We start from the raw sequence: 115,620 nt of genomic DNA, 5'->3' as shown, positions 1-115,620 counted from the left end.
ACGTACAAAAATCATGAAACTAGAAGTTTATATATTGTAAAACTTAAATATGAATACTTAAATAAATATATAAATACTCTAAAAGGGATGTAATAAATGTATTAAGTGTTAAACAGTGAGCGGAAATTCAAAATGCAAATCAAATTAATTGTAGCTGTATATATAAAAGAAAGAAAGTCAAATGGTAACATTAATACAAGTCTTTTCTTTTTTAATCACAACTAATACATGTATTTTAGTGAGATGAACGTTGTTTTCAATAATTCGTTAGGGTTGTTTATGATGATGATTGAGGTTATATTTAGTATAATTAATGCATTATTTATATTCATTTTACGGTTAATAAAAATTATATTTTTAGGGTTTTGATTGTTTCTCTCAATAATATTATTTTTAAGATTAGAATTCATATTCTCCACTTGAAAGTTTAATGCATTTTATTATTACACTCAACACTTAGTTATACTGAATTATTTATAATTTTCTCAATATTATTGTATCAAGACGTCACTTATCATTATGCTCATAATGTAAATGATTTGTATCCATAACGATTGTATTATTTTCAAATTTATTTTCCTAAGATTAAACGCATATAATGGCCTATGTCTCAGGGCGATTTTGAGGGGGAGAGCAGGTAGGGCCTTGTCTTTCCCCAAATAGCAGATTATGCAATTTAATCCTTTTATAAACCACTCCCCTCAAAAACAGAAAAAAAAAATCTATTTAATCCTTTTAAAAGTAATAAAATTAAAATTATATTTTAACTTTTTAAAATTTATAATTCAATTCTAACCAAAGAAAAATCATCCCTTTTTGTATCCACAACATATAGATGACTTGTATCTGTATTAACGGCTGAATTCTTTTTGAATCTTTATTTTAATGTACTAAAATTTATGATTCCTTTAAATAATTTACAAATCAATGTAGTTGAACGTTAGAAAAAAAATGAAGATATATATATGTAGGGTAGAGTAGGGCAGATGAGAATAAAAAAAAAAAAAAATGCATGGGAGATTCAGTTATTACGCAAAACTTGGCAGATTCCGACTACACAATATTCCTGAGTTCTGACTACATTTTCACTAACTCTTTTGAAACCCTATCTTAAATTTCAATATTATTATTGAATCATAGTTTACTGATTTATATTTCAAATTCAAAGTGGTCCTATTTCGCGGGGGTATGAACAAAATAAAATAAAAATTATTCAGTGGGATTAGACCGTTGATGAGGCAATGCCAGCAGCAGCAGCATATGCATCAGATCAGGTTTACCCATATACTATAAATTTAATTAATTAAACCATACATTTTTATCTGCAATATTTGGACAAAACATTATGAGTTTATGCATCGATCATCGTACTTCATGTTATAAAATTTATAATAATAATAATAATTAAACAAGGTTTTTTTTTTTTTTTCTCTCTTTCTTATCTGTTGTTGGGTGGGGGTAGTAGTATTATTTGGTGGTGGTGACTGTGTCAGTTTCTTTCATGCATGTGTGTACATGTTTTGAAATATCAAATGTGAGAATGGGCGGTGGAGGGGAGAAGACAGAGATTGGGATGTTTTTTTTTTTTTTTTTGTGTGTGTGTGGGGTTAATAGCAGCCTGGCTATGGGACATACCCCCTCTTCCACTTGTCTCCATGTTTGGTTTTGTATGATTTAGGGTTTCGGTGGTATAGACTAGAGATGGAGTGTGTGAGGATATTATTGGAGGTTGGAAAAAGGAAGGATGAAACTGAAAGTGAGGGCAGTGGACCCATTTGTGTATAGGCTATAATAAAATCAATCAAATGATCATTGCTCTATATACTCTACAGTGTTATACCCTGAGACTCACTCAGTGTGTGCTAGAGTTAAAGATAAGAGACTGGAAGAAATTGAAGGGTGGGTGAGAGAGGGAGAATTTGGTTTCCAATTCACAACGAATTTGTATTTCGGACAAGTCTGTATAGTGTTGTTAGATTAACGGGTTAGTGAACATGTTACCATTTGAGCTAGTAGGTTGTGTGGAACACGTATGATTTATTTGTTTAAGTAGCTGAAGAGATGTTCCAATTCTGTGATTGTGAACCCACTAGAGACAATACCAAGCCTCTTTAAAGATCTATTGGCTCAATGCAAACCGACACCTCACAGACTTTTCTTGGAGAAATCAATCTACTCTAAATAAAATAAATTTACATATTTGAGTGAAACTTGAATGATAAAATTCATCATGTCTAGCAACATGCAACATCTAATATGAGATTTTATTATAGCAGTATCCCGTGAGATCTTTTTTAAATCAATGGTTGTGAGTAAAAGATAGAAACGAGGAGGTTGTAGCCGTTTGATTAAGCCACGTCAAAATCTATAAAATTGTACAGGTGATTTGAAACTTGTTAAATAGATTACTAAATTCGTTATTTTTCTCTAAAAATTAGTTTTTTCAGTGTTGAAACTAATTGAGTTAATTAAAAGTTAAACTCGTGTTTCTTAATACAAATCTTACTTTCTCCCTTTTATTTTAATAATTAGTTTAAAAAAATCTCACGATAATAACATCTTGAAATACATTCCACCCTATTAGCAAGTCGTTCATTTGGGATGTGTTTATAATATGCACAGATGGGTAGGCCATAAATACTTGCTAACCCAATTATTGGTCGAGCTCGTTCTTTCCAAGCTAACTGGATTATCAGCCCAAAATAGATCTCTTCCAAAAGCAAATCAAATAAATGGACTTTAGAGTTTAGGGGCAGACTAATAGCAATTTTATTTCATTTCTTAAAAGTATTTACCGAAATAAGTTCAGTAATTAATCATTCGTAGTCTGTAAATTTATTAAAGGAGTAGACGCTGACCATGAGTTTTAAAGTTATTTTATACTCAAGGTGAAAATTAAACCCTCGACTATAAGGGCAAACTAATAGTGAAGTTAAAGACGATTGTAGGATAATGTATATAGATTATATATAATGATTTTAAAAAAATTGTTAATCTAGAATAGTTGTCTAATTCAATGGCTCGGAACAAAATTATTTTTAAAATTTAGATAAACTTGAAATTTTTTAAATTTAATTAAATGTATTTTATTTAATTTTAATTAAGAAAATTATTATATTTTAATTACTAGTAATATATAAAATCTTATAATAACTTTTTTTCAATTTTCAATATTGTAAATGATGTTTGTGAATACAAATCTAAAAATAATCATAATTATTATAGTTTCTATTTCACAGATTTCTTTGAATAATAAAATAATTAACATATAAAAATATTTAATATAATGTTTGTGATCCTAAACTGTTCATAATCTTTTATAATTCAACTAATTAAAATTTAAGCGAGTTCCAACCCACAAACCTAATTGAGTTACATGTAAAGGGTAGTGTGAAGATTTTGTACTTTTCTACAAGACCTATTGCCAATAAAAAATGCTTTTGTTCCTTACCCTTCCTTAAATTTATCTTCAACTTGCTAAAAGCCCACATCTAAACTAGGGTTTAAGTTTGGAGCCCAAAAGCCTTAATGGGCCATTTTATAAGTACTTTTTCACAACAAGTCCTCCATATTTTTCTTTGGAATTTTGGAGAACAATGACATGATACTTAACTTGGCTTGCATTAAGGGCAAAAGCAATCAATTTCCCAATTTTTTTTACGGTCAAACTTTCTGGATTCCTTTTTCCCATTTCATTGCTTTCGTAGAAGCCAAACAGTACAACAAACTCCCATCCCAAAGTTAAAATACGTTGTTAGTCCTTATACTTAAACAAAATTTAAGATTTAGTCTATATACTTAGATTTTAAAAATTAAGTCCTTTTACTTTTTAATTTAAAATCTCAATTAAATCATTAAATTATTAAGTTTTCTCATAAAAAATATCAATTTGACATGTTGATTAGGCACTTCTCTTATGTAACGAGGCATTTGATTGATGAAAAATATATATGTTAAGTTGATAAATTTTAACAAAAACATGGTAATAATGATTGGATTGAAATTTTAAATTGAAAAATTAAAAAAGATAGGGACTAAATCTCAAAATCTATGAAAGTATAAGGACTAAAAACATATTTTAACAAAAAACTCAAAAAGTACAAAACTTATGTACTGCTTTAATCCATTTCATTAACCAACCTGATAGATATAACCCAACAATCGCAGAGCTTATAATAATAATACCACATGAAACTCGAAACAATTATTTAAATTTAAAAATCATATAAAAACACATGTAAACTTAATATGTGAAATAAAAAGAATACTTAAAGAGTTGGTGGAAATATATAAACTTGGTCTAAAAGTACACCACTACCAATACCGCATCCATTTTCCACAATTTTGTTCACAATTTGAGTGACTTAAAAGCATAGCGAATATGTATATTATATGCTCAACATTTACGTTGCCATGGCTACTATATATATACTCCCATGAATCTTTTCATACCCTCATCGTTTTCACATTTTTCTGTTCTTATATTCCTTATTTACTTTTAAATTTTGATAAACCAAAATGGCTGTTTTTTCACCGAGAAAGTTCTCTTTTTCGATTATTTTCCTTGGGCTGATGACGGTTCTACGCTCACAGGCGGCATTGGATGTTCATTATTATGATCGAACATGTCCTGAAGCTGAGAAAATTATAAGATACACTGTATTGAATGCCTCCATGCATGATGCTAAAGCTCCCGCTCGGATTCTTAGGATGTTCTTTCATGACTGTTTCATAAGGGTACGTATGTTGTTGTTTACGTCTTTTTAGTGTCAAAATGTGTAGCCATTTTTAGGTTGAAATGATTTTTCTTGGGGTGGTGACAGGGATGCGATGCATCGGTGTTGTTGGACTCGACTCCGCAAAATCAAGCGGAGAAAGATGGTCCTCCTAATATCTCTCTTCGAGCATTCTATGTGATTGACGACGCGAAAACTAAGCTTGAATCGGCGTGTCCGAAGGCGGTCTCTTGTGCTGATATAGTCGCCATTGCAGCCAGAGATGTAGTAGCAATGGTAAACATTGAAAAACCCTTTTAAAACGAAGTTTCTATAATTAACCTATTGAAAGGAAGTTAACTCTTTTTTGAAAAGTTTTGAAATGTTATTGTTTAAAGTTGACAAGTCCCATAAAGGGTCGACATTATCTTTATGAGTCAAATTGAAATTTTGTCTCTTGAATTTTTAAAGAGTTCGGGTGACTTGAGAATCTACTTAAAGAGATGATAGATTCGTAAAATAAGAACATCTTGTTGGATTGAACCGTACGTAGTGTATTATCGCCTTAAAAAAATGTAATAATTTATCATTGATAGGATTTGAATCCCCTAACTTATAAGATATAAGTCACTTGAGGGGATCTATATCCTATGAGTTAGGGGTTCCAACCATACAATTAATGATCACCATTTTGGTAGGTGTTTAATTCAACTAGTCACTCTTGTCTTTTGAATACGCTGTCCCTTCAGGTAGCCTTTTAAGGCATTCCAACTCTTTACAGAGTTGAGATATTAAAATCCCATCGGAGATAATATTAACCCGTTAAAGTATCAATTAGTTTTAGATGCATGACACTTCTTGAGAAAGAGTTAGCCTCCTTTCCTCTCCCCTCCCCTCAACACAAACGCACAAAACTGAACATTTCTTTGCGTTTCTTACAGTCAGGAGGGCCTTTTTGGAACGTACTTAAAGGCAGAAAAGATGGCAGAATCTCCAAGGCTTCCGAAACCATCAACTTACCAGCCCCAACTTTCAACGTTTCAACACTCATTCAAAGCTTCACTAAGCGAGGTTTAGGGGTCAAGGACTTAGTAGCCCTATCCGGAGGTCACACCCTAGGATTCTCACACTGTTCTTCATTCCAAGCTCGGCTCCATAATTTCAGCTCGGTTCAGGACATCGACCCTACAATGAACCCTGAATTCGCAGAAACACTGAAGAAGAAATGCCCGAAACCAAATAAAAATGGCAATGCAGGACAGTTCTTGGACTCCACGGCATCAACTTTCGATAATAATTATTACAAACAACTGTTGGCAGGGAAAGGTGTGTTCGGATCCGATCAAGCACTGTATGGTGATTATAGGACTAAATGGATTGTTGAATCATTCGCTAATGATCAAAGTTTGTTCTTCAAAGAATTTGCCACATCGATGGTGAAGCTTGGGAATGTAGGGGTGATGGAAAATGGAGAAGTGAGATTGAATTGCAGAGTGGTAAATTGAGGGCTTGAGAAAAAGAGAGAGAATGAGAGAGAATAACAGAGATTGAGCGGCAATAAAAGACTGCTTTCTTTTTTCTTTGTTTCGTTGTGTGAATTCATGTTGTGATTAATAAGTTTCTTGTACTTTAAGGTACATAATGATCGGTGCATTATATACCAGAAGAAATAAAATTTACTGTAATTTTACGCAATAATCGACATGAAAAATATTTTGGAGCCATATTGGAAATTCTGCCAACTTTATGATACTTCGCTTTACGGAAAACCACCATTTGCTTCTTTATAGTTGGTAAAATTGTTGACGTAAATGTACTCATTGCATTGAAATACTTTTCACTGTAGTTGACACCTAATGAGAAGATAAATAAACCTGATAAAAACTGATGGAAAAGTAACTTTGAAAAGCCCTTATTATAGTATTTTTTTATTGTTTTATAAATAGGTTTAATGTTTTGAGAGTTGCCACGTATCCTCACTTCTGATCGGTAGATTTCGTGTCTGTGTGGTAATTGTAAGTATATTTTACCAAAAAGCAGAAAACAGGTACATGTCCAATGGAGTGATCACCATCGAGCAAAGTTAGCGGATTTGCTGAAATTTATTATTGCTTTATAGTTACATATGTTGTGCTTTCTTTTGTTTTATTGTGAATTACAACTGATCATAGTCAGATTGGGTAAATATCTGATTCCTGGTTCGGGTTTATTCCGCGGTTGGAGTTTGACTCGATTCATATATATTTAAAAAATTATATTGTTTTTATATAAAATAAATTTAAAAATATAATACATTAAATATATTAAAAATATTAAAATAAATATTTTCTAACAAATTAAAAATAACACTAATATAGTTGCAACGTAGCAAGTAAATGTTTATAAAATAGTAGTAAAATTAATAATAAAGTAAGAGTTATACAATATTTAAGTAATAACAACAAAATGACTGCAAAACAACATCAAAATGACATAAAACAATAACAAAACAATAGTGAAAAAAATAGGTAAATTCGGTTTAGGCTCAAATCAAAAAAAAGTTTTTTTTTATTTTTATTTTATCTATACTCATTTTTTAAGCTTATATTTTTTGCTCAAACCCTTCTACTTTTTGGGTTGGCATTTAGGTCTGGGCGAATGGTCTGACTCATGATTAAGTTTATTGTGAATATATAATCTTGAAAATTATTATGATATTTATGAATGTGAGATGTATCTATTTCGTCTCATTTTATCTAACCTTGTTTTTATTTAAAATATATAATTTTTATGAAATATTGTTTGAAATTAAATCCAAACTCTCATGCCTCGTAATATAATATTTTTGTCACTAAATTTTAATTTCATATGATTAGATGAAATGAAACAAGACAAATAATTCTCATAACCATTCTATATCTATTAAAAATTTGCTCTCCTTATCCTATGTCTGCTTTTCAAAAAATATGTCCATTTATTTATTAAAAATTGTCAATTTTATTCAAAAGATTTAATTTGACAAAAACTAAATATTTTGGTGTATGAAAATAACAATATTAACTCAAATCAACCTAAAATCTAAATTAAACACCAAAAAATTAACATCATTACCTTTAGTAGTCAAAATATATCAATTTTGTTAAATACAAGTATCATAATTAAATAAAAAATAACATAAATATCACTAGAGAAAATATTATACTCAAATATTAAATAATACATTAAACCTATTCAAAACAAACTATTTTGTATTTTTTTAAAAAATTATTATAGATTCGAATAATTTTTTTATAATAATATCTAGAACTACCTATAATCAATTTTCAATTCGTAAATAAGAAGACAATACACTTTAATATATGCAAACTTAAGTCATTCTTTAATTAACAACAATATTCGTATCGAGAACTATTTCGAAATTTTTAATGGTTGGAATTTTGTCCGAGTGTTGAGAGAAACTGGAGGGTCCTAACGTAGTTGGGTTTATGTCGACCCAATAACCGGCATTTTCCATCATTTCTTTAGATAAATGTAAATGATTAAAAGTGAAAAGTCAAAAAAATATAAATAAAGCAGCTTTATACCAAATCTTTGTTCAATAAAGAAAATCCAAAGGCAAGGAAGGGCATTTCGGAAACCAATATCTAAGTTTGAGAAGATATGAATCCAGCTTTTGGTTCATTTGCATTAGATGTTCTCCTTAAAACCTATTTAGCAGGTTAAGATCATAGGCACATTCTTAATTGTCAGTGAATTATTCTTGTGAGTTAATTGTAAAGGGTTAAATAATTTTTTGGGTATGAACTGGAATTGAATTTAGTAATTTTTTTATATTTGGGTTTAATTCTTTTTTCAAGTTAAGTCTTAAATTTGGTAATTGTTTTTATGATGGAATTAAATTTTTTTATTATTATCTAAGTTAGCCTTTGATATTTCCTAAAACACCTAAAGTTTAAGTTTAATGTGGGAAAAATTGTCAAATTTAGACATCAATATGAGAGTAATTGTCAAGTTCAGGAATTAACTTGAATAAAAGGTTGAAGCCTCAATATAGAAATAGTTGCCTAGTTCAAGTTCCGAAAATAATTGTTTAGTTCAAATCCTAAGAGTGATTTAACCAAACTGAAAATGAATTAAAAAAAAAATTGAGGATACATAAAACAAACCAAACTGTTCTATATCTGCCCAAGAAACCACCATTTTCTCAAAGGACTTACTGTTAAATTCTTAGCCTTGTTAAGGTTACAAAATTTTTTGACAATCTTTTTTCCATATCTAGCTATAGTTCTTGCCATTTTACAAAAAGGAAGAAGCCCTCATTTCACAATGCTCAAAGAAATAAACTATGCTCCAATCTCTACAATAATTCAAGGCAAAACAGGCCAAGATTAAGATCTAAAGAGCTAGCTGCATGGTTTATATGTATCATTGCATCTAGGACAGGCTACAGCTAAATTTCCAATCACCATGCCAGAATTTTCATCATGCTACTACATCAAATCTATTGAAAAAACATACCTGTTGAAATGACCTGTGTGGGGGCAATCATCTTACGATATTAAGCTGAATCAGTCACAGGGCAACTCTCCTTTGGCAAGTCAGTGAAAACCAAGTGTTGGGAAACCAGCCCTTGAATGTACTTAATTACAGCACAAAATACTGTACTTACCTGCCAAGTAAGAGGCGCCCTTTGACTGGTTTGCTTATTCACTAATTCCCCTCACCCTGTATATGCCAGTTCTTGCACTACTGCAATCTTTGCTTGAAATCACAGCTGATTTTATAAGCATTTCCAATGGTGTATTAGAGGGAATAACCCTATCCTGCATGAATAGCATATGCTGGAGGGGTTATGCTATTGGATATCCTCTTTTTGCTTCTTTGACCTTAAGGGCCTCTTAAAGGTTCAATATAAGGGTATGAGAATATATGTTTTACTCTTTACATATAGTCCGTCCATGGTAGGTTAGAGGACAGAGTAAAAAAAGGCGGAGTTTTTAAGGGCAGACATATCATCCTCACACCCCTTTTTAATTTTATTTCCCCTTTTTCTTTTGCTTTATTTATGGTCCTTATAATGTTTTGGTTGAGTTCAATAGACCAAAAGGGAATTTGGATTGTGATTTCCTCTTTTATATTCCCAAGTAGGAAATGGCTCCTAGAGAAAAAAATAAAAGGGTTAGAATGTAATTGAGAGTGTTGCTATATTATAGAGATTTGATTAAATCAATCTTTCTATTATTAAATGGATTAATTTAATTTTATATTATTAAAAAGAATTAAATAAAGTCAATTTAGAATATATTTAATATTTATTGTTTAAAAAATATCATTTACCATTTAACAGAATTAATATTCTTAAAGTTTTTATAATTTAAAAATAAAATTATTTTTTAAATTGAACTGCAATTTTCTAGACATATTTAGTATTCAATCTAGGACATCTACTAAAGTTTAAGCGAAGAAAAAGTGTGGACTTCTTGCTAAAAGAGATGGAAACAGAGAACAATTAGTTGAATAAATGGTCACTTGATCTGACATTGATCAATAGACAATTTAGGGCCTTTCCCTAAATATTAGGTTCCAAACTGAAAACTACTAGACACAACAAAGGTACAACTGTCTTTTCCTTTTTTATTTTTAAGGTTAATACTGTTCATACTCATGACAAAGGTCAAACTTTCGATCATAGGTTAAAGTAGAAAAGAATCATGCTATTTCAATTAACGATCTTGTGGTTCATACTCATGACTGTTCGTATAATGTGATAATTCTTATCATTTTTGCATTCAAGATCGATAAAGGTAGAACATATTTGATGTGACCAACATCATTAGAATTCCAAGGAGCTACACAATTACCTCAAGAAAGGATTCAAACGCAATCTATAAAGGAAACACAAACTCTACCATGTGTCGCCTGCATTCAGCCTGAGTAACTTTGCAAATCGAAAAAAGTTTCCTCCGCTTCTTTCAATATAATCTTCTTACGATTCCATATGTCAGAGTCAGTAAGGGAGCCATTAACAATACTATCATCATGTGACTGCAACTTCGCCGCCACCCTCTTAACTTTGGATTTTCTACCTTTGGGCTTTTGCTTCTTTTTTTTCAACTAATAAATTCAATTTATCTTCAATCTCTGCCATTGATCTCAACTTCTTCTTCACACCATCAAACGTAGTCAACAATGTACTAAAGTTTTGCACTATCGCACCTTTACTAGTCTTGTGTACCCTTTCACTACTCGAAGGACTCTTATCAAACGAAAGCTCTGGGCATAAGTTACTAGTTGCCTCATTCTCTACAAGTTCAACATTACCTGCCCGAACCATTTTGGCTTCCACTCAGACTTTTCTCCAAAAAGAATTTCTTACTCCAGATCTTGTCATTCTAACTTCAACTCTATAGCCGTATAAACTAAACCCATGTAATGTAATCTCTCAATCGCCTTGTTTGCATCAACACAATATGCATAACGTATAAATCCAAATCCTCGATTGTATTTACCTTTCTTATGTGGGATGAATGCGTCAACAATCCTACCATGATACCCTTCCAATGTAAACGCGGTGGTAAATTGTCCACAAACACTGTCTGGAACCAGTGGCTGTTTACTCCGTTTCTTCTCTGTAAATGACCCATGGTGCCACGGTTATTTACTTTGATTTATTCATTCAGATTTTCATTTGATGTCCATCATTTGTCCTTTCAACCCCTCTTTTATTGACCATAGATTAGAGCGTTAGAAGCTGGTAGTCTTTTAGGTTAATTTAGATTCTTATTCGCTTATTTTTTTATAAAAGTAGGATCGGACAGTAAATTAGGAGTAAATTATATTTTAATTCTTTTATTTAAAAATAGGTAAATTAGTTATATGATTTTTTTTAAAAAATAATTTATTTCTGTTATTAAAAATTAACTTGTGACTAATGAGGCAAATGTGATGTGCTATGTGTATCTCAAGCTAATGTGCATAGACTAATTTTTAACCGTAGAAATATATGAAAATTTTAATAGAAAGACCAATTTACTCTTTGATTTAGAGAGAACAAAATGCAATCCAATTCCTAGTATAAGAAACTCCCTGATAATTTTATGTTTTTTTTTTTCCTTTTCGGCAAAAAAGAAAAAATCTATCTCATTCTTGTCATGTTAAACCATCGTGGCACTGACGATGAGGATGCTAAGCTGAAGCAGTCACAGGGCAACTCTCCTTTGGCAAGTCATGGGAACAAATATATGCACCATTACCTGCCTAAGTGAGAGGTGCCCTAAGACTGGTTTGCTTATTACTACCAGCTCCCTCTGGTTTTGGACTATGGAACAGCTTTGCTAGGTTTCTGCAGCTGATGCTTAAACTTCTTTTATAAGCATTTTATGAGGAAGGTACAGAATAAACCATGGATGAAAATGGCATATGCCAATGGGTTATGCTATGGATATACTTTTTTGACTCCTTTAGAAGAACCTTTGGATAGATTAAATTCCATGCATGGCTTTTACTTTTATGGTGAGAAGAGGAAAAAAGCAGTAGATTTGCAGAGATTCTCCACCAACAAAAATCATAGTGAATGATGAGTTAAAGGGCTCTCTAAAAGCTTCATATTCTTTTTACCTTTTTTCACTTTTGATATATATAATATCAGTTTTATGTACTATTATTCATATATGTATATACATTTATCTGAATTTATGCGAGTTGATATTGTAACACCTCTAACCGGAATCCATCGCTGAAACAGGATTACGGAGTATTACCAGAGTTTACAAATTAATTATTAGACATTTCATTTCATCTAGCATTCATATTAGAAACCAATCAAAATCATACATATTTTCCCTTAAACGAGCCATCGAGACCCAAATTACGCAATAGAAACAAATAGGGACTAAGTCAAAAACTTAGAATTTTTTTCCGAAAATATTTAAAATTTTCAACACTGCAGGGGTCACACGGCCGTGTGACTCACACAATTTGGAGACATGCCCGTGTCTCAGGCCGTATGGGCATTCTAAATAGGGACACACGGCTGTGTCTGAGCCCGTGTCCATGCCCGTATGAGTATGCTGACTTGGGTCACATGGCCAAGTCACACGCTTGGGCCATGTGAGCATTCTGTTTTGTACAAATTTAAGATGCAACGGACACATGACTGTGTCACCTGGCAGTGTGTCACACACGGTTAAGACACACGTCCGTGTCTCTACCCGTGTGGACAAAAATATGCCATTTTACAATTCACATTTCTCACCCAATTTTGTGTCAATCTACAATCAACATCACACATATCAACAAGCCATAATTAGACATCCAAAACAAGCCAAAATAAGTGGCTAAACTCAACAAATTACATATAAGCCATCATTAAACAAAATATCTATACATGTTATTACAACCAAAATCAAAACATTCGAAAGTATCGATAGAATCGATGGATAGTGTGATACAACTCCGACAAACTTCCAACCCAATCGAGCTTCCGATAATCTGAAAAGTAAAGGAAAATAAATACATAAGCAATGAAGGCTTAGTAAGCTCGTATAAACTTTAATCATAATACTTCTTTTCAAATATGAAATTTATACATATCAAGAATAATCCAATATTGATACCACAATACTCATTAAGTTATATTTAACAATTCACTAAGTGAATAAATCTACAGTATCACTAAGTTCTATTTATACATATTATTCCTAGCATAGTAGGATTTTAAACAACTCTAACTCTTTCAAATTTCTTTATTTTCATCTGTGTTTCTTTATTTTCCAACTCATTCCATATGCATAACACACCAGTCATAAGCATTCCATTCAACCATAGCTACAAGCTAGTGCATTTAAACACAGACCTTTTTTGAATTAATCATATGATAAATCATTTCATAAGAAATTGCATAAATTAAACTTTACCACTCTTTCATGAGCACAAACATATTTTCATTTGAGCACGTACCATTTCAATGCATCTTATAATTAAACATATTACCATTCAACCAGTAGTTTGGCACTTGCCTAAGCATCAAACAACAACACTTGTTAGCATACTTGAACATATTTCATATAATTTCAACATTAATAACCTTATTATCTTAACATGTCACATTTGAATTTATTACTCATCTCAACTTACATAATTTACATGAATCAACATATCAAGATATTGATATACATACATTTCATGATACACATCATTCTTTTACTGTTTCTTCATATACATATATCATCCAAGACAACTCCCGATAACTTGCCATTCGAAGAACGACTTACGGATATGAGTACATTGTTTTCAGAAGCCCAAAGGCTGAATAAAAACCTATAATAGTTGAACGGAAACTCGTAAGTGCTGAACGAAAACCTATAAGGGTTAAGCAGAAGCTCAATAGAGCTGAATGGAAACCCATTAGGGTTGAACGAAAACTCATATGAGTTAAACAGAAGCTCGTGAGAGCTAAACAGAAAGGAAACACGAAAGCTCGCAACAAATATTGAACCTCAATTTACTTGGGTACTTTTCTGTCAATTCTTCCTTTGCTTTCTTTTGCCACACAACGATTGTACTCAATCCCGCGTTCTGTTTAAACCGGATATTCACTTCAAATTCATAATTTAACAATATTCTATTTTTCAACATTATACTAAATACATAATATCATTCATCATTTCAATATAATTATTAAAATTAAACCATACGAACTTACCTGAATTTAATTGTAATAATTGCAGGAGTTCAAGGACTATTCCGCTATTTTTTCTTTTTTTTCACGAGTATCTATGAAATCTTGATCTAAAATATAAAATCACTCATTCATTAGTATATATTTCAGTTTCAAGTTATTTCACAATTTATACCCTTCAATTTTTTTGAATTTACACAATTACATCAGTTTTTTACAACTTTTGCAATTTAGTCCCTTAACTTGTTAATCTATCAAATCAACTAATTTTTATCAATTAATAATTTATCCAAATATTCTAGGCTATCATACAGCCTTAATAAAACAAAAATTTAATATCAAACCCTAATATTTTAACCATTTTCACAATTTGATCCTAACATCAATATTTAACAAAATCACTTTATAAAATCATCATACAACAAATTAAAGATCTAAACCCACTTGATATTAATAATTTCTTTCAATATATTAATTTAGATAATAAAAATTCATTTCATACAATTTGGTCATTTTTGACATTTTTGTAAAATTACCCTTAAAATTTTACTTTAATTCAATTTAGTCCCTGAGTCTAAAACATGCAAATTAGCCATTTTTAATGTAAACCTATGCTAGTTGAATATTCACGGCATCCAAAACAGCCCATTATCATGCTTTTCTATCACTACTAAACTTAAAAATAACATAAAGCCTTAACAACCATACCTTATTCTCTTGAAACCAAACTTTAACTTAAAAATAACATAAAGCCTTAATATCCATATACCTTATTCTCTTGAAACCAAACTTTAACTTAACTTTCTCTCTCCTCCAACTTTTATTTCTTGAATCTAACTTGATATTCTAGCTCCCCATAGTCTCCTTGTTATTTTTCTCTTTTGGTAGCTATGGAAATTCTTCTGATTTATAAGTGAAAATAGTAAATTTTAGGTGAAATGATCAAATTGTAAAGAAAAGAAAATTTCTTTCTTTCTTTTCTCTTCTCACGTTAGTAGCATGGAAAGATGAAGAGGATTTTTCATCCTTCTTCCCTTATATACTAAATAAAATAATGATAAAATAATAATAAAAGTTAAATCAAAATATTAATAAACTAATATTTATTTATTTAATTAATCTAAAATATCACCAACAACATCATTACTCTTCAAAATTATCTTCTTTACTATATGACCATTTTGCCCCTATGATTTCAAAATTCCTCTATTGACTCATCACTCATTTTGGTAAAATTGTGATTTAACCCCTCATACTTTTTTCTACTCATTCAATTTTGTCCTAATTCATGCATTTTCCTTAGTTTCTAGATCAGTCCACCTTTAAAATATTTGCACTGTTGGTCCTTTAACTTTTTCATATTTACACTTTAACTCTTTAAATTTTGAGTATTTACTCTCGGGCCACAAAACGTTTCTCACTTTTGCGATTTAGTTCTTTCTTGAATTAATATATCATAGTATACTTCCCAAACAGATTTTGTTGACATAACTCAAAATTTCCCTTTTTGTCACTTTATTTCTTTATTTTATTATATCAAGGACAATATTTCACTTTCTTATTGTAATAACTTTCGGGTATTACAGATATTATGAGTCAATCAATAATTAAATCAGTTATAAAATTATTAAAATACCTTCCAATTTATAGATTAAATTATATTTTATTAAAGGTGATTAAACTTGAAATATAGTACATAATAAACAACTAACTTTACTATTATAACTAATGGGAAATTTTAATAAATATATTTAAAACATATTTTTCACTCAAATTATTGGTGTCACATAAATTATTAACTTTTAAATTATTAGACATACAGGATAACATACAACTATCCATTTGATGAGTTCCCTATTGGTATGATTCTTAAATCCTTCTTTAAGAAAGTCTATCCTTCTGAATTCGCACTCCCATAGCTCTACATCAAAAGTTAATAAAAAATAATTCAAGTTAAACTATAATAGATGGAATAAGTTACATTACGTTATATTTTAAATTAATTTGTAATTATACCTTCCAAGCATCATGACAGTAGCCTGAGGATTAGTTCCAGGTGTGAAACTAAAGGTAGAAGCATCGATAACCCTAAGGCCATCGACGCCAATGACCTTGTAATCTTCACCCACAACCTTCCCAACTTGGCATCCTCCATGATGATGCCAAAATGTCATCACAGTGTCATTGCAGAATTGTTCCAAAGACGAAGCAGTATCAATGTGTCTCGGTCTCTGGTTCAAGGGAAGTGCTGCCACCACATTCAGAAGCTGTTGAGTCGAGATGGTTCGGTAACGAAATTTCGAGAAGGCTTTGGAGTTCACAACGTTGATTATGGTTTTCATGCCTTGTACACAGTTTCTCAAGTCTTCTGGCTCTTGAGAGTAATTGAACCTCACCTTGGGGGTCTCGTTTGGATCGGTGCTACGAAGCTCAAGGTGGCCTGTTGAGAGTGGACGAGTAACTTTTTGAAGGATGATGCCACCGTTAAGTCTTGTATCGAAGAAGGACCCAATAGTAGTCTTTGCATGCGACAACCATTGCCATTGTTAAAAAACTAATTGTATGATCATAACCAAAAAGGAAAATGGTAAACTACATCCCATTTTTGTAAGTTTTCCTTTTGATACTTTCGCTAGATATTATTTTTAATTTAGTTAACGTCTATGTTACAATACTCCGACTTTAGGAGTTCAATTTAGTAAATTTTTATTTTTGTCATTCTGTTTTTAGAATTATTTTACTTTTTCAAAAAGAAAAGGGAAAAAAATTTAATTTTATAAGGAATTAAGTTCTTCAACTATGAAAATGAAACTCAAATTTTCTGAATAAAACCTAAGTTTTCCCTTATAAAACCAATTTCTTTTCAAAAAATCTAGATATTTACCTAAAAACCTATGTTTTTCCTTTTGAAAAATATCTAGAAGTAATTCTTAAAAGTGGAAAATAAAATAAATTGAAAAGAAAAATTACTTCTTATGTAAAAGCCCAAGTGTTTCCTTTTTACTAGAAAAGAAAATTAAATTAATTCAAAAACAAATTATTTTATCTTGTAAAAACCCGACAATTCCTTTAAAAATTTATATTTTCTTTTCTTCAAAAAGTAAAATAGTTGACAAAAATGGGTGTACAATAAATCATTAGTTAAATTAACACAAGTGATTAAAATAAAAAAACTATTTAACGTGAAATGACTAAACCCCCCCCACAAAAAAAAACTAATGACGGTGCTAAATTTTATATTTTTTATTTCCGTTAAACAAAATAAAAATTTATAAAAGTTAGATAACTAAATTAGATGACTACAATATAGTTTACCCAAAAAAACACATATGAAGAGGTATGAAATTGCAGGTAAAAACCTGGTCCAAGATGGAGAGCAAAAACTTGGAAATCCACCCAAAAGAAGGAGCCAAATTCAATCCACTTCCAGCTTCAATATAGTTAACAAATAGGGATATGCCCACAGTTGAAAGGAGTGAGAGCTCAACGGGATTAGGGGATGGAATAAAAAGACCATTCAATGTATTGTCGGCTATGCCTTGGCCAACCATAGGTTGGTCCATCACCAGCTTGATACCAAGTGGCTCAAGTTGAGAACGTGGCCCAATGCCGCTCAACATCAACAATTGTGAGCTTCCAATGGCACCTGCTGATACGATTATTTCACTCTTGGAATCATTTGTTAAATATGCCGTGTGCTTTTCTCCCAATGCATCCTCATATATCACCCCTATAGCTCTAGTTCCTGATCCAACAGCTAAAAGTTACATATTAAGTTGTAAGATCATTAAGAGCAAGTAAGCTACATATTAAGCTGTAAGATCATGCAACTTACTTTGTGTTGTAAAAAGGATCTTGGTTACAGTGGCATGCAAGTAAACTATGATATTCTTTGGGTCAGCATATTCAAGCAAGTCAGCTGCACTATGTCTATGATCATTCATGTCGAAAATGGTTGAACCAATTTTAGTCCCATTGATGTGTTCATTTGTAAATCCGTTGTATGGTAAAACCCCAGCTTCAAGCAACCCATCCCTCACTGCGGTTTGCCATTGCAACAATGGTGCCTTGAAAACCACCTTGTTTTCAACCCACTGATATGCATCATTCACCAAAGCTTCATCCAAACCAGATTCCTTTACGAACTCGGTTTCGGCGTGTGAGTAAAACCCGGCGTTGATGACGGTGCCACCACCAAGTACACGTGCTCGGTGGTTGTATACTCCGTCCTCAGTAACGAATATTTGAGCATATGAATCGGGGGAGGGATCTGAAAGAGTGAGCAAGAAGTTGCCTTTGTCTGTCTTACCAGGGTTGCGGTAGGGAGACCCTCCTCTTTCGAGGACTAAAACGTTGGCGGTTTCTGCTAGAGTTGCGGCCAAGGGACAGCCGGCAGCTCCTCCACCGACCACAATATAGTCGTGGTATGAGACCGGAGGTGCTGTTGTTGATTCGTGAACGAAACTGTAATTTGGAGCTGCAAAATAATGGATCATATATATATATTATAAGAGAGATATATCTTAGTCATTAGTCTAGTGTTTGTTTCTATTAATTTTCAAATCTTTACCTGTCTCAGCATGGGAAAAGTTGGGGTGCAAAGCATAAACAGCGACAAGCAAAGCTTTGAGGAACCCCATTGATCCCAAATCCATCCTGTATTTCCAAATTTAGCTTTACTTACAATTTGGGCACAACGGATGACTAGGGCCCCCCTCTTAAATATATATCCGCAGACCTTGAGGATTAATACATCAACTTAACAATCATCGTAAGAAAATAAATATTAAAACTATTTATCAATTTTACAATTATATGCATCAATTTTTATTTTAATGTAATTTTTAAAAATATCAACACTATAAACTATGTGATACTATCTTCTTGTGTATACTAACATTGGATCTTTTGAAAAAAAAAAGAATTATTTGATTTATCTAATTTTTTAATTTTTATAAATGCACTCAATTAGATCAAAATAAAAATTTAGATATAAAATTATTACACAAAATTAAAATTCATGGGAAATATTGAAATTTATTTAAAAAAGTATAAACAATACATTTACATATGACGTTAATTAATAAATGGTTTAATAATGTGTTGGGGAAGAGTATCAAATTTATTATTGGATTTATTTAATTTTTATAATTTTTATAAATGCACAAAATTAAAATTTATGTCAAATATTAAAATTTTATTGAAAAAAAGTACAAACAATGTGCATATGACGCAAACCAAAGTCAAACCAAGCATATGACGTAAACCACACTCAAACCACATGTTAGTTAATCAATGGCTTATTAATTATGTGGGGAAGAGTATCAAATTATTAATTATAGAAGATTTCTACGTGCATTTTATGGCAACAATTAATTATTTTTAAATTTTAAAAATAAAATAAATATAAAATTATTTTTAGAAATTAAAATATATCATAAAAATTAAAAAATATTTTTTACTATTTTTATTTTAAAATTAATTATTAATATGACATACACGTGACAATCTATAGCATGCCACATCATCTATCTATTTTAGAGTGATTTGACAAACAATGAATATTTAAAGATTAAAAGAGATGAAAAATTAAATAATTAGTTAAAATAATTATCTTTAGTAAAAGTTGGAAGTTGGAAGGTAAATAAATCATTATAAAAAAAAATTTAATGCTTTAATGAAACTATAGATCATGTTTGGTTTCCTTCACGCTTTTCTCATTTCCTTTTCTAATATTATTTATAATTAATTAAACATAAATAATAAAATAAATTTTAAAATACATAAATGAATTTTTTAATTGAAAATGAAAAATGTAGAGAGTTGAATAGGAAGTTACAATGTCACTGCGTTATACACCCAACTAAACTCAATCATGTTATCCAAATACCAATTTAATGATTTGTCATGCTATAATACTTAGTCATTAGTTAGTTATGGTTTTTTTTTTTTTTGTTAAAGTATCTATTGAGATGAGTCCAGTAATTAATTCATAGCATTCTATCAGTAAAGTAGATACTGGCTACAAATTTTAAAGTTGATTCATACCCAGAACAAGGATCAAACACTTGACCACTAATTAAAGTATACTTGTTAATTAATTATAGTTAGTTATACTTATTAATTGCATGCATTTTCATTATTATTCATCTTATCACTCGATCTCTCTTGAGTTTGATCATTGGAATGCTTTAAGTATTCTATTGTAACACTTAAAATATTATAATTGATCTATTACACTTGCCGTCAAACCACTTTAATTTTTAATATTTTTTTACTAATTCTCTACTTAATAATCATATTCTGTGGCACGATCATATAGCTAGAACTCTAAAGACAAGATTACTACATAGAGAAATGATCCTCAAGAAGCTCAAGATGGAAGCAACGAATCAAAAAACTTGTCCGATGGTCTTAAAGTAAAATTCAACAATGTTAGGAAAATGACATTCCACCATAAGACATCCTCTATTCAATGGCACTAACTACTCTTATTGTAGGACACCAATGAAGTAGTCCATCCAAGCAAATGACTAAGAATGGAGGGTGATCACCAATGGATCATTCAACCCCAAGAAAAGAGTTGATCGTGTCATAGATCCCAAAAAGGAAGATGAATAGGATAAAGTTTATATTAAGATGGTACAATTAAATGCTAAAGCTATGCACACCCTATTTTGTGTCATTGGTCCCAATGAATATAATAGAGCCTCCTTATATGTGATAATACCAAAGAGAAATGGAATAAACTTGAAATTACTCATGAAGGTACAATTAGAATTAAGGAATCCAAGAGTAACCTTCTCACCCTTGATTATGAGCCCTTCAAAGCAAAACCGGTTAAAGGAATCAAGGAGATATCCAACCGCTTCATCGATATCATTAATGGTCTCAAGGTACTTGAGTTGGTGAGAAAGATATTGAATATCCTCCCAAAATCATGAAAAGCTAAAGTCATGGCCATAGAGGAGTCAAAGGACCTTGACACACTTTCTCTTGATGAATTCACTGGACCTCTATTCACCTATGGAATAAAGATAAATCACAATGCTCAAGAGACCAATGAAACTCCAAAGAAAGTAAGGTTCCTTTTGAGTCTATCATTCAAGAGGAGGATGACTCTAGTAATGAGGGGGAGGAAGAGTAAGAGGAGGTTACAATGTTTGCAAAAATAAATAAAGAAATCCATGAAATTCAACAAACTCAAAAGACCTCCAAAGAAAAACATTATCAACGGGGAATCAAGCTTAAAAGGATTCCATTATTTTGCTATGAATCTAAAAAGCTGGATCATATCAAATTTGATTGCACTCAATGAAAGAATAAAGGTATATATTTTTGTCTTTTCAATATAATAAATTAATAAAATTAATCATAATGTGATTTAAACTTGAAACATAATGTATAATAAACATTTAATTTTACAATTGTATCCAAATTATCAATTGATTCTTATGCGATTTTTTTTATATTCGTTACATAATATTTTTTTCGTTCACATCGTTAATCTAACATAAATTTAGTTACTTTTATTATACATACGAGCCAATAGCCAACCAACCCTTCAATGAGCTCTCTCCCCCATTGATATGATTCTTAAATCTTCTTTAGGAACGTCTATCTTTCTCAATTCTTACTCCCATGGCTCTGCATCAAAAGTTAATAAAAGAATAATTCAAATCAAGGTATAATGGACCAAGTCAACACCCCACATACATTACAGTCATATTTATAGTTGTAATTATACCTTCCAAGCATCATGACAGTAGCCTGAGGATTAGTTCCAGGTGAGAAACTAAAGGTAGAAGCATCTATAACCCTAAGGCCATCCACGCCAATGACCCTGTAATCTTTATCCACAACCTTCCCAACTTGGCATCCTCCATGATGATGCCAAAATGTCATCACAGTGTCATTGCAGAATTGTTCCAAAGACGAAGCGGTATCAAAGTGTCTTGGTCTCTGGTTCAAGGGAAGTGCTGCCACCACATTCAGAAGCTGTTGAGTCGAGATGGTCCGGTAACGAAATTTCGAGAAGGCTTTCGAGTTTACAACGTTGATTATGGTTTTCATGCCTTGTACACAGTTTCTCAAGTCTTCTGGTTCTTGAAAGTAATTGAACCTCACCTTGGGGGTCTCGTTTGGATCGGTGCTACGAAGCTCAAGGTGGCCTGTTGAAAGTGGACGAGCAACTTTTTGAAGGATGATGCCACCGTTAAGTCTTGTATCGAAGAAGGACCCAATAGCGGTCTTTGCATGCGACAACCATTGCCATTGTGAAAAAACTATAGTGAATTGTATGATCATAACCAAAAAGGAAAATGGTAAACTACATCCCATTTTTGTAAGTTTTCCTTTCGATACTTTCGCTAAATATTATTTTTAATGTAGTTAACGTCTATGTTACAATACTCCTACTTTAGTAATTCAACTTAGTATATTTTCATTTTTGTCATCCTGCTTTTTTGAATTATTTTACTTTTCAAAAAAATATAAAAAAATTAAATTTTTATAAGGAATCAAATTCTTCAACTGTGAAAATGAAACCCAAATTTTCCAGATAAAACCCAGGTTTTCCTTATAAAACCAATTTCTTTTCATAAAAACCTAGTTATTTACCTATAAAACCATGTTTTTCTTTTTGAAAAATATCTAAAATTAATTCTACAAAAGGAAAATAAAATAAAATGAAAAGAAAATGATTTTTTATGTAAAAGACCAAGTGTTCCTTTTTACTAGAAAAAATAAAATTAATTAAAAACAAATTATTTTATCTTGTAAAACCCGACAATTCTCTTTAAAATTTATATTTCCTTTTCTTCAAAAAGTAAAATGGTTGACAAAAATAGGTGTACAATAAATCATTAGTTAAATTAACACAAGTGATTAAAACAAGAAAACTATCTAACGTGAAATGACTAAAACCCCAAAAAAAACCAACTAATGACGGTGCTATATTTTATATATTTTTTATTTTGTATGACCAAAATGAAAATTTACAAAAGTTAGATGACTAACAATATAGTTTACCAAAAAAACACATATGAAGAGGTATGAAATTGCATGTAAAACCTGGCCCAAGATGGAGAGCAAAAACTTGGAAATCCAACCAAAAGAAGGAGCCAAATTCAACCCACTTCCGGCTTCAATATAGTTAACAAGCAGGGATATGCCCACAGCTGAAACGAGTGAGAGCTCAACGGGATTAGGGGATGGAATAAAAAGACCATTCAATGTATTGTCGGCCATGCCTTGGCCAACCATAGGTTGGTCCATCACCAGCTTGATACAAGTGGCTCAAGTTGAGAACGTTGCGCAATGCCGCTCAACATCAACAATTGTGAGCTTCCAATGGCACCTGCTGATACGATTATTTCGCTCTTGGAATCATTTGTTAAATATGCCGTGTGCTTTACTCCCAGTGCATCCTCATATATCACCCCCGTAGCTCTAGGTCGTGATCCAACAGCTAAAAGTTACATATTAAGTTGTAAGATCATTAAGAGCAAGTAAGCTACATATTAAGTTGTAAGATCATGCAACTTACTTTGTGTTGTAAAAAGGATCTTGGTTACCGTGGCATGCAAGTAAACTATGATATTCTTTGGGTCAGCATATTCAAGCAAGTCAGCTGCACTATGTCTATGATCATTCATGTCGAAAATGGTTGAACCAATTTTAGTCCCATTGATGTGTTCATTTGTAAATCCGTTGTATGGTAAAACACCAGCTTCAAGCAACCTATCCCTCACTGCGGTTTGCCATTGCAATAATGGTGCCTTGAAAACCACTTTGTTTTCAACCCACTGATATGCATCATTCACCAAAGCTTCATCCAAACCAGATTCCTTTACGAACTCGGTTTCTGCGCGTGAGTAAAAACCCACGTTGATGACACTGCCGCCGCCGAGTACACGTGCTCGGTGGTTGTATACTCCGTCCTCAGTAATGAATGTTTGAGCATGCGAATCAGGGGAGGGATCTAAAAGAGTGAGCAAGAAGTTGCCTTTGTCTGTCTTGCCAGGGTTGCGGTAGGGAGACCCACCTCTTTCGAGGACTAAAACGTTGGTGGTTTCTGCTAGAGTTGCGGCCAAGGGACAGCCGGCGGCTCCTCCACCGACCACAATATAGTCGTGGTATGAGACCGGAGGTGCTGTTGTTGATTCGTGAACGAAACTGTAATTTGGAGCTGCAAAATAATGGATCATACAAAGTAAGTTATATAACATAAAAAAAAATTTGTGTAAAAGTTTACCTGTCTCAGCAAGGCAACAGTAGGGTAGCAAAGCAAAAACAGCCAGAAGCAAAGCTTTGAGAAACCTCGTAGATCCCAAATCCATACTGCATTTCCTACTTTAGCTTTACCTCCAATATTGGCTCAAGAGTGACTTGGAAATCCCTCTTAAATATCTACAAGAATACAACATGAAATATTTAATTAAAACATGATGAAAATATAAATTTTCTAATACAAACTTGAGATTTATTGAAAATAAAAATACAAACAATACTTGTACATATGACATAAATCAAACTCAAACCACCTGTTTCATATGGGGTTAGTTAATTAATGGTTGGATAATTTGGGGGGTTGGGGGTGCAGCTGCCATGCTCTAGCACAGTTGTAGCCAGCTAATAGAATGGGGCCAAGAAACTTCAAAGGGAATCAACCTCCTCCTTACGAAAATATGATATCTGCGGTGATAATGTATATTATATTTTTAGAGAAAAAAATTTAATTTGAATATTGATCAAAAAAATCTAAAAAGAATAACCTTTATAAAATGAATATAAAAGTTAATTTTAATTCTATAAAGAAAATAAAATTATAGACGTGGATGCTAAGTTAGAAAAAAATCATGGACATGGATGTTGCGGAATCTAGTCATTAGTATTGACTGTGGTATTGATCACATAGTTATTCAATGGCAATGAATAGTTAATGCTATGGCAGTATTAGGTATAAAGAGTCCTTCTTCTTTAAAAGTTGAGAGATGATTATTGTGGGTGAAGTGTATTTAAAAGCGAAAAATATATATTTCGATTGAGCAATATATATATATATAAGACTTATCTTCTATAGGGCGACGAGGGAAGAATTTTGATGCGTACCTTTGGTCAACCGCAAAGTGAATCATGTAAGCAAGTGATGATGAAGTTGTAAAGTGCTTACCTAAATTGAGGTACAACTTATATGCATTATTACTCATTTGGTTTTACAAACTTAAAAAATATATTTTAGTTTTTATTTAATTTTATCTTTCTTTTAACTCATAAATTTGTATTGTTTGTTAAATTACCTACAAATAAATGGAATAGTTAATGTTAATTAACTTGGTTGATGTGATAAACACATAGGTTGCTATGTGCATGTAGATGCCACGTCAAGAATTAATTTATTTTAAAATTTTAAAAGAAATCGAAAAAATTATAAAATTATTTAAAAATCATAAAAATTGTAAAAAATATTTTTAATTTTTAAAATTAGTTACTTATGTGGCATACTCATAGACTGCCACGTGGATGTCATGTTGGCAAAGTTAACAAACATTAATTTTTCCGTTCATTTTGGATGAATTGACAAACAATACAAGTTCGAAGGCTAAAAGTTATAAGTCATTATGCCCAAATTGTATTACAACTATGTACTGTATGGAGACTATTATAACACATTTAGAACGTGGATGAAAAAATTTATATAATAAATTTATAAAAGAAATTGATAGAAATATGTAATGTGATTTTGATTGGAATGGTAAAAGTGATATATTAAATTTTACGATGTTTTGGTTAAAATATTATGATTTTAATTTTTGAATATGTATTTTTTCTAGATTTATTAAAATATAAAAAGATATAAATAGTCTTAAAATAATATTTTTATTTTATAAAATTAATAAATTTTTTTATAATTTCACAATTGAATTGAAATTGATTAATTGGTTCTACAAATTCAATTAAATTATTAATTATAGTATAAATATATCAAATCGCTATTAATGATTTTTTAATTAAGATGCTATAATGAAACTTTATCTTTAAAAGGAAATAATTAAAGCTTTAAATTAAACTTATCATTTTTTTCTTTACATAATATTTAAAGCTACCCAAAAGTCTCTCCCCAACCCATACATAGAAAGATCATGTGCTTCAGCGCACTTGAACTCACATACTCCTACATTGGCAATAATGGACATGCCAATCGAACTAAGACTCAATTAGGTTCTTTATTTTAATATATTTATAATCAGTTAGATATAAATAATAAAATGAATTTTAATATTTATTTATAGATATTTATGAGATGAATTAGACTTCATGGAACTTATATATGATATTAATATATTTCATATTAGTTTAAATCTCAATCAATTTAAAATATTAATTTTAAATTTTATATATATTCACTCGTATTTACCATTAATTTTTTTTAATTGTTGAATCATGGTAGATAATTTTGGTTATCCTTCGCATAGTAATGGTTAGCGATGATTAGCAGTTAGCAATAACCATAACTAATTAGTTCTCTGTTAAAATTAATATTCATATTTAATCATTTATTGAAATTGGTCTTTTGTATTAATAAAATATGTGGTTAAATATATACTTACAAGTAGATTTAATTATAGCTCGACTAGATCCGTGCCTAAAAAATGAGTTTAAAATTTTACTTAAGTTCAACTCAGATTAAAAATGTTAAACTTGAGTCTGATTTGGTCCACCTATATAAAAATAAATTTAAAAATATAATACATCAAATACACTAAAAAATTAAAATAAATATTTTCTAATAAATTGAAAATACATCAAAAAGTATTTATACTTAACTAATACTAAGATAATTACAACTGAGCAAGCAAATACTTTTAAAATAGTAGCAAATTTAACAATAAAATAATAATTATATAATATCTAAACAATAACAATAAAATAGTTAGTAATATAATAACGAAATGATAGTAAAGCAGTAGTAAAACAACAACAAAATAGCAATAAAAATAAGTAAAATAACTTATTCAAGTTGAGTCGGGCCAGGCAAGAAAATTCCTATTTGAGGCCCACTCAACCTATTTAGAAAATTAGTTTTATTTTTTATCTAGACTTATTTTTTGAGCCTATATTTTTGCTTAAATTTTCTCATTTTTCAGACGGACCTTTGGATTTAGAGAGGTAGCCTGACCCATGATTAGGTCTATTTATAAGAAATTAATTTAATTGATTATTTTATTTTAGAATCTTAATTTATGTTAAAATTAATAAATTATATGATTTTGGCAGGTTAGATATGGGCATGGCTCTATATATGCATGCATCTATAACCCTTGATAAAAAGTCGTCCCCTCGTCCCCCTAAAGCCCAAATTAATGTGAGGCTTCAATTAAAACAAATGGAAGAATTTGGAGAGTTAATTACGTCATTTTAAGGTACAATTAAGCAATAAAATGAATTTTTTGACGGTTTATTAAATTATTTGGATATTTTGGTAATAAAAATTTATTAGGAGATCAAATTATTATTTTGCATAAAATATTATAAAATTCTATAATTTTTATATTTATAGTCTCCTTTTAAGTACAATGAGTAACACATTTTCGAGGTTTTGTCATTCTTTAAACCACTTGGACTAACATACCAACCTTGCACTCATTATCTTTATATATTAGAGATCACGGGTTCAAATATCTTTACATATAAAGTTCTTTTATCGTCATTATTTTGTTTGTTCAAACAGTAATAGATACATTTTAATTCTTCACATATCAAAAGACAAAACTTTAAAAATACGACACTCAAATAAAACATTATCTTCACATTATCAACACGATATTCTAAAGAATTTATTATTTAATTTAATAAACATTTTTTATGAATTTTAACCCTTTCTAGATATTATCTTCTAGAAAGTTTTGGCCCATTTACTTTGTAATCCTTATTGCCCATTCTCTGAATTGCTATGTTTGTTATAAAAAAATGCTTTATACATTTAAAATGGATAAGAAAGAAAAATAAAATCGGCCAACAAACTATCAATATTCTAAAATTATACACACGACCCTTCACGTTTTTGCTGAGAAAAAGACAATATAAAAGTGGGTAAAGTCACATTATTAAATTATTAGGAAATTTATTTTTTAGTTATTTAATTTTTAAAAAGTTATGAAATGATCTTTGAACTATTCGAATGTTTTCATTTAAGTTATTAAACTATTCGAAAGTTTTTATTTAAATCACTAGATTGTTAATTTGTTTTTTAAGTATAGCTAGCAAGCTCCAAATGACGATTCAACGATGAGTATGGTGAATCAATACCCATCGATGAGTAGAAGAATGTAATGTCCCCCTACCCGAGACCGTTGCCGGAGTCAAGCAGGAGACATTACAAAACTTATCTTAGCACTTAAACAGTTTTCGTAGTAAACTATCCATCTGCGTCACGGTCGCTAAAAAAATCATATCTCGAGTTACGAAACTCAAAATCCAATTCCGTAAATTTTCTCTGAAACTAGACTCATATATCTACTTACAAATTTTTTTCTAGAATTTTTGGTCAGGCCAATTAGTACAGTTTATTAGAAGAAGTCTCCCCTGTTTCAGGGTTCGGCTACTCTGACCCTTGTGCACTACGAATCAAATTTCTTCCTGTACAGAAATCCAATGACTATGACATTTGTTTCAATTAAAAATAGACTCAATAAGGAATCCATAAAAATAAAGTTTGAGTCCTAATTCTTAATACACAATTTATGGTGAATTTCTAAAGTCAGAACAGGGAATCCAGAAATTGTTCTAACCCTATTTCACCAAAACGTAAATATCTCATAAAATACAACTCTTTTACCTATTTTGTTTCTTCCATATAAAAATAGATTCATTAAGCTTCAATTACATGTTTTATTCATCATCTAATTCACTTTATACTATTTTTGGTATATTTTCAAAGTTGGACTACTGTTACTGTCCAAATCTATTTTAGTATAAAATGTTGATAACTAAGTTTATAACATCTTCATTTCTTCTCTCTACAACATTTACCAACAATTCCTCTTATTACTCTTCACTAACATATCAAAACATACCATACTTAAGGTTTTGGTAACATTTACAAAACATACCAAAATATCACTTAACAACTTAGATACTTTCAAAATAACCAAAAGACATCCTAGGTACAATGCCATTTTCTAAAAGATAGAAACTTCACCAATTTGAGTTTGGGGATCGGCTTGTATCTTGAGTCCTTATACTTTCGTACCTAGCTGCATGCGAAACAAACCGTATCTGAGAATACTCTCAGTGGTATTTCTATAAACAATAGCTTAATTAACTTTAAAACATGGTAATTCAAACACATTATTGCTATTATTCAATATCAATCGAGACTTTAATAACCTTTACTTTATTTACCCTTATTAACATAACTTCGGACAACGACGGATACACGGATCCAACCCACACTCGGGATAAGCACATAGTGCTTCATCGAACAAATCCGAACTTTAACATTATAGTACACAAAGTACTTCATCGGAACAAATCCGAACTTTAACGATGAGTCGACACATAGTATCTCATCGACTCAATGTCGGAATATCCCAATACTTCCAATTCCTATGACATGTCAACTATATCCGACTAGCCCGACATTTATTAATAGGGTATTCAAAATCACATTCATTTCAATATGGTAAAATACTTACCTCATTCACATTTTCATACAATATAAATATCAAATATAGCAATAACGATTAAGCTCGGTTTATAGAAATACAAACCACTATTTATCGAATTTAATCGATATCTTCGTTCACTTTCTCTTTTCCTTCTTTGATGACGTATTCGATTGCTACGTTTGCTACTAACAATCATACAATTAAAAATCATCAATATACTAATTCATAAAACACATTTTCACTTTCTATCAAACTTTTACAAAAATTCCAATTTCGTCCTTTTCCATTACTAATCTTTTTTCTTTAACTTAAGCTTCATATTCTCTTTTAATCAACTCATTAACAATTTCTAACTCATAAAATTCATTATAAAACATAAATTTTGAGCTCTATTCAACTTAATCCCTATTTAAACCTAACTTAGAATTCTTTTAATAAATCACTCAATTTTCACTTCTAACTTCAATTCCTATCAATTTAACCCATAAAACCTCAATTTATTCAACTAAATCAATATCTAAAATTTTCTATTTTTCTTCATTTTAACCTCATACATGTAGAACTTTGAATTAGACATCCATAAACATAAAAATCATAAGAAAATGAGCTAAAACAACTTACCAATTAAACTTTAGGGCCTTAATCCTCAAATTTCCTTTTCTATTTCTTTCTTTCTTTCCTTCTTTCTTTCTCACGTTTGCTCTCTGTAACTCTTTCTATGTTTCTTTACTCATTATTATTTATTCATTATACTATATTATATTATTATTAACCTATAATAAATATATAATTAACATGTGTAATAGCTATAACATAAAATATCTTATAGCTATTACACATATATACCAACTATTACACATGTTATATCATACATTCACACACATGGCACTTAGGGTCTAATTGCTAGATTAGTCCTTTTACTAATCTTTAATCTATAATTAAACTTTTATACCGTATGCAATTTAGTCATTATTCTAAATTCAAGCTACTTAACTTAATCAAACATTAAATAACCATCCAACTATAATTCATAAATATTTCTAATAAATATTCATGAATAAATTTCACGGAAACAGTACTCAAGACTCAATTTCCGATACCGTAACTTTCGGTTCATTACAAAGAATCTAATGGTTAGTGTCGGAGATCGAGGAAGAAAACTATTTGAATTTTAGTTCACAAATCGTGACATTCAAAATTGTTTCATAAAATAAAAATTGAATTGCAAAAGAGAATGGGGAAAAAAGCTTTTGATTGGTGTGGCCATTGCAAATAGAAAAGGTCATATAGCAACTATTTTAACAGCCTAATGACTTAAATAAAAATTTTTAAATTTGTACAGAAAAAATAAAACTTTCAAATAATTTAGTGACAATTTTGTAACTTTTTGAAGTTAAATAATCAAAATGTAAACTTATTAATAATTTCGTGACATTTAATGTAATTTATCCTAAATAAGTAAATGGAATTTTAAAATGGAATTGTGAGAAGGTATGTTTGAGTCAAACCAATCATCTTCTCTAAAACTCAATGATTGAGAAAAACATTTGACACAAGGTCAGGGGCGAAGCCAACAAATTTTTTTAGGGGGCCGAATGAAATTTTAATTTTTTATAGTTTATATTTTTATAATTTGTAAAAGATTAAATTAAATTTTTATAATTTTAGGAGAGGCAAACTGCAATTTTACCTTTACTAATTTAAAATTTTTAAAAAATTTCAATCGTCTAAAATAAAAATTTTCATTTTAGGGGGGCGGGGCCCATGCCAGCCCCCTGGCTACTCCACTGCACAAGGTGATTACTGGTTCCTAATTCATTTGCGCCACCATGTGTCACACGTGTCAAACATTAAACATACAGCCCCAAAATATGCCTCTTATTCTAAATTAGTTCTTAAACTTTAAAATGTTTTAATTATATTCTCAAACTATCATTATTATATTAATAAAGTGTTATTTCTAAAATTATTAATTTAACTGTTAAATAAGATGTTAGATTTTATATGACATAATTTTAAATCTTATGCAAAATTATTTCTATTTTAAATTATGCCACATAAAATCTGAAATTTAGAATGAAAGAATCTTATTAATATATTATTAATAGTTTGGGGATATAATTCAATATAATAACCTATTTATTATATTAATATTTAACTTTCCTCAAAAATAATATTTGACTTATAAATAATATTTTTACTATTTTTACTCATTTAAAAATTAAATTTTGAAACACTGTCATAAAAAGAAGGTTAAATTTTGTTATCAATCTTTATGTTTTATGAAAGTTGTAAACCTAATAAATTAATAGTAAAATTACACCTAAAAAAAGAATTATTTTTTGAATAGATGGCATGCAAGAACTTGAATTGATAAATAATACTTCCCCATATCATTGAGGAATTAATTTACTAACCCTTTTTTTTTTTTTTGGTTTTACATTATTCATCCATTTATTTTATATATTTTATATTTATCTCACACATAAAAAAGTCTTAAAATGTCTCGATTCCACACTTCTTCTGTTTTTCAACACAATTCCACACATGTTCGAGAAAGATCATTAGTAAGGTGACATGGGTGGGTCTACTCAATCAATGACTTTTTAAATATTAAAAATTAAAAACAGTCGTCTCCTTTTTTGATATGTATGCATTGTGCAACATCACTCTATTTCAAATCACTTAGAAAAATTAAGTTTTGTACTACAAAATTATATAAAAATTAGATAACTTAAAATCGAAAAAATAGATATTTTCGTATTTTAGATTCAAATATAATTTTACATAAAATATTAAAGGTTAATTGTTCAAATTAAGATTCAGCCTTTCAAAAATTGTTTACATAAAAGTTAAACTTTTCAAAATAGTCATATAAGTGTCTAACATTTACAAAAGCGTTTAAATAATGACTTTTTTAAATTTCAACTTAATTTGTAATAAAAATTAAATAAATTATGATGTATTTAGAATAAAATATGTAACAAGTGAATCAGATTTTTTAAAAAAATAAAAATATAATTTAAAATTTAATATACGATACGTTGTTAAAAATAATTAACTACTTTTATAAAGATTAAGCCATATGATTGGTTTTAAAGATTTGAATCACATGTGAACAGTCTCTACAAAATAGGATTCAATTTAAATATTTAATTAATATAAAATATAATTTTTTTATAATTTCAGAACTAAAATGATTTATAAATGTGACACCAACAACTCTCGTATAGATGAGAAAAATAAAACCACGTGTACTTCAAAAAGCATATAGGAAGTTTGAATTCGCAGCCTAAACTCTACATTTTATCACCTACAAACAAATTTAGCCTAAGATCACAGATATATTTTAATAATTTTCTCCATTCTCAAACTACCTTTCCTCTTAATTAATCATCGCAACAAGACAGTGTCTGTTTGGACCTGGATGATTGAATTGGATTTAAAATTTTGATTAATCTGATTTTATAAATTTTTATTTTATTAAATTAACTGTGAATAGATTGAAATAAAAATTGAGATATAATTAGTTTAATTATCAATTTAATTTTAAAAATAAGAGAACTCGAATCAGAATTATGCCATATAATAATAAAGAAGGTAAAAGTATTATGGAATTTTTATATTAGAAATTAAGATTAAGTTTTATCTCTTTTACTAAAAAATAGATAAATAAATCTGTATATATTAAATTAAAAATAAATTAATTATTCCTATTAAAATTTTATCCATTTCTATAATTAAAAATTAATTTGACTAAAGGAAGAACCAATTTATTGCGTATTGTGTGCTACATGTACCTCGTAGTGACGTCCTAAGATAAATTTTTAATACTAAAAATTATTTGATCCCGAATTATAAATTTGTTTTTATGAGTTTTTATCCATCGGCCGAAATGAAAACGGACAGTTTAACCAGTTTATTGACTGTTGTGAACCCAAACTAGCATTATGCCATATACTGATAAAAGAGCTATTTACAGAAGAGCTGAAATCTCTCCGGAGAAGAAACCAATCTCCATGTATATATATGATATGATATGATCCTATATCAAAGGCCTCAGTATACAGGCTTCAACTTATTACAAAGACTTTTCACTAAGAAACAAAAGAAGACCAAAACCCAGTATACAATATTAAAATTTTCTGTGTGTATCATGTGTAAAAGCAGCTACCTCTATAATTTCCTATCAGTTGAAGCGATGATCTTGATAACAAGGCCGGGGAAAACATCGTCAGGGTCATGGATATGCGGGTTCCGTTCGACGATAAACGGATCGCCACACTTGTCGCTGATGGAGTGAAGGGTTTCACCTTCGCCAACGACATAGATTTCATCGCAGGGTCGGTTCCGGAGCTGGCTACCTCTCACTGGTTCATCTGATACGGAGTTTGCCCTGATTGACCCTATCAATATTAAGGCCAATAAGGTTACGGAACAGTACCACGACGCCGTATCGACTAGCCCCGTAGGTTTTTTCTTCATGGTTTTGCTCGAGGAAGAAGAAGAAGAGGAAACCATGGTACAAAAAAAAAAAAAACAGAGATTTGGGGGGTGTTTTGAAATTTGATGAAACAGAGGAAATAATGGAAAATTATACGATAAGGAGGATTTTATACACTTTTTGGCGTTAGTAGGAAGTTATAAACGGAAGGTTATTTGAATATTTTTCCATTTATTAATAGTTTCTTATTACATGCGGCATTTGCAGGTAGAAGTACAATGAAAGGATACATTTTAGATTTTTTTTTTTAATTTTATCTATTTTTATTGTTGAAAATGAGTTTGTAGATGTTGGTATGAGTTACATGTATCATAAGGTGTAATTGTCTAATTATTTCGTCAACCACCTTAATTTTTAACTATAAAATTGGATGAAAATTTTAACAGAAAAGATTAATTTACTCTTTGATCTAACATATAATTGACTAATTTGCTTATTTTTCTGAGTAAATAAAGCAAAATGTAATCTAACTCTGCCATTGTACTTTTATCACTGTCTGCATTATTATTTTATTTAAGGTTAATGTTTTATTTGATACATGAGTTTAGTTTTAATGTTCAATTTGGTATTTAAAATTGTTATTGTCCTAATTTGGCGCTTGAGTTTTCTTTTGTTTTAATTAACTACTGATAATTGGCTTCAATGTTTAATATGATACTTGAGCATTTTTTTTCTTTTGTCTTAATTTTTTTATTGGAGTACACATGTCAAGTATTCATTGGACCACATAATGCCATTTGGTTCAAGTACCAATTTGAATATTAAAGCTAAACTCAAATACCAAAATAGTATATTAACCGTTTTATTTATTTATAAACACATATATAATATGTAAAAGATAAAGAAAATTAATAATTTTTTATAGGAGGAAATTGACAAAATTCAATCAAGATATATATTTTTTCATATGAACTTTTTATTGTTGTTTTTTAAGAAGGTGATTTAATGATATTAGATTTTTTGACTAATCATAATTATAATTATAAATGCATACATATAAATTAGAAATATAAGGAGCAAAAGTAATTGCTGTTTTTGTCATGGATAGGTCACCTTCCTTTTTTTTAGGTTAGCAACTTGCCAAAAGGACTTGATAGTAATATAAGTGCAATATTTAATTCCTTTGTTGATAATTTATTTTAGAAATTACTTATGCCTTTGGTTAGCATTAGATTTAAAATCTTTGACGTGTTGGGGATGGCAAATTCACAAACTTAGATCACAAACAATATATTTCTTATCCAAATCCCAATTAGGGTTCATAAGTAAATTATAAAATATTTAGAGGGTTAAAATATAATTTTATCATTATACTAATTTATAATTTTACAATTTTAAAAGGATTATAAAACAATTGTTTCATTTTTAATGATAATAACGAGTTTCAAGAAAATTTGAAATTTCATATTCGAGTTTTTTTTGTTGATCATATTTGAATATTAGGCTCAGTTTGTTTCACTGAAAATAACTTTCGGGAAATGATTTCTGGAAAATGATTTAATTTTCTGGAAAAGTTAATATTTTCTGGTGTTTGGATGAATCATGTAAAATATTTTCTGTTGTTTGGTAGATTTGTTTAAAATATTTCATAAAAGTTGTTTTCAATTAAACAAACATATATTTGAGATTTTATTATTTTTCATTGTTTGATTGAATTTATTTTTATCTATAATTTTATATTTTACATTGTTTTTGCATATATTAAAAATATTATATTAAATTGATTCATTACAACGTCATTTTTTAATTACATGGCTACTAAGTGAGTATTTTATTTAAAATGTAACATCAACAAAATTGACAAAAAAATTAACGATGTTAACAATTGAACTTGATTTTCAAATTTGAAAAGTAAAGGGACTAAGTTCTTGAAAATAAAAGTACAAAGACTAAATTATAAAATTGTGAAGTGTACATAGACTTATGACATATTTTAACCTTTATACTACAAAACATTTATTATTAATATATTTATAATTGTAATAAATATTTATTATTGAAATATTAATATTGAATATTTTCAATAATATGTGAATAATATTATTTAAAATTATTATTTTTAAAATTTATTATTAAAATAAATTGAAATATTAAATAATTTATTAAAATAATAAATTATATTTATTACATTAATAATTTATTATATGACTAAATATAAATAATTAAATATGTATGTTTAATAATAGTGAAAAATATAATATTTTAAATATTTTTAAAAATTTATTATCAATATAATAATATTAAGTTTGATTTAAGTTAATTTTTATATAAAAATAAAATTATCTATAGATGAGTTATTTTTTTTAAAAAAGGGCTTATTTTACCTTAACCTGTAAGTCATTTTTCGTTCCAAACTATTTTCTGTGAAACAAACACAGGAAAATATAAAAAATATTTTCCGTAAAACTTTTTATATGTAAACAAACTGACCCTTAATATGTTTAAATCATTTACATGAATTCTTTCTAGATTTTATTTTAATTTAAGTTTTATTATAATTGTGTATTGTGATATATTTCGATTATCAGTTAAATCATGTTTTATAATGATCACAATGTATATATGATATTATGATAAGATGAGAATACTTTTTTAAATAATTGCATCTTTCGCATTAATGTACAGAGTCTATATATGAGATTAGGTACCTGTAAAAATAAACTAATATTTTCCCAGATTTATTATTATTATTATAATCTTTTTAATGGTTATCAGTTACGTTATTGCTATTTATTTTAATATTTTTAATGGTTGTCAGTTAAAGTATAACTATCTTTCCAATTATGATAATTGAAACATCTTTGTCAAAAACCAGCAATATCAAGCACTACAAAAATGATTTGTTTTATTTCAATTTTTCTTTTTCTTTTTACTATTTTATGCAATCGATCATTTAAAAGAAATTATCAGGGAATGTGTCAAATTGAGACATATAGTAAAAATATTTGTTTTTTAGGTTTTATGATTTATGTAGACATTCGTATTTAATTTTAGGATTGAATTTGAATTTTTTTAAATATAAAGGAAAATATAATTTTAATCTTAATTTTATTTATTTTAAATTTTGTAAATAGATTTATTTTGGTTTTAAATTTAAAATATATAAGAAGTTTGATGATATGACACTCTGAAATTGTGTCACATCATAATTAGAAAATTAAAAATTTATATGAATTTTCATATGATAAAGTGATACAATTTTAGAGTGTCACATACAGTGTTCTAATAATTAGACTAGTAGTTGAACTGGTCAGACCATTGATTTTTTATTCAAATGGTTTGGTTGCTTCAACTACTAGACCAATAATAATTAATTAATTAATTAAATTTTTTAAAAAAATTTAGAAAAATTAAAAATAAAATTATTAAACCGGTTCAACTACTATTTTTTGTCTTGATTTTTTATTTATACTGATTTTGAGCAATTCTCAATTCTACCAGTTCAGCCCCTTTGTTTGGACTAATACACCAGCCGTTTTTTAGTCTAACCGACCAATACAATCATGTTTAAAAAACATTGATTATATCATTAAATTTTGACAGAGTTCAAGTTCAGGAACCAAATTAGATCTAGGTTTTAAGTTCATATATCAAATTGGATCTAATTGCTAAGTTTAGGGGCCAAAAACTATATTATCCCATAAAATATTCTCTCATGTATAAAAATAAAAATGTTGATTAATTCAAAATTTGGAAGAAAATGTGGTGCAAATTGTGTGTGGGCGTGGCCAATGAAGTTAAGCAATTGTGGCCGTCCCAGTCTCCACCACCTTTGACAAAATAAAATGCCCAAACCGACCAACTAACCTATCCCTAAGTTCCCCACTTAACGGTGGTGGATCACTTAGTATACACACACTATTTAAAAAATATTTGACCAAGTCTAGTTTCACTTAATATATCTATATTTACAACTACAAATTCGGGTAAATTATAAAATAGAATACAAATAACAAATAGTATTGTTGGAATTGTACTAATCAATGGAACCAATTGAAAAAGAAATTAATAAAAAATTAAATCTAAATCTAAATGAACCTCTCAAAAACAATACAAAATTGAGAAAAAATGATTGTTGAATTAATTTATGATTTTTAATTATTTTATTTTTATTAATATTTATTTAATTATTTAAAAATAATTTAATGATTTAAATAAAAATTTTGATGAAATTAATAACTTAAATAAGAAATTTAAATGATTCAATTATAATTTTGTAATTTTTAAAATTAAATGATTAAAATATAAATTTACTAATAATTTAAATATTCTGAACGCATTTTACACTTTAAATTAATATTTCACCTTGTGTATGAGTCGTTGAGGAAGTTATGGGATCAAACTTGTAGTTTTTGATTGACTATTGACGTGCAAAAAAATTTGCCAAAAGTGACCGATTGAGTCTTTCACCCGTTTGGAACGGTTCAATGCTTTTGTAAGTCCAAAAACCCATCATTCTCAAATTCACTATATTATGGTTTGGACTTTGCGGCTATGATTTATTTTCAATTGATGAAGCTCTTTGGGATTTGGTAAGACTCTTAAGTAAAAGTAATGTTGGGGGTATTATTGGTCGGTCCAAGTTGACAAACGAAGGTGGCAGGAAAAATCATAACTAGAAACATCCCAATTGGTGTTGCTTCATTTAGGCTGATTGTGTGTGGCTTCATTGGCAAAACTTCAGTAAAAGTATAACATAAATATATATTTGTATTAAGAGTTAAATTATTTTTATTTTTATTTAAAATTTAAATAATTTAATTTTTATATATTAAATTAAAGAATAAAATTAATTATTTTATTAATTTTTTATTTATTTATATTGTTAAAATTTAATACACTTAACGAAATAATCGAACAAGTAATGAATTTACTTATTTAATACAGAGACATTTACGGTACTTTACTGCAAAACTTCCCTTCCCAATGGTTCTTCTTTTGCCCCCAAATAAGTTTGGGTTTCAAACTTTCAATTGAATGAACACAGTTAAAATTATGTCACGTTGACATATCTAATGAATTTTTGTATAAATAGCATTACATGATATATTTCATACCATCTTTTATCTTCCTACCAAAAGTTACGTATGATCTTGAAAACATTTCTCAAAAATGATATTAAGTAATCTAATTGCTATCGAAAAATTAAAATAATTTAGTTTTTATAATTTTGAAAGTGAGCAATTAAAAAAATAAATAATAATATTTTTTTGTCAATTATTCTATTTTTGATTGGTATAATAATAAATTTAGTTCTTAATATTTATACATTCTATAAAGTTGATCCTAATTCTAAAAAATTCGACAATTTTTTAAAAATCTAAAAATTATAAAAGAAAATTTAACACTTTATCCTGATTTTTTTAAAAAATCAAGATCAAATTTTAAAATATAAATTTTAAGGGTTAAATTTATTATCATACTAATAAAAAATAAGATAAGTTAATATTTTACTTTAATTTTTAACCTCGTGCGAACTTAGTTTTGGGAAAAAGTGTAATTTTACCATCATTAATTTAAAATTTTATAAATTATAAATGGTCAAAATGAAAAAAATTATTTTAAGAGGGTAGAGACCTGCTTACCCCTTGGCTCTGCCACTACTCTGTATGATCTTGAAAATACTTCTCAAATTCAATATTAAGTAATTTAATTGCTCTCGAAAAAATCAAAACAATTTAATTTTTGACGATTTTGAATGTGAGTAATTAAAAAATTAATAATGATGTCCACTTTTGTTGTCAATTTATTCTTTTTTATTAGTATAATAATAAATTTAGTCCTTAATATTTATACATTCTATAAATTTGATCTTAATTCTAAAAAAACTCAACAATTTTTTAAAAATCTAAAATTTACAAAAAGAAAATTTAACACATTATCTTAATCTTTTTAGAATCAATATAAAATTAAAAATATATAAAATTTAAGAGTTAAATTTATTATCATACCAATAAAAAACAAAATACTTTAAATTTTTTTTTCTTTTGGTGTATAACATGGGTGAAAATAATAGTATGTGAATACCCATTAATTTTAATAGCAAAACTATACCTTTGGCATTAATTTTAGCCCTATGGATTAAATATATGATGGTGATTAAACTTTTGACTTAAATTAAGTATTAGTTCTCTTACTATTACATGTCAAATCAACTTTTTACTTAAATTAAGTGAAGGGTTAAAAAAAGTATTAGTTCTTTTACTTTAACTAATTAGTTTGAACTAATACAACTTTATATTTTGAAAATTGAACACGTTTAACTAGTTAGTTCGAACTAATACAACCTTATATTTGAAAATTGAACTAATACAACCTTATGTTTTTCCAATCAATATTTGTTTATAGTAGCGCGAAGCTAGAAAATTTTTTTAGGTGGTCGAATGAAATTTTAATTTTTAATACTCTATATCTTTATAATTTTTAAAAGATTAAATCAAATTTTTATAATTTTAGGGGGGCTAAAGTGTAATTTTAACTTTACTAATTTAAAATTTTTAAAATTTTTAACAAACTTAAATAATAATTTTCTATTTTAGGGAGGACCGGAGCCCTACCAACCCCTAGATTCGCCTCTAGTTTATAGGTTAACTATACTTAACCTTAGTTTAAAACACAAGTAGAAGGGTTTTTTAAGGTGTATTTGAAGAATTTTTAGGAAATTTTAAAAGAGTAGTGTAAATGATTTTTAAGAATAATTTAGGTTGATGAATTTTAATAAGTATAAAGAATAATTATAAAATGATATTAAAAATAAATAATATAAGAATATGCGATATAAATATTATTATATTTGTAAAAATACATACATATTTTTAATGAAAACATATTGAAATTAAATAAAAGTAACATTTTAAAGTTCATGCTTTTTATGTTATTGTAGGACCACATGTCTTAAATGAAATCTTAATTGGAGTTTGAATGAAGAATTTGAATTACTTGAAATTCCTTTTAAATTTTTAAAAATAATTTAGATTTAAAAATTAAATTTATTTTTGAAATTTTAAAATCTTCTTAGAGATGAGCTCAAACACACTAAATAAGAGATAAAGAAAGATAGCTGTCTTGTCCAGATTTGAACTTAATAATTGGAGTCAACAAATATTTTCTTTTTTATACAATTCTTATTGCCTACAATTCCCTTCCAGCCATGATTTATGTTGGGGGAGATAAAACTAAAAACTAAATATGTTACACCATTGAGTCAAAGGGCGAAAACCCTTACATTTTTTTTATTACACACTTACGTTATGCTCATAAATTAAAAGATAATATACACTTAAATGTTTTTAAATTCAACAACGATGCTAATTAAATTAAGAGTCAATTGGCAAGATAACAATAACTTAAACATTACTAAAAAAAAAAAAACTTAAACATCACTAAAAATATCAAAATTAATTTCAAACAATATTCAAAATTCAATATGATATAAGGACGAATAAGTACAGCCATATGCATCAGCATTGATAGAATAAATTGAAATGCAAACACTAATTTTAGGCTGAATCCTCATATTCAAAGCTTTACAACCACATTTTTTTGTGCTTGGAAAACTGTTATCAATTGAAAGTATGATAATCAACTCCATTTCTTGTTTAATTTGTCAGCTTAAATGACCAAAAGCAACCGAATTTTTTAAACTATCCTATGCTAGTTGTCTTTAAACTTTTTTAAGCAAGCCCCTCATATTATTAAAACTTACATTTAAGGACATTTAAGTGATATAAATGCTGGGCAATCAATCCCTTATTAATAACTTAAGAGGAACTATACTATTCCTCTAATCTTATACGATCAAGAATGGCCAAACTTCCCATTCCACCATTTCACTATTAATTTTCATTTTAAAGTGATTAAATTTTGCTATTAGTACGTGTACTATCGTAACCCATGGATTTAATCATGTACTTTAATTTAGATATTTTAGTCTCCCTCTTTTTCTTTTTTTTCTTTTTTTTTTTTTTATATTTTAGAATTTTGAAATTTTAGTCCTAACCAAATGATAGTTATTAATTGCATTAAGTTTTGCTATTTTCAAAAGTCTTACGTGGAAAACGTATTATCATATATGTAATATCATATCAGCTTGCTCTTTTCGCATATTACTCACAAAAAAAGCCAATTAATAGATTTAACAATTGTTGTTTGTGTCAAGATTGAAATTTTAAAATTCAAAAAGCATAAGGATTAAGAATGATCATATTGGAAAACATGGACCGTACCTCTAGCTTTACGCATAGTTTAGGACTAATAGCATAATTTAATCAGACGGATTTAACTGTTACTATTTTTGTTAGGAATAAAATTTTAAAATTAGAAAATATAAAATTAAAATTGACCAAATTAGAGCAAAGAAACTAAATTCACAATTTACACGTAATACATGAACTAATAACATAATTTGACTTAAACTTCAAATTATGGTTTATTAATTTGATACTTACCTTTCTCAAAAATAATCTCAATTCGAATGATGTACTAAAAAAATTACCTATATTTTGGCACATAAAGTTGGAAAAATGGTAATACATGCAGCAGTGCTGAAAAGGCTTAATGGACCTTAACCTATTGTCACCAATGTAAATTGCAAAGTAGCAGCCCATGCGCTGTTTATCCACTTATGGGTTTGTTAATGCGATGGTGGTTCACCAATACATTTGTGTTGATACAGGTATTCAATAAGGAGAATTAACTGACGGAGATAAAAATGTTTCTTCACTTATGATAGGCGAAGAATCGAAATTTAAGTGTTTAAGGAGAAAAAGGAGGATAATACTTAGGGCTTTTCTTGAGAAAGAAGGAGCATTTACAGTCTCTCATGCTCTAGGGTATATATAGAGGAGTCATCCCTCGTCTTGTAGTGCCACATAGCTGATAGTATAGGGTAAGCACGACTGTGTGATCGACTAGGTGTAGGGATGGCAATGGATTGGGATAGAGGCAAATATTGCTAAATCTATCACTGCTCTATAGTTGGCACGTTTTGCTCTACTATTCGTTCCGTTCTATTATGGATATATAATTTTGAAAACAATAATCATCTCCATGAATGTTGGATCCATCCATCCCTGACTCATCCCGCTCTACTTCAACTTAAAATTTGCTACTTATCTTTAATATTTTCAATTTTTTAAAGTCGAATAAATATTTAAATATAATCCTTAAAAAAATATATAGGTTTTTTTATATAATGTCATTACATTTTTAGTTTTTTTAATACTTTATATATATATAAATAAAATAATAATTTCATATAGTGAAATGAGTCGAGGTGGTCAAGAATTACTCTATATCCACAATAAAACTAAAAAATCTATCCCAGTCTCGTCCTATATCCACCCTTTAAAAGAAATTTTTTTCTCTATATAGAACGAATTGATTTAAAATCTATTAAGGAGGTAGAATTTTGTCATTTCTAACTAGGTGGCAAAACCATTACAAGTTGGTTATTATGATATAATGTATTATATTCTATTTTTGAATTAGTACGAAATTATTGCATCCCTATGATCTTAGATTCTCACAAACGAGACGCACAGAATGATCCTATTCTCTAAATTGGTCCCACGAGAGATTGTGTGTGAGCCGCTCTTAACTTATCTCTCGCGACGTTTCCTACTTATGACAATCTTGATCTGTTCATTTTGATGGAATTCTAATTACAAACAAAGTAATGAGTCTTATAAGACGATTTTAGTGACAAATGTCGACAAAACTTTAAAGCTGGCCGTATTCAATTTGCTTTCATGGTTTGGTATTAAAATTTTCTTAAAGCAAGAAGGATGCATGTCAAGTAAGAAAAACTATCAAGAATCTGACATAGGCGAGAGAAAGAAATAATCAATATCTGAAGGACGTGAATAACTTTAACGTAAAAAGATATAAAAGATCCATGGTGCATGTCAAACAGATGTCAATTAAAGATGTTAATACACCGACATACAAGTACAACCTAGTATTATTACTACACATGTCATCACCTATTTTCATTTTATGTTTATTACATCACCTGTACAAAAAATCTACAAAAAGACCAGCTGAAAGCAATTATCTCTAAACATTGAATCATTTTCATTCACCTAATTTTCTTCTTAGTTTGTTCTATCTCTACTCGTCGCTAAGCAAAATCCAGTTTGAGTGTTCATTGCAAGGAAAAGCTAGAAAAATGAGTAAAGGAGGGAAATCTGATCAAGAAGAAGGTGAAGAAAACATGGCTGCTTGGCTTTTAGGTCTCAACACCCTCAAAATTCAACCATTCAAGCTCCCTCCTCTTGGTATTTAATAATAACCCTTTGTTCTTTTCATTCTGGGTTCCTTTTAGTTTCTTATATATTTGATTGATTACTTCATTTTGTGGTTGGGTGGGTAAAAATATTTGTTTTAAGGACCCCATGATGTGAGAGTTGGGATGAAAGCTGTTGGTATCTGTGGAAGTGATGTTCATTTTTCAAGGTATATTAATACTTTATATATATATATATATATATAAGCGGCTAGTTGCTGGTATATTCTACCCATTACTGCAATTACTGCACCCATCGTAGGCATTGAGGCTTGCGGATTATGTGGTGAAAGAACCAATGGTGATAGGGCATGAGTGTGCTGGGATCATAGAGGAAACTGGAAGTGAAGTGAAGGATTTAGTGCCTGGTGACCGAGTGGCATTGGAACCAGGGATTTCTTTCTGGCGATGTGATCTTTGTAAGGAAGGTCGATACAATTTATGCCCTGATATGAAGTTTTTTGGCCTTCCACCATTTCATGGTTCTCTTGCTCGTCAGGTGAAATATATAAACCTTCATTTCACCCTTGGTGATCTACTCTGTTTACAGAGGTTTATGCTTATATTGAGTTTTTCGTAGTTTAGTCCAAGCAGTTGGTCAAACCTTCTATAATGGTCATTATTATCCCCTATAGGAGTTTTGTCTCTCTCTCCGCTGAGAGCTCTAAAGAGTTCATAGAGGGGAGCACCTCGATTGTTTGAAATACTACCTACAAGTTTCACGGATGGTTCAAGTCCCTGTACTTAGTTGTTTTACATAATTAATGTTCCGCACTATACTTGTGAGCCTTGCAGATCATATCTCTAATTTGTGGCGCTCTCTTCCCTGAACACTTCAGGGCTCTCGGTGAAAACGGAAGACAAAATCTTGACATGGATAATATCGACCATTATTGGGGGCTCAGCTGGCTGGTTATCCTGTGGACTACTTGGAAGACTTCTCTTAAAGGAGTTGTCCCAAGAGCACTTAAGGGCAGGCAGGGGTCTGACACCTAAAAGACAGAATTTGTATTTTAGCCCCTCTAAAATTCAAAAAATTATAAATCAATATATGATAAAACTGCACTTTGCCTAGGTCCACCCTCAACACCTAAGTACAAAACTGACTAACTAGTGTATCAATTGATTTTTTTTCAATGTAGATAGTGCATCCTGCATATCTGTGTTTCAAACTGCCAGACAATGTGAGCTTGGAAGCAGGGGCTTTGTGTGAGCCCTTAAGTGTAGCGGTTCATGCTTGTCGCCGAGGTAATATCAGTCCCGAGACCAACGTGTTGGTCATGGGAGCAGGACCTATAGGTCTCGTTACACTACTAGCAGCTCGTGCTTTTGGAGCACCAAGAATCGTCAACGTAGACGTGGACGGCAATCGACTATCAGTCGCTAAAGAACTAGGTGCTGATGGAGTTGTTAAAGTCTCAACTAATATGCAGGTCCATATCATCAAATTTTATGATATATATGTATAACATCAAATGGATCTTATCACATCACTTACTTTTTAGATTGTTTTAGGACATACCCAAAGAAGTTGAAACAATATGTTATGTGATGGGAGCAAAAGTGGATGTAAGCTTTGACTGTGCAGGCCTTAGCAAAACCATGTCGACTGCACTGAGTGTAACTCGAGCTGGTGGCAAGGTTTGCCTTGTGGGATTAGGCCATAACGAGATGACTGTCCCACTCACACCTGCTGCCGCTAGGTACTTATTTCAATAATTGATTTACTTAACTGGTGTTGAAAATTAACCAGGATTTATTGCAGGGAAGTTGATGTTATTGGGGTATTTCGGTATAAGAACACCTGGCCTTTATGCATTGAGCTTCTAAGAAGTGGTAAGATCGATGTGAAGCCATTGATAACCCACAGGTTTGGGTTTTCTCAGAAAGAGATTGAAGAAGCTTTTGAAACCAGTGCTGGTGGTGGCAATGCCATTAAGGTCATGTTCAATCTGTGATATTCAACAAGATTAAAGATGCTAATAAAACAGTGGCATGTATAACCTCTGGCAGTATATGTAATAAATTTGATGTTTCAGTACCCTAAGATGAGCTTGTTGCTATTTGAATTCAGTGCAAATTATTAGACCAGATTATGTCAATGGTGTCAATTATCAATCCTCTTTGTAAACCAGCAAACTCATTGATGTAACATAATAAATAATATGGTCCAAATAGAAAATGTAAACATAATTTGTTTAATATTAGGTGTTGGATTAATTTTTTATTTAAAAAATGAATAATTTTTTTTTGAAAATTTTATCATTTTAATTAAAGAGATTAATTTATTAATTTTTAAAAGAATAAAATATAATTTAATTCTTAAATGGTTTTTTACTTCAAATATCTCCTATAAAAAAAATGGTGTGCATGCGAAGCGGATGTCACCAATTTTACCACACGTCATACTCAGCTTATCAGCAAGTTTCAATCTATATTTATCCATTTTCCAAAGCTACAAAAGAAGGGATCAGCTGAAGACAAATTACCTATAGAAAAAATCAAGTGATTAATAATTCCTGGTCCATATTACAAGATTAGATATTATTCTTGGTTGCTCCATATAATTCAAGCATAAAAATCTATTATTTGCTAAACAGACATCAGTTTGTGAGTGTCCATCACAAGGAAAAGCAAAAGAATGGGTAAAGGAGGGAAATCTCATCAAGAAGGTGAAGAAAACATGGCTGCTTGGCTTGTGGGTCTTAACACCCTCAAAATTCAACCTTTCAAGCTCCCTCCTCTAGGTATAACCCTTCGTTTTTCATTTTGGGTTCTTCTAGTTTGTTCCATTTATGGAGTTTATGAATTATCATTATGGTTTCAGATAAACCTTTTGTTTTTTTTTGTTTCTTATATATTGATTGATCACTTCTGTTTTTGTTGTGGGTGAATATAATTAAGGACCCCATGATGTAAGAGTTAGGATGAAAGCTGTTGGCATCTGTGGAAGTGATGTTCACTTTCTCAAGGTATGTTCTACTTGTATCCTTGTAACCATATGTATATAAATATATGACCTTGTTTAACCCCGTGTATGTGTGTGTGTGTGTAGACACTGAGGCTTGCAGATTTTGTGGTGAAAGAACCAATGGTGATAGGGCATGAGTGTGCTGGGATCATAGAGGAGATTGGAAGTGAAGTCAAGAATTTAGTGCCTGGTGACCGAGTGGCATTGGAACCAGGGATTGGTTGCTGGCGATGTGATCTTTGCAAGGAAGGTCGATACAATATATGCCCTGATATGAAGTTTTTCGCCACTCCACCGGTTCACGGTTCTCTTGCCCGTCAGGTGAACCTATAAAGCTGCAATTTCAGCCTTGGTTCTGCTCTGTTTATCCATATGACTAATAGTGTACAAGATTATTATTTTCAATGTAGGTAGTGCATCCTGCAGACCTGTGTTTCAAGCTGCCAGACAATCTAAGCTTGGAAGAAGGAGCTATGTGTGAGCCCTTAAGTGTAGCGGTTCACGCTTGTCGCCGAGCTAATATCAGTCCAGAAACCAATGTGTTGGTCATGGGAGCAGGACCAATAGGTCTCGTTACACTTGTGGCAGCTCGTGCTTTCGGGGCACCTAGAATTGTCGTTGTAGACGTGGACGACTATCGACTATCTGTTGCTAATAACCTCGGTGCCGATGGAGTTGTTAAAGTCTCAACAAATATGCAGGTCCATATCATCAAGTTTTATGAGAGATATATAATTAAATCATTGTCTGACTTTTAAAATGGTTTCAGGACATACCCCAAGAAGTTGAAAGAATATGTGAAATGATGGGAGCAGTAGGAGTGCATGTAACCTTTGACTGTGCAGGCTTTAACAAAACAATGTCGACTGCTTTGAGTGCCACTCGAGCCGGTGGCAAGGTTTGCCTTGTTGGATTAGGCCATAACGAGATGACCGTCCCACTTACACCAGCTGCTGCTAGGTACTTATTTCAATGATTCATTTACTTGACTGTTGCCAGAAAATTAACCAGGATTGATTGCAGGGAGGTTGATATTATTGGGATATTCCGGTATAAGAACACTTGGCCTTTGTGCATTGAGCTTCTAAGAAGTGGTAAGATTGATGTGAAGCCATTGATAACTCACAGGTTCGGGTTTTCCCAGAAAGAGGTTGAAGAAGCTTTTGAAACTAGTGCTCGCGGTGGCGATGCCATTAAGGTCATGTTCAACCTGTGACTTTCAACAAGATAAAAACATAGTGGAAACTATCTATATGCTGGACTCTTGTTATAAACTCTGACTGTATATGTAATAAAGTTGATGGTTTTGAACTTTGATGCGTATTCTTATTGAAGCATTTGGTGAAATTAGGGTAACTAGTTCATACAATTACTCTTAAATGATCTATTATGCTATAAAAGGTGGAACCCAAAATTGTTTTCACTGTGAAAGACTTACCTGAAAGGATGAAAAAATATAAAATAATTACCACCAAAAAATTACAGGAGAATGAATGTGTTATGAAATGGTGCAAGGCAATCAAGTTGAAGCAACTGGCTCTGCCCATTTCCACACTTTAAAACCAGATCCGTCGCCGGTGAAAAAGAGGCCACTAGGCCCTACTTCGATGGCTCGAATCTCCTGCTTAGCAAAAATTTTACCCCTCGGAGAACCTTCAATCATAAAGGAAAAAAGGGTATTTTCATGAGCAGTATGAATTGACAAAAGAGATGCAAAACAATATGTGCATTAAGAACGTACGACGGCAGCTCATAAAGCCGGACATAATTGTCGTTGCATGCACACAAGAAGACCGGCTTGGATTCTAAGTCGTGCATCCCACGAAGATTAAGCATGCCCTGGAAACAGCAGCCAAAAACGGTTCAAGTGTTGAACATTTAACAAGACTCTAGGAAATAGAATCAAAATGCTCAAGGAACCGGTATCCTCTTTTACATGCCGTTCTGCCAAAAACCTTGCCCCATGAGGGTAACTTCGAAAACTCAAATGCAGAGCATGAAGATCTCTCTCTCGAAACCCTTTTGTTCTTAGAACTAGTTGGCATTAAATCAAAATACGGCATGCATGATATATTAATACAACATACATATTCTTCGTTGTGAGTGTATGTTACTCCCAGGTTTCCATTCTCAGTAGCCACCCATACCTGCAAAGAATAAACAAGTAAATCCAAACAATCTAGCTTTAATGGAAGGGAAAAAATAACAAAATAAAAAAGAAGCACCAACTTTTATTGTTTGGTCCAATGAACAAGATAAAAGAAACTGATCCCAGCAAAGCAAGGACATAACAACATTAGTATGCTCTGTTAGAGTCTGTAGGCGTTGCAAAGTTTCCAAACTCCAGACCTGAAAGAAGAATAATGATAATCATGTCGGAAAAAAAGATAATCCATTAGCAAGTCATACTATTAAAACTACAATATTGATCAGGAATGTTCAAATATTTTAACTAAAACAACTGTACCCTTATAGAATGGTCCATATCATGATATATTAGGTGTTGGATTAATTTTTTATTTAAAAATAAATAAATTATATTTTGAAAATATTATGATTTTAATTAAAGAGATTAAATTAATAATTTTAAAAGGATAAAATATAATTTAATTCCTAAATGGTATTTTACTTTAGATATCTCCTATAAAAAAAAATGGTGTGCATGTGAAGCGGATGTCACCCAGTTTTGCCACACCTCATACTCAGCTTATCACTAATTTTATGTTTATCCATTTTCAAAAGCTACAAAAGAAGGGATCAGCTGGAGACAAATTACCTATAGAAAAAAATCAAGTGATTAATAATTCCTGGTCCATATTGCAAGATTAGATATTATCCTTGGTTGCTCCATATAATCCAAGCATAAAAATCTATTATTTGCTAAACAGACATCAGTTTTTGAGTGTCCATCACAAGGAAAAGCAAAAGAATGGGTAAAGGAGGGAAATCTCATCAAGAAGGTGAAGAAAACATGGCTGCTTGGCTTGTGGGTCTTAACACCCTCAAAATTCAACCTTTCAAGCTCCCTCCTCTTGGTATAACCCTTCGTTTTTCTTTTCGAGTTTTTCTAGCTTGTTCCAGTTATGGAGTTTATGAATTATCATTATGGTTTCAGATAAACATTAGTTTTTTTTGTTTCTTATATATTGATTGATCACTTCTGTTTTTGTTGTGGGTGAATAAAATTAAGGACCCCATGATGTAAGAGTTAGAATGAAAGCTGTTGGCATCTGTGGAAGTGATGTTCACTTTCTCAAGGTATTTTCTACATGTATCCTTGTAACCATATGTATATAAATATATATGACCTTGTTTAACCCCGTGTGTGTGTGGAGACACTGAGGCTTGCAGATTTTGTGGTGAATGAACCAATGGTGATAGGGCATGAGTGTGCTGGGATCATAGAGGAGATTGGAAGTGAAGTCAAGAATTTGGTGCCTGGTGACCGAGTGGCATTGGAACCAGGGATCAGTTGCTGGCGATGTGATCTTTGCAAGGAAGGTCGATACAATATATGCCCTGATATGAAGTTTTTCGCCCTTCCACCGGTTCATGGTTCCCTTGCCCGTCAGGTGAACCTATAAAGCTGCAATTTCAGCCTTGGTTCTACTCTGTTTATCCATATGACTAATAGTGTACAAGATTATTATTTTCAATGTAGGTAGTGCATCCTGCAGACCTGTGTTTCAAGCTGCCAGACAATCTAAGCTTGGAAGAAGGAGCTATGTGTGAGCCCCTGAGTGTAGCGGTCCACGCTTGTCGCCGAGCTAATATCGGTCCAGAAACCAATGTGTTGGTCATGGGAGCAGGGCCAATAGGTCTTGTTACACTTCTGGCAGCTCATGCTTTCGGGGCACCTAGAGTTGTCGTTGTAGATGTCGATGACTATCGACTATCTGTTGCTAATAACCTCGGTGCTGATGGAGTTGTTAAAGTCTCAACTAATATGCAGGTCCATATCATCAATTTATGAGATATATGTAATTAAATCATTGTCTGACTTTTAAAATGGTTTCAGGACATACCCCAAGAAGTTGAAAGAATATGTGAAATGATGGGAGCAGTAGGAGTGCATGTAACCTTTGACTGTGCAGGCTTTAACAAAACAATGTTGACTGCTTTGAGTGCCACTCGAGCCGGTGGCAGGGTTTGCCTTGTTGGATTAGGCCATAACGATGACCGTCCCACTTACACCAGCTGCTGCTAGGTACTTATTTCAATGATTCATTTACTTGACTGTTGCCTGAAAATTAACCAGGATTGATTGCAGGGAGGTTGATATTATCGGGATATTCCGGTATAAGAACACTTGGCCTTTGTGCATTGAGCTTCTAAGAAGTGGTAAGATCGATGTGAAGCCATTGATAACTCACAGGTTCGGGTTTTCCCAGAAAGAGGTTGAAGAAGCTTTTGAAACTAGTGCTCGCGGTGGTGATGCCATTAAGGTCATGTTCAACCTGTGACTTTCAACAAGATAAAAACATAGTGGAAACTATCTATATGATGGACTCTTGTTATAAACTCTGACTGTATATGTAATAAAGTCGATGGTTTTGAACTTTGATGCGTATTCTTATTCAAGCATTTGGTGAAATTAGGGCAACTAGTTCATACAATTACTCTTAAATGTTCTATTATGCTATAAAAGGTGGAACCCAAAATTGTTTTCACCATGAAAGACTTACCTGAAAGGATGAAAAAATATAAAATAATTAACACCAAAAAATTGCAGGAGGATGAATGTGTTATGAAATGGTGCAAGGCAATCAAGTTGTAGCAACTGGCTCCGCCCATTTCCACACTTTAAAACCAGTTCCGTCGCCAGTGAAAAAGAGGCCACTAGGCCCTACTTCGATGGCTCGAATCTCCTGCTTAGCAAAAATTTTACCCCTCTCGGAGAACCTTCAATCATAAAGGAAAAAAAGGGTATTTTCATAAGCAGTATGAATTGACAAAAGAGATGCAAAACAATATGTGCATTAAGAACGTACGACGGCAGATCATAAAGCCGGACATAATTGTCATTGCATGCACACAACAAGACCGGCTTGGATTCTAAGTCGTGCATCCCACGAAGATTAAGCAGGCCCTGGAAACAACAGCCAAAAACGGTTCAAGTGTTGAACATTCAACAAGACTCTAGGAAATAGAATCAAAATACTCAAGGAACTGGTATCCTCTTTTACATGCCGTTCTGCCAAAAACCTTGCCCCATGAGGGTAACTTCGAAAACTCAAATGCAGAGCATGAAGATCTCTCTCTCAAAACCCTTTTGTTCTTAGAACTAAATGGCATTAAATCAAAATACGGCATGCATGATATATTAATACAACATACATGTTCTTCGTTGTGAGTGTATGTTACTTCCAGGTTTCCATTCTCAGAAGCCACCCATACCTGCAAAGAATAAACAAGTATATCTAAATAATGTAGCTTTAGGAAGGGAAAAAATAACAAAATAAAAAAGAAACACTAACTTTTATTGTTTGGTCCAATGAACAAGATAGAAGAAACTGATCCCAGCAAAGCAAGGACATAACAACATTAGTATGCTCTGTTAGAGTCTGTAGACATTGCAAAGTTTCCAAACTCCAGACCTGAAAGAAGAATAATGATAATCATGTCGGTAAAAATGATAACCCATTAGCAATTCATACCATTAAAACTACAATATTGATCAGAAATATCAAATATTTTAACTAAAACAATTGTACCTTTATAGAATGGTCCATGGAACCTGAATATAGTCTGTTAGCTCCAACCATTAATGATACAACAGGAAGGGTATGACCTTTGAGTGATGCTGCCGGTTCAAAGCTATTGGTGACGGCATTAAATTTCCAAGCCAATATACCTTCCTGCAGAAAACCGATGATTGAAGGTGACTGACCCTACACATTGAACAACAAGAAATTCCAAATGAAATAAACAAAACGAGACCAAAACTACTATTCTAATTATCACCTGTGAACCAGCGAAGAGCAAACCATTCCCGACAATCATAGCATAAACTTGCCCAGCAGGTCCACTAAGACTGAACTCTTGGTTAGTTTGTGTGTTCCATGCCTGCAATATGATCATCGTTGAGTTGAGACCAGCAATGGGGAAAAACATTGTTCTTCTAAGTACAAACCAGTTAACAATGTGACAAAGAAGAAACAACTGGTAGAGATGTTCCTGAACCTTATACCTTGACAGCGTTTGGTATGCCAACAAACAACCAAAGGCCTTCACTGATCATGCAACCCACTTCACCACCAAGATTAATCACACCCGTACACTACAGAAAAAAGTGTATGATCAATACTCAAAAGTAATTTTCATCTGTAAGTGACTCTTCATTTACTTTGAAGTCATAATTTTTTGGAAGTTTACAAGTACAGTACAATCAAATTACATGTAAAAATAAGTCCAAGTAAGGCAATCAGCATGATCCTTTGGTGTTCAGAAATTTAGTGATTCCATAGAAACATAAGATAGCAGGCTTTAAGTTATCTAATAACTCGATCACACAGTATTAACATTGACTATTTCCAAACATTTTAAAGATTGATCTAAGTTATAAAACATAAATAAATTTCTTTTCTTTTTATTCCCAATATACTAAAATCTAAATTAAAACGCCAAAATAGAATAAAGAAACAAAGTATATCACAACCTGACCAGAGTTGGCATCCCAAGCCCTCAACGTCTCATCTTTACTCCCTGTAAAAAGCTTATCCATACCTGCTGGCAACACAATTCCACTGAGAAGCTGTTCACAAAATAAAACCCATCATCATCATCACGCTATGATACTTCCAAGAATTAACACCAAAGAAGGGGGAAAAAAACTTACTTTCTGGTGCCCATCAAGGTGATTCAACATGCTAAAACCTTCACCTAAACTCCATGAATGTAAAAACCTACACTTGTCTCCGAAAGTACAGTTCCCTTGCACCCAATAATTACATACTTCCTCTGTTTTTCTAACCACCTTATTATTAGCTCCCATTCTCCCCCAACTATTATTATGATTATTTTTGAAGTTCGGGCCTCGTCGTTGAACCGAACCCGAGAATCTGGAATCATCAGCGAAGCGTTTGGGAGCACCCGATCCGTTAGCGGTGGAGGAGGAGGAGGCGGCGGCGGCGGAGCCCGAAGGATGAGACGGTTCGCTGTGCAAGAAAGAGCAAGGAAAACGGGTACACTTACCGGCCCGCCAATGGAAACAAACTTTCTGGTTTTTAGAAGAGTCTGTTCCATGCCGGTTGAAGACACGCTTATTATTGCCGGCGCCGCCATCTAAATCCATTGTCGCCAGTAAATAACACTGGATTGAAAGGAAGAAGCTTCAGTTTTAGCTGAGTTTGAGAATATGATCGAGAAAGAGGTAGCCGGAATCCTAACCTGAACGGAGTCCGATCACGGCGGACGATGCACCGATTTAGAAGGTGAAACGAAGAGAATATGCTTTAGGATATGGCTGCTGCCTTCGGGTCCGTACGGCAGCAGATTTCATTTACCGTTCTAATTAATTATCAATAGGTTATTAAGAAATTTATGCAAAGTAAAAACTTAATTATAAATAAAATTAATTTTATGCTTTCGTATTTTTATTTTTCATAAAATTAAATTTTTTTTTTGGGGGAGGAGGAATTTTACGTGATTTATCTATGGAAACAAAGATTACATTTTAATACATATTGATACGTACTTTTTTTTTATTACATTTACTTTTACGTATAATTATTGATTCAAAAAATTTCTTTATATGTTGAATAGAATCTCATCTAGTATATACTTTATTGTTATTTATAAAATATAATTATATATTAAAAGTAAAGGTAAAATTATTACTGAGATTCTTGTATCGAAAGTTAAATTATATTTTTCTCTCAATTAAAAATAGATAAATTAATCCTTATAATTAAACTAAATAATAAATTAATCATTATATTAAAAATTTCACTGCTTTCTACTATTAAAAGCAAATTCATATAAATCGAATGAGTACACATGACACTTATCTAGTTATTTTGTTAACTATTCTAATTTTTAACACTATAAATTAATAAAAATTTTAACAGAAAAAACTAATTTATCTATTTTTAAGTGGATGGGTAAAATAATTCCTAAATTTTACATAATTACGGGAATGAAAAAAATCAAATTATCACCCATTCTATTATTATTTTTATTTTCTAAAATTGCAAGGCAAATAAAGCATACAACCCATTATTAATTCCATACTTATCTCTCTTTTTTGGTTCATATTTATTCCATGCTTATCACATTCTTTATTTAGACGCTTCCAATATCTATATTACTTATTAATATATTTCTAATTCATGATTAGGATTTAAACACTATAGATGTATTGACTAAAAAATAAAAACAAGAATAAATGTATTGGCTGAAAATAAAATTATATATTTTAATATATAGGTTTGACTTAATTTTTATTTATTTATTTCTTGACTTAATCATATAATTAGTTATATATTTGATAATTCATTTGAATTAATGAATGAAAGTTGCTATCTATTTATATTAGATTGATACCCACTTTTGTGGTGGGAAAAATGTAAATTATATTTATTAAAAGTTGTCGATTGAATTTTAATTTAGTTAATATAAATATTGTTGTCATTATAGAATGACGTAAGCTCGTGTGTATTAAAACATATTTATTCCTTATTCCTTAATTTAAGAAATGAAAAGAGTAATGAATAATTTTAAATATTATATTAAAAATCAAATAATTTTTATTTGAATGGAAAAATTAAAAGTTTAAAATACCAAGCATCAATTTAATTAAAAATATTAAAAAAATCTTCTTTATATAAAGTAAATTATAATATTATGAAAATGTTATGTAAGATTAATAAAACTTATTTATAATAAATTTTCAACTTAAATCGTTAGAATTTTATAAACTTTTAAGTTTATCATAACCAAAGCTTTTTGATTTTCATATATAGTTTAATATATAGTGTAAATTACACACATCATTAAACTATTAGCGAGTTTAAATTTTAATTACAAAATGATAACTCAACTATTTAAAAGTTTTTATTTAAGTCACTAGACCGTCAAGTTTTTTTCTTTTTTTTTTTAATTTAGCTAGAAAGCTTCAAGCAATGATTCGACAATTAGTATAGTGAATCAACACCTATTAACAAATAGAAGAACATGGTGTCGAAAATCGAAGAAGAAAGTTGTTCAAATGTTGATCTGCAAATTCGTAACGTACAAAACTGTTTCATGAAAAAAACCTAGATTGTACAAGAGAAGAGGAAGAAGTGCCTTCAATTGGTACAGATGGTGCGAATAAAGAAGCCCATATAGCAACGATTTTAATAGCTCAATGACTTAAATGAAAACTTTTAATAATTCAATAACTATTTCATAATTGTTTGAAGTTAATTGACCAAAATATAAATTATTAATAGTTTAATGACCTTGAGTATAATTTATGGATCATGGATCATGATGTATGACATGTGCATGATGCTAAAAAAAATGTCATTAATCACCTATTAAAAATAATAATATGCCCCAACTCGAAAAAATGTCATAAATTACTAATGAAGATCAAAGAAACAAAATTTTGGGAACTGGCATACATGAATTATCAAAAACCACTCTTATAATATTCATTGGCACATAACAGTGCTTAAAATTTAAATAAATCATGGAAACTTACTTGGGTTATTTATGCCAAAACCATTAACGAAACCAACCATATTCCATGGAACTAACTATTAAGCAGTTTTTGCCTCTATGGCACATATCTTTATATAATTATAAGCTTCATCTTTAACAGTTCCAAGAAAAGTAGGATGTGGAATTATGCCAAACCCAAAGTAAGCAACTGCAGTTTCTCCGTGTAAGTCCCCGGAACGGGGAAAAACCCACATCCGATTCATTACAATAGTTACTAAGAGAGAACTATGTCTGATATCAAAAGTTACTAGCTTCACAACAAGACAATTAAGGTAATATAATACATCAAAACATTTGGTGTGCGAGTTAGATTCACCAACATGTGAGGAAAGAATAGACCAAAATGAATATAGTAAAAATGGGAAATTTGCAAAGTTTATAAACTCGAAATTTGTCAAAATAAACAGGGTATAATCAACTGGCAAGCTTAAAAGCATCAATGAAAAGTCCATAGGTGAAACCCATCTTGAAATTGTTGAGAAGAGCAATGGGGAATGTTACCTTTGGACGGCTGTAATAAAACCTTGTTACATACTCCGTCAGTAGCACGCATATTACCGCTGCGATCACATCGTTTACTCCTAAAGCTCCAAAGGACAAAGAGATTGTTTGTGCAACATAAAAACCTCCCAACAAGGAGATTCCACCAAAAAGTGCCCTTCGAGAAGGACTTCGAAAGTAGTTCCTAGAAATATCTGGTACAAGCCTTATGATGTCAACCAATCTTCGAGGACCCCCATTCTCTTGCACGGCTCGGATGTTAAGAAACCCGGGTGATGATCGTGAAATAAAAGACTTTCTACATGGAAGTCTAGTTTGAGGACTCAAACCGAATTTGAAGCTTACAGAAATGAAACTCATAAGTGCTGTTTGTGGTTTATTCATCAAACTATTCGAAAAGGGTCAGCTAGAATGCCTCTCTTGGAAAATAGGTAGATGACAAGGTCGAAGGCGAACCTATGGACACAAAATACAAAAGCAAGCAAAGTTACAAAAGCAGCCATGAAGAGTGTGATCTGCAAGCATCCAACAAATGTGCTGAAACAATCCATGGCATTTCAAATACAAATTGTGTTTTGGAAAGGTAAAAGTACTACAGAAACCCTGTATTAAAAGTCGGATTGCATTTTGCCATCTCTACTCAAAAAATGGGCAAATTAGACTTATAAATTAGATCAAAGAATAAAATGGTCATTTTGTTAAAAAATTTATTCATTTTTACTGTTAAAAATTGGTCCTTATAAGTCAGCATGAGATACAAATGGCACGCCACGTGTCACTGCCCGGTTTTTCGTTTTAACCGTACAAATAGATAAATTTTTAATTGAAATGACCAATTTACTCTTTGATCTAATATACAATGACTAATTTACCTTTTTTTAGTAGGGGGGAAAAATACAATCTAACTTCTAGTGCAGAGGCCTCCACGGTACTTTTACTATTTCACAAGGCATCTATGAAATCCTTTCAGGTCACTAGGAGCATCCAATTTAACCTCTAGGCCAACAAAATAATAAATAAAAAAAACTATCATCCTTCACCTATATGATCACATGATCCAGCCAACTCTTTTTACTTTTCAACTCATAAGTGAATAGAAACTCATCTAACTACAAAAATACTCTGTCTATATTGGCATAATGGTTCAGTTAATTTCTTCTCCAACAAACAGTAAACAAAAACGATTCAATTTCAATGACAAAACCCATTCCCCAAATCACATCTAAACCTTACCAAACTGTAAATAAATAAAAAACAGATTTTATGCTTATTTTTATTAACTATTTACTATGTAAAACACTCCATTAACATTAAAATCACTTTTTTTTTTCTTTTGAGAAGTAAAATTCAAATACTTAAATTGCTTTTTCTAATCGAATCAGCGAATGAAGTCAATAATTGCAGTTTCAATACTAAACTTCGACTAAACCTTGCAATATTCAACTTGAGCTAATTTTAAATCTATTCTGGAAACCCATAAATAATCAGCAATTAAAGGAAGAAAAACAAAAACAAAATCCCCATTTCCACAAAGTTGCTAATCGTATGCCGCTAACTTAGATTGTGAGAGAGAAATCTCAAAGTTTCAAGGTCTTCGTATGATTAATTAAGCCATGGTTAAAGAGAGTTTACCTATGAATCGAAACCCAGACGATTTAGAAGCTCCATTGCTGCAATTTGCGGCGGGTTTTTTTCTTTTTGGGAATGTTTTTTCCTTGTTTGAGGAAATAGCTAAACTATTGGAGAGAGAGGTGGTAATTAGACGAGATTGGATAATTTCGATACCAGTCCTGTAATTTTGAATTTATTTTTTGGATTTCTTTTAAATATAAAAATTTAAAAGTTTTGGATTTTTTGAAAAATAAAATTTTTGTGATTTGCGTTCTGAGGATCGGGTTTTATTAAATTTGTAAGATGGAATTGATATTTTAGTTAGATTTGTTAAAATATTAAATTTTAAAAAGTAATTTTTTAACAAATAGTTTGGATTTAAATTGATTTTATTTAAACATTTATAAATATGGATGAACAATTTAAAGATAATATTATGGATCGGACTTAGATATATTATTTGGTGTACTAAATATAAAAAGGTTAAAATAAGTTATAAGTATTTGTATTTTCATAAATTTAAAACTTAATTTGTGTATTTTTATTTTAATGAATTTAATCACTCTACTTTTTTATTTAAAAGTATAAGTCTGATTGTTACCACCATTAAAATTCTTTATTGTTAAATTTAGGTTCATCATAACATAATTTTTAATTACATGACTATTAAGTGAATATTTTTTTATTTCAAAACATCGTGAAAATAAATTTAACCAAAAATTATAATGGTATTGACAATCGGACTTGATTTTGAAATATGAAAATTAGGACTAGATTTTTGAAAATAATTAAATTACAAAATTACAAAAAAGTGCAAAGACTAGTAGCATATTTTAACCAAAAATTTATTAAAAAACTTGTCAACTAAGTAAGTGTGTAAATAAGATATCTATGTTCGCAAGTTACTAGAGTTCAACTCGAAAAATTCAAATTCAATCAAGTGATCGTCGAGATGAGCTTAATTTCAAGCTATCGGTTGAGACAAATCCGAGTCTAACAACTTGTGAGCTTTATCAAGTTTTTTTATTTTTAGTATTTATTTTAAATATGTTAAACTACATTAGGCTCTTAATATATATTATTAACCTAAATTTAATTTTCGAGATAAACTTAAGCTCAAATACATATGAATTTAATCGAGGTTGAGTACGAAAGCCGATAAAAAACTTTAAATAAATTCAATTAGTTCAAATATATCTCGAACTAAATTCAAACTTTAAAAATTGTTCAATTAAACTCGAATCAAACATTAAACTTCAAATTTTGAATCAATTTTAAACTCAAACTTGTTGATATATTGAACTTAACTCAATTAAAATCCATTAGAGATTTAAAAAATTTCAAACAAACCTTATCCATTATTTAAAACCAAAATTTATCCATAACTTTAATCTCGAATTTATAAAAAGATGCAATACTTTCTTTTTGTAAGGTGTAAGCCAATAATTTTTTATTAAAGAAAGAACGTGAATAGCCAATGAGTAACATAAGCAGTTAAAACCCGAAATTATTTCACCGACCCGAAATCGTTATTTTTCTCAAAACCCGTGTTATAATAGGGTCCGATCCGAACTTGATGACCTGGTCTATTAGTTTATTATATCCCGCGCCGCTAAGCGAGACATGGACATGATTAGTAAAAGAAAAAAGTAAATTACATTATGATCATTAAATTATTAATAAATTTATGTTTTAGTTACTTAATTTTAAAAAATTATAAAATGATTACTAAATTATTTAAAAGTTTTAACTTAAATCACTAAATTATTTTAAAAAATTTATTTAAGTCCCTAGACTATTAATTTTTTTCTAAAAATAGTTCGACTAGCTAGCTCTAAGCAATAATTAGTATGGTGGATCAATATCCATCAATGAGTAGAAAAATATACCTTAGATCTAAGTCGATCTGATGGTTAGTATCAGAGATTGAAGAAAAAGTTGTTTGGATTTTAATCCTAGATTTGTGACATTCAAATTTGTTTCATAAAAAAATTGAACTGTAAAAGAGAAGTGAAAGGAAAACTTTTATTTTGGTGCAGGTGTTTGTGAATAGAAAAGATTATAAAGTAGTGATTTTAATAGCAGAGTGACTTAAATGAAAACTTTCTAATAGATCAATAATCATTTTGTAACCTTTTGAAGTTGAGTGACCAAAAAATAAATTTATAAATAATTTAGTGACATTGGGCGGAATTTACCCAAAAAATTTATAATTAAACTGAATTTAAACTAAAACGTGGAGTCCGAGGAGATACTCTTCTTTCCATTTCAAAAAACAGAACCCCCAAACAAAGGACAAATTAAGAAAAAAAAAAAAAGTAAACACAACAGCTACATTCTCAAAACTCAAAGCCAAAGCCTCTTCATTTAATATATATATATATATATAAATTTCTGCAAAAAAAAAAAAAAACTTACAAAAAGATAGACCAAAAAGAAGAAGAGCCCGCAGAGATAAAGACAGAGGTCTGTTTTGGGGGAGAGCTTTCTATCACTGCTCCAACGGACTTCTTCTTTTGTGGTGCTCTCTACCCAGGTTTGTTTCTCTTTGTATATGATTTTGGGGTTTAATGGTTGAATTTGAAAACTGGATTCCTTTTTGTGTGTGTGGAAAGGTGTGATTTTGGATCTGGTGATGGCATGTTTTGAGGTAGATTTTTATGGGTTTTGTTGAGCTATGCTTTTTGTTTTTTTTTTTGTGATTTTTCTGTGTTTTTTAGATGATGCGTTATTGATGCTTTTTTGAGGTGATTATTTGATTAGGGTTTTCAATGGGTGATCGTTTTGTTTTGTTGAGGTTTTTGGGTATATGATAAAGTTTGTTTCTTTCCTTATTTGATGTTTAGAATGTGAATCGTTTTTGTTTTTCCTTTTTTGAGCTTGGATTAAAGTTTGTTCAGCTAATAAAATAATGTAGGGTTTTTCTATAATTGGGCTCTCATGGTATTATTGTTTCCAATATAGTTCACAAAGAATGATTTGCTTCATTAATATCTGATAATTGCTAATTATTTTACAGATCCAGGCAATCTAAGAGGACTAAGATGAATCCTTTGACGTGCATTTAAGATTATGATGTTTTGGGGTTACTGTTCACACCTTAGTATCATCTTGTCATGATTTCGGATATCGTGATCTTTGAGGCGAGTGTTGCTGTCAAAGTTCAACAACTACCCATGAAAGTCTTATGTTTGAAGGGTCTGGATCTCAAATTTGGATTTGGTAAGAGCTATGTGAACGGAGAGAGATATAAATCAAAACTTTGACATTAAAATTTGACAAAGTTGGTTTTTTTGGGGAGATTTCTAAGTTGTTACAACCTGCCAAAAGGCAAAAACCTTAAACCATTTTTGATCGGTTGGACTTGAACATTTTTCAAAGTGTTATGGCTGTTGCCAAGAGCAGCAGCTTCAATGAAACATCAAAGCAGCCATGTAATTGCTACAAAGTTGTAAGCTTGAGTGAAACGATATTGGAGACTGGCCAAAATGCAAATTTGAAAGATCGATACATTCTTGGAGAGCAATTGGGTTGGGGTCAATTTGGTGTTATTAGGTTGTGCTCGGATAAGTTGACGAGAGAAGTGTTGGCATGCAAATCGATATCTAAAGATAGATTGGTAACCTCTGATGATGCACGGAGTGTCAAGCTCGAAATCGAAATAATGACTAGGTTATCTGGGCATCCAAATGTTGTAGATCTCAAGGCTGTTTATGAAGATGAAGACTATGTTCATTTGGTTATGGAGCTTTGTGCAGGAGGGGAGCTTTTCCACCGGTTAGAGAAGTATGGTCGTTTTTATGAGGCAGATGCTAGAGTTCTCTTTAGGCATTTAATGCAAGTGGTTCTATATTGTCATGAAATTGGGATTGTACATCGAGATTTAAAGCCAGAGAATATCCTCTTAGCTACAAAAGCCTCATCATCGCCAATTAAACTAGCAGATTTTGGTCTTGCAACATATATCGAGCCTGGTAGAGTTATACATTTTTGTCACAGTGCTTGTTTGCTTCCTCAAAAATTTTGAGATTCTTATGTTTTTAACTAGTTTGGTATTTGTTACCAACAGGGAAGTGTTTACATGGGACGGTTGGCAGTCCGTTTTACATAGCGCCCGAAGTTTTGGTTGGGGGATATAATCAGGCTGCTGATATTTGGAGTGCTGGGGTGATTCTATACATACTTCTTAGCGGGACACCACCATTTTGGGGTAAGACTAAGTCAAGGATATTTGATGCTGTGAGGGCAGCTGATTTGCAATTCCCGTCAGATCCTTGGGATCGGATTTCTGATTCTGCAAAGAATTTAGTCAGGGGAATGCTCAATACGGATCCCTCTCAAAGGTTCACTGCACTGCAGGTTTTAGGTACGTTGGAACCTCCGCAAAAACATTTGTTTTAAATTTATTGAAGCATAAAATCATTATCTTTTGTCGCTATTAAAGTGAATTGAAGTAGTTACAAGGAAAGACCTATCTCGTAATTTGCTAATTCTCTCCCTGTGTAAGCTGACAATAACTGTAATTAACTCGCTTTATAATACCAACTATCATGAGCATGTCCCAAAGTCTGTTCGAATATGTCCCTTACTGGCTGATGCATTAATGGACTTTTATAGTTTCTCAATGCGATTCGTGTTGGGATTGCGTTCTTACCATAGCCATAGGTTTTGGGATTTCAATAGCTTCTTTATTATTATTATGCTCTGATTATAAGGGAAACCCCTCAAACAGGGTCCTGTGGGATCGACTCCCTAAAACTGGGGACATGAGTAACTGGGCCAAACCTGGTAATTCTTAGTTACTGGCTTTCCTAAATTGAAATAATTCTCGTAAAGCTTAAAGTCAAATCATTATTTTTTCAGATCATTTATGGATGAAGTACGATGAATCTTGCCATGAAGAATCAAGTGAGTTTGTATACCAAAGTCATGGAGAGTTGGAGTTTCATAGTGGCTCATTTTCGTTGTCCAGGGATCAGGATATCAGCTTTGGTGCTGGATCTCCAATCATTTATGACGTTCAATCACCCTCGTTAACATGCAGAACCTCGTTTTCTTCTTCCGTGGTAGAGCCATCTACAACTTGCTTTGCATTGGGTGGATTTTCTTTCCACGGTGGTAATTCTGAAACCTTAGAATTTTCTTCTGCTGTTCCATCAATGCCAAGCTTTGCATTCTTCAGTCCTAGCTCCATTGCAGAACAAGAGAACATTGCCCGGGTTGAGCTATTTGCTGGAGGTAATTTGCATTAATCATCTTAACAAATCTTTAAGATTCGTTCTCATTCATGCAGTATCTGAATTTATGTCTTGCACCGCCTTACAGATACAGGGTTGGATAAACTGCTTGTGCTACCGGATTCTTCACTTTCCTGTGGACCTGAGGCAAGAGAAAAGGAGACCAAGACAGCCGAATTTGGAAGGACAGGAGGAATGAACGGTTCCAAGTTATTGGCCTTCCACAGCAAGAGAAACCGCACCATCGGTCACGGTGAGCGAGAACAACTTGATTTTATCGTGTCTGAATCAGTTATCCGATGGGCATCATGCACAAATCTCCCAACTGCCACATCCCTTAGGTCATCTCTCGTGTGTTGAGCTGTGTCAGTATGAGTCAAGATAGTCCCAATGGAGGTTAACATTCGCATAAACTGCATTTTCCATGTAAGCTAGTTCTTGTATCATGTGGTGTTTCAAGTCTGTATTTCCACGTCCCGGTGCGTAGCACCAGCTTTGGTGTCAGTTGGATTGCTGCTTCTAGTTTTATTAACGGGTTAGATCCAATAGGTAGGAACAGAGTAACAAGTTGTGGTTGCTGGGATTTTGATTCGTGTATAAAGTTTTTTCCATGTTTCAGATTTTGGCACTGTATAAGTAAACAGTAACTGTAATATTATGCCTGTTATGTTTTCTAGTTCCCATTTGTTAAATCTTTAATTATTTTTGAACATTAATTTCATTTCATAAGAAAGAAATTACAAGCAGATCAGGTTTAATCCCGGTACAAGACAAGTGAAAGCCTCCAACAGATGGAACAGGAACTAGCATGGTTGGTTCAGTATTGCCTATCAAAGTCAATTCTCGACCCACAACCGGTGGGTGAGGATGAAGAGGATGCTATAGGCTGCCGTTAGACTGGTGGTGGTTACTTATTTTTCCGTTAAAACCCAAAGAAATAAAAAAACAGAGACTCTAGTGAGACCTCCAAAGGAGGCCAAGCTCAGCCTCGTCCCGAACGCTAACAGACCAACCTGCACCATCCGACTCCCTGTTGGCCTTTAGAGACAAGGAACTCACAAAGATAAAAAGAAAAACGAAAAGTTGGGTAGTAGAGAAAAAAATGTCTGAAAGGACGACTGTGAGAAAAGGGCTAGCCGAAGAGAGCGGGCCAACACCCACTAGCTGCAGTTATGGTGGAAAGTTTTAACATATATACGTATTTCCGAATAAGAAAAAGGACAATAATCAGGGACGTAGGCAAAGAGGGGCAGGCAATGGCCTTGATCCCTTAAACTCCTCGTTACTTTCGTCCCTTAAATTTTTTTTGAAATTATATGTTATTACAATTATAAAATAAATTTTTTATCTCCTTTTTCGACATTTTGGATGAGTCAAATTCTACACGTAATTGGCCCAAACTTAATTCTTCATGTTCCCATTGGTAAACGTTTCAATTCAGAGCCAGTATCACCGTACACAATGATTTTTCTGTAATGCAACAAACATGAGGTCCCAATACACCAACAAATGCCAGCCTCAAAATTTTTGATATGCTCAGCTCATCGTTTTCACTTTCTAGAACTCAAAAACTTGACCAAGCTTTTCCATTCCCAGCACAAAATGGGATGCAAATTTATCTCCTTAGAACCACCGATCTTATACCAAATCCCTGTAAGAACAACACCACCATGTTTTAGAACTAAAGCTATTGCTTTCTCTTCTTATGCACCAAACAAAGGTGAACCTGTTTCCACCAAGTTGCCACTGTCAAAGACCAATGATGTCTACAGTGTTAGCTTCAAGACATTAGGAGCTTGTAAGCTTGGGATTTCTAGATACCCAGATTTTGAATACAACGCACAAGGTGGTACAGGGACCGGAACCGGTTCTAGGGTTGCTGATAGCGATGAACTTTCGGTTAGTTTCGACGTTAAAACACTGTATATTCCACCATTGACAAGCTCAACAACTAAGTTCCTTGGATTGCCATTGCCACCTTTTTTGAAAATCCACATTGTTCCTCAATTGTTTCAAGGGAATATCGATCAAGAATCCGGCAAGGTTAGCTATGCTTGTTGTTGAAGGCCATAAAATTCCATTGGAGGTTAATTTGAAGCTTTTGCCTTTTGTAGGTTGACTTGGAATTCTTAGCCAAGTTTTGCTTTTCGGTCGGGAGTATTTACGAAGCGCCGCCGTTGGTGGTGAAGACGGTTTTAACGTCCGATGAATCGAAAGGGAAGATGAGAAGTGGAAGAGGTGAGAGATTAGATGAAGAGGGGAATTGCAAATTGGTTGGGGTAGCATTTGTTGAACCTATTGATGATATCTTCATGAATACTTTCCTTAGTTTACCTACTGAATGCCTTGCCAAGTTGAATGCTGTTATCACCTTGTCCAAATCTTCTTGAAAAACCATATGTTTGTAGTTGCTGAATGTTAATGGAGTTTCATACAGGGCCCTGGCATAGCAATTCTTAGTCATACTTGGTTAAGCTTTAGATACATCCATACATGACACATGTATATCATATACATATATGTACCAGCACCATGCATGTTTATGTAACCTATTGCTTATGCATAGTTATTGATACATTTAGGGTGGAATTGAATTATAAATTTTTTAAGAGATTCAAATGTAATTTTATCATGTATTAATTTATAATTTTATGATTTTGAAGGGATTAAATATAAGTTTTTCATATTTAGGGAGCTAAAATGCAGAATGGTATAATTCCATAGTATGGTATAATTTCATTTTTTAAGGGACTAAGTAGAATTTTTTATATTTAAGGGGCAAAGTGTAATTTTACATAAACTTGCAAATTTATTGTTTTAAAGGACTAAACTAAAATATATACATTTTTTGGGTGAAGAGTTTATAACATTATCCAAGTGAGTGGAAATATTTGTTTCTTTTTGCAAAAGCATAACATTTGTAACTTTATCCTCACAAAACTTATAAAAAATTAGACTAGGTTTATCAATGGAGCTATTTTTATAATTTTGGATAGCATAGCTAAATATTAAATATTATATTTTGTGAGTATAATTAATCTTATGCTCATCTTGTTAAAGTTGAATCGTTATTGGGATTATCCATTTTGATCCCTCAAAATTTTTATAAATTCTCATTAAACTTCCAAAATTTTTAAAAATTTAATTAGACCTACTAAAATTTTAAATCTTCTCAATAATCTCTTTAAATTTAAAAATTTTAATTGAACCCAAAAATTCAATGGCAAAATCCACCCCTGTATTCTTATGCCGATAAAACAAAGATGGTAAAGAGAAAGTATCTGTTCGAAAAATAAAAAAGAGAATGGATGGACCCATTTGCAGCTTTTTGCTGCGTTAAAAAACGTCCATGGGTGCAGTAGCTTACGTAAAGTATGTCCCATTGTTTTCGTTTTGAGAGAGATTTTTGAGCGAGCTCACTTGCTGCAGCTAAGGAGAGGCACTGTTACAGAGGCGGAGGCACTGGCGCCGGCGCTGGCACTGAAGAAAATAGGGTGAGTTTTTTAAGGATAAATTACACATAAAGATCACTAAATTATTAGTAACCTTATTTTTTGGTCATTTAATTTTAAAAAGATACAAAATGTTCATTATTTCATTTAAGTTACTAGACGGTTAAAATTGGAGTCGTATGACCTTCTCTGTTCGCACTATTCCACTAATTGAAAGCTCTCATTTTCCTTCTTTTGTACAGATAATTTTTTTTTCATGAAATAGCTTTGAACACTGTGAATCTATGAACTAAAATCTAAACATTTTTATTGATTGATCTTTGGCACTAACCATCAGAATAATTTGGATCTAATATATGTTCTCTTATTAGTTGATGGGTATTGATTTATCATAACGATTGACAAATCTTCACTTAGAGCACGCTAGCCGAACTATTTTTAAAAACAAAAAAACAAAAATTAACAGTCTAATTACTTAAATGAAAGCTTTCAGGTAGCTTAGAAATTATTTTGTAAGTTTTTGAAGTTGAGTAACCAAAACGTAAACTTAGTTTATCCTATTGTTTAACGTGTGTGCTCTAGTAAAAACATTATTGGTACTTAATTGAGATAAAAAAAAATAGATATCAATTTTAACATTAAAGTCAAACTTAGGGGTTAAAAAATCAAATGCCAATTTGAACATTGAAGAACCAAATGAGGATAAAAAAATTCAGGTACTTTGAAACTAAATTGAGATAATAAAAAATTTCAGGTATCAATTTGAATATTGAAGCCAACACCAAATTGAAAAAAAAAACTCAAATACTAAATTAAATATTAAAACTAAATTTAGGTACCAAATGGTAGAATAACCCTTTTCTTGAACTTTCATTTATGACACACGTGGAAGTTGTAACCAAACAGCTACTTTGAAAGACAGCAAAGAAACGCCGCCGTTTAAAGATTTGTCAAAAGGGCATAAGCGTCATTATCTATGACATCGTATATCATTTTTGGCCCAAAAAAATCATTTACATCCACGTGTCATGCGACGGATAGCCTACTGAGGTCATCTCATCACGAGATTCTGGTCTCTGAAAAAAAAAAAAAAAACAAACAAACCCACCCTTCACGTTCACGGTCACGATTCTCCATAACCAAAGAAAAAGAAATCCATAACTCGTTGATTCTCTGACTCACCTCTTTCTCTACTGAGTTCGTTGTACCAGTTCAACTCGGTTCGTCAAAACGAACTCTCTCTCTCTCTTTCTATATTTATATTATCTTTTCGATTCTATGGGACGGAATCCACCACGTCATCTCTGGAACCTCAATCAACAATCGCTTATTCTGTAGTTAAAAAACGTCGAATCATTCTTTTTTTTCTCTCTCTTTTCTCTGTTTACTTTTCTTTTGGCCTATGAATCAAATGGCTCCTTGCCGTTTAATTCTGCTCATTTTTGTACTTTCCTTTCTCGTATCGTCACTTAACGCCAGCGAAGGTGATGCTGATCCAATTTACAAGTAAGTTTCTGACTCGATTTTGAATCGCAGCTTCAGTAATATAAATTGAATTCTTATATGTTTGATAGGAAAAAAAAGGATTTGAAGGAAAATTTGGATAATTTTATGATGCAAAATCTACATTTTTAGGTTGTTTAAATTCAATTCTGAATTGGGTTGGATTTTACTAGTAATAAACACTTGAAAGAAGAATATATTCTTATAAAAGAAAACCCATTTTAATTTCCGTTTTTTAAAGTTTTTATGGTGTTGAAATTTGGTATATTTAGAATATTTCTTTTATTGGGTTAATTTAAAGACCTTATCTTTTTTTAATTTTCCCGGCAATTTAACTTGTTTATTAATTTGGGGGTTTAGGGCTTGTTTGGAAGAGTGTGAGAAGAGTGGATGCGTAGGGGAAAAGTGTTTTCAACACTGTAAATTCTCATCCGATGGGAAACCCATTGATGGTCCATGGTATTTACAAGAACCCCTATATCAAAAATGGAAGCAATGGGATTGTCGTACTGATTGTCAGTACCATTGTATGATTACTAGAGAAGAACAGAGGGAAAAACTGGGGAATAAACCCATCAAATATCATGGAAAATGGCCTTTTCAACGTGTTTATGGGATACAGGTTCTTACCATATCATCACCTTGGTGTCATTTTTGTTAGATTCTTGTTCTTGTTAGTGATTGTTTTATGTTCTTGCTGTTTTTTTTTTTTTTTTTTTTAGGAACCAGTTGCTGTAGCTTTCTCTGCACTAAGTCTTGCTGTACAGTTTCATGGTTGGCTCTCCTTTTTTATCCTTCTTAACTATAAGTTGCCTTTGAGGCCTGATAAAAAGACTTATTATGAATATACTTGCTTGTGGCACATCTACGCCATCTTGGCTATGAACTTCTGGTTCTGGAGTGCCATTTTTCACAGTCGGTAAGCGATATACTTTGACCCCATAGTCTTTAAGGATCTATACATTGCACCTAATCTGTTAGGCCTTGATCAGGTTCTTACTCATAGAAGCCTTTGTTTTTTGTGTTTGGCAAGTAATGGTGAGGAAAAAAAAAGAAAAAAGAAAAAGAAAAAGAAAGAGTTTCAAGCATGTCGAGCTGAGTATTCTTATAACTTTGCATGATATCATTGATTCCTTTTACTTGTAGAGATGTTGAGTTGACAGAGAAGCTAGATTATTCGTCTGCTGTTGCGTTAGTTGGGTATGGTCTTATTCTAGCGATACTACGAGTGTTCAATTTGAGAGATGAAGCTTCAAGAGTCATGGTTGCTGCTCCATTGGTTGCGTTTGTAACAACACACATCTTGTATCTGAACTTCTACAAACTTGATTATGGTATTTCTTTTTCTTTGTTACCCTCGTAAAACAATATTGTCGACATTCATTAATGCGCCGGTGCAGTTTGATATTTTCAGTCCAAACCACTCTTATAATTGCTAGTTTTAATCCATCTGAACTTTCTTTCTATCATGTTGCACTCTAGTTACAAGCTGGATTTGTTTTGCAGGTCTAAATATGAAAGTTTGTATGGCCATGGGTGTAGCTCAACTTCTCATATGGGGAATTTGGGCCGGCATAACTAGCCATCCATCACGCTGGAAGGTTTGGCTGTTTGTTGTGTGGGGAAGCCTTGTTGTGTTCTTGGAAATATACGACTTTCCACCTTATAAAGGGTTTGTAGATGCACACGCTCTGTGGCATGCTGTCAGTATCCCTCTTACTTACTTCTGCTGGAGCTTTGTCCAGGATGATGCCGAGTTCAGGACCTCAACTCTCCTCAAGAAAATAAAGTGAGATTTCTTCATTCCACTCGTGCACTAACAGAATGGTGAAACGATCCAACTCACTTGTGCATGATGCAACAATCACCGGACTGATTGACATTTTGTTTACCGATATGGTTGGTGTTTTCTTCGCAATGCAAGGGTATGTGTCGTTGTCGAAGTCTCCAAGTTTTTTAGGCTCCGGTCTTTGTTTTTCCCGAGGTGATCGGTAATATTCACAAAGGCTTCTATCCAATTTCAATGTAAATTTTTTGTGTTGAATCTTTAAACTAAGCTTGTTTTTACTTGCATTGCTTGATTAGTCAGTCTTCTGTATGATTATGAAGGATGGAAAAATATGTAAGCAAGCTTTTTATCTTTTACATTCGAATTTGCTGTCTGTTGTTGCATTAACTTATAATAACATACACCGAAGTTGTCAACTGGATCATCGGTGGAGTGATAAAAGGGATTGTATTCAAATCTTCCATCTTTGGACAAAAAAGCCGAAGCTTAGCCTATTCAAAGGCTGGCCCAAAAGCCCATTTGATTTAAAATTATTTACTAATACTTGGGCTAAGCTTATCTTTAACTTAAAGTTCTTGAAGCTTCCCATGCTCGTAAAAATACTTTTAGTGATTTTTCTTTTCTATTTAAAAACTAGTAAATTAATTTTTATATCTTTTTTGAAGAATTGTAAAGTGAAAAAGTAAAATTTTAACAGCAACTCGATATGATTGACTAAATAATTAAAAAGTGCCGAAAATAATTAAAAAGTAACATTCGGCGTGTTACTTGTATCTTATATTAATGTATAATAGTTTGTTTTTAATAGTAAAATTAGATAATTTTTTATAAAATAATTAATTTACATTTTAATCTAACTTTTAATATAAAACCTCCTTAATAATTCTTATTATTGGAACAAATATTAACAAACTTTGAATATAATAGATATGAAGCTATAAATTTATTGTTTGGAGAAGTTATGACGTATATATACATCGTATATATACACATTAATCTTTGTACTTACAACACTACCCGTACAATCCAAAAAAATCGTTGTACGTACAAAACATAAAGGGCAATTGCCGGTGGCGATTTCTACGAACTAAAAATTCCAATGAATGCTTGAAAATGTCTGGAAAAATTACTTTTAAATAGAATAACTCCATAAAGGTACATAATCATCTACTTCATGTTCTTCCCATCCTCCGTCATGACCGGAACGAGGAGGTGACATCATCATACCGGCAGCCATATTTGCCCAAAATCTTTGTGTCCCAAACAACGCTTCTTCGTCCAAATAAAACCCTTTCTCCATCTCCGTGTTTTCACTTCTCTTTGCATCGTTTCTAGAATTCCCGCACGAATACTCAGCCGTTCTGAAAGTCTCCGCCACCTCCGCCGCCGTCTTTTGAATATCCTTTGGGTCGGAAGAAGCCGGGACCGGAAGATTCCAAGCTGAGTCAGCGAAGTTCAAACAAGCTGACTTCCCTCTCAGTGCTATAGCTGCCACGTCGTGAGCACGCGCCGCCATATCCGCCGTCGGGAAAGTTCCAAGCCAAATCCTCGACTTCTTATTAGGCTCCCTCACTTCAGAAACCCACTTCCCGGGATTCCTCCGGCGAACTCCACGGTACACCGGGTGTCGAGTCTCCCGGAACTTCTTCCTCCCAGCTCGCCTCTTTGGATAACTCGAAGCTAACATCACATATTCATCGGAAAAATTCACCGGACGATCAGTTCCACTTTCAGAAACGGACCCAGAATCAACCATATCATAATCTTGAACTACAAAATCCATTTAAAAAAAAAAACCCAAACAGTAATCAGTTTAAGTTTCAGTTAAACAAAGCTTTTGACTTAAAAAGAGTATATTTCAAGAAAAGGATATTCGTACTTAGGATCCAAGTATTTTAGGAAATCACTTGCTGTATGAACTTCCGAATTTGGAAATGCAAGGGAAAATATTAACTAAATGAGCTTTCTTTTTCTACTTCAAGCAACTATGAAAGGGCGTCTTATTTATATATATTTAGAAATGAAAGATATTTAGATATTAAGCAAACACGGAAAATCCAGCGTGTGGAGTTATGGAGATTAGAGGGACAAAACATAAGACTAGGTTTCTTAGCCAAGTGTACTAATTTTCAGACAAGTTGTGGTTCAATCAGAGAAGGAAACGTGGCGATTTTGGCAGCTGGATTAATCTGTATTTTGGGGAATGGATTCTGGTCCAAGTCAAAAGCCAAGCCACAGTTGGACAGTTTCAGTATAATCCAATTCAATGATTTACTTCCACGACCGTTCTTTGGTCACTTTCATAAACTCTTTTTCTTAATAAAGATTTATCATATCTGTTCAATTAAATTTTGGTTTCATTTTAATCCTTTTCAAATGAAATTTCTCAAAAAAAAATATAATTTTAATTTTGGTCTTTTCAATGCCAAATTTCTTATTTTCATCTCTCAAATGTTTATTTTATAATTTTTATGAATTATAAATATTACATTTAAAAAAAGAAAAAACGAATGGGCAATGAAATAGAAAAGACAGGAAAGATTTTTCAATGAAAAGCTTATGAGCAACATCTCCGTAAGGAAGAAAACAAGGCACAGTGAAAGGAAACTTTTCAGAGTGACGTCACGATTTCCGACACACGGTTGACAGTTAAAACCTTCCCTCAACTGCCACTTTCCCCGCTATTCATCCCTAAAATACAAAGCGGCGGTGGTCCCTGGGCGGTGGAAGCCAACCTCCTACTATAGTTTATTGCCGCGTTACACCGTGTGGACCACCACCTGCACCCTCTCCCTCCCTCCAATAAGATTTAAAACTAAAATTCCTAGCTATCCATGGGCTGGGCGGCCCATCTGGTCCAATTTGGGCAGGGCTTAAATAAAGGGTTTTGTTCAGGGCCCAATTTGGTTCAAACAATTTCTTTATATTTTATTTAAATTTAATTATTAAAAATATATAAATATAAATCTAATATATTTTATTGTTTTTAAAAAGTAATATGTGTTTGCGGGCAGGCCAAGTCGAGCTTGGACCAAGCTTGAAAAATTTTTAGAATTGGGCTTTGGCCGAATCTGACCTAAATCATGAGTAACTCTAATTATCGCCATATAGAGTGTTTTTTATATGAATAAATTTTTGTTATTTAATTTTGAAATTAATTTAGTTATATTTTTAACATAATTTTTATTTAGGGTATTTGATTCGTTTTCAAAAATGAAAATTTTTACTATTTAATATTTTAAATATGCCCGATAATCATTTTAATTTTTTACTTGATATAGAAAATATTAAGTTGATTTTATTTTATTAAAATTTTGAAATAATTTTTTGAAAATAAAATCTTCAAATTAATATATTTATCTTTCATCCAAAACTATCCAAAACCATATAAAATATTATATTAATAAGATTAAAATTTAAAAATCAATTATATTTTAAAATCAATGTTTTATCAAACAACATAATTAAATTTAGTACTTGTATTTATTAATTGACCACTCGATTTTTAATATAAATTTAGCACTTATAAATTTTAATAGTAAAAATAAAAATTAATTTTTAGCATTTAAATTTTCGATTTATCAAACACACCATTAGTTATCACCCGTAAGGTGAGTAGAAAGTTAGATGAATTGAATTAATAAAATAAAAATGATTTAATGGAAATAAATTTGGTTTATTCAGTTAGCTTAATCAAATTTAGGGTTTACTCGATTAATAATTAATTTTGGATATCCAAACCGAGTAAACCAATTTTAAAAAAATTATAAATATGGACTAAAATGTGTGGATGAAATCAAAATTAGGTACCAATATGGAGCAAAACAAAACATAAATACTAATTTATATATTGAAATCAAACTCAAATACCCGAAATATATTTACCTTTTTTAAATAATAAATATTCATGCCAAACCCATATCCAAACACTCAATACCCATATAAAACCAAACTCAACCCAAAGACTCAATTAATTAATTTAAATTGGTAAAAAAAATTTGTCATCAATTCAACTTATCCAGCCAGTTAAATAAAATTTAAATACAAAAATTATAAATAAATATAAAATTTAATACATAATAAAAAAATGACAATATATAAAGATAATCGTGAGATTAGACTTTAAGATAAGAAATAAGAGGATTGGTCATTTAACACTTTGTTTTTCGTGCACCATTATTGCGGCAGGGTATCCTAGGATCCTTTAGCAATGCTTAATTGGTTAATCGTAGTTCATTGTGGCAAGGCTAGGATACAATTACTAGTTGTTAATCAAAGTAATGCATCTCTGATTAATTTTTTAACATTCTAGTGTTGTGGTTTTTATAAGTTTGTCTTACTCCTCTATTGGATTTTTTTTTCAGACAATGCTATTTTGTGTAACAGTTTGTAGTTACAAATTTGAAGCAGTTGTTAAGATAAAAGCTATGTGATTGAAAAGAGTGGTTAAGGGAGTAGACACTCCTTCAAGCACTACGATAAAATAGAACCAAAACAAGAGACATGAGGTTTGTTTACGCAATTTAGTTTCTCTACGTTCTGCGAAGCCTAACTCAATGAGAAACATTCACTATTTTCAACGTTTATATAACAAGTTAATCTAAATCTATTACACATTTGTGACAATTTCCTTACTTTTACACTTTTATATTAGAGTTGTGTAACCCAAATTATTGTTAATGAAATAAAATACAGTGGCAAAATAAGATCCATATAGAACTACTTTTCTTCTATTTGATATTAATTGCACAAGTAGAATCCGTATATAATTACTCTTATTCTATTTGACATTGAATAGAATAAGATTTTTCAACCTTTAAATAGATGTAATCGAAACTTCTCTTGTATCATTCGAATTTTAACATTAGTGAATTTTATTCCCCTCTGCCAATGATTTTTTTTCCTGGAATGGTTTTCATGTAAAATTTGTGTGTGTTTTATTTTTCTTTCTCATTGCTTTGTGTGATCATTCTATATTTCCATTATCGAAGTTCAGTTTTTACAAACCGAAAAAGCCTAATACTCTCACCATTAGATTCACCCACGTGAATTCAATAAGTAAAACTACAATACAACCATTTTTACTATAAAAAAACACTCGTAAAATAAAGTTATCCTCACTTAACAAATTAAGTGTTTAAACTCTCCGTACAATAATCTATACAAATCTCTCAATTATGTATAATATTTGAGACTTGCTAACATAAAGAAGATTTGGGATGTCCCTTTATTATAGGGACATGATTAAATTAGTCCTTCATTATTAAGTGGATTAATTTAGTCTCTATATTATTAAAAGAATTAAACAATGTAAAATTGGAATAGGGATAACATTACTATTATATAAAAAATCATTTGTTGTTTGACAAAGTTAATATTTTAAAATTTCTATAAGTGAAATATTTTGTTTGGAATTGAACAACAATTAAAAAAAATTCAAGTCATTTTTATACAATAAATGTCAATTCTATTGCAAATTGGACTTATTTGATTATTTTTAACAATATAAAGTCTAATTTTATCCAGGCCCTGTAATGTAGGGACCTGACAAGCAATTTAACCAAATATTCACCTACGAAAAGAGAAAAATTGTAGCCAAACACATCTCAATTTCTCCAGATGAAACAACACCGGTATTGTTTTTATTTAGTAAAACAGTGGACATTGAAACAAGACTTAATTTCCTCAAAAAATATAAAAGGAAACAAAACTTATTGTAATTAATTAGTTTAAATCATTAATTAGGAGAAGACAAAATTGCCATTTCGTTTTTGCTCCATTTTGAGTTAAAACTTATTTTCTCTCTTAATTAATTAGATATTAGTATTAAATGACAATAAAACCTTTTCTATTTTTTAAAAATTAATTTTTATATGGAAATGGTTTTACTACAAACAGTGGGTACAGAACATAGTTTTTATTTTCCTTCCATCTCTTATGTCTTTTCTAATTTAACAATCGTTGTTTCGTTGTGTTAAATTTTGGGATTTATATGAAAATTTTAATTAATTTATATAATTAATTTTAATCAGTTTAAATTCAAATTTTATTTTATATAAAAACAAAATTGAATTAATGAATGGAGTAAATATAAAAGGATTTCATATGGGACTAATTTTACTTTATCATTATTATTGGATAAACATGAGATTATTTCACATTTATTTCAGTCCACTTCTTAACTCTTCATGCACGGGTGGGAATCAGAAAAAAGGTCCTTCACCCTGGCCCAACAAGTGGAGTCCTATGGTTTATAAAACAGCAAATTATATTATAAATATTGAATTGAATAATTATTAAAATGAAAAATTTGAATTTAATTAATTATAATATATTTGACGGATAATCTACACATTTATATATGACAAAACTTGAATTTAAGATATCAAAATATTTAAAATCTCAACCATACCATTAAACCAATGTTTCATTGTCCGATTTATAAGGTTTTAGTGTGAGATTTTTGGTCTAAAGCTAGACATGATTTAATATATTTATATATACATAAATTTTAATTTTAAATTAATTATATAAATAGTAAAATAAAATAAATTTAATATTGAGTAAAGCGAAAATTAAGTCGAAATCAAAGTTTGTACCAAATCAAAATTTCTCCTTGTCACATCGTAAATTCCTTTTCTTTTTCTTTTATATATATATTTAAAATTGTCAATGAATAATAATATAATCTAAAAATAATAGTAAATGAGTTCATGTATAATACTTAAAATTAATATATTGTCGGTTGAGCTTTTAACTCAGTTGATATTGCTACTATAACAAAATTAGAAATGTGTAAGTTCAAACACGATTAAATACTTTTCTCTTCGGACTTGAAGATTGGAAAAAAGTTATAAATAGAAACTAATACACTAATTCTTTCTTTGGTACTAGATCTAGGACAAAAATAATTATACATAAAGTATGATCGTTGTATCGATTGTTATTTTGGAACATTACGTGATAATAATATAACATGTGAAATATGATTGTTATATCATTCAATATCATTATTCTGATTTGTTAAAATGCAACATATTTCACATCAATAAATATTATAGATAATGTACGGTCGTTATACAGTTAATTGTCGTTATTTCGTAATATTTAAAAAAACGTGTTCCACGTTAATGATGTTATAGTTGAGTAATGATTGTTATATCCTTAAATGCCGTCATTTTGGATAATTTTAAAAAAGGTAATGAGTTCTACATCAATGATCTTATAGTTGAGTTATGATCATTTACCATTATATCGTTAAATACCGTTGTTTTGGATATTGTCAAAACAAAGCAATGTACTGTTCCACGTTGACAATATTAAACATAAGATAAATCGTTATATCGTTAAATACCAATAAGATACGATTGTTATACGATTAAAACTGTTATTATGCATGTTATCAACATTAAAAGATACACTTGTAACACAATTAGTAAAAAATGCATATATAAAAGGATTAAAGAATTTGAAAATAATATCGTTAAATACTATTATTCAAGATTATTAGAAGATAATGTATTCGCATCAACAATATTTAAGATAAGATTTATCGTTAAATACTGTTATTTTACATGTTACCAATATTAATACATGCACTTATTATATAATTTAGTAAAACGATTTATATATTTTCTTGATTTCTTTTAAAATTTGCATATATAAGAAGGATTAAAGAAATCAAGATTATATGTTACATATATTTAGTGATAGAATTGTAACATTTTTAATTTAAGTGTATGATTTAAATTAATAAAAAATATATTTTTTGAATTATCTATTTATAAAGTTGGAACTCGATAATTATAAATTACTAGGATAAACACTCCATAAAAGGAAAATATGTTGAACCATAAGAAGAGGGTTTGAACACAAAGCATTCACACAACAAATTGCCTAGTAAGAACGTCTTATATTTGGTAAATTTCATTTATATTTAGATTCTGAGCTGGATTTTGGCCATAAATTGGTATGAAATTTCTGGGGGCTCACTCCACTATTTGTTGTCATCACTGGTTTTCTTTTTTTTTTTTTTTTTCATTTCCAAACTCCCTACGCACACACAAAAAAAATACATAATTTCATGTTCCAAAAAATGTAAAAAGTAACTGTCGAATTTTTGTTTGGCTGTAGACCCAGGTCACTGCCACGTGTACACCGAATATCAAGCCACAGATTGCTTTTATGGGGTACTCAGTGTATATATAACTGTTCTATTGTCGCTCTTATACTCATACTATAAGCCTTCCAAAAAAACAAACAAGAGAAGAAAAAAAATGGTTTCTACTAGAAGTGTCAACTCTCCTGCTATGAAGATCACTATCTTGGTTGTTGATGATGATTCTACTTCATTGGCTATCGTTTCTGCCATGTTAAGAGAGTTCCGATATGAAGGTACATACAGACATACGTACATATATCCATACATATATGTGTGTGTGCGTGATTTTGAACTAATTTTTTCTTGTTTCTTGTCTGTGTGTTCTCAGTTACGAGTGTTAAAACACCGGCAGCTGCTTTGTCTGTTCTTCGATCAAATCCAAGTATTGACCTAGTGGTCACTGATCTCCATATGCCTGGAATGAATGGGATTGAGCTTCAAAAACGAATCAACAAAGAGTTTAAACTGCCTGTCATCAGTGAGTAGATCTTATCTCTTCGTTATTTTCATGATTTCATTACATATCTAATGTTGTTCTTGTTGGTTATGTAGTAATGTCCTCGGATGACGATGAAAATGTGATGCTAGAGAGCTTAGCAGGAGGTGCTGTATTCTTTATAGTTAAACCAGTAGACCCTATTGGGTTAAAGAACGTATGGCAATACGCTGTTGCTGCTAAGAAGGGTAAATCCTTGCTCATCGAGGACATGGACAGGGAATCTTCGTCGTCGTCACCAGCGGACGGGAAACTATCCCTCGGTGGCAACACGAAGTCGGTGTCATCGGTGAATAACGAAAAGAACGATCCCAAAAATGGATCGAAAAGAAAAGGTGCATCTGGCAAAGGTAGGGACAAGGATGATAACGATGATGAATCGAAGTCTCCACCTCCAAAAAAAACTAAGAAGCCTAAGATTGTTTGGACGAATACACTTCATAACCAGTTCTTGGAAGCCCTACGCCAAATTGGCCTTGAAAGTATGTACATATATATATTGGTCATACTTTATGTTAATTTGTTGATTTTGTTAATATATTGTGATTTTCTTATTCATGTTTAACACAAGCAGGAGCTGTCCCAAAGAAGATCCTTGAGCGTATGAATTCGACAGGCTTAACCAGGGAAAATGTGGCTAGTCATTTACAGGTTTGATTTTGGCTTTGATTATTTACTTATTATCATTTTTGATAAATTAACACAGTTTTTAATGAATTAACCTTACACTTGTACTAATGAATGCTGTTTTTATATATGGTATCCAGTCTTTTTTGTCAAGTCCTACATTTGTTTCAATTTTTTTATATTTTATATATTTTTCCTTCCAAAAATAAATTTTGAATGTATTTACTATTTTTCGTGACTTTATAATTTTTGGAAAACTAGAAAACGAAATTTTATAAATACTTTGAGATTATCAACATAGATCTCATCACTAACTTTCCAATACCCTAAAAAATTATAGAAAAATGAGATGATAAAATTTAAGCCTATTTTAATATATAAATTTTAGGAGAAATTATTTTATAGATCATTCTCACCACATTATTTATAGTCAATTTTAATTATTTAATGACATTTTAGTAATTTTTTCTTATCATTGATACATAATTTTGATATTTTTTACCTAAACCCCAAATCTTGAATCAGATTCTTGAATCCCAAACTCTAAATTAGTTTAGGGTTTGAGATTCGAGATAAAAAAAGGTACCAAAATTATGTATTAATAGTATTAACAAAATTTTCTAAAATATCATTAGATAATTAAAAGAAATAATGGATAATGTGATGAAAAGTTCAATTGAACAGAGATTTATAGGGAGGATTTTCTTTTAATCATGTTTTTAAAATTTATAAAATTGAATTTACTTATTTCGTAGCAAAAATAATGAAGAAATTCATTCTTCTAATTCCAGATATATTTTTAAATTCCTCGAAATCTTATTATTTTTATACATGATTTCTTTTTAAAAATAAAAAATAAACATATAAAAATAATATTTCTATTTAATTATAATATATTATGTATTATATTTTTATAAATATTTGTAAACTTTTACAAATACAATGATAATCATATCACATATTTTTATGTTATTTATTTTAATATCATTAATTTTCTTTTACAATTATTTTTAACTCGTACTTTTATATTAACCGCATAAAATAAAATTCTTAATTGCAATGCAAGAAAAACTAGGTAAAAATAAAAACAAAAGATTAATTCTTCATGCAAATAAAAGAAAAAAAAAACAGTTTGGGTAATAACCAACAAGAAAGATATTTTACTTTAATTTTTTTTTATTCTCCATATTTGTTTTATAGATCATGTTTTCTGATATATTCCTAATGCATCCATTGGCTCGTGTAAATGTTGCAGAAGTACCGGATCTTCCTAAAGCGTATAGCAGAGAGGGGTTGTTTTGCATCCAAGGCCGTAATCGACAGGTTCCTGAAGTCGAACTTCGCCGCCGGTCATCCCTTGTTGTTGAAAACTGCTCAAGAGTATTCCCGATTGGAACACATGGAACGATTGAGGGTATTAGCATCTTATCCTGGTTTGCATGAGAGCCTTATGGGTCACAGTTCCACTAGGAACGTACCCTTGTTTTACGGTCATCCTGGTGCTTCGAGTAGCAACGCTGCTCAACAGCCACTTGGCTATGGACAATCCCGTTTATTGTCCAACCAAACTAACCAGCCACTCTTCCCTGGTAGTGGTAACATGTTGAACAATCCCAATCTGAATAATCACTTGGGATATGGAAATGGAAATGGAATTGGAATTGGATCTAGTTCGTCGGTGAATGGTGGGGGTGGGTTTTCTAGTGGCTTGTTGAATGGCGGAAACTCATCGCTAACGTACCCAAACCAGGTTCAAGCTAGGCCTGATTTTTACAATGCTGGTCCGTCTTCGTCTTCACCGTTCCGATTTGGCTCAGCTGGCTTTCATTCTTCGGGTTCTACATTGGGTAATGGGCTCTTCGGAAGCAGTAGCAGCTCTTACCCTAGTCTGAATAGCAGCTCTTCGGGTTCTATAGTGGTTAATGGGCTCTTTGGAAGCAGTAGCAGGTCTCACCCTAGTCTCAATAGCAGCTCTTCGGGTGCTACATTGGGTAATGGGCTCTTCGGAAGCAGTAGCAGCTCTTACCCTAGTCTGAATAACAGCTCTTACCCTACCCTGAATCCTGGTTACACCAACAATGCTGCTAACAGCAATCGTGGGATGAGGTTTTATGAACATCTCCTTAATGGGTCGGCTCCCCCTATCACCGTTGACTATGGCTCAATGAATCAAACCCGTCCCACAGGTGACTATGGCTCAATGAATCGAACTCACAATGAGAATATTAATGTTCCAACCATGAGGACTACACCTTTAGATAGTCTAGATTTTATGCGAGAGTTTCCTATTCCACCAGTTGACAATTCGACATTGATTCAAGGACTAGGAACTGGCAGTACAAGATTGACTGAAATTAATTCTGATCAGCTGCTGAACAATGTTCCTAATCTTGACAATGAACCACGAGGTGGTGATGGTTTACTTCAAGACCTTGTGCTTGAGTCGAAAAAGTTAGCTAATGAGGTAATACATTTCTATTGTAGTAATTGAGTGAATTAGTATTATATTCTTCTCAAAATTGTTGGCTTTTTTTTTTTTCTTTTTTTTGTTATCGGTATAGGAGAAAGCTGGTGAGCAGAGTGTTGAGAATTCCGACTATTGCTTGCCTTCGTTGTTCCCGGAAATCTATCCGACATTGGATGAACTTCTCAACTGCGATTTCCCCGATCCCTTGTCCGATGAAGATAACCATCCTTGGAGTGAAGAAGCTATTGGACAGGTACGTCCACTAACTCCATATTTTGCATGCTACCATTTTTCCTTATGAATCCTCACAATGTTAGAGGATTTTTGCCTAGGTTCAAAGTGAACTTGAAGAGCTGATCAACAACCCCAACCCTGCTGCAGGCGATGGTCGTTCCAATAAATCCAACCCAATCACTAATAAGGCAAACTTCAATTTCTAGTTTTGTTACATATATATGATCACGCTTAAAACCATACTGATTTATATCATCTTTTGTGATGTAATATAGCAACAAACCGGAGGGGAACAAGTGACTGTCACTCACCCACTCAGCAATGTACTCCAAGTGATGACTGCCCCAGCTCCTGCTCCCGCTCCCGCTCCCGCTCCCGCTCCTGCTCCAGCTCCTGCTCCTGCTCCAGCTCTGGCTGTATATAACTCGGCAAACAATGCGAACAATGGTGCCCCAGTTGGAGCTAATTCATCAAGCTATGAGGTATATCATTGTTGTTATCATCTTCACTCAATCTCATAATGGCTTATATTGTTTACATTTAAATAAAAATAAATTCTATATGACTGCAGGATGATGAGGATTTCCTGGATTCCTTGCTGAACTTCAACGACGGGTTTGAGTGATAGCCATCGCTGCAGCTGTCTGAATCATTTACTTCAAGCTTCAATAAAACAGTTAACTTTAGATATAAAGTTTCGGACCTACCTATAATATCTAGTTTTTTTTTTGGGTTTAAATAAGAAGCTTGGACATGGGTTTACAGTTTGTTTTTAATTTGGTTATGTAATGTTTGTGACTATTTCTCTCTTTATATATACTTGGCATTATCTATGTGTTAAATAAATTGGAACCTTTCAATTTGCTATCGTCTCTTTCTCTCTATATTTATTCCAAACTTCTTTGTTTATTTATATTATTGCTTTTAAATAATTATTAGTTTTTTCATATTTTAAAACATTTTTCCTGAAATTTTTATGTTTAAATACTTTTATTTAGCTTCTCAATTTAAAATAATTTTAGAATTTTTTATTGAAAAATATTTATTAATATAAATAGTTTTAAAAGGTTTGAAAATGTTTTCGATTGCAAACTCTTAATAGTTTTAATTTTTATACATTTTTCCTTACAAAATATTCATTTTTAATTAATAAATTGTAATAAGTTTTTAAACACAATTTAAAATTTTATATAAATTTAAACAATTTTAAAAAATTAAAGTTTTTTAAATGATTTGTCGTAAAACATGTTTTCTTTAAAATGTTTTTAACTTAATTATAATTAATGATATAATTTTTTAATTTTTTAAAGTAAATACATTTTTAAATTTAATTCAATTTAATAATTCTAAACATATTTAATTAAAATAATTTAAAATATTGACAAATTAAAATAATTTTAAACAGTTTTAACTTTAAAACTGCTTTAATTTTTTAAAGGGTTTTAAAATTTTATTAAGGTTTTAACCTTTTAAATTGAAAAAAATTATTTTTGATAGTTTAAAATTAATTTTAAAACAATTATAGATTTTAAGAAATTTTTTATTTTTTAAAAATATTTATATTAATTCCGAAAATAAATATTTTTATTTTTATATTAAACTAAAAATTGTATAATAAAATTAATAGTGGATCTAATATAATATTTAAATTGTTGATGTCTCGTGAATTGAGAGAGTTGCCATTTGTCATACCTTGTAATAATAAATATATATGTGATTTTATCTAAGTGGGTAAGTTAGTTTAATTTAGTAGCTTTATTGGATGCATAAGAATCGAAAATAATCATTCATGGACAGATATTGGTTTGATGGTTGGAAACGGTTCATCTGGAGGCCAAGAGCCTTATAAGTGAATGAGGGTTGAAGATGTTGTCAATGAAACGATTTGAAATTCACGGTTTTCATGTATTTTTGGGTTATTATTTTGTAAAACAAATTTGATTTACTAGGTTTTGGTTAGGTGAATTAACTTGAATTAAGATTAATTAAGTATAATGATTAAATTAAATAAAGTGTGAAAGTTTAATTATAGATTAAAGAAAAGCTGAGGATTAAATGAGAAAATAAGTCATAAGTAACACTTGTATGGTAAAAAGTAAATACAAGTGTATGATAACAATGAAATACATTTGTACAAATAATGACATAAGTATAAAATAATTATAAAAGTAAATACTTAATATTTAAGTATAAAATATAATAATTACTAAATAAATAAATAAATGAAATTAATACAATTGTATGGTAATAATAATATATATGTGTAATAAAATATACATACATTTGTAATAATATATGTATTTACTTATTATTTAAGTAAATATATTATATTAATATTATATTATTATATTATTATTAGAATTAAACAAAAAAATTAAAGGAAACAAAAGAATGAAAAGAAACATAATAGCCAAACGAAAAACATGGGAGAAGGAAAGAAAGAAAAAGGGAAAGAAAACAAAGGAAAAATAGGATTTTAACGTTTAAAGCTTGAGTGGTAAGTCAAGTTAGCCTTTTTTTCTTGTAATTTTGATGTTTTTAGAATCTTAGAATAAAATACTATTTGATATAAGTGAAAATTTTGAAAGCTAGTTGATTTTTAGATGTGGTTTATGTTGAATTAATTGAAGAATTAGGGGTTAAATTGATAGAATTTCAAGTTAGAAGTGAAATTGGGATTGAATTGTAAAATAAATCATAAGTTTTAAATAGTAGGGACTAAATTGAAATAATTTCAAAATTAGGGTTTTATGGTGAAATTAGAAAGTTGAAATTAGTCTAAAGTGGGAATTGAATGAAAATATAATATTTGTTTTGGAAAAATAAAGTTAGTCTAAATCTAGAGATTAAATTGAAATTTGAGTTAAAGTCAAATATGAATCAAAATATTCATTGTGAAATTATGTGTATTGATGATTTTTAATTGTTTTAAATTTCTGTAGCTAACGTTGTGTCGGAGACCTCGACTAAGAAAGAAAAAGAGAAAGTCGACAAGGAGTGATTCGGAAATTACAGTTTGCGTTTCTATAATCCAAATGTAATAATTATTTATTGTATTTATTAATGATATGTATGGTAAGTGTTGATATTGTGATATTTGAAATATTTTGTGAAAGTATGTGTATGATTGAAAAGTTTATTGAATTGGAATGGATTGAAATTGTATATTGATTGGAAATTGAATTATGTATTGAAATACCCTATTAACAATGTCGGACTAAGTCGGATATAGTTGGCATGCCATAGGATTGGAAGTGTTTAGGGATACTTCGATTTCGAGTCGATGAGGCACTATATGTGTCGTAATATTGCTTCGGATAATTCTGACGAGGCACTATGTGTCATATTATTGCTTCGGATTAAATTCGATGAGGTATTAGGTACCAATTCACTTCGGCAAGGCCGATGAGACATTGAGTGTTGTACTGATGTGTTTTGGTTGGATCTGTGTATCCGTTAAATTCCGAGTCTTGTTAATAGGGGTAAACAAATGATTTGGCCAATTGGTTGACAATGAATGATATTGAATATGGATTGGAATGGACAATGAAATGAAATATGCAATTGAAATGCATGGAATTGCATGTATCAGGGATTCATGAAATGGATATTGGTTTGAAATTGAACGGTGTATCCTATTGAGAAAAGCTATTGAATAGCAATTATGAAATTGAAAGTGTTATGAATGATGCATTTATGAAATTGATTATTTGTTGAATGATTTTGTTTATGTATGATTATATAAATAAATATTATAAATTCTTGTTTAATAAATATTCGAATTATAGAAATACCACTGAGTTTATACTCAGTATACAGTTTGTTTTCCGTGCACAGATTAGGTAAAATTTGATCGTTGAATTAGCATCCAAAGTCGATCCCGAACTTAAACACGTGGTGAAGTATTTTCTCTTTTGAAAATAGCATGTACCTAAGTTGTTTTGTGATGTCATTTTGAGATGTGAATATTGAAGGTGTATAAGATGACATTGGTTGAAATATATATATATTCAAATAGATGATTTATAATATGGTCATTTAACATGTTTTAATTTGAATTGGTTAATTAGTATTTAAATGAATTGTTAGACAATTTATATTAGATATTTAAGAACATACACGTGTTAGTTCATTATATTGACAGTTTTAACATGTTTTAGATGTGTTTAAATGTGTTTTGAATTGATCATATTTGATCTGTATAGTCCAGTAAGACTCCGTAACTATATTTTAACAACGGATAAAGGTTAGGGGGTGTTATAGTCAAAGTACGAAAATCGTATGTGATTTTTCATAAAGGGGGAGAAGAGTCATTTTCTCTTGTAAATGAGTCAATGCCCCTACTTAGGTCATGAGGAGGAGCTTATATAGTCCCTCAAGTCTCATAGGACAAATGTCTAGGTGTAAGAGTTACGAGGGCATCGTATAAAGTTCATATGTTTGTAGTTTTATAGCTTTTGATAAGGTGAGATGTCAACAAGAAGAGTCACGGAACATCGTGTAAAATTTACATGTTCTTAATTTTGTAGCATTTGATAAGATGAGATGTCAACAAAATTATCTCTAAAATTAACCGAACAAAATTTTCATGTGTGATGATTAACTTGACGAGGTCTCTCAATTATAGTAAAAATATACAACAATAATACTCTCTCATTCTTTACAGTAAATATGACAGCAAAAATCTCTACTCCATTTTTCTAGCCTTAATTAATTTCCATATTTTCTTTCTTCCCAAACTGAAAAACTATGGCAATCCCTACACATTAGCATCTTTCTCCTCTAAATCTTTCAAAATTTGAAAAGAGAATAGCCGTTAATTCCATTGCTCACTTCACTAAATTTTGTTATATATTAATCCCAATCTTTGCTAGATTTATTTTCCAATAACAGTAGATTCTGAAAATCCTATATTCATAACAATTTTAACACCATGAATCCAAGCCGTTGTGCAGCTTGTAGATATTTGAGAAGAAGATGCCCTCCCGATTGCATTTTCTCCCCTTACTTCCCACCCAATAATCCTCAAAGATTTGCTTCAATACACCGAATATATGGTGCCAGCAATGTCGCAAAACTACTTCAGGTCAAATCTCCCTCACCCTATATTATGAATTTTGATCCCGATTCGACTTGAATTGAAGTAATTTGTCTGTGATGATTATTACATAGCGACTTCCGTCGCATTTGCGAACTCAAGCGGCGGATTCTTTGTACTTGGAGGCACAATATCGAATCGAAGATCCCGTGTATGGTTGCGTTGGGCTCATATCTTTACTGCAGCAACAAATACATGATATCGAGAGGCAACTGGCTATGACCCAGGCCGAGATTGCCTTTCGGGCACGACATCCCCAAGCTGTGGAGGGCAATTTGTTGAACAATGTTGGCAACCCCAGCTTCTCCAATCAAGCTTCTTCTTGGTTTATGTAGGAATATGGCTATAATATTTAGTTTGAGTGAATAAAATATTTAGCTTTGTTTAAGCCATATATATTAGCCCTCACAAAAATGAATTGTATTTAAATGATTAATCTTAGAAAAAATTGAAGAAAAATGGGATATTTGTGTTTGGTTTTAATATTTATTTTGGTATATGAGAAAAATAGGAAAAAATAATTATTATATATTTTAAAGAAATTTTAAAATTAATTGTTCATTTTTTAATAGGATGTTATGATACGATTTTGTATCAATTTATGTACTTACATGGGTGTTTTTTAATAATTACATATTGAGTATTTTAATTATAATAAATTGAATTTAAAAAAAGAAAATTAAAGAGATAATTTAATAATTAGAATTTTGTATTAAGTAAATATTAATATGGAACTAAAAATGGAAGGTGGGAAGGGGCCTTGCCCCGTCCGGCCTTTTTTGGTCCAACTGTTTCTTACGTCCCTACTAATTTTGATTTAAATAAATTAAAGTCTTGACCTCCTAACTTCTTTGGTTTAAACCCATTTTTGGTCCCTGCCAATTTTTAATTAGTCAATTAGAGCCCTAGCCTCCAATTCTTAAATACCTCTTAAGTATCTGTCAAATTTGAAATTAGGCATATTTGGTCCTACCCCAATTTTGAAAATTTAAATTGATAATAAATGAAATTTCAAAAACCCCTTTTTAATTTTTAACTTCATATTCTAGTTTATTCTTATTTGCCTATCTTATTCATTTTTTTTTTAATTTTTACGCTAAGCTCTTCGTTATTTGTCTACACTTCCCAAATAAAAATTTCACCCCCCACGTACTAGACGTTGCAATTCGTATTAAAAGGAAAAATTATAAAATCTTATTTATTTTTTAGTTTAAATTTAATCACGTGTGTTTACTATTATATATACATATATATCATTTCCTACTATTATTTAATTTTAATTTGTTATTAATTTAAAAAATTGATGGAAAGCACATTAAAATATTTACATAATGATTTTTCTTTGTCTAGTTAGTATGAGCAATAATATATATGGAACATATTGGGGTCAAATTAGGATTTAATTAATATATTGTGGCCATTTCCACAAATATCTTAAAAAGTAGGGGCTTGGTAGATACGAACGTTATTTTCTCATTATATATTGACTCACGAGCTTCACATTTTAACCCGGTTCGTGAAAATATCCCAGGGCTCTGTCACTAGGGTTTCGAACTTTCCTTGATTTTTTTTCCCTGAAATCGCTGCTTTCGAAGGTAAGTCCGTTTTCTAATCCTTGGTTTTTTTGTTCAAATTTTGTTTTATTTTAATTTTCCCGAGCTCGTTGAATTTTTTTTCATGAAGAAATGTGAAAAGGAAGGGAAATTAGGTTTTTATAATTCTTTTAAATATTTTTTTCAGTTCCAATCTCTCATTTTACTCTATTTGTTGTCTTAAATAGTATCTAAGAAGACATTTTTAGTTCAGATCTATGATTTTTATATATTTTTATGGTAGATTTGATTGCTGTTTGATTTTGTTTTCTCTTGACGTAGATCCTGAAGCTGTAGTTATCCTTTTAGCTCATTTTTTCCCCTTTCTTTCAAAGACCTGGAAAATATTGTCCATTAAGCGTATTTAACTTAGAAAAATGAAAAATTCCTAATCCACAGTATGTTGCAGTTCTTTAGAACCTGGAATTTTATGAAATAGTTAATTTGGTTGCGGTTGACTGTTTATTTATTTATTTTCTCTAAAAGAATGGTTTTCAATTTTTCTATTTCTTGTGTGATGAATCAAAATGAAAAGAACGAAAAGATATGTGAATTCAGTTAGAGAAAGTCTCTTCTTCTGTGGTCTGTTTATGAAATTGACCACAATGCTATATTTCAAATAGTTCGGATTCTCGGGAGTCTCTATTTGTGTACTAAATAGCTTTGGAATATTTGTTGATGATGTTGCCTACTTTGTTCATGTTAGAACGCATTATTACTTGATGGTTAACTCTCCAGTTTGGACTTGTTCTTTCATAAGTCTTGTGTGTGTGTGAGAGAGAAATACTGATGGAACGTTGTCACTTCTGCTCAGGCAATATGAGACCCATTTTCTGTGGAAACTTTGAGTATGATGCACGTCAGTCTGATTTGGAACGACTCTTCAGAAAATTTGGGAGAATCGAAAGAGTAGATATGAAGTCTGGTAAGTATTGTTTCTCTATCTACATTATATTGATTATTGGCTCCATGTGAGAATTTGGGCTTCATTCCCCTGCCGCCTCTTTTAGTATATTCTTTCATGCTATTGGTGCAATTTGGCTGGACGTGTTGGTTGTAAAGGTGTCAAGAGTATTTTGAGCTTGAAAAGCTGTTTTCTTATTGAATATGGCACAGTGAAAAATCTATTCCACATGGTTTTTATCTTCACTATGCAAATGGAGCCAAGCTGGGTTTTTTATTCTGAACTTGAGTTGCTCAAAAAGATAATTGTTTGACAAATTTTTTAAGTAGCAACTGTCTGTTTCTGATATCAGTAATGGATAATTATATATACAAGTCAGAGGTTACAAAAAAATGAGTGATTGTTTATTTAGAAGTAGGAGCTTCCTTTTTGGGACTTTAGTCATTTCGAATCTACAGATGAAGATGGGGTCCAGGATATAATCTGTGTGAATATATACTGAGTTTTATGCATTATTCAACATGATAGGTTAAAAGCAATCTATAGTGAGACAGGCTTTTATGAGATTTCATTTCCAATTTCTCCCTCTCACTTTAAAAAAAAAAACAATAATCTTGATACTGTATTAAAAAACTAGCTTTCATTGAACGCTTACCCCAAGTATAACATTCTTTGATTGTATATGTCTGTAAAAATAAAAATATGGAGCAATTTGTATGCACATATCGCGATGAGAGAAGTTCCTGCAGCAATGAGCAATGTCAAGTTCCTACTCCTCGTCCATTAAGGTGTTGGTCCCTATCATGCTGGCGGTGCAGCAGTATGACATAATACACGACTCAGCAGCATCAGTCATCCTTTGTTGAGTTTTACTGGGGGTCCAGGATGTTTAAGGGAAAAAGCATTTTTGAAAAATAAGCCCCCATACTCAACATTTTCTTTGGCGCAGGATTTTCTTGGGATGTAATGGAGGAGCTCCTCAGAATTCTGTTTCATGCCTGTGACGAGCTTCCTCTTCTTGCTTTCAAGAAGAGTCACTCTAATCCCCAATGGCATCGTCATCCCTCATTTTCCTCGGGCATTTTTTCCTTTCATTCCTCATGACTTTTTCCCAGCCTCAAATTCAGACATGTTTCAAGGTAGAAACATTACTGACCTCATGGCAGAGGCTGCAGAAAATATGGAGAAGGCACACTAATTCCTTGACCCACGTGAGACATCCAATTTTGGATTCTTGTTCCTTGACATCACTTAGTTCATCACACAAGGTCTGTTACTACTTTCACTGGTCTTAGTTTATAGATTATAAGGAGCTTGCCAAAATTTTGTCCTAGGGTAGGATTTTAGGTGGTTTGTTTCTTGCCGAAGAGGAAATGCCAACAGATTGAAGGTTCCTTTGGTGGGAGGATTCATAACCTAGTTACCATTTTCCACTGCAGTGAAAGTCATAATTAGTCCAACTTTTTCTGGTGTGCAGGATTTGCTTTCATCTATATGGAAGATGAGAGAGATGCTGAAGATGCCATCCGAGCACTTGATCGAACAGAATTTGGTCAGAAAGGACGTAGGCTTCGTGTTGAATGGACAAAGGTAATGCTTTGGTATTGTTACTTTTTAGAGGTCTTTAAATTGCTCTTTTGTTTGCTTTCTCATTGCTGTAAATTTCTTTTTACTTTGTGTTCTAGCATGAGCGTGGCATTAGAAGGCCCGAGGGTGGGGGCGGTGGATCAAGAAGATCTGCAGCAAATACAAGACCTTCAAAGACTTTATTTGTCATCAATTTTGATCCTTACCACACTCGAACTAGGGATTTGGAAAGGCACTTCGAGTCATATGGAAAGATTGTAAGTGTAAGGATCAGAAGGAATTTTGCATTTGTACAATATGATTCCCAAGATGATGCCACCAGGGCTTTGGAGGCTACAAATATGAGGTAGAAAACTTGCCACCCACGAAAAATTTTCAATTATTACCACTTAATTTAAAAGATAATTCAGTAAATTTGTTTTCTGAACCATGGTTCCTGATCTACTTGCAGCAAGCTGATGGATAGAGTTATTTCAGTTGAATATGCTGTACGAGATGATGATGATCGTCGAAATGGATATAGCCCTGAGAGAGGTCGTGATAGGTCACCTGAGAGAGGTCGTGACAGGAGACGATCTCCAAGTCCCTTCCGAAGAGAGAGGGGTAGCCCCGATTATGGTCGTGGCTCTAGTCGTAGCCCTTATAGGAAGGAGAGGGGGAGCCCTGATTATGGTCGTGGCCACGGTCCAAGTCTTTATAAGAGAGATAGAGGTAGCCCTGAGTATGGCCAGATCACCAGCCGAAGTCCTCAGAGAAGAGAGAGGACCAGCTTTGACCATGCTCGTGGCTCCAGCCGAAGTCCTTTCAGGAAAGAGAGGGCTAGCCCTGAGAATATCCAAGGCTCTAGCCGCAGTCCTTATAGGAAAGAGAAGCGTAGTGCTGAAAATGATCGTAGCCCCAGTCGCAGTCCATATAGAAGAGAAAGGCCCACTTCTGACAATGGTCGTGCACCCAGCCATAGCCCATATGGAAGAGAGAGAATTAGCCCAGAGAATGGCCGTGGTAGCAGCCCTGGTTCTATGCCAGAAAGAAGGGCCAGCCCTTATGGTGGTGAAGCTGAAAGCCCAGTCAATGAAAGATATGGAAGGTCTGTAAGTTATATGATCTAACAAGATTTTGCTTTATCTTTTATGGTTTGACTTTATATTTTGCTATTTGAAACTGCAGTCAATCTCCTGCAGCAGAGGAATGATTAGGATCTAGAGAAAGCATTTAAAGGAGGAACCTTCGTCTTCATGGCAGAACTCAGTTGGAAGTGTTTTTATTTGCTTTTCTTTTGTGACGAAAACTGTTTCGGCAATTACATTTAGAGCTGGATTCTGACATTTCGCTGTAGCGTGTAGTTTTAAAAGCCTAGATTTCTAGTTAGGTGCAATGGATATATATATCCTGTTTACTTTGAACTCGAAGTAATATGTTTTAAGTACTCGGTTTCCCAACTTTTTTGTTTTTTATGTCTGATTTGATTTCATTAGCTACCCCTACTTGTTTCTCAATTGTCTTTGCTTATCATTGAGTTTCCTTTGTTAGCATTTGATTACAGAGCGCATCTGATGCTGAAATCAGTGCCACTTTCTCTTCTTTTGTTCTTTTTTTTTTTTTTATGTTGTGTGGGTTTTAATTTTCTTGGAAGTGGATATGAATGGGATTTCATTTTTGGACCCATTGTGACTGTTGGATGTAAATCCAGAGTTGGTCCGTATTTTATTTGCATCAATCAAGTGTAAGGCTGAAACCTGAATGAAAGCCACCATTTGAAAAAGCAACAAATTATGGCAAGTGGCACTGGCCAAGTGCGTCTCTACATAAGTGCACAAAGCTTTTTCAGACAGCAGACAAAGCAAATACAATTGGGTGTTGCATATCTCCTGAAAATAGTGTGGTGAGTAGGATGTATTTTCCCTTTGTAAGGAGCGAATCACAATACTGATAAGGTGCCTACATTAAAGGAAACAATTTGAAGAAAGTAATCGATTGTCACGATATGAATGGTAGTATGGTATCCTTTCTTCCACTCCATCCAATCTACTCTCTTCCTTTCGATAGTGTGTCATGAGGTAATAGGACAAAATAAATAATAGAATTTCAACTCGAGTCAATGTTATAAATTTCAAGCATTTAACATTACTATTTCAATAAAATATTTATTTATTTTTTTTATTTTTACATATTTTTTTAACTCAAATCATGACATATTCTAATATATGTATGTTATAGCCATGTTTGGGGAAACTCTGTTTAAGATGATCACCTGGCTGGAGGAACCTTGCCAAATGAGTGGATCCCGTGAAGAGAGCAAATATTGGGTGCCACTTGTTTAACTTATGAGTCAATTACCATGCAAATTAGACCATATGTAATTTGTTAGTCGTGTCCAAACACACGTGCAAGAGATCTAGATAACTCATTCTCGAACCTCCCCCAACACTGAATGTATAATACAATGGACAATATAAGGAACTACTAGAGTTCAGAGAGAACTCAAGGATATCAAGCTTATATTTCTAAAACTAGAATCTTCGACGACGTCATAACAGCTCCCCTGCATGATACCATGTGAACCGCCATTATCTTTCAACCATTTATACTGTATCAACTTATTAAAAATATTAATATTCCAAAATTTATAGTTATCCAAATAAATTTTTTGTCCAGCAATCGAGGGACCAAGAAAAAAACAATAATAAAGTAAAGATAAAAAATCACAATATTGATTAACATTTATTTGTAATTGAGATATTTCATGCACTACCAAAGACAAAAAACAAACAAAAACTTTCCCTCAGAAAAGATGAATAAAATATGAATGTCGCCTTTTGCTTTTGGAAAATCAGAGCAGAGGATGAACCACCATCACCATGAGCTTAGTGCTTTTTATTACTTTTCAAAGGATCGTTTTTTCTTTGGGGTTCAATCTTTTCAAAGGATTGTTGTAGCTCGAAAATAAAGGAAGAAAGATATTAAGATCGAAATTCATATTAAATCTTTATCTCTCAACAACTGATGAAACAAATTCTAGATTGCTACATTTCTTTTCTTTTTTTATGTTTCAAAGACGCCTTTATTTCACTTTCCACGAATCTTTCAAACTTGTACATTTTGGAAAACAAGAAACCAACCAAAACCTAATGGTTAAAAATAATAATAATTAACAAAGGTGTTTCATGTTGGTAGTAGAGATGGTGTTGTGGGTTGTACCAGATCGAATTTTAACTAGGATCATATATGATAGCAATATATAATTGTCCAAGTTTACCTCAACTCAAATTTGAGCTTTAATATTTTCTCAAGTCTGATCATATTTGTAAATGACATGTCTTAACATATTTAGACTTGTATCTTTTAATTTTATCAATATTTAATAAATATATGTTATTTTACTACCATTATGGTATATCTAAATTTCTAAAAATAAATTACTGAACATATTTTTAATATTTATACTATATTTAATTTTAAATAAATAGATTGAGTCGATCAAACTTAAATTTTATATATTAAAATTTAAGTCTGAATTATATTTTAAACATTTTGTTTTGTTGAAGCTCATTTTTGAGTCTAATATTAATTTTATTAAATTTTCTTAAATATCAAACAATCTTTTAAGCTTAGATGAATAATCTGGGTCAAATGGGAATGTGGGTTTTAGCAAAGTAAAAGGTTAAGCTAACAAAGCAAATATCTAACAATGCTTTGGCCTTTAACAAAAGATGACTAAAAGTGAAAACAATTTTAATAGCAACCTTGCCTTAAAAGTGTTCAAACCTAAGTTCAATCACCTTAATTGATATAAGAAAAAATCAACTTTTAAGTAGATATAATTCTCTCCCTTTTTCTTTTTTTTTTTTATGTTTGAACCATATTTTATTTTGCCCATGACTCACCAAATATCCTAATCAAATCTTTAATAAAGTAGACACTTATCATAGAATTTAGATGTTTTTACATGAATATACTAATTTGTATTCACACTTTTTAAAATATATATATATATATATTTAACAAATTTTATAGAGATATAATATTACAATTACATTAAATGAAGTTTAAATAATTACAATTATAATCAATCAAATTTGAAAAGAGATCATATATGGTGTGTTATATACCAATGATCACCAACTCGAAACCTAGGTAAGATCCGGATTGTCTACTTGCAACCCGATCATGACCCACCAGATGGATATGAGTGAGGCGTACAGCGAGGGGACAGTCAGGGGAACTGGTGATATCAACTCGCATGGGCTGAGGGGAGTTTGCAGTCCCACCTCGCATATACCCAAAGAGTTCACATGCAAAGGACCACAAAGCCTGAGAGGCGACTCAAAATGGTACACGTGTTCAATATTCCCAAGGCCTACTCAGAATGTCAGTCTTAAAAATAGTGGATAAGTCCATGAATAGTGGAGTTAAATCATAAGTAGTGATAATATGTATAAATACCCAATATTCATTTTAATGAGATATACAAAAAATTACTCAACCTGGCGAGATTTTAATTTGGAGATGGTTGTAATTTAATTTTAGGTCTAATTGTAATAATTTTTATGATTGAGTCTCTTACAAGAAAAAAAAATGTAATCTCTCTTCAATACGCGAGATGAGACAAGTCTAGGAATTATTTTCGAATTAGTGGGAAACTAATTTCTCCTTAGAATGATTTTAAGAATTTTCTTTTCAAATCAATGGAAAATAAAATATATATTTTTCAATATATTCTCGCGAAAATTATTATTTTCAATAAGAGACAAAATAATAATTCTTTCAACCAATTTTAAGAATACTCGTGAAAAATTTTCATTACAATGAATGTAGACAAAATAATAATTCTTTCAACATATAATACTCAGAACATTTAATTTAATTTAATTTTGGTGAATTATCTATAAGATGCATGCATGCAAAATAATTATTTATTAAATTTAAAAATAAGTTTTATTATACATATGTGTTGTGAGCCTATTTTTAAAAATATTAAAATTAAAATAAATTTTAAACAATGATGGTAAACACCCAGTGAAAGTCAATGGTATATATATATATATATATATATATATTTTAAAAATAGCTTTTAACTTATTTATTATATATATTTAAATTGATATATATATATATATATATCAAATTCATTAAATACAACCACGTGTTGCACATTCTATATTAGTGGAGGTGTCACGTAACACATTCTTTTGATACCATAAATAAATTGATAATTAAATCAGGTAATAAAATAATAATTTAAGTATCAAAATAAAAGAAAAAAATTAAATATCAAAATAAATTCAAGTTCCAAACCCAACATTCTGCTTAAAAATTCAATTAATTATTTATCTTACATAATTTATCTTTAATAAAAATAATATAGAAGATTTGATTTACATTTGAGATTTTGTGTGGGTCAACGGAGGATAAATAAAAGACCTCTTAAATCAAATTTCAGCAATCCAAGCCTCATTCCTCGTCAATCAATGATGTCCTTTTTCTTATGATTGTAGGGCAGCTTCTTCTATTAATATCTTATTATGTTTTCCATATTAAGATTAATTACCAAAATTAAGATTGAATATTCAATTATCACAAACTTAGTGTATACCACAAGAAGTTAAGTCATTACAAATTAAGGGAAAGAGACGATTAGCATAAAACTGCCTTGTTAATTTATGAAGGGACTGAAAATGCAATTTTTTTATTCATAATATACTTAAAATAAATTATTTAAGTTTTGGGAGGGGCTAAAGGAAAATTTTCCCATTTAACTAGGGGATCAATTCCGTACTTCATCTGGCATCGCCATTGAATTCAAGTCTACTTCACCACTCTAACTATGACTGCAAACATATATAATCTTCTTTTTTAGGAATAAATTACTAAAAAATAGAACTTAAGGACCAATCGTATAATTTATTATTTAATATTGTATCTTTTTTAGTATTGCATAATAGTTAACGTGTTCACAGCTGCAAGTATAATTTGAGTTTGAATCATATTAATTGTATTTGTTATTCAGACTTTACTTTATTTTTATAGAATAGTTTATTCTCAATTAAGTTCGAAAATTTTAAATTTCTCATTAAAAATCCAATCATAAAATAGTTTTAAAATCTACCGATTTTCTGATTCTAGAATATTATGAAAAACGTATGAAAAAAAAAGGAAAATAATCTTATATTATATTAATATATAATATAGTCTATAGGCATTGACCGGGCCATGCATTTTGATTTTCCCTTCGTCGTTTTCCCCACTTTTGTCGTCGTTTTATTTTCTTTGGTCGTCTCTCGAAGGCCACTTAGTTCACACAATGGATAATTTTTTTAAAAAAAATTAATAATGAAAAATTTATGGGCTATATTAATTATTTGACTCTCCTTTATAATTTTTAAATTTCATAATTAATGAATAGATTTTATATGAAATAAAAACACTTTCCAAAAGAAATGGGAACTCAAATTTCGCATGGTCAAGGTATAAAAAAAATAGGTCCAATAGCATGCAACATTCTTTCAATTTGAAGAACTTTCCACACGTTTTATTTTAGTCCACGTTCATTTATTATTGGGGGGTCTTAAACCGAGGGCTTATGCCAACCCACTCATATGTGGAACCATCACTGCCATCCACTTGGCAATGTTCTTTTCTAGTGCCAAAACTAGGACCTCTAAAAAAAATATAAAGCTGACTTTGTACGTATTGGATGAAGATGTTTACCGTACAACTCACGTCGCGAGTTTTAGTAATACGAATTATCGGTAGTGTATAAATCCATAAAAGTATTATAACAGTTTCTGAAAATATTTTGTATATTTATTTAAAATAATAAGTAAATTAGTCATTGTATTTATATCAAAAGGTAAATCGATTTTTTCTCATAAAAATTTTATCAAAATTGATATAACTAACAAAAAAATTTATATAATTACATGTTGCGTATCATATGTAACTCATTTTGACGTAAATAGATCGGTTTTTAATAATAGAAATAAATAAAATTTTTAACAATAGAACTAATATGCTATTTGGTCTAATAAATAAAGATTAAGTTATTATTTTTATAAATAAAAAATAAAATACAATCCAATTCATACTATAAAAACCGTCACGATATTTTTACATGTATCAATTATAAAGGACAAACAAAAGAAAACAAAATAAAAAGCTGATTTTGACTTTGGGTAGTTTCCCAAACATAGTAGGAACAACCCTAAATGGGATTCAAAGTACATGTCCCCCCTTTAAATACAAACCAACAAAATATAAACCACAATCTATTTACGGCCCCTCCCGGTTTTTTTATAATTTTATTATAAATTTTAATTTTATCTATTTTTTAATACAATACTTAAAATTATTTATAATTTATTCTAAATTTATAAATAAAAGAATAATATAATTTTACAAAATAATCACAAATATTAAATATCAACCGTTTGTAAAATAGATATAAATGATAAAACAGAAACAGCTAAATGCCCCCTAATTATTATTGTTGTTGTAAATGTGGAGTGTGAAACAACTCTTTAAAGAGTGGCAAAAGCTTTATTTTTATAATATACATTAAACCTTACGTCAAAGAACTGTAACAAAAATTCCATTAGTGTCTAGACAATATTAATGATCCTACTAAGGATTTCTTTTGGCCCATCTACGTAACTATATATAAGGAAGGACCTAATGCTGCCACGTGGCAATCTCTATGCTTTCTTCTTCTTCTTTCCATTATACGAAAATGATTAAATATCGATTTATTCTTTATATTTAATCTATATACTTTATTTTTAACATAATTTAATTTCTATATTTTTATAATATTTTAATTAATTTAAATAGTTAATATCGTTAACTCTTCTATTAAAATTATATATAATTTGAACACTCTAAGAACTTTAGAAATTAATACGTTACTTCCCATTTCTTTCAAATTTGCGTTGTTTTTTTTTCTTTTTACATTATAAGACAACAGCCAAATTTTATTTTTGATCTCTAGACTTTGTTGAAACTTGAGATTTAATCTATATATTTTAATTTTTAACATAATTTTATCCATTTGCTTTTATAATATCGTTAGTTAGTTTAAATAGTTAATATTGTTAATCATTTCAATCAAAATGTTGACGTCAATTTTTCTCAAGAACAGTATTCCAGTAGAAAAAAGAATATTTTGATCGTGACGATTTTGAACGAGAGTTTTTTAGAAAAAAATTATAATAATTATTTTCTAACACCAAAAATTTTAATAAAAGAATTTTAACGGTAATCAATGACATTGTAAAAAAAAATTGAGATATCAAATTATGTCAAAAGGTTGAAGAACAAAGATTGAATCTTAAATTCGAGTGTAACACAATGATCAAAATTGAAATTTGACCATTTTTATATAATCTAAAATTTGAATGTAATATAGGGCTAAAATTGAAAATCTACCATTCTAGTTTCAAGTAATATATTTAAAATGATGGCTTTAGGTGTTAATTTACCCGTTAATTAAAAAATATGCATCTGTTGTTAAATAAATATGTATGAAATGGAATCCTAATGTGTTGTTTTTGTCCTATGTTTGTAGGAACATCTTGTACCCGAAAACGTCCACAATACCACTTTTGACTCCTTTCCTTATATTTTTTTAATCCCTCTTACATACAGTTTATGTATATCTGTTTTGCATAACCCCCTTATTATATTGGTAAAAACCCACTTCGGTATCCTCGATTTCGATATTAATCGAATTGATCTCTTTAAAAGAAAATAATAACAAGTTAATCTTTGATAATTTAAAAGTGAACATTTAATAACAATTAATTGTAATAATAATGTTTTTCATCAATTTTACATAATTTTAATTGGTATGATAATAATTTTAGCTATTGAAGTTTATACATTCTGTTCATTTTATATATATTTGAAGCAAAAGTTTCTATATACGTATTCATTTCTGAATTTTTAGATTTTTTTTAAATTTCTATATTTTAGTTAATTTTTAGAATAATTAACTAAATATGTAGACATCGGGGCTTAATTTGTTATATCATTCAAAATTATGTATAATTGATGAAAATGTTGTGATTAATTGTCTTTAGCTGGTCACTTTAAAATCGATAAATATTAAATTGCTTTAATTTTTAAAGAGACCAAATTGTTTAATATCAAAATTGAGAAAAATTGAAAGAGTGTTTTTATTGATTGAAGATTTGGGTTGGAAACATTTTAAGCCAAACATAAACAAAGAAAAAAATGCATAATGATAAATTTAGCCCGTAATATTTATATTTTTTTATTAATTTAGCCCTCAATCTTTTAAAAAGAGTCAAATTTAACTATCAACCTTTCAAAAAGAGTTAAATTGTTTCTTTAACAGAAATACTAACTCATAATAATTTGTATGGCAATTCATGTGTACTTCATGCTTTCTTTCTGCTTTTTTTTTTATATTTTTTATATTTTATAAAATTTAAATTATTTATTGATGATATAAGATAAATAAGGTTATACGCCAATATTATTAAAAGGATAATGTTTTATTTAACCCTAAAAATATAAAAATTAAGTTAAAAAATTATAGACATTAAAAACTAAATTTATCATCACATCAAAAGAAAACCAAGTTATTAATCTAGAATCCCAGTTGATTAAGTAGTAAACTTTTCTTCTTCATTTTTTTTCTTTCTCTTTTTAACCCCTACTTCAATGCCGGTCCCAATCAGCAACACGACATTTACGAACCTACAATCTATATATATTTATATATGCCCTTGTATTGGTGCCAGTGCGTGTGACAAAAACCCACTATAAAACCCCTTTACTCCCTCTTTATACAATCCCCTCCTTAATTATCTCTCTCGTATCGTCTTCACATATAGCAAAAAAGATGTGCCAGTTTACATCTTCCTGCAAATGTGATGATGATGATTCAAATATTCCTTCCCTTCTTTCAATCAACGACTCTAAAGGGTCATTCAATGTTTACGAATCTTTAATCCCAAGAACCCCAACAATCCATACACAAAAAAAGCTAGACAGTTTTTTTTCTGTTTCTCTTGCAGTGAAAGAAGCCATCTCCATAGCTAATATTGCTTTCCCTATGATCCTAACCGGTCTCATGTTATATTCCCGTTCATTGATTTCCATGTTATTTCTCGGCCGACTCGGTGAACTTGCCTTGGCTGGTGGTTCACTCGCCATTGGTTTTGCCAATATCACTGGTTATTCTATTCTTTCAGGTCTTGCTATGGGGATGGAGTCCATTTGTGGACAAGCTTTTGGTGCTAAAAGATATACCCTTTTAGGAATCACCTTACAAAGGACAGTGCTTTTGTTGCTTGCTTCATCATTGCCTATTTCTGTTTTATGGATGAATATGAAGAAAATATTGATAGTCTGTGGTCAAGATGAAAGTATAGCTAATGAAGCACAACGGTATCTTGTTTATTCAGTCCCTGATCTTTTAGCTCAATCTCTTTTACACCCATTGAGGATTTATCTCAGAACCCAATCAATAACTCTCCCTTTAACATGTTGTGCCATTTTATCTATTCTTCTACATGTACCCATCAATTACTTTCTTGTAACACACCTTAAATTAGGCATCAAAGGGGTTGCACTTAGTGGGGTTTGGACCAATATCAACCTAGTTGGTTCATTGATAATCTATATCCTTTACTTTGGTGTCCATAAAAGAACATGGGGAGGGTTTTCAATGGAGTGTTTTAAAGAATGGAAATCTTTACTGAATTTAGCCATACCAAGCTGTATTTCAGTCTGTCTTGAATGGTGGTGGTACGAGATTATGATCCTTTTATGCGGTTTACTTTTAAACCCCAAAGCAACAGTTGCTTCAATGGGCATTTTGATTCAAACAACAGCATTGATATACATATTCCCATCTTCATTAAGCTTCAGTGTATCAACAAGAGTCGGCAATGAACTCGGTGCTAACCAGCCCAAAAAAGCCAAACTCGCCGCCTTTGTAGGCCTAAACTGTGGATTCATTCTGGGCTTATCAGCACTCCTTTTTGCTGTACTGGTGAGAAACATATGGGCTACCATGTTTACAGCCGATAAAGATATCATTGCATTAACTTCACTTGTTTTACCTATAATCGGCTTATGTGAACTCGGCAACTGCCCACAAACAACCGGGTGCGGCGTTCTTCGAGGCACAGCAAGGCCTAAATACGGTGCTAATATAAACTTGGGTTGTTTTTACCTTGTTGGTATGCCGGTTGCTGTACGGTTAGCTTTTTTTGCTGGTTTTGATTTTAAAGGGTTATGGCTTGGAATGTTGGCAGCTCAAATGTCCTGTGTGGCCACTATGTTACTGGTTTTGGTTCGAACAGATTGGGATTTTGAAGCTGAAAGAGCCATGAAACTGACCGGAACTCAAGTGGCTGTTGATGATGATGATGATGATGCTGATGATGACAGCAAATTACACGAGAATCCACACCAAGCACAAATCAAGCAGGATTCTATTTCTTTATTAGAGGATTTGGGTCATTATTGCCTAGTTTAATTTAACTTTTTTCAAAAATTTTTATATATTTACCTTGTATAGATTAAGGTAAAAAAAAAAAAAGATTCAGTCCAATTAATTATTTTCGTATTTTTCGATATACTTTGATTAATTTATCAAAATATAACTTCAAGTATTATGCTATTTCCTGTTCTCCGTAACGTACCCTGTTTTTTTTTTAAGAGTTGTACAACAATTTTCCAAAGGCAATTTTACTATAGGTTAAAATATTACTTACATAAAATTTGAGATTAAGACATAATATTTAAAAGATTAAAAAATTAAAATTTTCCTTTTTTATTTAAAAATTTCGTGTCTTCAACAAAGATATTATTTTTCATCGAAATTTACCATTAAATGTTCATTAAACTATCATCATCTGACGTGACATAATTGATGAAAAATAAATATATTAAGTAGACTTATTTTTACAAAAATTATCATCGATAATAATAATTTGACTAATTTTTAATTTTGTAGAGCTACAAGGACTCGTAATATAAAGTGACAGTTGTTCATTTTATTTTTAACAGCCCATAATCGTCCACTCCACTAAATCAGGCTTGTAATGAATTAATGTGCGAAGTCCATGTTTTATTTAAATTAATCACATTCTTGGAAAAAAAAAATCAATGAATAATAGCTAAATTAGAGCATAATTTTAGGTTTAATTACTTCCTTGAACTTAGCCTATAACTATCTTAGAAAATAATTTCCCAAAGAAATAAATGCTTAAAGTTAAGGTAAATTATTAAAATAGTCACTTTTGTTTACTTCGGTTATATTTTAGTTATTTATGTTTGAAATGTTACGTTTTAGTCACTTAGTTATCGTTTTGTTACGAAACGATAACTCTGCTATTAATATCTGTTACCTCCAAAACTGCAGTTCGACATGGCAGTTAAAATAAGTTTTAAATGTCAACATGGATGTCCAACCAAGTAAATTAATTCATTTTTTAATTAAATAAATTCAATTAATTAAATTTTCTAAATTAATTAAAGAAAAATGTTAATTTGATTTCCCGAATTAATCAGAACCAATGCATCATATTAATCATTGAACGAGAAAAAAAGAACCATTAGTCTCTTTTTCTTTTAGCTTTCATTTCTATTGTGACTAAAAAAACCATCCATTTTCATAGTCAATCTTTGTTAAATTGAAACAATAGAAATTAAATTGAGTGCTCCATCAATCGGTTCGATCTTTTTTTTCAAAATGGAAGAATAAATGATCGATTCAATGGAGTGTCTAAGCATGAATTACATTAAATAATGGGTTTTTTATTCTTTACTTGGGTTTTGGGTTCATATATTATAGTTTTTTTTTTTTGCAAAAAGGGGTCCATCTTTTCATGTTTTTCTGTATATGTGACAGTAAGTAATGTTTTTCTCATCCTAACTGGACATCTACGTTGGCATTTAAAACTCATTTTAACTGTCATTTCGGACTGCCGTTTCGGAGCTAACAAATCTTAACAAAGTGATCATTTCATAACAAAACGATAACGTAAGTGACTAAAATATAACATTTTAAATATAAATGACTAAAATGTAGTCTAAAACAAGTAAAAATGACTATTTTAATAATTTTCCCTAAAAATAATGAAATGAGACTGTTGAAAATAATTTACGGTTTTCCTGAAATTTGTACCCAAAAAATAAAAGTTGGAGTTTATATACAAATGCTAATATTTGAATGTTATTTTTATATGAAAAACTAAGTTTATGATAAAATATATATATATAGTTATTTAGCCTAGAACTTAAAAATTCTTCACGAGATCTTAAAATTTGTGTCGTGTTATTACAGTAAACATGCGAAAGTTGTCGTGACATCAACACACCTAACCTTGGAAAAACCTCCAAAAATGGAGTAAGACAAAGCATTAATTACATTGGTTGTTATTAGAGATATTGTATTAAATGTTTAAACCTTAAATTTGGAGTTTTGAAAGTCAATAAGTTACACTCTGTGCTTAACATTGATTTCACTAAACAATGTTTTAAGAGTTAATTGCACCAGACATCTCAAATTTATGAATTTCATTCTAAATTAGTCCTTAAGAAACTATTAAAATTATATCAATCATGTCATCCATCATTAAAATTGATGAATTTAATCGTAAAATTAAACTAAATGGTTTTAACAATGGAGAGACTTGATGGATATAATATAGATACTTTTAGTGGTGTAATTAGAATTAATATTTTGAATTGTAAAGATCGATTTAGAATGAGGTTCATAATTTTGAGATGTTTGGTATAGTTAATTCATATTTTAAATACATTTAACATAATAACCAAGTTAAATTTGTGTAAATTATGGATTTAGTCTTTGTATTATAATGTAATTATTTTTTAGTCCTTATATTATTTTTATTTTAATCCAATGTTAGCTTGTTATTATTTACAAATAATACTCACAAAAAAAATTCATATTATTTGAATTAAGGGATTTAGCGACTACCATTTTAAGTGAGAAATAAAATTTAAAATTTGAAAAGTATAAGAACAAAAAAAAGTGATTAAATTGAATAACATAGATTAAATTCACAGATTATGTATAGTACAAGACCGATAGTAAAATTTTACCTAATGAATTTAATTGCTACTATTTATATCAAGACTAAAAATTCAAACCTATGAAATGTACAGAAATTAAAATCGATCAAATTAAAAACATATACTAAATTTACAAGTCAAATATAATACAAGATTAATAGCATAACTTAACATTTTAACTTGTACTGGATCAGAATTTCAAAATTGAATAATAAATTTTTATAAGGGATGATGTTAGTCAACATATACTTAATGATATTATATAGTAGTTAAGGTGGCTTTTGTAGAAAAAGGAAATTTAAGCATTGTTTATCTTTTGAATTTAATAATAATAATAACATTGGAATACACGTTAGAACCCTAATTTTAATAGAATACTTATTAGCAAAATTTAAGATAATTAATTATAAAAAAATAATGTTTATTGGACCTGATTTTATTGATTCTAGTAAACCAAATTTTTAAATGCGTGTGTGATCCTAAGCTATTCACGAGTACTATTTTCCTTAAATCTTAATGAATTATTCTAAGTATATACTGTGAGTATTTAAAATCACAATATGTATTATATTTATTTATTTTTAGATTTTTATATGTAATATAAAAATCTCAAAATCACTCTCTACTAAAAATTGCTATACATTAATTTTTATATATTAAAATTTATTCAAATCATGACACTATTCTAATATGTCGTTAGGTTGATGATAATATAGACAATATATATATATCTTTCCCAACTAATTTACCCATAACTCAATTCATAAAAAAAAATCCGACCATCCCTAAGAAAATTCATGTAATTTTGAACTACAAAAAAATACATGGTTTTTTTGGGGGATGATTAGGTTTTTTTTTTTATGAGTTGGACCGGGTCATGAGTAAAGTAGTTGGGTTAGATATATTTTATCTAAATTATTAGTAACTTAATATCAAAATGTAATAATATCATGATTTGAATAATTTTTTTAATGTAGAAGAACTAATTTGAAGCAATATTTACTTTTACACAGCAGTATAAGGACTCTTGATACACTTCGAATAATCATAATATATTTACTTTAAATCAACAAGTGGTTGAGTATAATAGTAAGGCACATTACACTCCCAAGATGAAGATACATGTTTAAACCTTGAAAACGATATTGTTGAGAGGGACAGTCATGAACTCCGCCATAAAATAAACATGAAGAATATAAAAACACACATATATATACACTTTAAAAATGGATAAATATAGAAGTTATATATGAACTTTTGTTTTGTGTAATGATACGTTTTAACTTTAATTTTCTTTAATTATACATATTTAAAAAATAAACACATCAATTTATTTTTATATTATATAAGTATAATTATTTAAATATATAAACATAAAATGTAGTTATATTAATAATGAAATTTATAGTTTATGAAAATTGAATCAAATTAAAATGAAATATATAAAATTACATAAAATTAAAATTTATATATTTATTTTTTAAAAATAACCATAATATATATATATATATATATATATATATATATTAATCCACTTAATAACCTATCCTAAAGTTGGGACCATGAGATCTAAAACCTTGGAATTAGAAAATCTCTGAGTTGATTTTGGAACTTAAAGAATAAAGATTATATGCCATTATTCCTTAATTTCTTTGGACAGTATTACGGAATTTAAGGATTTCATTGACAAAGTGCTTTTAGAGTATATTTTTAAAAACGCATTGACCATCTTTTATTTCATTAATGAGGTTGTTTCTTTATAATTATAAAATTATTAATTAAAACAATAATTAAATTTATAATTAAATTCTAGCTGTTCTAATAATAATAAAATATTAATTTAAATTATAAAACTATATGATAATAAAATTATATTTTGATGTGTCTTAAAATTTTATAATTCAATATTCTTTTGACTTTGTCCTCAGAAAACCCCCATAATTTTGACTTATTATTTCCGTTGAAGTCATTCATATTTCTATTATTAATAAATAAAATGCTACTATGTATATTATACATTTATATAAACACGTATAACTCCTATTATCATAATAAAAATATAAAACAACTATATTTCCACATGCGGTGATCTATATATACTGCCATAAATCATACTCCTGCCTGCTTATAATCTAATGTTTTATGGATCCAATGGTTACAAGATGTAGATTATTTAATTTAGATTATAACACACTCATTAGGAAAATAATTTATGTAACAAATATATTTAAAAAAATTGATAAAAAAGAAGGAGGAAGTTTTGGTATAGTAAAATTGAGTTATTAAAGACTATAGCATATGTATTTTCTAAATTTTATATAAAAATACACTTATAATAATATGTAAAATAATTTTTTATAATTTTTAATTAATTTAAAATTTGATTTATCAATGACACTAATTTAATCAAAACTCTTAAATAATAGTATAAATATTGCAAAAGCTAGTTTGGTAATTATCATCCATATAGAGAGTGAATGAACAAATATATACTTACGAGAATTAAGGTTTGATCCATGTGTTGGTAGATTTTTTCTCTTTGTCCATAGGAATGTAATTTTTAATTTGTTTGTATAAAAATAGATGGAATCTATATTTTAATGCAAAAATCCTCATAAAAACGTTATATTTGGAAATTATAAATAAATAAAAAAAGAGTGGACTTGCTAATTATTGGTATAAATAGAAATGTTATTACAAAGTTATTGGTCAAGTATAAAGTGTAACAAATGCATCATAGGATGTAGTAAAAATATAAATTTATAAATAAAAAAATTTCCATAGACGATGTATACTCTTAGTTGGAAGAGTTAATATATCATTTGATATCTAAGTTCAACTTGGTACCTTAGTTTAGCTTCAATGTTCAATGTGGAATCTTTTCATAGGTATTAATCGTTGTATTAACCATCTGGTTAGTGTTCATTTTGGATTAGTTTATAGGCAAGGTAATGGTATGGCTGCAGCTTTGGCTATAGCAGGGGTGAGAAGATCATCGTTATTTAAAGCTTGGTGGTGATCTATTTTCTTTATATCTATTTAGTAGTTTGCATATGTGATGGATGTTTTGTTATATCTTGTTTATCTGGGTGTTTTGTAATTTTTGTCTAGGAAATTGGTTGGTATTTACCAACGGCTTCCTGTTATTAATATATTCACATCAACTGAGTTCAAAAAAAAATGTTCAATGTTTTCTAGTAAAAAGTACAGAGGTGGTTAATTGTGACAAAAATATAGCTCAAGTACTAAATTGAAAATTAAATTCAAAATCAAGTACTAAATAATATATTAACCCTAGTTAAATTGTATTTATCAATTTAAAACAGTAAAAGTAACATGGAATCTCTATACTAGGAGTTGGATTGCATTTTGTCCCCTCTACTAAAAAAATAGCAAATTAGTCCTCGTACGTCGGACCAAAAAGCTAGTCCTTTTATTAAAAATTTATTCCTGTACATCAGCATGAGATACACATGACACGTGATACGTCACTTTTTGATTATTCCATCAATCATGCCAATTTTTTAATAATATAAATCGGTGGAATTTTTTACAAAAATGACCAATTTGCTCTTTAATATAATGTATAGGGACTAATTTTCATTTTTTTTAAATAATGAGACAAAATATAATCTAACTATTAAAATAAAGGCTTCCATAGTAATTTTACCATTTCAAACACAATATATGATTTGCAGATGCAGTTACCTCTTTAGAATTGCGAAGCATCAAAATTTGGAAAGTAAAATAGTACCGAAAACTGTTGGGAGCCTCGAAATGTAGTCCAGAAAATGCAAATAAAATTTACATATAACAAAAAAGACAAGATTCACCATCAAACATGCTTAGATTCCAGATGGCTCGAATCTGCAAAATACATAAGCAAATAAATTATATTATAAGATTCTGACAAGCCACAGTCCAATAGGGTGATACGTTTGGTACAATAAATTTAAATTTTGGGGCTCCTTAATTATATATCTTTTGGCTTAAATTATAAGGCATTGATTATTTGTCATCTCTTATGAATTTGGAAGAGACATTTATATAAACAATTAAGGTCGTTTATGAAGGATGATGATGAAGCAAATCTTTGATCAAGATTATGACTCTACAATCTCACCAAAGGTAATTAGTATTAAGTTCTCATGTCGAATTTAAATAAAATCGAACTAGAGAAAAAATTAGAGCGGGAGAAAATTAAAATTTTAATTTAGTTATATAAACTTAATAAATATTGAATGTAGCGATAATAAATAAATATTAATAAAAACAGTTACAATTCCCGAAAATATTAATCTTCGTGAGCTAATGAATAAATAAATATTGTACTAATTTGATTAATTAGCTAGCTAGCAAGTACACCCAACATTCTAAACCAACTTGGCTTAGGGTTGATCAGCCTATAAACTGGTAATCACATGTCTTTGCTAGCATATATTATATGTATATATAAAATATAATCACTTGTGTTGAACACATATAACAATTAATAAGATCACTTGTGTGACTCAAAAATCAATAATGTGAGAGATCTTCCGCCAAATATTGTACTTTCGAGAATCCTACTTGATTTCTGGCAAACTATTTTCTTTTTTTTTTTCTTTTTTTTTACTAATAAATTAGCTCTGCTTCTCCCCCACTTGTTATTAATCAATCATTTTAATATATATATATTTACTATATCATAATTAAATTTAATTATCATCTCTGGCTTGTTAATCCCAAGTATATGTAAATATCTAATGACTATAATAGCAAAAGAGAAAAGGGTTTTTTTTTATTATTTTAAAAGAATAAACAATTACTAACATAAACCCTAATCTCAAATGTGACAATTAAGCAAAATGATTCGACAAAATCCTATGTTTGATGAAATATACTTGTATATTATTATAATAACATTGATCGTACATGTTCTTATATCATAGGTGACGTTCATAATCACATGCCCTTCAACTAAGTCATATTTTATTTGCTTAATTAAATCTTCCCTTACAACAAGTTTTAGCAAATTATAAAAATATAATAACAAAAATGTTTTTTTAATATTATATTTACACATCAACATTAATTGAAGATTAAAAAGATAAGAAGTGGAATATCAAAATATAACTTTATACTTACTTCTTTAATTATTTCAAATATTTCATTCTTATTTTCAATAAAAATATGTTGACTTTATTTGAATAACGCTAGATGGAATACAAATAATGGGAAAAATATTATATCAAAGATTTTTATAATTCAACATTTTATTTATGAAATATTATATTTATTTTTATATTTAACACCCAACTTTTAATACCATACTAAATAATTTATTTAACAATAGATTATTAAATATTTTAATATTTTAAATGTGTTTGATAATCATTTAAATTTTTTACCTAATTTAAAATTTTCAACAAGATAAGTAGGTAGCTACTTATCACTTAACGTGGAAAATGTTAAGTTGATTGTATTTTATTAAAATACTGAAATAAATTATCTTTTTCTAAAGAAATGAGATATTGAAATTATCATATTTATCTTTTACCCAAAACTATCTAAATTTATATAAACGTCATATTAATAAGATTAAAACTAAATCAATATTTACTTTTATCGAGACAAGATAATATAAATTTAACACTTATAAAAAATTCAATACTTAATTTTTTTTAGCACTTAAAATTTCAGTTTATCAAATAACACCTAATCAAATTTAATACTTGATAAATTCATTGCTAAAAGTTCAACAATTTAATTTTTTAACACATAAATTTTCAATCCACCTAACTATCTAATTTATTAGTTAAATTTACAATTACTTACTATGTGTATCCAAGAAACAATTCATACAAGTTCTAATTTATATAAAAAAATTAAAGTAAATACCTTAAATGATTTATTATGTATAATTGCAATCAAATTCAAGGCACATATTGGGATTTAATCAAGTACCAACCATGTTGTTAAATTCTAGTGAAAAAATTAAAATAAAATCCCACATAGATTCTAAACAAAAATTAAAGAATAAAAATAGAGTAGATGGGAGGGAAAAAAAACTTATCTAATTATTAGTGTTGCAAAGAAGAGCCAATCCGAAAACGCTGCGAATTGTTCATGCAATACATATCATTTTCATGAAATTGCACCAATCCAAAACCATTCAAATATATATATTTTCTCGAGATAAGAAAAATTACATATATATACAAAATTTGAGTTTTTTTTTTTGAGAAATTACATGTATATTCAAACAAAGGAAATAAATTAAGAAAAAATGTAAGTAAATAGTTTCCATAATTTTGAAAAAGAACCAAGAAAACTGATGAGAGCAATTATATATAGCATTATCAATATGTTGGATGGATATGGGGTTATTAATTAGGTCAAATTGCCCTTAATGGTATGAGCCAATTTATTTTTTGGTGAAGGCAAAGGACGATTTTGATATTGGTCAAAGCTTTTTTAACATAAATGAAAGGTCGTATATTCGAAAGGGCATTAGAAAGGTTTAAAAATTATGTTACTAGATTCATAGAATCATAGTTTGTAGAAATATAATAATTATATTTTTCTGCTTTTTTTATGAATAAGTAATTTTTAAAAATTAAATTAATTAATGTGCAATGCTTATTTTACAATCAGATCCAAATAAATTAAAATGAATCATCAAGAAAAAAGGTTAAAAGGGAATACTTTTGAAGACTAGCAGAAAGTGGGTTGCATTGCATGGCGAATGCATTTACGTTACCCAGGAGGCCATGCAAATATGTTAAAATTGTATTTTAGCTCCTCTTAAAATTGATAAATTTCAATTTAATCTTTTAAAAATTATAAAAATATAAGTTATTAAAATGATTAAATTGCATTTCAATTCTCATAAAATTGTACAATTTAATTTCCATGATATAATATATACTTATTTAGCATGAGCCGTGCATGCATGGCAATCCTTGATGTTGTGATTGTTGGATATATTGAATGTTGAGTCGTTTCTCTCACAACATTGGAAAATATCACAGTATGAAAAATACCTAGGCTACCTCTACATTTCTTTTTAAAGTTAGATTTCTGAGAATAGAAGATAGATATACAAAGGGTCATTTTCAGATTATGGATCACCTCCATAAACCAAGAAAAAAAGTAGCATATAATGGAATATTAGGGGGATAATGGCAGCAACAAAGATAGTGGCACCCTCTTATTAGCTAGGGTGGATGGAAGGAATTGCGGTGAATCATAGGCCAGTTTTTGGGCAACCCACTTGGGTGGATCTTTGCTCTAATGCATTTCTATGGAATATTACTCTGAAATTCAGCATGTTGATGCAACGGTTGTGGAAAGAGATGGAATTAAGTGGTTAAACTCTTTAAGAATAGAGAATCAGAAGCAGAGAGGTAGAAGAGCCCCTTTGAGACGTCTATCGATTTTTATTAAATCGAGTTGAATTTTGAATTAAATTAGAATTATATAAAAACTTTTAATACTTTCAATCTTACGCGAATACGTTAACCATCGAAAAAATATATAATTAATTTAATTACATTATCAGTAAGCTGATCAATCACAGTATAAGATATGATTCAACGTTAAACACTTAACTAAAAAAACGATTTAATTGCAATGATTTGCACTAATAAATGTTCCTGTAAGCATGACTGAAAAGAGGGCCTGAAATGAAGTCCATGTCCACAAAACCTTTATCTCCAAAAGTGTAAATAAAACATCAATAGTGGCCTTCCATTTTCTAGAGAAAGTGGACATTTAAAAAATATTCCTTTAGTTTCTCTCAATTTTGAAATTAAGCAAATTGGTCCTTCTAAAAAATTTTAAAATAATTTAATCAATTTCAAAAGTAAGTAATTAAGGATAATTAATCACATCATTAATGTTTTTCATCAATTGTACATGATTTTAATTGATATAATAATAAATCTAACCCTCAAAGTTTACACAATTTTCAAATTGGTCCTAATTTAACATATTTATCTCATAGTATTTACGTAAATGTTGAGATCAAATTTATTGAATTTTTTTAGAATTGAGGTCAAAATGACAAAATATGTAAGCATCGAAGGCTAAATTTATTACCATATCAATCAAAATTATCTACAATTGGCAGAAGACATTAATATTGCGATTTATTGTCTTCAGTTGCTCACTTTCAAAATTGACAAGAATTAAATTGTTTCATTTTTTTTTGAAAGAGATCAATTTGTTCAATTTCAAAATTAAAAGAGTTGAAGAGGTCTTTTTACCCTTTTAATAATTACAGATGGTCTTATCCATTTTGCTGTTTGAGACTCATTCTGATGAAGTCAGAAATGGATGCAAGTAAAGTCTTTCTAACAATAAAAACTTTAGAACAATTTTACATTATGTTAACCAAACACCCAAATTTTACATAGATTAATGTAACATCCCTGACATTCTATCCCATAATCTTATTATCATAATACTCTTACTATTAATTTAATACTTCCAAAATCCAAACCCCATAATACCAATAAATCAACAGAGCTAATGAGGCTAGGCCTAGCTTCCTTTTAATACCCTGCTTGATGCCCATGAATCCATGATTATTGTTTAAGCTTTGAATCCCTAATTAGGACTCGATTAAAAGGTTTAAAAAATATAAGTCCATTGTTATTAATAGCTCAGTTCATATTAAATTTTTATTGATATAAAAAATTAAGGGCTTATTATTAGTAGATATTTATTAGTGAATATGGGTTAAGGACTTATTTGATAATTCATTGCAAATGTTATTCAATGAAAATTAAAATTT

The 115,620-nt window shown here is 30.4% G+C and overlaps 16 protein-coding genes, 1 long non-coding RNA gene and 2 pseudogenes across 20 annotated transcripts; 11 read left to right on the top strand and 8 right to left on the bottom strand.

Annotated features, from left to right (window-relative positions):
* The first annotated feature begins 4,456 nt into the window (after positions 1-4,456).
* Positions 4,457-6,413, top strand: LOC108478508 (peroxidase 66). The gene is made up of 3 exons (XM_017780967.2): positions 4,457-4,737; positions 4,824-5,012; positions 5,657-6,413. The coding sequence occupies exons 1-3, from the start codon at positions 4,519-4,521 to the stop codon at positions 6,218-6,220; spliced, it is 972 nt and encodes a 323-aa protein (XP_017636456.1). The 5' UTR covers positions 4,457-4,518; the 3' UTR covers positions 6,221-6,413.
* Positions 6,414-9,006: 2,593 nt separating this feature from the next.
* Positions 9,007-9,607, bottom strand: LOC128285148 (uncharacterized). Its single transcript, XR_008275568.1, has 2 exons — positions 9,213-9,607; positions 9,007-9,051 (listed from the first exon to the last, which is right to left on the bottom strand). It is a non-coding gene; the product is annotated as an uncharacterized LOC128285148 (long non-coding RNA).
* Positions 9,608-16,134: 6,527 nt separating this feature from the next.
* LOC108477243 (protein HOTHEAD-like) lies at positions 16,135-19,083 on the bottom strand. 2 transcript variants are annotated; one of them, XM_017779734.2, is made up of 5 exons: positions 18,944-19,083; positions 18,209-18,850; positions 17,733-18,130; positions 16,390-16,892; positions 16,135-16,294 (listed from the first exon to the last, which is right to left on the bottom strand). In XM_017779734.2, the coding sequence occupies exons 1-5, from the start codon at positions 19,026-19,028 to the stop codon at positions 16,255-16,257; spliced, it is 1,668 nt and encodes a 555-aa protein (XP_017635223.1). In that variant the 5' UTR covers positions 19,029-19,083; the 3' UTR covers positions 16,135-16,254. The 2 variants fall into 2 exon arrangements, with proteins under 2 accessions (XP_017635223.1, XP_017635224.1); XM_017779735.2 differs by having other exon boundaries at positions 17,733-18,118.
* A 2,658-nt stretch (positions 19,084-21,741) lies between these two features.
* LOC108477242 (protein HOTHEAD-like) lies at positions 21,742-25,050 on the bottom strand (annotated as a pseudogene).
* An 8,912-nt stretch (positions 25,051-33,962) lies between these two features.
* Positions 33,963-34,679, bottom strand: LOC108478463 (uncharacterized). The gene has a single exon (XM_017780924.2). It carries the CDS (start codon positions 34,563-34,565, stop codon positions 34,221-34,223), a length of 345 nt encoding a protein of 114 aa, XP_017636413.1. The 5' UTR covers positions 34,566-34,679; the 3' UTR covers positions 33,963-34,220.
* Positions 34,680-44,550: 9,871 nt separating this feature from the next.
* On the top strand, positions 44,551-47,035 carry LOC108477144 (sorbitol dehydrogenase-like). The gene is made up of 6 exons (XM_017779604.2): positions 44,551-44,825; positions 44,937-45,002; positions 45,094-45,332; positions 45,976-46,266; positions 46,349-46,536; positions 46,599-47,035. Exons 1-6 carry the CDS (start codon positions 44,717-44,719, stop codon positions 46,789-46,791), a joined length of 1,086 nt encoding a protein of 361 aa, XP_017635093.1. The 5' UTR covers positions 44,551-44,716; the 3' UTR covers positions 46,792-47,035.
* Positions 47,036-47,268: 233 nt separating this feature from the next.
* LOC108479470 (sorbitol dehydrogenase-like) lies at positions 47,269-49,115 on the top strand. The gene is made up of 6 exons (XM_017782094.2): positions 47,269-47,580; positions 47,738-47,805; positions 47,889-48,125; positions 48,215-48,505; positions 48,574-48,764; positions 48,828-49,115. Exons 1-6 carry the CDS (start codon positions 47,475-47,477, stop codon positions 49,018-49,020), a joined length of 1,086 nt encoding a protein of 361 aa, XP_017637583.1. The 5' UTR covers positions 47,269-47,474; the 3' UTR covers positions 49,021-49,115.
* LOC128285224 (zinc finger CCCH domain-containing protein 48-like) lies at positions 48,853-50,267 on the bottom strand. The gene is made up of 4 exons (XM_053022627.1): positions 50,034-50,267; positions 49,892-49,951; positions 49,546-49,643; positions 48,853-49,457 (listed from the first exon to the last, which is right to left on the bottom strand). Exons 1-4 carry the CDS (start codon positions 50,091-50,093, stop codon positions 49,442-49,444), a joined length of 234 nt encoding a protein of 77 aa, XP_052878587.1. The 5' UTR covers positions 50,094-50,267; the 3' UTR covers positions 48,853-49,441.
* A 191-nt stretch (positions 50,268-50,458) lies between these two features.
* On the top strand, positions 50,459-52,362 carry LOC108479471 (sorbitol dehydrogenase-like; annotated as a pseudogene).
* LOC108479469 (zinc finger CCCH domain-containing protein 63-like) lies at positions 52,356-55,354 on the bottom strand. The gene is made up of 10 exons (XM_017782093.2): positions 55,194-55,354; positions 54,643-55,116; positions 54,463-54,558; positions 53,995-54,084; positions 53,769-53,870; positions 53,519-53,662; positions 53,282-53,401; positions 53,142-53,201; positions 52,796-52,893; positions 52,356-52,706 (listed from the first exon to the last, which is right to left on the bottom strand). Exons 2-10 carry the CDS (start codon positions 55,096-55,098, stop codon positions 52,571-52,573), a joined length of 1,302 nt encoding a protein of 433 aa, XP_017637582.1. The 5' UTR covers positions 55,099-55,116; positions 55,194-55,354; the 3' UTR covers positions 52,356-52,570.
* Positions 55,355-57,666: 2,312 nt separating this feature from the next.
* LOC108478308 (uncharacterized) lies at positions 57,667-59,781 on the bottom strand. The gene is made up of 2 exons (XM_017780754.2): positions 59,646-59,781; positions 57,667-58,469 (listed from the first exon to the last, which is right to left on the bottom strand). Exon 2 carries the CDS (start codon positions 58,395-58,397, stop codon positions 57,927-57,929), a length of 471 nt encoding a protein of 156 aa, XP_017636243.1. The 5' UTR covers positions 58,398-58,469; positions 59,646-59,781; the 3' UTR covers positions 57,667-57,926.
* A 2,098-nt stretch (positions 59,782-61,879) lies between these two features.
* LOC108479645 (calcium-dependent protein kinase 26-like) lies at positions 61,880-65,537 on the top strand. The gene is made up of 5 exons (XM_017782363.2): positions 61,880-62,160; positions 62,644-63,598; positions 63,694-63,990; positions 64,488-64,862; positions 64,950-65,537. Exons 2-5 carry the CDS (start codon positions 63,010-63,012, stop codon positions 65,219-65,221), a joined length of 1,533 nt encoding a protein of 510 aa, XP_017637852.1. The 5' UTR covers positions 61,880-62,160; positions 62,644-63,009; the 3' UTR covers positions 65,222-65,537.
* Positions 65,538-65,963: 426 nt separating this feature from the next.
* Positions 65,964-67,537, top strand: LOC108478777 (uncharacterized). The gene is made up of 2 exons (XM_017781238.2): positions 65,964-66,904; positions 66,976-67,537. The coding sequence occupies exons 1-2, from the start codon at positions 66,371-66,373 to the stop codon at positions 67,249-67,251; spliced, it is 810 nt and encodes a 269-aa protein (XP_017636727.2). The 5' UTR covers positions 65,964-66,370; the 3' UTR covers positions 67,252-67,537.
* A 1,816-nt stretch (positions 67,538-69,353) lies between these two features.
* On the top strand, positions 69,354-72,046 carry LOC108476663 (uncharacterized). The gene is made up of 5 exons (XM_017778934.2): positions 69,354-69,819; positions 70,177-70,438; positions 70,539-70,735; positions 70,963-71,150; positions 71,323-72,046. The coding sequence occupies exons 1-5, from the start codon at positions 69,716-69,718 to the stop codon at positions 71,607-71,609; spliced, it is 1,038 nt and encodes a 345-aa protein (XP_017634423.1). The 5' UTR covers positions 69,354-69,715; the 3' UTR covers positions 71,610-72,046.
* Positions 72,047-72,518: 472 nt separating this feature from the next.
* Positions 72,519-73,626, bottom strand: LOC108478617 (dehydration-responsive element-binding protein 1D-like). Of its 2 annotated transcripts, XM_017781084.2 has the most exons (2): positions 73,485-73,626; positions 72,519-73,375 (listed from the first exon to the last, which is right to left on the bottom strand). In XM_017781084.2, exon 2 carries the CDS (start codon positions 73,359-73,361, stop codon positions 72,738-72,740), a length of 624 nt encoding a protein of 207 aa, XP_017636573.1. In that variant the 5' UTR covers positions 73,362-73,375; positions 73,485-73,626; the 3' UTR covers positions 72,519-72,737. The 2 variants fall into 2 exon arrangements, with proteins under 2 accessions (XP_017636573.1, XP_017636572.1); XM_017781083.2 differs by having other exon boundaries at positions 72,519-73,618.
* A 6,218-nt stretch (positions 73,627-79,844) lies between these two features.
* LOC108478649 (putative two-component response regulator ARR21) lies at positions 79,845-84,436 on the top strand. The gene is made up of 6 exons (XM_053023648.1): positions 79,845-79,999; positions 80,095-80,244; positions 80,319-80,744; positions 80,837-80,913; positions 82,145-84,072; positions 84,162-84,436. Exons 1-5 carry the CDS (start codon positions 79,882-79,884, stop codon positions 83,378-83,380), a joined length of 2,007 nt encoding a protein of 668 aa, XP_052879608.1. The 5' UTR covers positions 79,845-79,881; the 3' UTR covers positions 83,381-84,072; positions 84,162-84,436.
* A 4,087-nt stretch (positions 84,437-88,523) lies between these two features.
* On the top strand, positions 88,524-89,023 carry LOC108478140 (LOB domain-containing protein 24-like). The gene is made up of 2 exons (XM_017780562.1): positions 88,524-88,676; positions 88,763-89,023. The coding sequence occupies exons 1-2, from the start codon at positions 88,524-88,526 to the stop codon at positions 89,021-89,023; spliced, it is 414 nt and encodes a 137-aa protein (XP_017636051.1).
* A 1,131-nt stretch (positions 89,024-90,154) lies between these two features.
* LOC108479464 (serine/arginine-rich splicing factor RS40-like) lies at positions 90,155-94,249 on the top strand. 2 transcript variants are annotated; one of them, XM_017782083.2, is made up of 6 exons: positions 90,155-90,283; positions 91,095-91,205; positions 92,662-92,774; positions 92,870-93,117; positions 93,223-93,858; positions 93,939-94,249. In XM_017782083.2, the coding sequence occupies exons 2-6, from the start codon at positions 91,100-91,102 to the stop codon at positions 93,961-93,963; spliced, it is 1,128 nt and encodes a 375-aa protein (XP_017637572.1). In that variant the 5' UTR covers positions 90,155-90,283; positions 91,095-91,099; the 3' UTR covers positions 93,964-94,249. The 2 variants fall into 2 exon arrangements, with proteins under 2 accessions (XP_017637572.1, XP_017637573.1); XM_017782084.2 differs by lacking the exons at positions 90,155-90,283; positions 91,095-91,205 and adding an exon at positions 92,134-92,452.
* Positions 94,250-102,535: 8,286 nt separating this feature from the next.
* LOC108478141 (protein DETOXIFICATION 49-like) lies at positions 102,536-104,409 on the top strand. Its single transcript, XM_017780563.2, has one exon. The coding sequence runs from the start codon at positions 102,634-102,636 to the stop codon at positions 104,275-104,277; it is 1,644 nt and encodes a 547-aa protein (XP_017636052.1). The 5' UTR covers positions 102,536-102,633; the 3' UTR covers positions 104,278-104,409.
* Positions 104,410-115,620: the final 11,211 nt, after the last annotated feature.

The sequence above is a fragment of the Gossypium arboreum genome, chromosome 12, assembly GCF_025698485.1.
Source record: "Gossypium arboreum isolate Shixiya-1 chromosome 12, ASM2569848v2, whole genome shotgun sequence".
In the NCBI taxonomy this organism is placed as follows: Eukaryota; Viridiplantae; Streptophyta; class Magnoliopsida; order Malvales; family Malvaceae; genus Gossypium; species Gossypium arboreum.
This window is presented reverse-complemented; position numbering and strand designations above follow the sequence as displayed.

Bases quoted from the DNA above. Each gene is read 5' to 3' on its own strand.
- LOC108479464 (XM_017782083.2), top strand. From the start codon at position 91,100: ATGAGACCCATTTTCTGTGGAAACTTTGAGTATGATGCACGTCAGTCT. The intron at 92,775-92,869 runs GTAATGCTTTGG...TTTGTGTTCTAG, and splicing joins TTCGTGTTGAATGGACAAAG to CATGAGCGTGGCATTAGAAG. The intron at 93,118-93,222 runs GTAGAAAACTTG...ATCTACTTGCAG, and splicing joins TTGGAGGCTACAAATATGAG to CAAGCTGATGGATAGAGTTA.
- LOC108478777 (XM_017781238.2), top strand. From the start codon at position 66,371: ATGCCAGCCTCAAAATTTTTGATATGCTCAGCTCATCGTTTTCACTTT. The intron at 66,905-66,975 runs GTTAGCTATGCT...TGCCTTTTGTAG, and splicing joins TCGATCAAGAATCCGGCAAG to GTTGACTTGGAATTCTTAGC.
- LOC108478140 (XM_017780562.1), top strand. From the start codon at position 88,524: ATGAATCCAAGCCGTTGTGCAGCTTGTAGATATTTGAGAAGAAGATGC. The intron at 88,677-88,762 runs GTCAAATCTCCC...ATTATTACATAG, and splicing joins ATGTCGCAAAACTACTTCAG to CGACTTCCGTCGCATTTGCG.
- LOC108478463 (XM_017780924.2), bottom strand. From the start codon at position 34,565: ATGGTTTCCTCTTCTTCTTCTTCCTCGAGCAAAACCATGAAGAAAAAA.
- LOC108478508 (XM_017780967.2), top strand. From the start codon at position 4,519: ATGGCTGTTTTTTCACCGAGAAAGTTCTCTTTTTCGATTATTTTCCTT. The intron at 4,738-4,823 runs GTACGTATGTTG...GGGTGGTGACAG, and splicing joins TTCATGACTGTTTCATAAGG to GGATGCGATGCATCGGTGTT. The intron at 5,013-5,656 runs GTAAACATTGAA...CGTTTCTTACAG, and splicing joins CCAGAGATGTAGTAGCAATG to TCAGGAGGGCCTTTTTGGAA.
- LOC108479470 (XM_017782094.2), top strand. From the start codon at position 47,475: ATGGGTAAAGGAGGGAAATCTCATCAAGAAGGTGAAGAAAACATGGCT. The intron at 47,581-47,737 runs GTATAACCCTTC...AATATAATTAAG, and splicing joins TTTCAAGCTCCCTCCTCTAG to GACCCCATGATGTAAGAGTT. The intron at 48,126-48,214 runs GTGAACCTATAA...TTTTCAATGTAG, and splicing joins ACGGTTCTCTTGCCCGTCAG to GTAGTGCATCCTGCAGACCT.
- LOC108479645 (XM_017782363.2), top strand. From the start codon at position 63,010: ATGGCTGTTGCCAAGAGCAGCAGCTTCAATGAAACATCAAAGCAGCCA. The intron at 63,991-64,487 runs GTACGTTGGAAC...TTATTTTTTCAG, and splicing joins CACTGCACTGCAGGTTTTAG to ATCATTTATGGATGAAGTAC. The intron at 64,863-64,949 runs GTAATTTGCATT...ACCGCCTTACAG, and splicing joins GGTTGAGCTATTTGCTGGAG to ATACAGGGTTGGATAAACTG.
- LOC128285224 (XM_053022627.1), bottom strand. From the start codon at position 50,093: ATGTCCTTGCTTTGCTGGGATCAGTTTCTTTTATCTTGTTCATTGGAC. The intron at 49,952-50,033 runs GTTGGTGCTTCT...TATTCTTTGCAG, and splicing joins CATTGGACCAAACAATAAAA to GTATGGGTGGCTACTGAGAA. The intron at 49,644-49,891 runs GTATGTTGTATT...TGCTGTTTCCAG, and splicing joins ACACTCACAACGAAGAATAT to GGCATGCTTAATCTTCGTGG.
- LOC108478308 (XM_017780754.2), bottom strand. From the start codon at position 58,397: ATGAATAAACCACAAACAGCACTTATGAGTTTCATTTCTGTAAGCTTC.
- LOC108476663 (XM_017778934.2), top strand. From the start codon at position 69,716: ATGAATCAAATGGCTCCTTGCCGTTTAATTCTGCTCATTTTTGTACTT. The intron at 70,439-70,538 runs GTTCTTACCATA...TTTTTTTTTTAG, and splicing joins AACGTGTTTATGGGATACAG to GAACCAGTTGCTGTAGCTTT. The intron at 71,151-71,322 runs GTATTTCTTTTT...TTTGTTTTGCAG, and splicing joins CTTCTACAAACTTGATTATG to GTCTAAATATGAAAGTTTGT.
- LOC108477243 (XM_017779734.2), bottom strand. From the start codon at position 19,028: ATGGATTTGGGATCAATGGGGTTCCTCAAAGCTTTGCTTGTCGCTGTT. The intron at 18,851-18,943 runs GTAAAGATTTGA...ATTATTTTGCAG, and splicing joins CTTTTCCCATGCTGAGACAG to CTCCAAATTACAGTTTCGTT. The intron at 16,295-16,389 runs GTATAATTACAA...CTTTTGATGTAG, and splicing joins ACTGTCATGATGCTTGGAAG to AGCTATGGGAGTGCGAATTC.
- LOC108479469 (XM_017782093.2), bottom strand. From the start codon at position 55,098: ATGGATTTAGATGGCGGCGCCGGCAATAATAAGCGTGTCTTCAACCGG. The intron at 54,085-54,462 runs GTTGTGATATAC...TTTTTTCTGTAG, and splicing joins GGGATGCCAACTCTGGTCAG to TGTACGGGTGTGATTAATCT. The intron at 53,402-53,518 runs GTACAATTGTTT...TTCTTCTTTCAG, and splicing joins CCATGGACCATTCTATAAAG to GTCTGGAGTTTGGAAACTTT.
- LOC108478617 (XM_017781083.2), bottom strand. From the start codon at position 73,388: ATGGATTTTGTAGTTCAAGATTATGATATGGTTGATTCTGGGTCCGTT.
- LOC108478141 (XM_017780563.2), top strand. From the start codon at position 102,634: ATGTGCCAGTTTACATCTTCCTGCAAATGTGATGATGATGATTCAAAT.
- LOC108477144 (XM_017779604.2), top strand. From the start codon at position 44,717: ATGAGTAAAGGAGGGAAATCTGATCAAGAAGAAGGTGAAGAAAACATG. The intron at 44,826-44,936 runs GTATTTAATAAT...ATTTGTTTTAAG, and splicing joins ATTCAAGCTCCCTCCTCTTG to GACCCCATGATGTGAGAGTT. The intron at 45,003-45,093 runs GGTATATTAATA...TGCACCCATCGT, and splicing joins AAGTGATGTTCATTTTTCAA to AGGCATTGAGGCTTGCGGAT.
- LOC108478649 (XM_053023648.1), top strand. From the start codon at position 79,882: ATGGTTTCTACTAGAAGTGTCAACTCTCCTGCTATGAAGATCACTATC. The intron at 80,000-80,094 runs GTACATACAGAC...GTGTGTTCTCAG, and splicing joins AAGAGAGTTCCGATATGAAG to TTACGAGTGTTAAAACACCG. The intron at 80,745-80,836 runs GTATGTACATAT...TAACACAAGCAG, and splicing joins ACGCCAAATTGGCCTTGAAA to GAGCTGTCCCAAAGAAGATC.